General features: G+C 48.8%; 1 protein-coding gene, 36 non-coding genes and 18 pseudogenes across 37 annotated transcripts; 54 read left to right on the top strand and 1 right to left on the bottom strand.

Moving 5' to 3' along the window:
• Nucleotides 1–4,483: 4,483 nt before the first annotated feature.
• LOC131738868 (U2 spliceosomal RNA) lies at nucleotides 4,484–4,616 on the top strand (annotated as a pseudogene).
• A 583-nt stretch (nucleotides 4,617–5,199) lies between these two features.
• LOC131739218 (U2 spliceosomal RNA) lies at nucleotides 5,200–5,390 on the top strand. Its single transcript, XR_009330385.1, has one exon. It is a non-coding gene; the product is annotated as a U2 spliceosomal RNA (small nuclear RNA).
• A 594-nt stretch (nucleotides 5,391–5,984) lies between these two features.
• On the top strand, nucleotides 5,985–6,082 carry LOC131738587 (U2 spliceosomal RNA; annotated as a pseudogene).
• Nucleotides 6,083–12,783: 6,701 nt separating this feature from the next.
• On the top strand, nucleotides 12,784–12,938 carry LOC131738710 (U2 spliceosomal RNA; annotated as a pseudogene).
• A 583-nt stretch (nucleotides 12,939–13,521) lies between these two features.
• LOC131738565 (U2 spliceosomal RNA) lies at nucleotides 13,522–13,710 on the top strand. The gene has a single exon (XR_009330015.1). It is a non-coding gene; the product is annotated as a U2 spliceosomal RNA (small nuclear RNA).
• Nucleotides 13,711–22,208: 8,498 nt separating this feature from the next.
• Nucleotides 22,209–22,363, top strand: LOC131738765 (U2 spliceosomal RNA; annotated as a pseudogene).
• Nucleotides 22,364–22,962: 599 nt separating this feature from the next.
• On the top strand, nucleotides 22,963–23,153 carry LOC131738229 (U2 spliceosomal RNA). The gene has a single exon (XR_009329793.1). It is a non-coding gene; the product is annotated as a U2 spliceosomal RNA (small nuclear RNA).
• Nucleotides 23,154–25,405: 2,252 nt separating this feature from the next.
• LOC131738463 (U2 spliceosomal RNA) lies at nucleotides 25,406–25,607 on the top strand (annotated as a pseudogene).
• Nucleotides 25,608–27,870: 2,263 nt separating this feature from the next.
• Nucleotides 27,871–28,072, top strand: LOC131738462 (U2 spliceosomal RNA; annotated as a pseudogene).
• A 2,263-nt stretch (nucleotides 28,073–30,335) lies between these two features.
• Nucleotides 30,336–30,537, top strand: LOC131738461 (U2 spliceosomal RNA; annotated as a pseudogene).
• Nucleotides 30,538–31,137: 600 nt separating this feature from the next.
• Nucleotides 31,138–31,328, top strand: LOC131738203 (U2 spliceosomal RNA). Its single transcript, XR_009329767.1, has one exon. It is a non-coding gene; the product is annotated as a U2 spliceosomal RNA (small nuclear RNA).
• Nucleotides 31,329–31,910: 582 nt separating this feature from the next.
• Nucleotides 31,911–32,101, top strand: LOC131739302 (U2 spliceosomal RNA). Its single transcript, XR_009330470.1, has one exon. It is a non-coding gene; the product is annotated as a U2 spliceosomal RNA (small nuclear RNA).
• Nucleotides 32,102–32,712: 611 nt separating this feature from the next.
• LOC131739291 (U2 spliceosomal RNA) lies at nucleotides 32,713–32,903 on the top strand. The gene has a single exon (XR_009330459.1). It is a non-coding gene; the product is annotated as a U2 spliceosomal RNA (small nuclear RNA).
• Nucleotides 32,904–33,514: 611 nt separating this feature from the next.
• On the top strand, nucleotides 33,515–33,705 carry LOC131739280 (U2 spliceosomal RNA). Its single transcript, XR_009330448.1, has one exon. It is a non-coding gene; the product is annotated as a U2 spliceosomal RNA (small nuclear RNA).
• A 611-nt stretch (nucleotides 33,706–34,316) lies between these two features.
• On the top strand, nucleotides 34,317–34,507 carry LOC131739269 (U2 spliceosomal RNA). Its single transcript, XR_009330437.1, has one exon. It is a non-coding gene; the product is annotated as a U2 spliceosomal RNA (small nuclear RNA).
• Nucleotides 34,508–35,105: 598 nt separating this feature from the next.
• LOC131738558 (U2 spliceosomal RNA) lies at nucleotides 35,106–35,262 on the top strand (annotated as a pseudogene).
• A 7,083-nt stretch (nucleotides 35,263–42,345) lies between these two features.
• On the top strand, nucleotides 42,346–42,515 carry LOC131738456 (U2 spliceosomal RNA; annotated as a pseudogene).
• A 7,049-nt stretch (nucleotides 42,516–49,564) lies between these two features.
• On the top strand, nucleotides 49,565–49,719 carry LOC131738649 (U2 spliceosomal RNA; annotated as a pseudogene).
• Nucleotides 49,720–50,318: 599 nt separating this feature from the next.
• LOC131738288 (U2 spliceosomal RNA) lies at nucleotides 50,319–50,509 on the top strand. Its single transcript, XR_009329852.1, has one exon. It is a non-coding gene; the product is annotated as a U2 spliceosomal RNA (small nuclear RNA).
• A 556-nt stretch (nucleotides 50,510–51,065) lies between these two features.
• On the top strand, nucleotides 51,066–51,162 carry LOC131738800 (U2 spliceosomal RNA; annotated as a pseudogene).
• A 5,037-nt stretch (nucleotides 51,163–56,199) lies between these two features.
• Nucleotides 56,200–56,354, top strand: LOC131738776 (U2 spliceosomal RNA; annotated as a pseudogene).
• Nucleotides 56,355–63,479: 7,125 nt separating this feature from the next.
• LOC131738151 (zinc finger and SCAN domain-containing protein 29-like) lies at nucleotides 63,480–69,258 on the bottom strand. The gene is made up of 2 exons (XM_059031953.1): nucleotides 67,573–69,258; nucleotides 63,480–63,794 (listed from the first exon to the last, which is right to left on the bottom strand). Exons 1-2 carry the CDS (start codon nucleotides 68,558–68,560, stop codon nucleotides 63,784–63,786), a joined length of 999 nt encoding a protein of 332 aa, XP_058887936.1. The 5' UTR covers nucleotides 68,561–69,258; the 3' UTR covers nucleotides 63,480–63,783.
• A 3-nt stretch (nucleotides 69,259–69,261) lies between these two features.
• On the top strand, nucleotides 69,262–69,395 carry LOC131738818 (U2 spliceosomal RNA; annotated as a pseudogene).
• Nucleotides 69,396–69,994: 599 nt separating this feature from the next.
• Nucleotides 69,995–70,185, top strand: LOC131738287 (U2 spliceosomal RNA). The gene has a single exon (XR_009329851.1). It is a non-coding gene; the product is annotated as a U2 spliceosomal RNA (small nuclear RNA).
• Nucleotides 70,186–70,783: 598 nt separating this feature from the next.
• Nucleotides 70,784–70,974, top strand: LOC131739259 (U2 spliceosomal RNA). Its single transcript, XR_009330427.1, has one exon. It is a non-coding gene; the product is annotated as a U2 spliceosomal RNA (small nuclear RNA).
• Nucleotides 70,975–78,493: 7,519 nt separating this feature from the next.
• LOC131738348 (U2 spliceosomal RNA) lies at nucleotides 78,494–78,684 on the top strand. Its single transcript, XR_009329911.1, has one exon. It is a non-coding gene; the product is annotated as a U2 spliceosomal RNA (small nuclear RNA).
• Nucleotides 78,685–79,282: 598 nt separating this feature from the next.
• LOC131738349 (U2 spliceosomal RNA) lies at nucleotides 79,283–79,472 on the top strand. The gene has a single exon (XR_009329912.1). It is a non-coding gene; the product is annotated as a U2 spliceosomal RNA (small nuclear RNA).
• A 7,059-nt stretch (nucleotides 79,473–86,531) lies between these two features.
• LOC131738709 (U2 spliceosomal RNA) lies at nucleotides 86,532–86,686 on the top strand (annotated as a pseudogene).
• A 3,372-nt stretch (nucleotides 86,687–90,058) lies between these two features.
• On the top strand, nucleotides 90,059–90,245 carry LOC131738434 (U2 spliceosomal RNA). Its single transcript, XR_009329961.1, has one exon. It is a non-coding gene; the product is annotated as a U2 spliceosomal RNA (small nuclear RNA).
• Nucleotides 90,246–90,844: 599 nt separating this feature from the next.
• Nucleotides 90,845–91,035, top strand: LOC131738286 (U2 spliceosomal RNA). Its single transcript, XR_009329850.1, has one exon. It is a non-coding gene; the product is annotated as a U2 spliceosomal RNA (small nuclear RNA).
• A 598-nt stretch (nucleotides 91,036–91,633) lies between these two features.
• Nucleotides 91,634–91,824, top strand: LOC131739248 (U2 spliceosomal RNA). The gene has a single exon (XR_009330416.1). It is a non-coding gene; the product is annotated as a U2 spliceosomal RNA (small nuclear RNA).
• A 599-nt stretch (nucleotides 91,825–92,423) lies between these two features.
• LOC131739237 (U2 spliceosomal RNA) lies at nucleotides 92,424–92,614 on the top strand. Its single transcript, XR_009330404.1, has one exon. It is a non-coding gene; the product is annotated as a U2 spliceosomal RNA (small nuclear RNA).
• A 598-nt stretch (nucleotides 92,615–93,212) lies between these two features.
• LOC131739257 (U2 spliceosomal RNA) lies at nucleotides 93,213–93,403 on the top strand. The gene has a single exon (XR_009330425.1). It is a non-coding gene; the product is annotated as a U2 spliceosomal RNA (small nuclear RNA).
• A 7,040-nt stretch (nucleotides 93,404–100,443) lies between these two features.
• On the top strand, nucleotides 100,444–100,630 carry LOC131738433 (U2 spliceosomal RNA). The gene has a single exon (XR_009329960.1). It is a non-coding gene; the product is annotated as a U2 spliceosomal RNA (small nuclear RNA).
• Nucleotides 100,631–101,228: 598 nt separating this feature from the next.
• LOC131739226 (U2 spliceosomal RNA) lies at nucleotides 101,229–101,419 on the top strand. Its single transcript, XR_009330393.1, has one exon. It is a non-coding gene; the product is annotated as a U2 spliceosomal RNA (small nuclear RNA).
• A 598-nt stretch (nucleotides 101,420–102,017) lies between these two features.
• On the top strand, nucleotides 102,018–102,208 carry LOC131739215 (U2 spliceosomal RNA). The gene has a single exon (XR_009330382.1). It is a non-coding gene; the product is annotated as a U2 spliceosomal RNA (small nuclear RNA).
• A 7,038-nt stretch (nucleotides 102,209–109,246) lies between these two features.
• Nucleotides 109,247–109,416, top strand: LOC131738398 (U2 spliceosomal RNA; annotated as a pseudogene).
• Nucleotides 109,417–109,999: 583 nt separating this feature from the next.
• LOC131738239 (U2 spliceosomal RNA) lies at nucleotides 110,000–110,190 on the top strand. Its single transcript, XR_009329803.1, has one exon. It is a non-coding gene; the product is annotated as a U2 spliceosomal RNA (small nuclear RNA).
• Nucleotides 110,191–110,788: 598 nt separating this feature from the next.
• LOC131739205 (U2 spliceosomal RNA) lies at nucleotides 110,789–110,979 on the top strand. Its single transcript, XR_009330372.1, has one exon. It is a non-coding gene; the product is annotated as a U2 spliceosomal RNA (small nuclear RNA).
• A 602-nt stretch (nucleotides 110,980–111,581) lies between these two features.
• LOC131738340 (U2 spliceosomal RNA) lies at nucleotides 111,582–111,772 on the top strand. The gene has a single exon (XR_009329904.1). It is a non-coding gene; the product is annotated as a U2 spliceosomal RNA (small nuclear RNA).
• A 600-nt stretch (nucleotides 111,773–112,372) lies between these two features.
• On the top strand, nucleotides 112,373–112,563 carry LOC131739194 (U2 spliceosomal RNA). Its single transcript, XR_009330361.1, has one exon. It is a non-coding gene; the product is annotated as a U2 spliceosomal RNA (small nuclear RNA).
• Nucleotides 112,564–113,160: 597 nt separating this feature from the next.
• On the top strand, nucleotides 113,161–113,351 carry LOC131739183 (U2 spliceosomal RNA). Its single transcript, XR_009330350.1, has one exon. It is a non-coding gene; the product is annotated as a U2 spliceosomal RNA (small nuclear RNA).
• A 601-nt stretch (nucleotides 113,352–113,952) lies between these two features.
• On the top strand, nucleotides 113,953–114,143 carry LOC131739307 (U2 spliceosomal RNA). The gene has a single exon (XR_009330475.1). It is a non-coding gene; the product is annotated as a U2 spliceosomal RNA (small nuclear RNA).
• Nucleotides 114,144–114,727: 584 nt separating this feature from the next.
• LOC131738331 (U2 spliceosomal RNA) lies at nucleotides 114,728–114,918 on the top strand. The gene has a single exon (XR_009329895.1). It is a non-coding gene; the product is annotated as a U2 spliceosomal RNA (small nuclear RNA).
• A 611-nt stretch (nucleotides 114,919–115,529) lies between these two features.
• LOC131738240 (U2 spliceosomal RNA) lies at nucleotides 115,530–115,720 on the top strand. Its single transcript, XR_009329804.1, has one exon. It is a non-coding gene; the product is annotated as a U2 spliceosomal RNA (small nuclear RNA).
• Nucleotides 115,721–116,319: 599 nt separating this feature from the next.
• Nucleotides 116,320–116,510, top strand: LOC131739172 (U2 spliceosomal RNA). The gene has a single exon (XR_009330339.1). It is a non-coding gene; the product is annotated as a U2 spliceosomal RNA (small nuclear RNA).
• Nucleotides 116,511–117,112: 602 nt separating this feature from the next.
• Nucleotides 117,113–117,303, top strand: LOC131738339 (U2 spliceosomal RNA). Its single transcript, XR_009329903.1, has one exon. It is a non-coding gene; the product is annotated as a U2 spliceosomal RNA (small nuclear RNA).
• Nucleotides 117,304–117,903: 600 nt separating this feature from the next.
• On the top strand, nucleotides 117,904–118,094 carry LOC131739161 (U2 spliceosomal RNA). Its single transcript, XR_009330328.1, has one exon. It is a non-coding gene; the product is annotated as a U2 spliceosomal RNA (small nuclear RNA).
• Nucleotides 118,095–118,691: 597 nt separating this feature from the next.
• Nucleotides 118,692–118,882, top strand: LOC131739150 (U2 spliceosomal RNA). The gene has a single exon (XR_009330317.1). It is a non-coding gene; the product is annotated as a U2 spliceosomal RNA (small nuclear RNA).
• Nucleotides 118,883–119,483: 601 nt separating this feature from the next.
• On the top strand, nucleotides 119,484–119,674 carry LOC131739306 (U2 spliceosomal RNA). The gene has a single exon (XR_009330474.1). It is a non-coding gene; the product is annotated as a U2 spliceosomal RNA (small nuclear RNA).
• A 584-nt stretch (nucleotides 119,675–120,258) lies between these two features.
• LOC131738330 (U2 spliceosomal RNA) lies at nucleotides 120,259–120,449 on the top strand. The gene has a single exon (XR_009329894.1). It is a non-coding gene; the product is annotated as a U2 spliceosomal RNA (small nuclear RNA).
• Nucleotides 120,450–121,060: 611 nt separating this feature from the next.
• On the top strand, nucleotides 121,061–121,157 carry LOC131738799 (U2 spliceosomal RNA; annotated as a pseudogene).
• Nucleotides 121,158–126,190: 5,033 nt separating this feature from the next.
• LOC131738760 (U2 spliceosomal RNA) lies at nucleotides 126,191–126,345 on the top strand (annotated as a pseudogene).
• A 7,059-nt stretch (nucleotides 126,346–133,404) lies between these two features.
• LOC131738665 (U2 spliceosomal RNA) lies at nucleotides 133,405–133,559 on the top strand (annotated as a pseudogene).
• Nucleotides 133,560–134,157: 598 nt separating this feature from the next.
• Nucleotides 134,158–134,348, top strand: LOC131739139 (U2 spliceosomal RNA). Its single transcript, XR_009330306.1, has one exon. It is a non-coding gene; the product is annotated as a U2 spliceosomal RNA (small nuclear RNA).
• The last annotated feature ends 1,441 nt before the right edge of the window (nucleotides 134,349–135,789 follow it).

Raw genomic sequence — 135,789 nt, 5'->3', positions numbered from 1 at the left:
CTTCTCCTGTATAGATCTCGTCCTGCATACCAGCTCCCTTACGAAGACGGCAGTAGACACCCAGGCCGTCTTCTTCTCTGACCATAGGCTCCTGCAGGTAACATTGCAGGTCCCTCAGACCTCCCAGATGGGGTCAGGGGTTTGGAAATTAAACACTTCCTTACTCGATGACCCCTCCATAGCTGCAGCCTATAAGAGCAGGCTTGTTGAGTGGACCACTTTGCGTGACCTATTCAACTCCCCTATAGAGTGGTGGGAGATGGTCAAAATGAGAACTAAGGGTTATTTCATAGCAGCAGGCAAGAGGAAAGCAAAAGAAAGGAGGGCCAAATATAAACACCTGAATGCTGCCCTCCAGCGTCTGAGCCTGCTTCAGCTTCGGGGGTTCCCTGTAAGCGACGAGATAGCCCAGACCAAGCTAAATCTTTCAGTGCTTTGTAGGGAGGAACAACGAAAGGTCATGCACAATGCAAAAGTGCAAAAAATGGAGGAAGACGAAAAGTGTACTCGCTTCTTCTTCCAGAAAACGAGGGAGAAGCGGCACTTGATGTCCTCCATGCTCGACAGCAGGGGGAGGATAGTAGAGGATAGTGAGGGAGTGAAAAAAGTGGTAGAGAACTTCTATAGGGACCTGTATAACATCAAAGCTACAGATGACACCCTGATAGAGTGGTTCCTGAGCCAGTTGGAGCCTGACTCAGTGCGGGACGAGGAGGAGGAGGAGAAGGACCCAGAACTCACGCTGGAGGAGCTCACCCAGGCGGTTAAGACCATGAACACCGGTAAGACGCCAGGTCCAGATGGCATCCCGGGTGAGTATTACCATCTTTTTTGGGACACGCTAAAAGTCCATTTAGCGGAGGTCTACAGAGCGGTCTACAGGGAGAAGCGGTTGGGCCCTTCTATGCGGGAGAGTGTAATTACTCTCCTTCATAAGAAAGGGGAAGTTAAAGATCTACGGAATTGGCGCCCAATCAGCCTCCTTTGCGTGGATTACAAGATACTAGCCAAAGCTCTGATGCTCCGGCTACAAGTACACCTCCCTTTGGTCATTGGCCCCGACCAGGCTTGTGGCGTCCCAGGGAGGTCCATCACGGATATTTTAATGTTAACAAGGGACATTCTGGCTTATTCTAGAGAACGGAACCATCCCCTCTGCCTGTTCAACCTTGACCAGGAGAAGGCGTTCGATAGGGTAAGCCATGAATATATGTACAAAGTGATGGACCAGATGAAATTCGCTCCTGGACTTAGGGAGTGGGTTAAAACCATATATACAAACATTAGTACCCGAGTCTTGGTGAACAGGCACAGGCACTAAGGGTTATTTCATAGCAGCAGGCAAGAGGAAAGCAAAAGAAAGGAGGGCCAAATATAAACACCTGAATGCTGCCCTCCAGCGTCTGAGCCTGCTTCAGCTTCGGGGGTTCCCTGTAAGCGACGAGATAGCCCAGACCAAGCTAGATCTTTCAGTGCTTTGTAGGGAGGAACAACGAAAGGTCATGCACAATGCAAAAGTGCAAAAAATGGAGGAAGACGAAAAGTGTACTCGCTTCTTCTTCCAGAAAACGAGGGAGAAGCGGCACTTGATGTCCTCCATGCTCGACAGCAGGGGGAGGATAGTAGAGGATAGTGAGGGAGTGAAAAAAGGGTAGAGAACTTCTATAGGGACCTGTATAACATCAAAGCTACAGATGACACCCTGATAGAGTGGTTCCTGAGCCAGTTGGAGCCTGACTCAGTGCGGGACGAGGAGGAGGAGGAGAAGGACCCAGAACTCACGCTGGAGGAGCTCACCCAGGCGGTTAAGACCATGAACACCGGTAAGACGCCAGGTCCAGATGGCATCCCGGGTGAGTATTACCATCTTTTTTGGGACACGCTAAAAGTCCATTTAGCGGAGGTCTACAGAGCGGTCTACAGGGAGAAGCGGTTGGGCCCTTCTATGCGGGAGAGTGTAATTACTCTCCTTCATAAGAAAGGGGAAGTTAAAGATCTACGGAATTGGCGCCCAATCAGCCTCCTTTGCGTGGATTACAAGATACTAGCCAAAGCTCTGATGCTCCGGCTACAAGTACACCTCCCTTTGGTCATTGGCCCCGACCAGGCTTGTGGCGTCCCAGGGAGGTCCATCACGGATATTTTAATGTTAACAAGGGACATTCTGGCTTATTCTAGAGAACGGAACCATCCCCTCTGCCTGTTCAACCTTGACCAGGAGAAGGCGTTCGATAGGGTAAGCCATGAATATATGTACAAAGTGATGGACCAGATGAAATTCGCTCCTGGACTTAGGGAGTGGGTTAAAACCATATATACAAACATTAGTACCCGAGTCTTGGTGAACAGGCACCTGACTGGTAAAATATCTATCCAGTCAGGGGTCAGACAGGGTTGCCCACTATCCCCACTGCTATATGTCGTGTGCATTGAACCCCTCCTGCAGGCAATTCGTAGGGATACCAATATAACTGGTTTCCAGCTGCCTGGATCCAACGGGGTCCAGGTCAAAACAACAGCATATATGGACGATGTGTCACTCATTTGCACCAACACATCGTCGGTACCTCGGATTAGTAATATCCTTGAGAAGTACTGCACGGCGACCGGGGCAGTGATTAATAAGTCCAAGAGCGAAGTCTACGTGTCTAAAAATTGGCAGGTAGATAGGGAACTGTCGGACATGTACCCTGTCAAAAAGGACAAAATCAAGATTCTGGGCCTCATTTTCGAGAACAATAGCTCGGGGGCCCAGAGCTGGACGGCGGCCATTAACCAGGTCCGTAAAAAGATTGGCGGATGGAGCACAAGATCCTTAACAATGACGGGTAGAGTATTAATAACCAAGTCTATACTGTTCCCCATCCTCTCTTATGTAGGAAAAATCTTTCCCCCAGACAGGACCACCAAAAAAGTGGTGGACCGCATTATCCACCGCTTTATCTGGGGCAGCAAGATGGAGAGGGTAAAGCGAGCCACCCTGAGTAAAGCCGACAAGAAGGGAGGTAAGGGGGTCCCGGACGTTGTGCAGCTCACCCGAGTGCAGGGGCTCACGCAAACTATCAAGAACATCCAGGCCCTGGACAGGAAGGTATGTTACATGAATCGTTTCTATTTTGCCACCTGTCTCAGGGCCTTGGGCCTCTGCACTATTGATAACACCGTGCCGTACTCCTGGGACCCCCCATTGTATTATAGAACCTTAAGGGACACTATATATAAATTGGGCTTAGATAAAGCAAAATTGGCCTCCTGGGAATACAAGGCTGTAACTAAATATCTTGCCGGTTCCCAGGAAATTGAAAAAGTAGCTACTTTCTCCCTCACCCAAAGCCAAAAAATCTGGGAGAATGTGTCTCACAGCTGCCTCAGTAATGTCCAGAAGGATATAGCATGGAACACCGTCCACAGTGCACTCCCCACTCGAGCGTTCATGTTCAGGAGGGGACTAGCCCAAGTAGAAACATGCCCCTATGCAAAGTGCCGCAAGAGAGAAACACCAGCCCATATCTTCTGGGAGTGTGATGTGGCTGGCAGTGTCTGGCTCTCTGTCTCTGTCTTCCTAAACAGGTTTGCTGACACGGCCAAGATGACCGCTGAGACTGTGCTCTATGGGCCTGCGGGAGGAATCACTACCAGCACAGCTAAGTGCGTTTGGCGTGTCATCAATGTTGTCAAGCAGATCCTGTGGGAAGGCCGTAACGTCTGTGTCTATCACAAGCAGGAGCTAGACACTATCACCACGACCAGAAGGGCACAAACTCTTATCAAGGACTTTGTAATTCTGGACATCCGGACCCTCGGGAAGGACAAGGCCTGCGCGGAGTGGAGGATCGCCGGACTTCAGGACGTGAAGATGGAATAAAGGAAAAAACTGGAACCGCTAGCTCCTAGGAGCGGGACTACGGGGCACCGCTAAGCCTTTTATTTATTTTGTCATGCCAGCATTCCGCCCTTTTTAGCTGGCATGACCGTTTTTCAACGGTGCCCTGGTTTTATGTAGTCTTTTTGTTTCAGTTTTATGGACCTTTGATTTAATTTGAATGTTTTATTTGATTTTGTTTTGTTTTGTTTTATGTATCTTTAAGATTTTTAATGTAAACTATTAAAAGTTACATTTTAAGTGTTTTAAAATTTTAGAATTTTAACTCACTGTTTATACACTGTCCCTTTTCCCCTGTCCCTGTTTTAGATCTAGGTTTATGTTCACTTTTTTAGAGAGCACTCCCCGGCCCTCACAAGCACTGGTTTTTTATAGATGGTTCTTTTTTTCCAGTCACTTTTAAAACAGCACAGGTTTTTTTCATGTTGATTTTAATCTGTGTCTGTTTTAACCATGTACAAAGCACAATTGTCTTGGTGTTTTTAAATGTATTTTAAATGCTTTTAAAACAAAATGTATGTCTGTATGCATGAATGTCATCTTTAAAAGAAATGTAAAATGAATGAAAAAACGAATGGGTGTAAATGTAAAAAATGTAAAATCTCAATAAAAGAGTATCAGGGGACCATATATTAAATTGATTTTTGGAATCGGGAGATGGAACAGGGGCTTTCTCCGTCCACTCCACGCATCGGCCCGGTATTGCAGTACCTCCGGGAACGGTGCACACCTTTCTCTAACGTTGGTCAAAGTCAGATCTGGATCTCTCCTGTGAGCATTTTGTCTACCCCTGCTGGAGGGAGAGTGCCAGTGTTGATGCAAGTTTTCCCGCCGTTTTACTTCTTTTTTTTTTCTTTCTCTCTTTCTTTCTCTCTTTCTCTCTTTCTTTCTCTCTTTCTTTCTTGCTGTCTTTCTTTCTTTTATTCACATGTGGTGATGATGTAGACAGCAGCAGGTTGTTTCCTGGGAGCATGCAGCTAACCAGACAAGTGTGGTGGAACATGTCCCTATGCCAGGACCTTCTTAGCAAGCCAGCCAGCCAGCGAGGCACAGTTGTAGTTACCCAAGGCACCTTGCACAGCATAGCAGCTTGGCATGACTATTTGTAAGACGCACTCCGCCAGTTTATGTTTTGTTTTTGGTGTTATGTGTGTGTTTTTGCTTTGTTTTGTTTTCTCCTGCTTAAATTGCACATTTCCCCTCTGGAAGCAGCAGCCCGTTTTTTGGGGGTCTGCTTGTGCTTGGAATTTTGCACCCACCTTTGAATCCCCCTGTGCCGTCCGGGCTGGGGGGCCCCGGGCAAGGGCCAAGTCGCCATCGCTTCTCGGCCTTTTGGCTAAGATCAAGTGTAGTATCTGTTCTTATCAGTTTAATATCTGATATGTCCCCTATCAGGGGACCATATATTAAATTGATTTTTGGAATCGGGAGATGGAACAGGGGCTTGCTCCGTCCACTCCACGCATCGGCCCGGTATTGCAGTACCTCCGGGAACGATGCACACCTTTCTCTAACGTTGGTCAAAGTCAGATCTGGATCTCTCCTGTGAGCATTTTGTCTACCCCTGCTGGAGGGAGAGTGCCAGTGTTGATGCAAGTTTTCCCGCCGTTTTACTTCTTTTTTTTTCTTACTCTCTTTCTTTCTTTCTCTCTTTCTTTCTCTCTTTCTCTCTTTCTTTCTCTCTTTCTTGCTGTCTTTCTTTCTTTTATTCACATGTGGTGATGATGTAGACAGCAGCAGGTTGTTTCCTGGGAGCATGCAGCTAACCAGACAAGTGTGGTGGAACATGTCCCTATGCCAGGACCTTCTTAGCAAGCCAGCCAGCCAGCGAGGCACAGTTGTAGTTACCCAAGGCACCTTGCACAGCATAGCAGCTTGGCATGACTATTTGTAAGACGCACTCCGCCAGTTTATGTTTTGTTTTTGGTGTTATGTGTGTGTTTTTGCTTTGTTTTGTTTTCTCCTGCTTAAATTGCACATTTCCCCTCTGGAAGCAGCAGCCCGTTTTTTGGGGGTCTGCTTGTGCTTGGAATTTTGCACCCACCTTTGAATCCCCCTGTGCCGTCCGGGCTGGGGGGCCCCGGGCAAGGGCCAAGTCGCCATCGCTTCTCGGCCTTTTGGCTAAGATCAAGTGTAGTATCTGTTCTTATCAGTTTAATATCTGACACTCTGGCTTCTCTTCAGTTCGAATAAATCTTTCTAAGACTAAGGCTTAGAGGGTAGTGGCATTGCCCGCTCCCTCCGAGGGTCTGTGAGAGGTTTGTTCGGGTGAGGAGGAACAGAATTTTTTTTTATTTTTGACTGGCTTTCTTCAGCTCGGCAACTTTTTGGAAGACTAATGCTCAGTCTGGTTTTGGCTTGCCCAATCCAGGCCGAGGGTCTTTCAAGATTTTGTTGACTGTTGAGAGCAGTTTTTTCTTTTTCAGGCGGTTCCGGCTTTTCCAGACGTTCCTGGAGTTAGAGAGAAGGAGGACCTACCATCCAGACGACCTTTGAGGACCCTTTGATGACCTAGACGACCTCATCCCCAGCCTTTGATTGTAATCGAGATCCAGACCGAGAGAGCAGCAGGCGCCCAGCAGAGGGCGCCATCTGGGAGGAGCAGAGGGCGGCCCCGGACCCCGAGGAGGCGTCACAGCCACGATTCTTCCTACGTGGTCTCGGTGCCAAGCAGCGCCCCCTACTCCGCCAGGGAAGGACACCGTTCACCTGGGGAGGGGGTCCCTCTTGCGAGGCGACCATCTCCTCAGGGACTAAAGTAATAGTTCCTTCAACTGCCCAGATTTGCTGCTTACGTTGTCTCTTTTTCGTAGAGAGAGACAACCCGGACGTCCAGAGGCTTCTCCCACCCCAATCGGAGGAGCCAGCTGAAGGATGGCGTTCCGGCCAACCGAGGAGACCAGGAGGCACAATGCGGTGCGCTTCACAAGGACCCAGCAAGAGGAAACGGAACCAGGACTGACGAGACTGGAGTTCAGCCGGACCATTCTTCAGAGGGGTATGGGTTTTTCCCCTTCTGACTTGAATTGTTTGGTGAAATTGCCAGGGCTTAAGGAAGTGTTTGAGGTCAGTTTTAGGAACCCCCAAAAGTTACAAGAAATGTGGTCCTTTTGGGGGGAGAATAAATATCTCGCTCCATACAAAGAATTTTGTGTGGATGCTCTGACAGACAGAGAAATGAAAGTTGTTACTGTCCAATTTTTCAATGAGGCTGTTAGCGACTATGATATTACAACATGGCTTAACCGCTATGGGAGGGTGTCATCAGAAGGGAGGAAAATTACAGACGAAGATGGGGTTTGGACAGGAGCCAGAAAGTGGCTGGTACGCCTTAATGTTGATCCATCGGGCATTGGAGGCGTCCGCCACATTCCAAACTCCATAGTGTTAGGGCCCAACAGAGGGCTGGTATTCTATAATGGGATGCCAAAACTCTGCAGGAAATGTGGGGAATTAGGACACCTGGCGGCCGCATGTACTGTAGTCAAGTGCAGGAACTGCGGCGCCCCCCACGAGACCAGCCACTGCAGAGAAGAGAGGCAGTGCAATTTGTGTGGAAAGAAGGGGCACCTGTTTAAGGACTGCCCCTCTTCCTATGCCAACATGGCCAGAGCCAGCAAGGCAAATACGAACAAGCCTAGGCCTGAGCAGGAAGAGGGAGCAAGTAACAAAGATCAGTCCACATCACCACCAACAGTATCCAAGACCCAGACTCCAGCACCACCATCATCACCAGCACCCCCCTCACCCCCCCGCCCCCGAGACATGTCCCGTTTTACGAGGACCCCTTCCCCCAGCCCAGAGAGAGAGTACAACAGCCACTCCACTAGCTCCAACAGTAGCTCCTCTGATGCAGAACACGAGGCAGGGAGGGAGCCCGGACCCAGCAGCGGCCCCCCCCTGAGTAGGGCCCTCTCAGCGCCAGCACTCCCCCTCGGCTCTCGTTATGACGCCATAAGGATTGAGTCCGTGGGGGAGGAAAGCGAAAGTGACAGTGAAAGTGAGAGTGAGAAGGAGGGGAAGGGAGTGAAGAACCAGCAGAGGGTGGGGAAAAGAAAGGGTAGAGACGAGGGGGGGAAAAGAAAGAAGATCAGGATCAAAGACAGCAAGTTGCAGGTGGCCCCCATAGATCCAAAACCAGCTACTGTCCACACAAAGTCCCCAGTCTTGCCCTCGCAGGCAGAGACGGAGGCGAGTGGGACGGCTACACTGCCGCCTAGTGGGCAGGTAGCAGCCAGCCAGGGCATCCCCAGCCAGCCTTCCCAGTCGTTGGCACAAACCCTAGCACACCTCGCAGAAGAGGTGTTCACTAATGCACCGAGGGAGAGGTCGGGGTCAACACCTTCCCTGACCAGCAGTACCTCGGTAGCAATGACCCTCTTCAAGCGAAGGGCCTCCCTTCAAAGCATCCTTGACCCCCTCCCTTGTATGGGCAAAACCAGGGGCCCCCTAGAGGTCCTCCTAGATACAGCACTGGAGGACATGGGAATACCCCTGGACGCGGTAAGCCAGAAGTCTGCTAACAGCTCCAATTCAACAGACGGTAACAGCCAAAGAATGCTGTCTGTCATAACCCCCCCCCAGGACAAAGCTGACCCACACGTTCCGAGGGGCCCTGAGCAAGTTCCACCAGACTTACCTTGTGGGGAGTTGAATAGCCCCAACAACTCCACGTACTGTGCATATAAAGACGGTGCCTTCTTGGACGAGGCAGCAGTGAGTACCTTCTCAGGGGTGATGGGAGTTGCAAATAAGCCCAAGCCCCCTCGAAGCAAGCGTAGAGCTAAGAGTAGGAAGAGTGTCCCGACCTCCCAATCATAGTCGCTATGGGGTGGACGCAGCGACTCCTTTTCTTGTTAGCTACCCTGATGGCCCTGATATGTGTGTCTGTTAATGTCAGGAGCATCAGGGAGACACAAAAAAGATTTGATGTACTAAACTATCTAGCTAACTTGAAAGCAGATCTCATCTTTCTGCAGGAGTGTGGTATTTCGTCGAGCCCTGATTATAGGGACCTGAAGGAGAGTTGGACCCTGGGGGACTCCTTCTGGTCGGGCTCCAACATAGCCAGAGCCGACGGAGTAGGTATCCTGTTTAAAAACCCATTTATTACCTCCCGCAGCAGCAGGGAGGTAGAACCTGGTAGAATTCTGAGCATGGATGTGACATACAACAACACTCCCCTCAGACTGGTCAATGTCTACGCACCCACTAACCAAAACGAAAGAGTTCAATTTTTTCCACAGCTGCGTCCACTCCTGCTGGGGAACGTACCCGTCATCGTGTCAGGTGACTTCAATTGTGCTCTGAGGGACGTAGACCGGAGCAGGCCACGCAACGACCGCTCTAGTAGAGTTTTGTCCTCCGTAATATTTGATTTCTCCCTGTGTGATGCAGGTAAGGACCTGGTGCCTCCCTTTACCTGGGTGAGCTCATCTGGGACCTCCTTCTCCCGTATAGATCTCGTCCTGCATACCAGCTCCCTTACGAAGACGGCAGTAGACACCCAGGCCGTCTTCTTCTCTGACCATAGGCTCCTGCAGGTAACATTGCAGGTCCCTCAGACCTCCCAGATGGGGTCAGGGGTCTGGAAATTAAACACCTCCTTACTCGATGACCCCTCCATAGCTGCAGCCTATAAGAGCAGGCTTGTTGAGTGGACCACTTTGCGTGACCTATTCAACTCCCCTATAGAGTGGTGGGAGATGGTCAAAATCAGAACTAAGGGTTATTTCATAGCAGCAGGCAAGAGGAAAGCAAAAGAAAGGAGGGCCAAATATAAACACCTGAATGCTGCCCTCCAGCGTCTGAGCCTGCTTCAGCTTCGGGGGTTCCCTGTAAGCGACGAGATAGCCCAGACCAAGCTAGATCTTTCAGTGCTTTGTAGGGAGGAACAACGAAAGGTCATGCACAATGCAAAAGTGCAAAAAATGGAGGAAGACGAAAAGTGTACTCGCTTCTTCTTCCAGAAAACGAGGGAGAAGCAGCACTTGATGTCCTCCATGCTCGACAGCAGGGGGAGGATAGTAGAGGATAGTGAGGGAGTGAAAAAAGTGGTAGAGAACTTCTATAGGGACCTGTATAACATCAAAGCTACAGATGACACCCTGATAGAGTGGTTCCTGAGCCAGTTGGAGCCTGACTCAGTGCGGGACGAGGAGGAGGAGGAGAAGGACCCAGAACTCACGCTGGAGGAGCTCACCCAGGCGGTTAAGACCATGAACACCGGTAAGACGCCAGGTCCAGATGGCATCCCGGGTGAGTATTACCATCTTTTTTGGGACACGCTAAAAGTCCATTTAGCGGAGGTCTACAGAGCGGTCTACAGGGAGAAGCGGTTGGGCCCTTCTATGCGGGAGAGTGTAATTACTCTCCTTCATAAGAAAGGGGAAGTTAAAGATCTACGGAATTGGCGCCCAATCAGCCTCCTTTGCGTGGATTACAAGATACTAGCCAAAGCTCTGATGCTCCGGCTACAAGTACACCTCCCTTTGGTCATTGGCCTCGACCAGGCTTGTGGCGTCCCAGGGAGGTCCATCACGGATATTTTAATGTTAACAAGGGACATTCTGGCTTATTCTAGAGAACGGAACCATCCCCTCTGCCTGTTCAACCTTGACCAGGAGAAGGCGTTCGATAGGGTAAGCCATGAATATATGTACAAAGTGATGGACCAGATGAAATTCGCTCCTGGACTTAGGGAGTGGGTTAAAACCATCTATACAAACATTAGTACCCGAGTCTTGGTGAACAGGCACCTGACTGGTAAAATATCTATCCAGTCAGGGGTCAGACAGGGTTGCCCACTATCCCCACTGCTATATGTCGTGTGCATTGAACCCCTCCTGCAGGCAATTCGTAGGGATACCAATATAACTGGTTTCCAGCTGCCTGGATCCAACGGGGTCCAGGTCAAAACAACAGCATATATGGACGATGTGTCACTCATTTGCACCAACACATCGTCGGTACCTCGGATTAGTAATATCCTTGAGAAGTACTGCACGGCGACCGGGGCAGTGATTAATAAGTCCAAGAGCGAAGTCTACGTGTCTAAAAATTGGCAGGTAGATAGGGAACTGTCGGACATGTACCCTGTCAAAAAGGACAAAATCAAGATTCTGGGCCTCATTTTCGAGAACAATAGCTCGGGGGCCCAGAGCTGGACGGCGGCCATTAACCAGGTCCGTAAAAAGATTGGCGGATGGAGCACAAGATCCTTAACAATGACGGGTAGAGTATTAATAACCAAGTCTATACTGTTCCCCATCCTCTCTTATGTAGGAAAAATCTTTCCCCCAGACAGGACCACCAAAAAAGTGGTGGACCGCATTATCCACCGCTTTATCTGGGGCAGCAAGATGGAGAGGGTAAAGCGAGCCACCCTGAGTAAAGCCGACAAGAAGGGAGGTAAGGGGGTCCCGGACGTTGTGCAGCTCACCCGAGTGCAGGGGCTCACGCAAACTATCAAGAACATCCAGGCCCTGGACAGGAAGGTATGTTACATGAATTGTTTCTATTTTGCCACCTGTCTCAGGGCCTTGGGCCTCTGCACTATTGATAACACCGTGCCGTACTCCTGGGACCCCCCATTGTATTATAGAACCTTAAGGGACACTATATATAAATTGGGCTTAGATAAAGCAAAATTGGCCTCCTGGGAATACAAGGCTGTAACTAAATATCTTGCCGGTTCCCAGGAAATTGAAAAAGTAGCTACTTTCTCCCTCACCCAAAGCCAAAAAATCTGGGAGAATGTGTCTCACAGCTGCCTCAGTAATGTCCAGAAGGATATAGCATGGAACACCGTCCACAGTGCACTCCCCACTCGAGCGTTCATGTTCAGGAGGGGACTAGCCCAAGTAGAAACATGCCCCTATGCAAAGTGCCGCAAGAGAGAAACACCAGCCCATATCTTCTGGGAGTGTGATGTGGCTGGCAGTGTCTGGCTCTCTGTCTCTGTCTTCCTAAACAGGTTTGCTGACACGGCCAAGATGACCGCTGAGACTGTGCTCTATGGGCCTGCGGGAGGAATCACTACCAGCACAGCTAAGTGCGTTTGGCGTGTCATCAATGTTGTCAAGCAGATCCTGTGGGAAGGCCGTAACGTCTGTGTCTATCACAAGCAGGAGCTAGACACTATCACCACGACCAGAAGGGCACAAACTCTTATCAAGGACTTTGTAATTCTGGACATCCGGACCCTCGGGAAGGACAAGGCCTGCGCGGAGTGGAGGATCGCCGGACTTCAGGACGTGAAGATGGAATAAAGGAAAAAACTGGAACCGCTAGCTCCTAGGAGCGGGACTACGGGGCACCGCTAAGCCTTTTATTTATTTTGTCATGCCAGCATTCCGCCCTTTTTAGCTGGCATGACCGTTTTTCAACGGTGCCCTGGTTTTATGTAGTCTTTTGTTTCAGTTTTATGGACTTTTATTTGATTTACGTTGAATGTTTTATTTGATTTTGTTTTGTTTTGTTTTATGTATCTTTAAGATTTTTAATGTAAACTATTAAAAGTTACATTTTAAGTGTTTTAAAATTTTAGAATTTTAACTCACTGTTTTATACACTGTCCCTTTTCCCCTGTCCCTGTTTTAGATCTAGTTTTATGTTCACTTTTGAACCTTTTAGAGAGCACTCCCCGGCCCTCACAAGCACTGGTTTTTTATAGATGGTTCTTTTTTTCCAGTCACTTTTAAAACAGCACAGGTTTTTTTCATGTTGATTTTAATCTGTGTCTGTTTTAACCATGTACAAAGCACAATTGTCTTGGTGTTTTTAAATGTGTTTTAAATGCTTTTAAAACAAAATGTATGTCTGTATGCATGAATGTCATCTTTAAAAGAAATGTAAAATGAATGAAAAAACGAATGGGTGTAAATGTAAAAAAATGTAAAATCTCAATAAAAGAGTATTAATATCTGATACGTCCCCTATCAGGGGACCATATATTAAATTGATTTTTGGAATCGGGAGATGGAACAGGGGCTTGCTCCGTCCACTCCACGCATCGGCCCGGTATTGCAGTACCTCCGGGAACGGTGCACACCTTTCTCTAACGTTGGTCAAAGTCAGATCTGGATCTCTCCTGTGAGCATTTTGTCTACCCCTGCTGGAGGGAGAGTGCCAGTGTTGATGCAAGTTTTCCCGCCGTTTTACTTCTTTTTTTTTTCTTTCTCTCTTTCTTTCTTTCTCTCTTTCTCTCTTTCTTTCTCTCTTTCTTGCTGTCTTTCTTTCTTTTATTCACATGTGGTGATGATGTAGACAGCAGCAGGTTGTTTCCTGGGAGCATGCAGCTAACCAGACAAGTGTGGTGGAACATGTCCCTATGCCAGGACCTTCTTAGCAAGCCAGCCAGCCAGCGAGGCACAGTTGTAGTTACCCAAGGCACCTTGCACAGCATAGCAGCTTGGCATGACTATTTGTAAGACGCACTCCGCCAGTTTATGTTTTGTTTTTGGTGTTATGTGTGTGTTTTTGCTTTGTTTTGTTTTCTCCTGCTTAAATTGCACATTTCCCCTCTGGAAGCAGCAGCCCGTTTTTTGGGGGTCTGCTTGTGCTTGGAATTTTGCACCCACCTTTGAATCCCCCTGTGCCGTCCGGGCTGGGGGGCCCCGGGCAAGGGCCAAGTCGCCATCGCTTCTCTGCCTTTTGGCTAAGATCAAGTGTAGTATCTGTTCTTATCAGTTTAATATCTGATACGAGGGGCCCTGAGCAAGTTCCACCAGACTTACCTTGTGGGGAGTTGAATAGCCAGAAGTCTGCTAACAGCTCCAATTCAACAGACGGTAACAGCCAAAGAATTCTGTCTGTCATAACCCCCCCCCAGGACAAAGCTGACCCACACGTTCCGAGGGGCCCTGAGCAAGTTCCACCAGACTTACCTTGTGGGGAGTTGAATAGCCCCAACAACTCCACGTACTGTGCATATAAAGACGGTGCCTTCTTGGACGAGGCAGCAGTGAGTACCTTCTCAGGGGTGATGGGAGTTGCAAATAAGCCCAAGCCCCCTCGAAGCAAGCGTAGAGCTAAGAGTAGGAAGAGTGTCCCGACCTCCCAATCATAGTCGCTATGGGGTGGACGCAGCGACTCCTTTTCTTGTTAGCTACCCTGATGGCCCTGATATGTGTGTCTGTTAATGTCAGGAGCATCAGGGAGACACAAAAAAGATTTGATGTACTAAACTATCTAGCTAACTTGAAAGCAGATCTCATCTTTCTGCAGGAGTGTGGTATTTCGTCGAGCCCTGATTATAGGAACCTGAAGGAGAGTTGGACCCTGGGGGACTCCTTCTGGTCGGGCTCCAACATAGCCAGAGCCGACGGAGTAGGTATCCTGTTTAAAAACCCATTTATTACCTCCCGCAGCAGCAGGGAGGTAGAACCTGGTAGAATTCTGAGCGTGGATGTGACATACAACAACACTCCCCTCAGACTGGTCAATGTCTACGCACCCACTAACCAAAACGAAAGAGTTCAATTTTTTCCACAGCTGCGTCCACTCCTGCTGGGGAACGTACCCGTCATCGTGTCAGGTGACTTCAATTGTGCTCTGAGGGACGTAGACCGGAGCAGGCCACGCAACGACCGCTCTAGTAGAGTTTTGTCCTCCGTAATATCTGATTTCTCCCTGTGTGATGCAGGTAAGGACCTGGTGCCTCCCTTTACCTGGGTGAGCTCATCTGGGACCTCCTTCTCCCGTATAGATCTCGTCCTGCATACCAGCTCCCTTACGAAGACGGCAGTAGACACCCAGGCTGTCTTCTTCTCTGACCATAGGCTCCTGCAGGTAACATTGCAGGTCCCTCAGACCTCCCAGATGGGGTCAGGGGTCTGGAAATTAAACACCTCCTTACTCGATGACCCCTCCATAGCTGCAGCCTATAAGAGCAGGCTTGTTGAGTGGACCACTTTGCGTGACCTATTCAACTCCCCTATAGAGTGGTGGGAGATGGTCAAAATGAGAACTAAGGGTTATTTCATAGCAGCAGGCAAGAGGAAAGCAAAAGAAAGGAGGGCCAAATATAAATACCTGAATGCTGCCCTCCAGCGTCTGAGCCTGCTTCAGCTTCGGGGGTTCCCTGTAAGCGACGAGATAGCCCAGACCAAGCTAGATCTTTCAGTGCTTTGTAGGGAGGAACAACGAAAGGTCATGCACAATGCAAAAGTGCAAAAAATGGAGGAAGACGAAAAGTGTACTCGCTTCTTCTTCCAGAAAACGAGGGAGAAGCGGCACTTGATGTCCTCCATGCTCGACAGCAGGGGGAGGATAGTAGAGGATAGTGAGGGAGTGAAAAAAGTGGTAGAGAACTTCTATAGGGACCTGTATAACATCAAAGCTACAGATGACACCCTGATAGAGTGGTTCCTGAGCCAGTTGGAGCCTGACTCAGTGCGGGACGAGGAGGAGGAGGAGAAGGACCCAGAACTCACGCTGGAGGAGCTCACCCAGGCGGTTAAGACCATGAACACCGGTAAGACGCCAGGTCCAGATGGCATCCCGGGTGAGTATTACCATCTTTTTTGGGACACGCTAAAAGTCCATTTAGCGGAGGTCTACAGAGCGGTCTACAGGGAGAAGCGGTTGGGCCCTTCTATGCGGGAGAGTGTAATTACTCTCCTTCATAAGAAAGGGGAAGTTAAAGATCTATGGAATTGGCGCCCAATCAGCCTCCTTTGCGTGGATTACAAGATACTAGCCAAAGCTCTGATGCTCCGGCTACAAGTACACCTCCCTTTGGTCATTGGCCCCGACCAGGCTTGTGGCGTCCCAGGGAGGTCCATCACGGATATTTTAATGTTAACAAGGGACATTCTGGCTTATTCTAGAGAACGGAACCATCCCCTCTGCCTGTTCAACCTTGACCAGGAGAAGGCGTTCGATAGGGTAAGCCATGAATATATGTACAAAGTGATGGACCAGATGAAATTCGCTCCTGGACTTAGGGAGTGGGTTAAAACCATATATACAAACATTAGTACCCGAGTCTTGGTGAACAGGCACCTGACTGGTAAAATATCTATCCAGTCAGGGGTCAGACAGGGTTGCCCACTATCCCCACTGCTATATGTCGTGTGCATTGAACCCCTCCTGCAGGCAATTCGTAGGGATACCAATATAACTGGTTTCCAGCTGCCTGGATCCAACGGGGTCCAGGTCAAAACAACAGCATATATGGACGATGTGTCACTCATTTGCACCAACACATCGTCGGTACCTCGGATTAGTAATATCCTTGAGAAGTACTGCACGGCGACCGGGGCAGTGATTAATAAGTCCAAGAGCGAAGTCTACGTGTCTAAAAATTGGCAGGTAGATAGGGAACTGTCGGACATGTACCCTGTCAAAAAGGACAAAATCAAGATTCTGGGCCTCATTTTCGAGAACAATAGCTCGGGGGCCCAGAGCTGGACGGCGGCCATTAACCAGGTCCGTAAAAAGATTGGCGGATGGAGCACAAGATCCTTAACAATGACGGGTAGAGTATTAATAACCAAGTCTATACTGTTCCCCATCCTCTCTTATGTAGGAAAAATCTTTCCCCCAGACAGGACCACCAAAAAAGTGGTGGACCGCATTATCCACCGCTTTATCTGGGGCAGCAAGATGGAGAGGGTAAAACGAGCCACCCTGAGTAAAGCCGACAAGAAGGGAGGTAAGGGGGTCCCGGACGTTGTGCAGCTCACCCGAGTGCAGGGGCTCACGCAAACTATCAAGAACATCCAGGCCCTGGACAGGAAGGTATGTTACATGAATCGTTTCTATTTTGCCACCTGTCTCAGGGCCTTGGGCCTCTGCACTATTGATAACACCGTGCCGTACTCCTGGGACCCCCCATTGTATTATAGAACCTTAAGGGACACTATATATAAATTGGGCTTAGATAAAGCAAAATTGGCCTCCTGGGAATACAAGGCTGTAACTAAATATCTTGCCGGTTCCCAGGAAATTGAAAAAGTAGCTACTTTCTCCCTCACCCAAAGCCAAAAAATCTGGGAGAATGTGTCTCACAGCTGCCTCAGTAATGTCCAGAAGGATATAGCATGGAACACCGTCCACAGTGCACTCCCCACTCGAGCGTTCATGTTCAGGAGGGGACTAGCCCAAGTAGAAACATGCCCCTATGCAAAGTGCCGCAAGAGAGAAACACCAGCCCATATCTTCTGGGAGTGTGATGTGGCTGGCAGTGTCTGGCTCTCTGTCTCTGTCTTCCTAAACAGGTTTGCTGACACGGCCAAGATGACCGCTGAGACTGTGCTCTATGGGCCTGCGGGAGGAATCACTACCAGCACAGCTAAGTGCGTTTGGCGTGTCATCAATGTTGTCAAGCAGATCCTGTGGGAAGGCCGTAACGTCTGTGTCTATCACAAGCAGGAGCTAGACACTATCACCACGACCAGAAGGGCACAAACTCTTATCAAGGACTTTGTAATTCTGGACATCCGGACCCTCGGGAAGGACAAGGCCTGCGCGGAGTGGAGGATCGCCGGACTTCAGGACGTGAAGATGGAATAAAGGAAAAAACTGGAACCGCTAGCTCCTAGGAGCGGGACTACGGGGCACCGCTAAGCCTTTTATTTATTTTGTCATGCCAGCATTCCGCCCTTTTTAGCTGGCATGACCGTTTTTCAACGGTGCCCTGGTTTTATGTAGTCTTTTTGTTTCAGTTTTATGGACTTTGATTTACGTTGAATGTTTTATTTGATTTTGTTTTGTTTTGTTTTATGTATCTTTAAGATTTTTAATGTAAACTATTAAAAGTTACATTTTAAGTGTTTTAAAATTTTAGAATTTTAACTCACTGTTTTATACACTGTCCCTTTTCCCCTGTCCCTGTTTTAGATCTAGTTTTATGTTCACTTTTGAACCTTTTTAGAGAGCACTCCCCGGCCCTCACAAGCACTGGTTTTTTATAGATGGTTCTTTTTTTCCAGTCACTTTTAAAACAGCACAGGTTTTTTTTCATGTTGATTTTAATCTGTGTCTGTTTTAACCATGTACAAAGCACAATTGTCTTGGTGTTTTTAAATGTATTTTAAATGCTTTTAAAACAAAATGTATGTCTGTATGCATGAATGTCATCTTTAAAAGAAATGAAAAATGAATGAAAAAACGAATGGGTGTAAATGTAAAAAAATGTAAAATCTCAATAAAAGAGTATTAATGTTGCAAATAAGCCCAAGCCCCCTCGAAGCAAGCGTAGAGCTAAGAGTAGGAAGAGTGTCCCGACCTCCCAATCATAGTCGCTATGGGGTGGACGCAGCGACTCCTTTTCTTGTTAGCTACCCTGATGGCCCTGATATGTGTTTCTGTTAATGTCAGGAGCATCAGGGAGACACAAAAAAGATTTGATGTACTAAACTATCTAGCTAACTTGAAAGCAGATCTCATCTTTCTGCAGGAGTGTGGTATTTCGTCGAGCCCTGATTATAGGAACCTGAAGGAGAGTTGGACCCTGGGGGACTCCTTCTGGTCGGGCTCCAACATAGCCAGAGCCGACGGAGTAGGTATCCTGTTTAAAAACCCATTTATTACCTCCCGCAGCAGCAGGGAGGTAGAACCTGGTAGAATTCTGAGCGTGGATGTGACATACAACAACACTCCCCTCAGACTGGTCAATGTCTACGCACCCACTAACCAAAACGAAAGAGTTCAATTTTTTCCACAGCTGCGTCCACTCCTGCTGGGGAACGTACCCGTCATCGTGTCAGGTGACTTCAATTGTGCTCTGAGGGACGTAGACCGGAGCAGGCCACGCAACGACCGCTCTAGTAGAGTTTTGTCCTCCGTAATATTTGATTTCTCCCTGTGTGATGCAGGTAAGGACCTGGTGCCTCCCTTTACCTGGGTGAGCTCATCTGGGACCTCCTTCTCCCGTATAGATCTCGTCCTGCATACCAGCTCCCTTACGAAGACGGCAGTAGACACCCAGGCCGTCTTCTTCTCTGACCATAGGCTCCTGCAGGTAACATTGCAGGTCCCTCAGACCTCCCAGATGGGGTCAGGGGTCTGGAAATTAAACACCTCCTTACTCGATGACCCCTCCATAGCTGCAGCCTATAAGAGCAGGCTTGTTGAGTGGACCACTTTGCGTGACCTATTCAACTCCCCTATAGAGTGGTGGGAGATGGTCAAAATGAGAACTAAGGGTTATTTCATAGCAGCAGGCAAGAGGAAAGCAAAAGAAAGGAGGGCCAAATATAAACACCTGAATGCTGCCCTCCAGCGTCTGAGCCTGCTTCAGCTTCGGGGGTTCCCTGTAAGCGATGAGATAGCCCAGACCAAGCTAGATCTTTCAGTGCTTTGTAGGGAGGAACAACGAAAGGTCATGCACAATGCAAAAGTGCAAAAAATGGAGGAAGACGAAAAGTGTACTCGCTTCTTCTTCCAGAAAACGAGGGAGAAGCGGCACTTGATGTCCTCCATGCTCGACAGCAGGGGGAGGATAGTAGAGGATAGTGAGGGAGTGAAAAAAGTGGTAGAGAACTTCTATAGGGACCTGTATAACATCAAAGCTACAGATGACACCCTGATAGAGTGGTTCCTGAGCCAGTTGGAGCCTGACTCAGTGCGGGACGACGAGGAGGAGGAGAAGGACCCAGAACTCACGCTGGAGGAGCTCACCCAGGCGGTTAAGACCATGAACACCGGTAAGACGCCAGGTCCAGATGGCATCCCGGGTGAGTATTACCATCTTTTTTGGGACACGCTAAAAGTCCATTTAGCGGAGGTCTACAGAGCGGTCTACAGGGAGAAGCGGTTGGGCCCTTCTATGCGGGAGAGTGTAATTACTCTCCTCCATAAGAAAGGGGAAGTTAAAGATCTATGGAATTGGCGCCCAATCAGCCTCCTTTGCGTGGATTACAAGATACTAGCAAAAGCTCTGATGCTCCGGCTACAAGTACACCTCCCTTTGGTCATTGGCCCCGACCAGGCTTGTGGCGTCCCAGGGAGGTCCATCACGGATATTTTAATGTTAACAAGGGACATTCTGGCTTATTCTAGAGAACGGAACCATCCCCTCTGCCTGTTCAACCTTGACCAGGAGAAGGCGTTCGATAGGGTAAGCCATGAATATATGTACAAAGTGATGGACCAGATGAAATTCGCTCCTGGACTTAGGGGGTGGGTTAAAACCATCTATACAAACATTAGTACCCGAGTCTTGGTGAACAGGCACCTGACTGGTAAAATATCTATCCAGTCAGGGGTCAGACAGGGTTGCCCACTATCCCCACTGCTATATGTCGTGTGCATTGAACCCCTCCTGCAGGCAATTCGTAGGGATACCAATATAACTGGTTTCCAGCTGCCTGGATCCAACGGGGTCCAGGTCAAAACAACAGCATATATGGACGATGTGTCACTCATTTGCACCAACACATCGTCGGTACCTCAGATTAGTAATATCCTTGAGAAGTACTGCACGGCGACCGGGGCAGTGATTAATAAGTCCAAGAGCGAAGTCTACGTGTCTAAAAATTGGCAGGTAGATAGGGAACTGTCAGACATGTACCCTGTCAAAAAGGACAAAATCAAGATTCTGGGCCTCATTTTCGAGAACAATAGCTCGGGGGCCCAGAGCTGGACGGCGGCCATTAACCAGGTCCGTAAAAAGATTGGCGGATGGAGCACAAGATCCTTAACAATGACGGGTAGAGTATTAATAACCAAGTCTATACTGTTCCCCATCCTCTCTTATGTAGGAAAAATCTTTCCCCCAGACAGGACCACCAAAAAAGTGGTGGACCGCATTATCCACCGCTTTATCTGGGGCAGCAAGATGGAGAGGGTAAAGCGAGCCACTCTGAGTAAAGCCGACAAGAAGGGAGGTAAGGGGGTCCCGGACGTTGTGCAGCTCACCCGAGTGCAGGGGCTCACGCAAACTATCAAGAACATCCAGGCCCTGGACAGGAAGGTATGTTACATGAATCGTTTCTATTTTGCCACCTGTCTCAGGGCCTTGGGCCTCTGCACTATTGATAACACCGTGCCGTACTCCTGGGACCCCCCATTGTATTATAGAACCTTAAGGGACACTATATATAAATTGGGCTTAGATAAAGCAAAATTGGCCTCCTGGGAATACAAGGCTGTAACTAAATATCTTGCCGGTTCCCAGGAAATTGAAAAAGTAGCTACTTTCTCCCTCACCCAAAGCCAAAAAATCTGGGAGAATGTGTCTCACAGCTGCCTCAGTAATGTCCAGAAGGATATAGCATGGAACACCGTCCACAGTGCACTCCCCACTCGAGCGTTCATGTTCAGGAGGGGACTAGCCCAAGTAGAAACATGCCCCTATGCAAAGTGCCGCAAGAGAGAAACACCAGCCCATATCTTCTGGGAGTGTGATGTGGCTGGCAGTGTCTGGCTCTCTGTCTCTGTCTTCCTAAACAGGTTTGCTGACACGGCCAAGATGACCGCTGAGACTGTGCTCTATGGGCCTGCGGGAGGAATCACTACCAGCACAGCTAAGTGCGTTTGGCGTGTCATCAATGTTGTCAAGCAGATCCTGTGGGAAGGCCGTAACGTCTGTGTCTATCACAAGCAGGAGCTAGACACTATCACCACGACCAGAAGGGCACAAACTCTTATCAAGGACTTTGTAATTCTGGACATCCGGACCCTCGGGAAGGACAAGGCCTGCGCGGAGTGGAGGATCGCCGGACTTCAGGACGTGAAGATGGAATAAAGGAAAAAACTGGAACCGCTAGCTCCTAGGAGCGGGACTACGGGGCACCGCTAAGCCTTTTATTTATTTTGTCATGCCAGCATTCCGCCCTTTTTAGCTGGCATGACCGTTTTTCAACGGTGCCCTGGTTTTATGTAGTCTTTTTGTTTCAGTTTTATGGACCTTTGATTTAATTTGAATGTTTTATTTGATTTTGTTTTGTTTTGTTTTATGTATCTTTAAGATTTTTAATGTAAACTATTAAAAGTTACATTTTAAGTGTTTTAAAATTTTAGAATTTTAACTCACTGTTTTATACACTGTCCCTTTTCCCCTGTCCCTGTTTTAGTAATATAGTTTTATGTTCACTTTTGAACCTTTTTAGAGAGCACTCCCCGGCCCTCACAAGCACTGGTTTTTTATAGATGGTTCTTTTTTTCCAGTCACTTTTAAAGCAGCACAGGTTTTTTTCATGTCGATTTTAATCTGTGTCTGTTTTAACCATGTATAAAGCACAATTGTCTTGTTGTTTTTAAATGTGTTTTAAATGCTTTTAAAACAAAATGTATGTCTGTATGCATGAATGTCATCTTTAAAAGAAATGTAAAATGAATGAAAAAAACGAATGGGTGTAAATGTAAAAAATGTAAAATCTCAATAAAAGAGTATTAATATCTGATACGTCCCCTATCAGGGGACCATATATTAAATTGATTTTTGGAATCGGGAGATGGAACAGGGGCTTGCTCAGTCCACTCCACGCATCGGCCCGGTATTGCAGTACCTCCGGGAACGGTGCACACCTTTCTCTAACGTTGGTCAAAGTCAGATCTGGATCTCTCCTGTGAGCATTTTGTCTACCCCTGCTGGAGGGAGAGTGCCAGTGTTGATGCAAGTTTTCCCGCCGTTTTACTTCTTTTTTTTTTCTTTCTCTCTTTCTTTCTTTCTCTCTTTCTTTCTCTCTTTCTCTCTTTCTTTCTCTCTTTCTTTCTTGCTGTCTTTCTTTCTTTTATTCACATGTGGTGATGATGTAGACAGCAGCAGGTTGTTTCCTGGGAGCATGAAGCTAACCAGACAAGTGTGGTGGAACATGTCCCTATGCCAGGACCTTCTTAGCAAGCCAGCCAGCCAGCGAGGCACAGTTGTAGTTACCCAAGGCACCTTGCACAGCATAGCAGCTTGGCATGACTATTTGTAAGACGCACTCCGCTAGTTTATGTTTTGTTTTTGGTGTTATGTGTGTGTTTTTGCTTTGTTTTGTTTTCTCCTGCTTAAATTGCACATTTCCCCTCTGGAAGCAGCAGCCCGTTTTTTGGGGGTCTGCTTGTGCTTGGAATTTTGCACCCACCTTTGAATCCCCCTGTGCCGTCCGGGCTGGGGGGCCCCGGGCAAGGGCCAAGTCGCCATCGCTTCTCGGCCTTTTGGCTAAGATCAAGTGTAGTATCTGTTCTTATCAGTTTAATATCTGATACGTCCCCTATCAGGGGACCATATATTAAATTGATTTTTGGAATCGGGAGATGGAACAGGGGCTTGCTCCGTCCACTCCACGCATCGGCCCGGTATTGCAGTACCTCCAGGAACGGTGCACACCTTTCTCTAACGTTGGTCAAAGTCAGATCTGGATCTCTCCTGTGAGCATTTTGTCTACCCCTGCTGGAGGGAGAGTGCCAGTGTTGATGCAAGTTTTCCCGCCGTTTTACTTCTTTTTTTTTTTTCTTTCTCTCTTTCTTTCTTTCTCTCTTTCTCTCTTTCTTTCTCTCTTTCTTTCTTGCTGTCTTTCTTTCTTTTATTCACATGTGGTGATGATGTAGACAGCAGCAGGTTGTTTCCTGGGAGCATGCAGCTAACCAGACAAGTGTGGTGGAACATGTCCCTATGCCAGGACCTTCTTAGCAAGCCAGCCAGCCAGCGAGGCACAGTTGTAGTTACCCAAGGCACCTTGCACAGCATAGCAGCTTGGCATGACTATTTGTAAGACGCACTCCGCCAGTTTATGTTTTGTTTTTGGTGTTATATGTGTGTTTTTGCTTTGTTTTGTTTTCTCCTGCTTAAATTGCACATTTCCCCTCTGGAAGCAGCAGCCCGTTTTTTTGGGGTCTGCTTGTGCTTGAAATTTTGCACCCACCTTTTGAATCCCCCTGTGCCGTCCGGGCTGGGGGGCCCCGGGCAAGGGCCAAGTCGCCATCGCTTCTCGGCCTCTTGGCTCCGATCAAGTGAGTTCGGGAAGGCGATTGTAGCAGTGGGAGTACAACCAGCTATCAGAGAGAGAGCATGGAGTACAAGTCGGCTACAAATACTTTCCGGTTTCTGTTGAAGAATCCGGAGGAGCAGTGGACTCGGAAGAAGTTCGTTCATGAGGTGATGTTCGGGTTGCTGGGACTGAGTTTGGAAGAGATCCTGTGCTTGGAGGACCACCAGAAGAAGGGTATGTTTGATCTGACCCTGAGGACGGAAGATTTGTGTTGGGAGAAGAATGTGGTGTATGAGGAGGCAGTAACAGAGCTGAAGGAGAAGTTTGAGTTTGAGCCGATTTTTCTGCTGGAATGGAGGATCTTTTTTGTGAAGATGAACAGTGCTCAGGTTCCCATGGATGATATCAAGCGTGTACTGGAGGAACGACTCATCCTGAAGGGTGAGTTAGTGAAAACCTGTGACTCTGATGGAGTATGGAATAAATGGAGAAAGGTTTATGGAAGATTTAAGAAGATAAGAGCAAGGGGAGAAGAATTGTTTTTAAAACCTGTTATCTTTGTGGGACCGAACAAGGGAATTGTGAGGTACGCCGGCCAGCCGGAGGTGTGCTACAAATGTAGCAATATGGATCATAAGGCAGCAGAATGCAATGCTTTGGTCTGCAGGAACTGCAATGGCGTGGGACATTTGAGCAAGGATTGCCCTGAAAAGAAGCGTTGCAATTTGTGTGGTGAAGAAGACCATTTGTATAGGGATTGTTCCAAGAGAGCAAGAAGCTATGCGGAAGCAGCTTCAGGAAGAAAGAAGGTGTTTGCAAAGAAAGATGAAGCACAGAAAGGAAAGTTGGCTGTGGGAGTGGCCTCATCTGGGGAAGGCGGAACGGCGGGAAAAGAGGAGACAAAGGAAAGGGGAGGAGAGCCGAACAGGGAGGCGGAGGAAAAGAGTGACAGAAGTATGCTGAACAGCCAACAGAAGTCCTCGGAAGGTTCCGGCTCCTCCGTGGATGATTCCATGGAGGGGGTGGAGAGTATCCAGAGAAAGAGGAAAGTGGATGAGGAAGGGGCAACAGCAAGCTCAAGTTGGGCAAATAGTGTGGAGGAAGAGGAGGAGAAAAGGAAAAAGAAAGGAGTAATAGGAAATACAAACAGTGGAGGGGAGGAAAGACGGTCTTTGGGGAAAAAAGAAGAGGAGATGAAGAAGCGGAAAGACCGAGCTGGAATTGAAAAGGAGGAGAGTGCAAGCGCAGGTCCGGCCGGTTCAAGTTGGGTTTCAGAGTCTGTGTTAAGTGGGGTTGAGGAAGGTAGCTCAAGTCAGACAATGAGTGTGGAGGAAGAAGAGAATTTGATGAGGACGTTTTGCGCTAAGCATTTTGCAGAGCTTTCGGGGTGGAAGGAGAGGATGAGGAAGGGAAGGATTCTTGAAGAAGAGTGGAGAAGGTATGAGGAGGCGAAACAAAGGATATTGTTGTGTGCACGACGGAAGGCGAACGAGGCTTTAAAAGAAAGACAAAAGAAGAGAGAAAGTGAGAAAAAGAAGGACTTTAAGTAATAGTTTGAGATGGAATTGATGATAATTTAGATGTTTTTTTTGAGAAATTGATGTGTTTTTGATTAGAGATGAACATAATTTTGTCGTATTAATTTAAGAAAGTAATGTATTTTTTGAGTATTTGATTAAAAAAAAAAAAAAAAAAAAAAAAAATCTGTTCTTATCAGTTTAATATCTGATACGTCCCCTATCAGGGGACCATATATTAAATTGATTTTTGGAATCGGGAGATGGAACAGGGGCTTGCTCCGTCCACTCCACGCATCGGCCCGGTATTGCAGTACCTCCGGGAACGGTGCACACCTTTCTCTAACGTTGGTCAAAGTCAGATCTGGATCTCTCCTGTGAGCATTTTGTCTACCCCTGCTGGAGGGAGAGTGCCAGTGTTGATGCAAGTTTTCCCGCCGTTTTACTTCTTTTTTTTTTTCTTTCTCTCTTTCTTTCTTTCTCTCTTTCTTTCTCTCTTTCTCTCTTTCTTTCTCTCTTTCTTTCTTGCTGTCTTTCTTTCTTTTATTCACATGTGGTGATGATGTAGACAGCAGCAGGTTGTTTCCTGGGAGCATGCAGCTAACCAGACAAGTGTGGTGGAACATGTCCCTATGCCAGGACCTTCTTAGCAAGCAAGCCAGCCAGCGAGGCACAGTTGTAGTTACCCAAGGCACCTTGCACAGCATAGCAGCTTGGCATGACTATTTGTAAGACGCACTCCGCCAGTTTATGTTTTGTTTTTGGTGTTATGGGTGTGTTTTTGTTTTGTTTTGTTTTCTCCTGCTTAAATTGCACATTTCCCCTCTGGAAGCAGCAGCCCGTTTTTTTGGGGTCTGCTTGTGCTTGAAATTTTGCACCCACCTTTTGAATCCCCCTGTGCCGTCCGGGCTGGGGGGCCCCGGGCAAGGGCCAAGTCGCCATCGCTTCTCGGCCTCTTGGCTCCGATCAAGTGAGTTCGGGAAGGCGATTGTAGCAGTGGGAGTACAACCAGCTATCAGAGAGAGAGCATGGAGTACAAGTCGGCTACAAATACTCTCCGGTTTCTGTTGAAGAATCCGGAGGAGCAGTGGACTCGGAAGAAGTTCGTTCATGAGGTGATGTTCGGGTTGCTGGGACTGAGTTTGGAAGAGATCCTGTGCTTGGAGGACCACCAGAAGAAGGGTATGTTTGATCTGACCCTGAGGACGGAAGATTTGTGTTGGGAGAAGAATGTGGTGTATGAGGAGGCAGTAACAGAGCTGAAGGAGAAGTTTGAGTTTGAGCCGATTTTTCTGCTGGAATGGAGGATCTTTTTTGTGAAGATGAACAGTGCTCAGGTTCCCATGGATGATATCAAGCGTGTACTGGAGGAACGACTCATCCTGAAGGGTGAGTTAGTGAAAACCTGTGACTCTGATGGAGTATGGAATAAATGGAGAAAGGTTTATGGAAGATTTAAGAAGATAAGAGCAAGGGGAGAAGAATTGTTTTTAAAACCTGTTATCTTTGTGGGACCGAACAAGGGAATTGTGAGGTACGCCGGCCAGCCGGAGGTGTGCTACAAATGTAGCAATATGGATCATAAGGCAGCAGAATGCAATGCTTTGGTCTGCAGGAACTGCAATGGCGTGGGACATTTGAGCAAGGATTGCCCTGAAAAGAAGCGTTGCAATTTGTGTGGTGAAGAAGACCATTTGTATAGGGATTGTTCCAAGAGAGCAAGAAGCTATGCGGAAGCAGCTTCAGGAAGAAAGAAGGTGTTTGCAAAGAAAGATGAAGCACAGAAAGGAAAGTTGGCTGGGGGAGTGGCCTCATCTGGGGAAGGCGGAACGGCGGGAAAAGAGGAGACAAAGGAAAGGGGAGGAGAGCCGAACAGGGAGGCGGAGGAAAAGAGTGACAGAAGTATGCTGAACAGCCAACAGAAGTCCTCGGAAGGTTCCGGCTCCTCCGTGGATGATTCCATGGAGGGGGTGGAGAGTATCCAGAGAAAGAGGAAAGTGGATGAGGAAGGGGCAACAGCAAGCTCAAGTTGGGCAAATAGTGTGGAGGAAGAGGAGGAGAAAAGGAAAAAGAAAGGAGTAATAGGAAATACAAACAGTGGAGGGGAGGAAAGACGGTCTTTGGGGAAAAAAGAAGAGGAGATGAAGAAGCGGAAAGACCGAGCTGGAATTGAAAAGGAGGAGAGTGCAAGCGCAGGTCCGGCCGGTTCAAGTTGGGTTTCAGAGTCTGTGTTAAGTGGGGTTGAGGAAGGTAGCTCAAGTCAGACAATGAGTGTGGAGGAAGAAGAGAATTTGATGAGGACGTTTTGCGCTAAGCATTTTGCAGAGCTTTCGGGGTGGAAGGAGAGGATGAGGAAGGGAAGGATTCTTGAAGAAGAGTGGAGAAGGTATGAGGAGGCGAAACAAAGGATATTGTTGTGTGCACGACGGAAGGCGAACGAGGCTTTAAAAGAAAGACAAAAGAAGAGAGAAAGTGAGAAAAAGAAGGACTTTAAGTAATAGTTTGAGATGGAATTGATGATAATTTAGATGTTTTTTTTGAGAAATTGATGTGTTTTTGATTAGAGATGAACATAATTTTGTCGTATTAATTTAAGAAAGTAATGTATTTTTTGAGTATTTGATTAAAAAAAAAAAAAAAAAAAAAAAAAATCTGTTCTTATCAGTTTAATATCTGATACGTCCCCTATCAGGGGACCATATATTAAATTGATTTTTGGAATCGGGAGATGGAACAGGGGCTTGCTCCGTCCACTCCACGCATCGGCCCGGTATTGCAGTACCTCCGGGAACGGTGCACACCTTTCTCTAACGTTGGTCAAAGTCAGATCTGGATCTCTCCTGTGAGCATTTTGTCTACCCCTGCTGGAGGGAGAGTGCCAGTGTTGATGCAAGTTTTCCCGCCGTTTTACTTCTTTTTTTTTTTCTTTCTCTCTTTCTTTCTTTCTCTCTTTCTTTCTCTCTTTCTCTCTTTCTTTCTCTCTTTCTTTCTTGCTGTCTTTCTTTCTTTTATTCACATGTGGTGATGATGTAGACAGCAGCAGGTTGTTTCCTGGGAGCATGCAGCTAACCAGACAAGTGTGGTGGAACATGTCCCTATGCCAGGACCTTCTTAGCAAGCAAGCCAGCCAGCGAGGCACAGTTGTAGTTACCCAAGGCACCTTGCACAGCATAGCAGCTTGGCATGACTATTTGTAAGACGCACTCCGCCAGTTTATGTTTTGTTTTTGGTGTTATGGGTGTGTTTTTGTTTTGTTTTGTTTTCTCCTGCTTAAATTGCACATTTCCCCTCTGGAAGCAGCAGCCCGTTTTTTTGGGGTCTGCTTGTGCTTGAAATTTTGCACCCACCTTTTGAATCCCCCTGTGCCGTCCGGGCTGGGGGGCCCCGGGCAAGGGCCAAGTCGCCATCGCTTCTCGGCCTCTTGGCTCCGATCAAGTGAGTTCGGGAAGGCGATTGTAGCAGTGGGAGTACAACCAGCTATCAGAGAGAGAGCATGGAGTACAAGTCGGCTACAAATACTCTCCGGTTTCTGTTGAAGAATCCGGAGGAGCAGTGGACTCGGAAGAAGTTCGTTCATGAGGTGATGTTCGGGTTGCTGGGACTGAGTTTGGAAGAGATCCTGTGCTTGGAGGACCACCAGAAGAAGGGTATGTTTGATCTGACCCTGAGGACGGAAGATTTGTGTTGGGAGAAGAATGTGGTGTATGAGGAGGCAGTAACAGAGCTGAAGGAGAAGTTTGAGTTTGAGCCGATTTTTCTGCTGGAATGGAGGATCTTTTTTGTGAAGATGAACAGTGCTCAGGTTCCCATGGATGATATCAAGCGTGTACTGGAGGAACGACTCATCCTGAAGGGTGAGTTAGTGAAAACCTGTGACTCTGATGGAGTATGGAATAAATGGAGAAAGGTTTATGGAAGATTTAAGAAGATAAGAGCAAGGGGAGAAGAATTGTTTTTAAAACCTGTTATCTTTGTGGGACCGAACAAGGGAATTGTGAGGTACGCCGGCCAGCCGGAGGTGTGCTACAAATGTAGCAATATGGATCATAAGGCAGCAGAATGCAATGCTTTGGTCTGCAGGAACTGCAATGGCGTGGGACATTTGAGCAAGGATTGCCCTGAAAAGAAGCGTTGCAATTTGTGTGGTGAAGAAGACCATTTGTATAGGGATTGTTCCAAGAGAGCAAGAAGCTATGCGGAAGCAGCTTCAGGAAGAAAGAAGGTGTTTGCAAAGAAAGATGAAGCACAGAAAGGAAAGTTGGCTGGGGGAGTGGCCTCATCTGGGGAAGGCGGAACGGCGGGAAAAGAGGAGACAAAGGAAAGGGGAGGAGAGCCGAACAGGGAGGCGGAGGAAAAGAGTGACAGAAGTATGCTGAACAGCCAACAGAAGTCCTCGGAAGGTTCCGGCTCCTCCGTGGATGATTCCATGGAGGGGGTGGAGAGTATCCAGAGAAAGAGGAAAGTGGATGAGGAAGGGGCAACAGCAAGCTCAAGTTGGGCAAATAGTGTGGAGGAAGAGGAGGAGAAAAGGAAAAAGAAAGGAGTAATAGGAAATACAAACAGTGGAGGGGAGGAAAGACGGTCTTTGGGGAAAAAAGAAGAGGAGATGAAGAAGCGGAAAGACCGAGCTGGAATTGAAAAGGAGGAGAGTGCAAGCGCAGGTCCGGCCGGTTCAAGTTGGGTTTCAGAGTCTGTGTTAAGTGGGGTTGAGGAAGGTAGCTCAAGTCAGACAATGAGTGTGGAGGAAGAAGAGAATTTGATGAGGACGTTTTGCGCTAAGCATTTTGCAGAGCTTTCGGGGTGGAAGGAGAGGATGAGGAAGGGAAGGATTCTTGAAGAAGAGTGGAGAAGGTATGAGGAGGCGAAACAAAGGATATTGTTGTGTGCACGACGGAAGGCGAACGAGGCTTTAAAAGAAAGACAAAAGAAGAGAGAAAGTGAGAAAAAGAAGGACTTTAAGTAATAGTTTGAGATGGAATTGATGATAATTTAGATGTTTTTTTTGAGAAATTGATGTGTTTTTGATTAGAGATGAACATAATTTTGTCGTATTAATTTAAGAAAGTAATGTATTTTTTGAGTATTTGATTAAAAAAAAAAAAAAAAAAAAAAAAAATCTGTTCTTATCAGTTTAATATCTGATACGTCCCCTATCAGGGGACCATATATTAAATTGATTTTTGGAATCGGGAGATGGAACAGGGGCTTGCTCCGTCCACTCCACGCATCGGCCCGGTATTGCAGTACCTCCGGGAACGGTGCACACCTTTCTCTAACGTTGGTCAAAGTCAGATCTGGATCTCTCCTGTGAGCATTTTGTCTACCCCTGCTGGAGGGAGAGTGCCAGTGTTGATGCAAGTTTTCCCGCCGTTTTACTTCTTTTTTTTTTTCTTTCTCTCTTTCTTTCTTTCTCTCTTTCTTTCTCTCTTTCTCTCTTTCTTTCTCTCTTTCTTTCTTGCTGTCTTTCTTTCTTTTATTCACATGTGGTGATGATGTAGACAGCAGCAGGTTGTTTCCTGGGAGCATGCAGCTAACCAGACAAGTGTGGTGGAACATGTCCCTATGCCAGGACCTTCTTAGCAAGCAAGCCAGCCAGCGAGGCACAGTTGTAGTTACCCAAGGCACCTTGCACAGCATAGCAGCTTGGCATGACTATTTGTAAGACGCACTCCGCCAGTTTATGTTTTGTTTTTGGTGTTATGGGTGTGTTTTTGCTTTGTTTTGTTTTCTCCTGCTTAAATTGCACATTTCCCCTCTGGAAGCAGCAGCCCGTTTTTTGGGGGTCTGCTTGTGCTTGGAATTTTGCACCCACCTTTGAATCCCCCTGTGCCGTCCGGGCTGGGGGGCCCCGGGCAAGGGCCAAGTCGCCATCGCTTCTCGGCCTTTTGGCTAAGATCAAGTGTAGTATCTGTTCTTATCAGTTTAATATCTGATACGTCCCCTATCAGGGGACCATATATTAAATTGATTTTTGGAATCGGGAGATGGAACAGGGGCTTGCTCCGTCCACTCCACGCATCGGCCCGGTATTGCAGTACCTCCGGGAACGGTGCACACCTTTCTCTAACGTTGGTCAAAGTCAGATCTGGATCTCTCCTGTGAGCATTTTGTCTACCCCTGCTGGAGGGAGAGTGCCAGTGTTGATGCAAGTTTTCCCACCGTTTTACTTCTTTTTTTTTCTTTCTCTCTTTCTTTCTCTCTTTCTTTCTCTCTTTCTCTCTTTCTTTCTTGCTGTCTTTCTTTCTTTTATTCACATGTGGTGATGATGTAGACAGCAGCAGGTTGTTTCCTGGGAGCATGCAGCTAACCAGACAAGTGTGGTGGAACATGTCCCTATGCCAGGACCTTCTTAGCAAGCCAGCCAGCCAGCGAGGCACAGTTGTAGTTACCCAAGGCACCTTGCACAGCATAGCAGCTTGGCATGACTATTTGTAAGACGCACTCCGCCAGTTTATGTTTTGTTTTTGGTGTTATGTGTGTGTTTTTGCTTTGTTTTGTTTTCTCCTGCTTAAATTGCACATTTCCCCTCTGGAAGCAGCAGCCCGTTTTTTGGGGGTCTGCTTGTGCTTGGAATTTTGCACCCACCTTTGAATCCCCCTGTGCCGTCCGGGCTGGGGGGCCCCGGGCAAGGGCCAAGTCGCCATCGCTTCTCGGCCTTTTGGCTAAGATCAAGTGTAGTATCTGTTCTTATCAGTTTAATATCTGATACGTCCCCTATCAGGGGACCATATATTAAATTGATTTTTGGAATCGGGAGATGGAACAGGGGCTTGCTCCGTCCACTCCACGCATCGGCCCGGTATTGCAGTACCTCCGGGAACGGTGCACACCTTTCTCTAACGTTGGTCAAAGTCAGATCTGGATCTCTCCTGTGAGCATTTTGTCTACCCCTGCTGGAGGGAGAGTGCCAGTGTTGATGCAAGTTTTCCCGCCGTTTTACTTCTTTTTTTTTTCTTTCTCTCTTTCTTTCTTTCTCTCTTTCTTTCTCTCTTTCTTTCTCTCTTTCTCTCTTTCTTTCTCTCTTTCTTTCTTGCTGTCTTTCTTTCTTTTATTCACATGTGGTGATGATGTAGACAGCAGCAGGTTGTTTCCTGGGAGCATGCAGCTAACCAGACAAGTGTGGTGGAACATGTCCCTATGCCAGGACCTTCTTAGCAAGCCAGCCAGCCAGCGAGGCACAGTTGTAGTTACCCAAGGCACCTTGCACAGCATAGCAGCTTGGCATGACTATTTGTAAGACGCACTCCGCCAGTTTATGTTTTGTTTTTGGTGTTATGGGTGTGTTTTTGCTTTGTTTTGTTTTCTCCTGCTTAAATTGCACATTTCCCCTCTGGAAGCAGCAGCCCGTTTTTTGGGGGTCTGCTTGTGCTTGGAATTTTGCACCCACCTTTGAATCCCCCTGTGCCGTCCGGGCTGGGGGGCCCCGGGCAAGGGCCAAGTCGCCATCGCTTCTCGGCCTTTTGGCTAAGATCAAGTGTAGTATCTGTTCTTATCAGTTTAATATCTGATACGTCCCCTATCAGGGGACCATATATTAAATTGATTTTTGGAATCGGGAGATGGAACAGGGGCTTGCTCCGTCCACTCCACGCATCGGCCCGGTATTGCAGTACCTCCGGGAACGGTGCACACCTTTCTCTAACGTTGGTCAAAGTCAGATCTGGATCTCTCCTGTGAGCATTTTGTCTACCCCTGCTGGAGGGAGAGTGCCAGTGTTGATGCAAGTTTTCCCGCCGTTTTACTTCTTTTTTTTTTCTTTCTCTCTTTCTTTCTTTCTCTCTTTCTTTCTCTCTTTCTTTCTCTCTTTCTCTCTTTCTTTCTCTCTTTCTTTCTTGCTGTCTTTCTTTCTTTTATTCACATGTGGTGATGATGTAGACAGCAGCAGGTTGTTTCCTGGGAGCATGCAGCTAACCAGACAAGTGTGGTGGAACATGTCCCTATGCCAGGACCTTCTTAGCAAGCCAGCCAGCCAGCGAGGCACAGTTGTAGTTACCCAAGGCACCTTGCACAGCATAGCAGCTTGGCATGACTATTTGTAAGACGCACTCCGCCAGTTTATGTTTTGTTTTTGGTGTTATGTGTGTGTTTTTGCTTTGTTTTGTTTTCTCCTGCTTAAATTGCACATTTCCCCTCTGGAAGCAGCAGCCCGTTTTTTGGGGGTCTGCTTGTGCTTGGAATTTTGCACCCACCTTTGAATCCCCCTGTGCCGTCCGGGCTGGGGGGCCCCGGGCAAGGGCCAAGTCGCCATCGCTTCTCGGCCTTTTGGCTAAGATCAAGTGTAGTATCTGTTCTTATCAGTTTAATATCTGATACGTCCCCTATCAGGGGACCATATATTAAATTGATTTTTGGAATCGGGAGATGGAACAGGGGCTTGCTCCGTCCACTCCACGCATCGGCCCGGTATTGCAGTACCTCCGGGAACGGTGCACACCTTTCTCTAACGTTGGTCAAAGTCAGATCTGGATCTCTCCTGTGAGCATTTTGTCTACCCCTGCTGGAGGGAGAGTGCCAGTGTTGATGCAAGTTTTCCCGCCGTTTTACTTCTTTTTTTTTTCTTTCTCTCTTTCTTTCTTTCTCTCTTTCTTTCTCTCTTTCTTTCTCTCTTTCTCTCTTTCTTTCTCTCTTTCTTTCTTGCTGTCTTTCTTTCTTTTATTCACATGTGGTGATGATGTAGACAGCAGCAGGTTGTTTCCTGGGAGCATGCAGCTAACCAGACAAGTGTGGTGGAACATGTCCCTATGCCAGGACCTTCTTAGCAAGCCAGCCAGCCAGCGAGGCACAGTTGTAGTTACCCAAGGCACCTTGCACAGCATAGCAGCTTGGCATGACTATTTGTAAGACGCACTCCGCCAGTTTATGTTTTGTTTTTGGTGTTATGTGTGTGTTTTTGCTTTGTTTTGTTTTCTCCTGCTTAAATTGCACATTTCCCCTCTGGAAGCAGCAGCCCGTTTTTTGGGGGTCTGCTTGTGCTTGGAATTTTGCACCCACCTTTGAATCCCCCTGTGCCGTCCGGGCTGGGGGGCCCCGGGCAAGGGCCAAGTCGCCATCGCTTCTCGGCCTTTTGGCTAAGATCAAGTGTAGTATCTGTTCTTATCAGTTTAATATCTGATACGTCCCCTATCAGGGGACCATATATTAAATTGATTTTTGGAATCGGGAGATGGAACAGGGGCTTGCTCCGTCCACTCCACGCATCGGCCCGGTATTGCAGTACCTCCGGGAACGGTGCACACCTTTCTCTAACGTTGGTCAAAGTCAGATCTGGATCTCTCCTGTGAGCATTTTGTCTACCCCTGCTGGAGGGAGAGTGCCAGTGTTGATGCAAGTTTTCCCGCCGTTTTACTTCTTTTGTTTTCTTTCTCTCTTTCTTTCTTTCTCTCTTTCTTTCTCTCTTTCTCTCTTTCTTTCTCTCTTTCTTTCTTGCTGTCTTTCTTTCTTTTATTCACATGTGGTGATGATGTAGACAGCAGCAGGTTGTTTCCTGGGAGCATGCAGCTAACCAGACAAGTGTGGTGGAACATGTCCCTATGCCAGGACCTTCTTAGCAAGCCAGCCAGCCAGCGAGGCACAGTTGTAGTTACCCAAGGCACCTTGCACAGCATAGCAGCTTGGCATGACTATTTGTAAGACGCACTCCGCCAGTTTATGTTTTGTTTTTGGTGTTATGTGTGTGTTTTTGCTTTGTTTTGTTTTCTCCTGCTTAAATTGCACATTTCCCCTCTGGAAGCAGCAGCCCGTTTTTTTGGGGTCTGCTTGTGCTTGAAATTTTGCACCCACCTTTGAATCCCCCTGTGCCGTCCGGGCTGGGGGGCCCCGGGCAAGGGCCAAGTCGCCATCGCTTCTTGGCCTTTTGGCTAAGATCAAGTGTAGTATCTGTTCTTATCAGTTTAATATCTGATACGTCCCATGTATAAAGCACAATTGTCTTGGTGTTTTTAAATGTGTTTTAAATGCTTTTAAAACAAAATGTATGTCTGTATGCATGAATGTCATCTTTAAAAGAAATGTAAAATGAATGAAACGAATGGGTGTAAATGTAAAAAAATGTAAAATCTCAATAAAAGAGTATTAATATCTGATACGTCCCCTATCAGGGGACCATATATTAAATTGATTTTTGGAATCGGGAGATGGAACAGGGGCTTGCTCCGTCCACTCCACGCATCTCTCTTTCTTTCTTTCTCTCTTTCTTTCTCTCTTTCTTTCTTGCTGTCTTTCTTTCTTTTATTCACATGTGATGATGATGTAGACAGCAGCAGTTTGTTTCCTGGGAGCATGCAGCTAACCAGACAAGTGTGGTGGAACATGTCCCTATGCCAGGTCCTTCTTAGCCAGCCATATACTCTGGCTTCTCTTCAGTTCTAAGACTAAGGCTTAGAGGGTAGTGGCATTGCCCGCTCCCTCCGAGGGTCTGTGAGAGGTTTGTTCGGGTGAGGAGGAACAGAATTTTTTTTATTTTTGACTGGCTTTCTTCAGCTCGGCAACTTTTTGGAAGACTAATGCTCAGTCTGGTTTTGGCTTGCCCAATCCAGGCCGAGGGTCTTTCAAGATTTTGTTGACTGTTGAGAGCAGTTTTTTCTTTTTCAGGCGGTTCCCGTTTTTTTCTTTTTCAGGCGGTTCCGGCTTTTCCAGACGTTCCTGGAGTTAGAGAGAAGGAGGACCTACCATCCAGACGACCTTTGAGGACCCTTTGATGACCTAGACGACCTCATCCCCAGCCCTTGATTGTAATCGAGATCCAGACCGAGAGAGCAGCAGGCGCCCAGCAGAGGGCGCCATCTGGGAGGAGCAGAGGGCGGCCCCGGACCCCGAGGAGGCGTCACAGCCACGATTCTTCCTACGTGGTCTCGGTGCCAAGCAGCGCCCCCTACTCCGCCAGGGAAGGACACCGTTCACCTGGGGAGGGGGTCCCTCTTGCGAGGCGACCATCTCCTCAGGGACTAAAGTAATAGTTCCTTCAACTGCCCAGATTTGCTGCTTACGTTGTCTCTTTTCCGTAGAGAGAGACAACCCGGACGTCCAGAGGCTTCTCCCACCCCAATCGGAGGAGCCAGCTGAAGGATGGCGTTCCGGCCAACCCAGGAAACCAGGAGGCACAATGCGGTGCGCTTCACAAGAAACAAGCAAGATGAAACGGAACCAGGACTGACGAGACTAGAGTTCAGCCGGACCATTCTTCAGAGGGGTATGGGTTTTTCCCCTTCTGACTTGAATTGTTTGGTGAAATTGCCAGGGCTTAAGGAAGTGTTTGAGGTCAGTTTTAGGAACCCCCAAAAGTTACAAGAAATGTGGTCCTTTTGGGGGGAGAATAAATATCTCGCTCCATACAAAGAATTTTGTGTGGATGCACTGACAGACAGAGAAATGAAAGTTGTTACTGTCCAATTTTTCAATGAGGCTGTTAGCGACTATGATATTACAACATGGCTTAACCGCTATGGGAGGGTGTCATCAGAAGGGAGGAAAATTACAGATGAAGATGGGGTTTGGACAGGAGCCAGAAAGTGGCTGGTACGCCTTAATGTTGATCCATCGGGCATTGGAGGCGTCCGCCACATTCCAAACTCCATAGTGTTAGGGCCCAACAGAGGGCTGGTATTCTATAATGGGATGCCAAAACTCTGCAGGAAATGTGGGGAATTAGGACACCTGACGGCCGCGTGTACTGTAGTCAAGTGCAGGAACTGCGGCGCCCCCCACGAGACCAGCCACTGCAGAGAAGAGAGGCAGTGCAATTTGTGTGGAAAGAAGGGGCACCTGTTTAAGGACTGCCCCTCTTCCTATGCCAACATGGCCAGAGCCAGCAAGGCAAACATGAACAAGCCTAGGCCTGAGCAGGAAGAGGGAGCAAGTAACAAAGATCAGTCCACATCACCACCAACAGTATCCAAGACCCAGACTCCAGCACCACCATCATCACCAGCACCCCCTCACCCCCCCGCCCCCGAGACATGTCCCGTTTTACGAGGACCCCTTCCCCCAGCCCAGAGAGAGAGTACAACAGCCACTCCACTAGCTCCTCCAGTAGCTCCTCTGATGCAGAACACGAGTCAGGGAGGGAGCCCGGACCCAGCAGCGGCCCCCCCCTGAGTAGGGCCCTCTCAGCGCCAGCACTCCCCCTCGGCTCTCGTTATGACGCCATAAGGATTGAGTCCGTGGGGGAGGAAAGCAAAAGCGACAGTGAAAGTGAGAGTGAGAAGGAGGGGAAGGGAGTGAAGAACCAGCAGAGGGTGGGGAAAAGAAAGGGTAGAGACGAGGGGGGGAAAAGAAAGAAGATCAGGATCAAAGACAGCAAGTTGCAGGTGGCCCCCATAGATCCAAAACCAGCTAATGTCCACACAAAGTCCCCAGTCTTGCCCTCGCAGGCAGAGACGGAGGCGAGTGGGACGGCTACACTGCCGCCTAGTGGGCAGGTAGCAGCCAGCCAGGGCATCCCCAGCCAGCCTTCCCAGTCGTTGGCACAAACCCTAGCACACCTCGCAGAAGAGGTGTTCACTAATGCACCGAGGGAGAGGTCGGGGTCAACACCTTCCCTGACCAGCAGTACCTCGGTAGCAATGACCCTCTTCAAGCGAAGGGCCTCCCTTCAAAGCATCCTTGACCCCCTCCCTTGTATGGGCAAAACCAGGGGCCCCCTAGAGGTCCTCCTAGATACAGCACTGGAGGACATGGGAATACCCCTGGACGCGGTAAGCCAGAAGTCTGCTAACAGCTCCAATTCAACAGACGGTAACAGCCAAAGAATGCTGTCTGTCATAACCCCCCCCCAGGACAAAGCTGACCCACACGTTCCGAGGGGCCCTGAGCAAGTTCCACCAGACTTACCTTGTGGGGAGTTGAATAGCCCCAACAACTCCACGTACTGTGCATATAAAGACGGTGCCTTCTTGGACGAGGCAGCAGTGAGTACCTTCTCAGGGGTGATGGGAGTTGCAAATAAGCCCAAGCCCCCTCGAAGCAAGCGTAGAGCTAAGAGTAGGAAGAGTGTCCCGACCTCCCAATCATAGTCGCTATGGGGTGGACGCAGCGACTCCTTTTCTTGTTAGCTACCCTGATGGCCCTGATATGTGTGTCTGTTAATGTCAGGAGCATCAGGGAGACACAAAAAAGATTTGATGTACTAAACTATCTAGCTAACTTGAAAGCAGATCTCATCTTTCTGCAGGAGTGTGGTATTTCGTCGAGCCCTGATTATAGGGACCTGAAGGAGAGTTGGACCCTGGGGGACTCCTTCTGGTCGGGCTCCAACATAGCCAGAGCCGACGGAGTAGGTATCCTGTTTAAAAACCCATTTATTACCTCCCGCAGCAGCAGGGAGGTAGAACCTGGTAGAATTCTGAGCGTGGATGTGACATACAACAACACTCCCCTCAGACTGGTCAATGTCTACGCACCCACTAACCAAAACGAAAGAGTTCAATTTTTTCCACAGCTGCGTCCACTCCTGCTGGGGAACGTACCCGTCATCGTGTCAGGTGACTTCAATTGTGCTCTGAGGGACGTAGACCGGAGCAGGCCACGCAACGACCGCTCTAGTAGAGTTTTGTCCTCCGTAATATCTGATTTCTCCCTGTGTGATGCAGGTAAGGACCTGGTGCCTCCCTTTACCTGGGTGAGCTCATCTGGGACCTCCTTCTCCCGTATAGATCTCGTCCTGCATACCAGCTCCCTTACGAAGACGGCAGTAGACACCCAGGCTGTCTGCTTCTCTGACCATAGGCTCCTGCAGGTAACATTGCAGGTCCCTCAGACCTCCCAGATGGGGTCAGGGGTCTGGAAATTAAACACCTCCTTACTCGATGACCCCTCCATAGCTGCAGCCTATAAGAGCAGGCTTGTTGAGTGGACCACTTTGCGTGACCTATTCAACTCCCCTATAGAGTGGTGGGAGATGGTCAAAATGAGAACTAAGGGTTATTTCATAGCAGCAGGCAAGAGGAAAGCAAAAGAAAGGAGGGTCAAATATAAACACCTGAATGCTGCCCTCCAGCATCTGAGCCTGCTTCAGCTTCGGGGGTTCCCTGTAAGCGACGAGATAGCCCAGACCAAGCTAGATCTTTCAGTGCTTTGTAGGGAGGAACAACGAAAGGTCATGCACAATGCAAAAGTGCAAAAAATGGAGGAAGACGAAAAGTGTACTCGCTTCTTCTTCCAGAAAACGAGGGAGAAGCGGCACTTGATGTCCTCCATGCTCGACAGCAGGGGGAGGATAGTAGAGGATAGTGAGGGAGTGAAAAAAGTGGTAGAGAACTTCTATAGGGACCTATATAACATCAAAGCTACAGATGACACCCTGATAGAGTGGTTCCTGAGCCAGTTGGAGCCTGACTCAGTGCGGGACGACGAGGAGGAGGAGAAGGACCCAGAACTCACGCTGGAGGAGCTCACCCAGGCGGTTAAGACCATGAACACCGGTAAGACGCCAGGTCCAGATGGCATCCCGGGTGAGTATTACCATCTTTTTTGGGACATGCTAAAAGTCCATTTAGCGGAGGTCTACAGAGCGGTCTACAGGGAGAAGCGGTTGGGCCCTTCTATGCGGGAGAGTGTAATTACTCTCCTTCATAAGAAAGGGGAAGTTAAAGATCTACGGAATTGGCGCCCAATCAGCCTCCTTTGCGTGGATTACAAGATACTAGCCAAAGCTCTGATGCTCCGGCTACAAGTACACCTCCCTTTGGTCATTGGCCCTGACCAGGCTTGTGGCGTCCCAGGGAGGTCCATCACGGATATTTTAATGTTAACAAGGGACATTCTGGCTTATTCTAGAGAACGGAACCATCCCCTCTGCCTGTTCAACCTTGACCAGGAGAAGGCGTTCGATAGGGTAAGCCATGAATATATGTACAAAGTGATGGACCAGATGAAATTCGCTCCTGGACTTAGGGAGTGGGTTAAAACCATATATACAAACATTAGTACCCGAGTCTTGGTGAACAGGCACCTGACTGGTAAAATATCTATCCAGTCAGGGGTCAGACAGGGTTGCCCACTATCCCCACTGCTATATGTCGTGTGCATTGAACCCCTCCTGCAGGCAATTCGTAGGGATACCAATATAACTGGTTTCCAGCTGCCTGGATCCAACGGGGTCCAGGTCAAAACAACAGCATATATGGACGATGTGTCACTCATTTGCACCAACACATCGTCGGTACCTCGGATTAGTAATATCCTTGAGAAGTACTGCACGGCGACCGGGGCAGTGATTAATAAGTCCAAGAGCGAAGTCTACGTGTCTAAAAATTGGCAGGTAGATAGGGAACTGTCGGACATGTACCCTGTGAAAAAGGACAAAATCAAGATTCTGGGCCTCATTTTCGAGAACAATAGCTCGGGGGCCCAGAGCTGGACGGCGGCCATTAACCAGGTCCGTAAAAAGATTGGCGGATGGAGCACAAGATCCTTAACAATGACGGGTAGAGTACTAATAACCAAGTCTATACTGTTCCCCATCCTCTCTTATGTAGGAAAAATCTTTCCCCCAGACAGGACCACCAAAAAAGTGGTGGACCACATTATCCACCGCTTTATCTGGGGCAGCAAGATGGAGAGGGTAAAGCGAGCCACTCTGAGTAAAGCCGACAAGAAGGGAGGTAAGGGGGTCCCGGACGTTGTGCAGCTCACCCGAGTGCAGGGGCTCACGCAAACTATCAAGAACATCCAGGCCCTGGACAGGAAGGTATGTTACATGAATCGTTTCTATTTTGCCACCTGTCTCAGGGCCTTGGGCCTCTGCACTATTGATAACACCGTGCCGTACTCCTGGGACCCCCCATTGTATTATAGAACCTTAAGGGACACTATATATAAATTGGGCTTAGATAAAGCAAAATTGGCCTCCTGGGAATACAAGGCTGTAACTAAATATCTTGCCGGTTCCCAGGAAATTGAAAAAGTAGCTACTTTCTCCCTCACCCAAAGCCAAAAAATCTGGGAGAATGTGTCTCACAGCTGCCTCAGTAATGTCCAGAAGGATATAGCATGGAACACCGTCCACAGTGCACTCCCCACTCGAGCGTTCATGTTCAGGAGGGGACTAGCCCAAGTAGAAACATGCCCCTATGCAAAGTGCCGCAAGAGAGAAACACCAGCCCATATCTTCTGGGAGTGTGATGTGGCTGGCAGTGTCTGGCTCTCTGTCTCTGTCTTCCTAAACAGGTTTGCTGACACGGCCAAGATGACCGCTGAGACTGTGCTCTATGGGCCTGCGGGAGGAATCACTACCAGCACAGCTAAGTGCGTTTGGCGTGTCATCAATGTTGTCAAGCAGATCCTGTGGGAAGGCCGTAACGTCTGTGTCTATCACAAGCAGGAGCTAGACACTATCACCACGACCAGAAGGGCACAAACTCTTATCAAGGACTTTGTAATTCTGGACATCCGGACCCTTGGGAAGGACAAGGCCTGCGCGGAGTGGAGGATCGCCGGACTTCAGGACGTGAAGATGGAATAAAGGAAAAAACTGGAACCGCTAGCTCCTAGGAGCGGGACTACGGGGCACCGCTAAGCCTTTTATTTATTTTGTCATGCCAGCATTCCGCCCTTTTTAGCTGGCATGACCGTTTTTCAACGGTGCCCTGGTTTTATGTAGTCTTTTTGTTTCAGTTTTATGGACCTTTGATTTAATTTGAATGTTTTATTTGATTTTGTTTTGTTTTGTTTTATGTATCTTTAAGATTTTTAATGTAAACTATTAAAAGTTACATTTTAAGTGTTTTAAAATTTTAGAATTTTAACTCACTGTTTATACACTGTCCCTTTTCCCCTGTCCCTGTTTTAGATCTAGGTTTATGTTCACTTTTTTAGAGAGCACTCCCCGGCCCTCACAAGCACTGGTTTTTTATAGATGGTTCTTTTTTTCCAGTCACTTTTAAAACAGCACAGGTTTTTTTCATGTTGATTTTAATCTGTGTCTGTTTTAACCATGTACAAAGCACAATTGTCATGGTGTTTTTAAATGTATTTTAAATGCTTTTAAAACAAAATGTATGTCTGTATGCATGAATGTCATCTTTAAAAGAAATGTAAAATGAATGAAAAAACGAATGGGTGTAAATGTAAAAAATGTAAAATCTCAATAAAAGAGTATCTGTTCTTATCAGTTTAATATCTGATACGTCCCCTATCAGGGGACCATATATTAAATTGATTTTTGGAATCGGGAGATGGAACAGGGGCTTGCTCCGTCCACTCCACGCATCAGCCCGGTATTGCAGTACCTCCGGGAACGGTGCACACCTTTCTCTAACGTTGGTCAAAGTCAGATCTGGATCTCTCCTGTGAGCATTTTGTCTACCCCTGCTGGAGGGAGAGTGCCAGTGTTGATGCAAGTTTTCCCAACGTTTTACTTCTTTTTTTTTTCTTTCTTTCTCTCTTTCTTTCTTTCTCTTTCTTTCTCTCTTTCTTTCTTGCTGTCTTTCTTTCTTTTATTCACATGTGGTGATGATGTAGACAGCAGCAGTTTGTTTCCTGGGAGCATGCAGCTAACCAGACAAGTGTGGTGGAACATGTCCCTATGCCAGGTCCTTCTTAGCCAGCCATATACTCTGGCTTCTCTTCAGTTCGAATAAATATTTCTAAGACTAAGGCTTAGGGGGTAGTGGCATTGCCCGCTCCCTCCGAGGGTCTGTGAGAGGTTTGTTCGGGTGAGGAGGAACAGAATTTTTTTTATTTTTGACTGGCTTTCTTCAGCTCGGCAACTTTTTGGAAGACTAATGCTCAGTCTGGTTTTGGCTTGCCCAATCCAGGCCGAGGGTCTTTCAAGATTTTGTTGACTGTTGAGAGCAGTTTTTTCTTTTTCAGGCGGTTCCCGTTTTTTTCTTTTTCAGGCGGTTCCGGCTTTTCCAGACGTTCCTGGAGTTAGAGAGAAGGAGGACCTACCATCCAGACGACCTTTGAGGACCCTTTGATGACCTAGACGACCTCATCCCCAGCCCTTGATTGTAATCGAGATCCAGACCGAGAGAGCAGCAGGCGCCCAGCAGAGGGCGCCATCTGGGAGGAGCAGAGGGCGGCCCCGGACCCCGAGGAGGCGTCACAGCCACGATTCTTCCTACGTGGTCTCGGTGCCAAGCAGCGCCCCCTACTCCGCCAGGGAAGGACACCGTTCACCTGGGGAGGGGGTCCCTCTTGCGAGGCGACCATCTCCTCAGGGACTAAAGTAATAGTTCCTTCAACTGCCCAGATTTGCTGCTTACGTTGTCTCTTTTCCGTAGAGAGAGACAACCCGGACGTCCAGAGGCTTCTCCCACCCCAATCGGAGGAGCCAGCTGAAGGATGGCGTTCCGGCCAACCCAGGAAACCAGGAGGCACAATGCGGTGCGCTTCACAAGAAACAAGCAAGATGAAACGGAACCAGGACTGACGAGACTGGAGTTCAGCCGGACCATTCTTCAGAGGGGTATGGGTTTTTCCCCTTCTGACTTGAATTGTTTGGTGAAATTGCCAGGGCTTAAGGAAGTGTTTGAGGTCAGTTTTAGGAACCCCCAAAAGTTACAAGAAATGTGGTCCTTTTGGGGGGAGAATAAATATCTCGCTCCATACAAAGAATTTTGTGTGGATGCACTGACAGACAGAGAAATGAAAGTTGTTACTGTCCAATTTTTCAATGAGGCTGTTAGCGACTATGATATTACAACATGGCTTAACCGCTATGGGAGGGTGTCATCAGAAGGGAGGAAAATTACAGACGAAGATGGGGTTTGGACAGGAGCCAGAAAGTGGCTGGTACGCCTTAATGTTGATCCATCGGGCATTGGAGGCGTCCGCCACATTCCAAACTCCATAGTGTTAGGGCCCAACAGAGGGCTGGTATTCTATAATGGGATGCCAAAACTCTGCAGGAAATGTGGGGAATTAGGACACCTGGCGGCCGCATGTACTGTAGTCAAGTGCAGGAACTGCGGCGCCCCCCACGAGACCAGCCACTGCAGAGAAGAGAGGCAGTGCAATTTGTGTGGAAAGAAGGGGCACCTGTTTAAGGACTGCCCCTCTTCCTATGCCAACATGGCCAGAGCCAGCAAGGCAAATACGAACAAGCCTAGGCCTGAGCAGGAAGAGGGAACAAATAACAAAGATCAGTCCACATCACCACCAACAGTATCCAAAACCCAGACTCCAGCACCACCATCATCACCAGCACCCCCCTCACCCCCCCGCCCCCGAGACATGTCCCGTTTTACGAGGACCCCTTCCCCCAGCCCAGAGAGAGAGTACAACAGCTACTCCACTAGCTCCTCCAGTAGCTCCTCTGATACAGAACACGAGGCAGGGAGGGAGCCCGGACCCAGCAGCGGCCCCCCCCTGAGTAGGGCCCTCTCAGCGCCAGCACTCCCCCTCGGCTCTCGTTATGACGCCATAAGGATTGAGTCCGTGGGGGAGGAAAGCGAAAGCGACAGTGAAAGTGAGAGTGAAAAGGAGGGGAAGGGAATGAAGAACCAGCAGAGGGTGGGGAAAAGAAAGGGTAGAGACGATGGGGGGAAAAGAAAGAAGATCAAGATCAAAGACAGCAAGTTGCAGGTGGCCCCCATAGATCCAAAACCAGATAATGTCCACACAAAGTCCCCAGTCTTGCCCTCGCAGGCAGAGACGGAGGCGAGTGGGACGGCTACACTGCCGTCTAGTGGGCAGGTAGCAGCCAGCCAGGGCATCCCCAGCCAGCCTTCCCAGTCGTTGGCACAAACCCTAGCACACCTCGCAGAAGAGGTGTTCACTAATGCACCGAGGGAGAGGTCGGGGTCAACACCTTCCCTGACCAGCAGTACCTCGGTAGCAATGACCCTCTTCAAGCGAAGGGCCTCCCTTCAAAGCATCCTTGACCCCCTCCCTTGTATGGGCAAAACCAGGGGCCCCCTAGAGGTCCTCCTAGATACAGCACTGGAGGACATGGGAATACCCCTGGACACGGTAAGCCAGAAGTCTGCTAACAGCTCCAATTCAGCAGACGGTAACAGCCAAAGAATGCTGTCTGTCATAACCCCCCCCGAGGACAAAGCTGACCCACACGTTCCGAGGGGCCCTGAGCAAGTTCCACCAGACTTACCTTGTGGGGAGTTGAATAGCCCAAACAACTCCACGTACTGTGCATATAAAGATGGTGCCTTCTTGGACGAGGCAGCAGTGAGTACCTTCTCAGGGGTGATGGGAGTTGCAAATAAGCCCAAGCCCCCTCGAAGCAAGCGTAGAGCTAAGAGTAGGAAGAGTGTCCCGACCTCCCAATCATAGTCGCTATGGGGTGGACGCAGCGACTCCTTTTCTTGTTAGCTACCCTGATGGCCCTGATATGTGTGTCTGTTAATGTCAGGAGCATCAGGGAGACACAAAAAAGATTTGATGTACTAAACTATCTAGCTAACTTGAAAGCAGATCTCATCTTTCTGCAGGAGTGTGGTATTTCGTCGAGCCATGATTATAGGGACCTGAAGGAGAGTTGGACCCTGGGGGACTCCTTCTGGTCGGGCTCCAACATAGCCAGAGCCGACGGAGTAGGTATCCTGTTTAAAAACCCTTTTATTACCTCCCGCAGCAGCAGGGAGGTAGAACCTGGTAGAATTCTGAGCGTGGATGTGACATACAACAACACTCCCCTCAGACTGGTCAATGTCTACGCACCCACTAACCAAAACGAAAGAGTTCAATTTTTTCCACAGCTGCGTCCACTCCTGCTGGGGAACGTACCCGTCATCGTGTCAGGTGACTTCAATTGTGCTCTGAGGGACGTAGACCGGAGCAGGCCACGCAACGACCGCTCTAGTAGAGTTTTGTCTTCCGTAATATCTGATTTCTCCCTGTGTGATGCAGGTAAGGACCTGGTGCCTCCCTTTACCTGGGTGAGCTCATCTGGGACCTCCTTCTCCCGTATAGATCTCGTCCTGCATACCAGCTCCCTTACGAAGACGGCAGTAGACACCCAGGCCGTCTTCTTCTCTGACCATAGGCTCCTGCAGGTAACATTGCAGGTCCCTCAGACCTCCCAGATGGGGTCAGGGGTCTGGAAATTAAACACCTCCTTACTCGATGACCCCTCCATAGCTGCAGCCTATAAGAGCAGGCTTGTTGAGTGGACCACTTTGCGTGACCTATTCAACTCCCCTATAGAGTGGTGGGAGATGGTCAAAATGAGAACTAAGGGTTATTTCATAGCAGCAGGCAAGAGGAAAGCAAAAGAAAGGAGAGCCAAATATAAATACCTGAATGCTGCCCTCCAGCGTCTGAGCCTGCTTCAGCTTCGGGGGTTCCCTGTAAGCGACGAGATAGCCCAGACCAAGCTAGATCTTTCAGTGCTTTGTAGGGAGGAACAACGAAAGGTCATGCACAATGCAAAAGTGCAAAAAATGGAGGAAGACGAAAAGTGTACTCGCTTCTTCTTCCAGAAAACGAGGGAGAAGCGGCACTTGATGTCCTCCATGCTCGACAGCAGGGGGAGGATAGTAGAGGATAGTGAGGGAGTGAAAAAAGTGGTAGAGAACTTCTATAGGGACCTGTATAACATCAAAGCTACAGATGACACCCTGATAGAGTGGTTCCTGAGCCAGTTGGAGCCTGACTCAGTGCGGGACGACGAGGAGGAGGAGAAGGACCCAGAACTCACGCTGGAGGAGCTCACCCAGGCGGTTAAGACCATGAACACCGGTAAGACGCCAGGTCCAGATGGCATCCCGGGTGAGTATTACCATCTTTTTTGGGACACGCTAAAAGTCCATTTAGCGGAGGTCTACAGAGCGGTCTACAGGGAGAAGCGGTTGGGCCCTTCTATGCGGGAGAGTGTAATTACTCTCCTTCATAAGAAAGGGGAAGTTAAAGATCTACGGAATTGGCGCCCAATCAGCCTCCTTTGCGTGGATTACAAGATACTAGCCAAAGCTCTGATGCTCCGGCTACAAGTACACCTCCCTTTGGTCATTGGCCCCGACCAGGCTTGTGGCGTCCCAGGGAGGTCCATCACGGATATTTTAATGTTAACAAGGGACATTCTGGCTTATTCTAGAGAACGGAACCATCCCCTCTGCCTGTTCAACCTTGACCAGGAGAAGGCGTTCGATAGGGTAAGCCATGAATATATGTACAAAGTGATGGACCAGATGAAATTCGCTCCTGGACTTAGGGAGTGGGTTAAAACCATATATACAAACATTAGTACCCGAGTCTTGGTGAACAGGCACCTGACTGGTAAAATATCTATCCAGTCAGGGGTCAGACAGGGTTGCCCACTATCCCCACTGCTATATGTCGTGTGCATTGAACCCCTCCTGCAGGCAATTCGTAGGGATACCAATATAACTGGTTTCCAGCTGCCTGGATCCAACGGGGTCCAGGTCAAAACAACAGCATATATGGACGATGTGTCACTCATTTGCACCAACACATCGTCGGTACCTCGGATTAGTAATATCCTTGAGAAGTACTGCACGGCGACCGGGGCAGTGATTAATAAGTCCAAGAGCGAAGTCTACGTGTCTAAAAATTGGCAGGTAGATAGGGAACTGTCGGACATGTACCCTGTCAAAAAGGACAAAATCAAGATTCTGGGCCTCATTTTCGAGAACAATAGCTCGGGGGCCCAGAGCTGGACGGCGGCCATTAACCAGGTCCGTAAAAAGATTGGCGGATGGAGCACAAGATCCTTAACAATGACGGGTAGAGTATTAATAACCAAGTCTATACTGTTCCCCATCCTCTCTTATGTAGGAAAAATCTTTCCCCCAGACAGGACCACCAAAAAAGTGGTGGACCGCATTATCCACCGCTTTATCTGGGGCAGCAAGATGGAGAGGGTAAAACGAGCCACTCTGAGTAAAGCCGACAAGAAGGGAGGTAAGGGGGTCCCGGACGTTGTGCAGCTCACCCGAGTGCAGGGGCTCACGCAAACTATCAAGAACATCCAGGCCCTGGACAGGAAGGTATGTTACATGAATCGTTTCTATTTTGCCACCTGTCTCAGGGCCTTGGGCCTCTGCACTATTGATAACACCGTGCCGTACTCCTGGGACCCCCCATTGTATTATAGAACCTTAAGGGACACTATATATAAATTGGGCTTAGATAAAGCAAAATTGGCCTCCTGGGAATACAAGGCTGTAACTAAATATCTTGCCGGTTCCCAGGAAATTGAAAAAGTAGCTACTTTCTCCCTCACCCAAAGCCAAAAAATCTGGGAGAATGTGTCTCACAGCTGCCTCAGTAATGTCCAGAAGGATATAGCATGGAACACCGTCCACAGTGCACTCCCCACTCGAGCGTTCATGTTCAGGAGGGGACTAGCCCAAGTAGAAACATGCCCCTATGCAAAGTGCCGCAAGAGAGAAACACCAGCCCATATCTTCTGGGAGTGTGATGTGGCTGGCAGTGTCTGGCTCTCTGTCTCTGTCTTCCTAAACAGGTTTGCTGACACGGCCAAGATGACCGCTGAGACTGTGCTCTATGGGCCTGCGGGAGGAATCACTACCAGCACAGCTAAGTGCGTTTGGCGTGTCATCAATGTTGTCAAGCAGATCCTGTGGGAAGGCCGTAACGTCTGTGTCTATCACAAGCAGGAGCTAGACACTATCACCACGACCAGAAGGGCACAAACTCTTATCAAGGACTTTGTAATTCTGGACATCCGGACCCTCGGGAAGGACAAGGCCTGCGCGGAGTGGAGGATCGCCGGACTTCAGGACGTGAAGATGGAATAAAGGAAAAAACTGGAACCGCTAGCTCCTAGGAGCGGGACTACGGGGCACCGCTAAGCCTTTTATTTATTTTGTCATGCCAGCATTCCGCCCTTTTTAGCTGGCATGACCGTTTTTCAACGGTGCCCTGGTTTTATGTAGTCTTTTTGTTTCAGTTTTATGGACCTTTGATTTAATTTGAATGTTTTATTTGATTTTGTTTTGTTTTGTTTTATGTATCTTTAAGATTTTTAATATAAACTATTAAAAGTTACATTTTAAGTGTTTTAAAATTTTAGAATTTTAACTCACTGTTTATACACTGTCCCTTTTCCCCTGTCCCTGTTTTAGATCTAGGTTTATGTTCACTTTTTTAGAGAGCACTCCCCGGCCCTCACAAGCACTGGTTTTTTATAGATGGTTCTTTTTTTCCAGTCACTTTTAAAACAGCACAGGTTTTTTTCATGTTGATTTTAATCTGTGTCTGTTTTAACCATGTACAAAGCACAATTGTCTTGGTGTTTTTAAATGTATTTTAAATGCTTTTAAAACAAAATGTATGTCTGTATGCATGAATGTCATCTTTAAAAGAAATGTAAAATGAATGAAAAAACGAATGGGTGTAAATGTAAAAAATGTAAAATCTCAATAAAAGAGTATTAATATCTGATACGTCCCCTATCAGGGGACCATATATTAAATTGATTTTTGGAATCGGGAGATGGAACAGGGGCTTGCTCCGTCCACTCCACGCATCGGCCCGGTATTGCAGTACCTCCGGGAACGGTGCACACCTTTCTCTAACGTTGGTCAAAGTCAGATCTGGATCTCTCCTGTGAGCATTTTGTCTACCCCTGCTGGAGGGAGAGTGCCAGTGTTGATGCAAGTTTTCCAGCCGTTTTACTTCTTTTTTTTTTCTTTCTCTCTTTCTTTCTTTCTCTCTTTCTTTCTCTCTTTCTCTCTTTCTTTCTCTCTTTCTTTCTTGCTGTCTTTCTTTCTTTTATTCACATGTGGTGATGATGTAGGCAGCAGCAGGTTGTTTCCTGGGAGCATGCAGCTAACCAGACAAGTGTGGTGGAACATGTCCCTATGCCAGGACCTTCTTAGCAAGCCAGCCAGCCAGCGAGGCACAGTTGTAGTTACCCAAGGCACCTTGCACAGCATAGCAGCTTGGCATGACTATTTGTAAGACGCACTCCGCCAGTTTATGTTTTGTTTTTGGTGTTATGTGTGTGTTTTTGCTTTGTTTTGTTTTCTCCTGCTTAAATTGCACATTTCCCCTCTGGAAGCAGCAGCCCGTTTTTTTGGGGTCTGCTTGTGCTTGAAATTTTGCACCCACCTTTGAATCCCCCTGTGCCGTCCGGGCTGGGGGGCCCCGGGCAAGGGCCAAGTCGCCATCGCTTCTCGGCCTTTTGGCTAAGATCAAGTGTAGTATCTGTTCTTATCAGTTTAATATCTGATACGTCCCCTATCAGGGGACCATATATTAAATTGATTTTTGGAATCGGGAGATGGAACAGGGGCTTGCTCCGTCCACTCCACGCATCGGCCCAGTATTGCAGTACCTCCGGGAACGGTGCACACCTTTCTCTAACGTTGGTCAAAGTCAGATCTGGATCTCTCCTGTTAGCATTTTGTCTACCCCTGCTGGAGGGAGAGTGCCAGTGTTGATGCAAGTTTTCCCGCCGTTTTACTTCTTTTTTTTTCTTTCTCTCTTTCTTTCTTTCTCTCTTTCTTTCTCTCTTTCTCTCTTTCTTTCTCTCTTTCTTTCTTGCTGTCTTTCTTTCTTTTATTCACATGTGGTGATGATGTAGACAGCAGCAGGTTGTTTCCTGGGAGCATGCAGCTAACCAGACAAGTGTGGTGGAACATGTCCCTATGCCAGGTCCTTCTTAGCCAGCCAGCCAGCGAGGCACAGTTGTAGTTACCCAAGGCACCTTGCACAGCATAGTTTATGTTTTGTTTTTGGTGTTATGTGTGTGTTTTTGCTTTGTTTTGTTTTCTCCTGCTTAAATTGCACATTTCCCCTCTGGAAGCAGCAGCCCGTTTTTTGGGGGTCTGCTTGTGCTTGAAATTTTGCACCCACCTTTGAATCCCCCTGTGCCGTCCGGGCTGGGGGGCCCCGGGCAAGGGCCAAGTCGCCATCGCTTCTCGGCCTTTTGGCTAAGATCAAGTGTAGTATCTGTTCTTATCAGTTTAATATCTAGCTCCTCCAGTAGCTCCTCTGATGCAGAACACGAGGCAGGGAGGGAGCCCGGACCCAGCAGCGGCCCCCCCCTGAGTAGGGCCCTCTCAGCGCCAGCACTCCCCCTCGGCTCTCGTTATGACGCCATAAGGATTGAGTCCGTGTGGGAGGAAAGCGAAAGCGACAGTGAAAGTGAGAGTGAGAAGGAGGGGAAGGGAGTGAAGAACCAGCAGAGGGTGGGGAAAAGAAAGGGTAGAGATGAGGGGGGGAAAAGAAAGAAGATCAGGATCAAAGACAGCAAGTTGCAGGTGGCCCCCATAAATCCAAAACCAGCTAATGTCCACACAAAGTCCCCAGTCTTGCCCTCGCAGGCAGAGACGGAGGCGAGTGGGACGGCTACACTGCCGCCTAGTGGGCAGGTAGCAGCCAGCCAGGGCATCCCCAGCCAGCCTTCCCAGTCGTTGGCACAAACCCTAGCACACCTCGCAGAAGAGGTGTTCACTAATGCACCGAGGGAGAGGTCGGGGTCAACACCTTCCCTGACCAGCAGTACCTCGGTAGCAATGACCCTCTTCAAGCGAAGGGCCTCCCTTCAAAGCATCCTTGACCCCCTCCCTTGTATGGGCAAAACCAGGGGCCCCCTAGAGGTCCTCCTAGATACAGCACTGGAGGACATGGGAATACCCCTGGACGCGGTAAGCCAGAAGTCTGCTAACAGCTCCAACTCAACAGACGGTAACAGCCAAAGAATGCTGTCTGTCATAACCCCCCCCCAGGACAAAGCTGACCCACACGTTCCGAGGGGCCCTGAGCAAGTTCCACCAGACTTACCTTGTGGGGAGTTGAATAGCCCCAACAACTCCACGTACTGTGCATATAAAGACGGTGCCTTCTTGGACGAGGCAGCAGTGAGTACCTTCTCAGGGGTGATGGGAGTTGCAAATAAGCCCAAGCCCCCTCGAAGCAAGCGTAGAGCTAAGAGTAGGAAGAGTGTCCCGACCTCCCAATCATAGTCGCTATGGGGTGGACGCAGCGACTCCTTTTCTTGTTAGCTACCCTGATGGCCCTGATATGTGTGTCTGTTAATGTCAGGAGCATCAGGGAGACACAAAAAAGATTTGATGTACTAAACTATCTAGCTAACTTGAAAGCAGATCTCATCTTTCTGCAGGAGTGTGGTATTTCGTCGAGCCCTGATTATAGGGACCTGAAGGAGAGTTGGACCCTGGGGGACTCCTTCTGGTCGGGCTCCAACATAGCCAGAGCCGACGGAGTAGATATCCTGTTTAAAAACCCATTTATTACCTCCCGCAGCAGCAGGGAGGTAGAACCTGGTAGAATTCTGAGCGTGGATGTGACATACAACAACACTCCCCTCAGACTGGTCAATGTCTACGCACCCACTAACCAAAACGAAAGAGTTCAATTTTTTCCACAGCTGCGTCCACTCCTGCTGGGGAACGTACCCGTCATCGTGTCAGGTGACTTCAATTGTGCTCTGAGGGACGTAGACCGGAGCAGGCCACGCAACGACCGCTCTAGTAGAGTTTTGTCCTCCATAATATCTGATTTCTCCCTGTGTGATGCAGGTAAGGACCTGGTGCCTCCCTTTACCTGGGTGAGCTCATCTGGGACCTCCTTCTCCCATATAGATCTCGTCCTGCATACCAGCTCCCTTACGAAGACGGCAGTAGACACCCAGGCCGTCTTCTTCTCTGACCATAGGCTCCTGCAGGTAACATTGCAGGTCCCTCAGACCTCCCAGATGGGGTCAGGGGTCTGGAAATTAAACACCTCCTTACTCGATGACCCCTCCATAGCTGCAGCCTATAAGAGCAGGCTTGTTGAGTGGACCACTTTGCGTGACCTATTCAACTCCCCTATAGAGTGGTGGGAGATGGTCAAAATGAGAACTAAGGGTTATTTCATAGCAGCAGGCAAGAGGAAAGCAAAAGAAAGGAGAGCCAAATATAAATACCTGAATGCTGCCCTCCAGCGTCTGAGCCTGCTTCAGCTTCGGGGGTTCCCTGTAAGCGACGAGATAGCCCAGACCAAGCTAGATCTTTCAGTGCTTTGTAGGGAGGAACAACGAAAGGTCATGCACAATGCAAAAGTGCAAAAAATGGAGGAAGACGAAAAGTGTACTCGCTTCTTCTTCCAGAAAACGAGGGAGAAGCGGCACTTGATGTCCTCCATGCTCGACAGCAGGGGAAGGATAGTAGAGGATAGTGAGGGAGTGAAAAAAGTGGTAGAGAACTTCTATAGGGACCTGTATAACATCAAAGCTACAGATGACACCCTGATAGAGTGGTTCCTGAGCCAGTTGGAGCCTGACTCAATGCAGGACGACGAGGAGGAGGAGAAGGACCCAGAACTCACGCTGGAGGAGCTCACCCAGGCGGTTAAGACCATGAACACCGGTAAGACGCCAGGTCCAGATGGCATCCCGGGTGAGTATTACCATCTTTTTTGGGACATGCTAAAAGTCCATTTAGCGGAGGTCTACAGAGCGGTCTACAGGGAGAAGCGGTTGGGCCCTTCTATGCGGGAGAGTGTAATTACTCTCCTTCATAAGAAAGGGGAAGTTAAAGATCTACGGAATTGGCGCCCAATCAGCCTCCTTTGCGTGGATTACAAGATACTAGCCAAAGCTCTGATGCTCCGGCTACAAGTACACCTCCCTTTGGTCATTGGCCCCGACCAGGCTTGTGGCGTCCCAGGGAGGTCCATCACGGATATTTTAATGTTAACAAGGGACATTCTGGCTTATTCTAGAGAACGGAACCATCCCCTCTGCCTGTTCAACCTTGACCAGGAGAAGGCGTTCGATAGGGTAAGCCATGAATATATGTACAAAGTGATGGACCAGATGAAATTCGCTCCTGGACTTAGGGGGTGGGTTAAAACCATCTATACAAACATTAGTACCCGAGTCTTGGTGAACAGGCACCTGACTGGTAAAATATCTATCCAGTCAGGGGTCAGACAGGGTTGCCCACTATCCCCACTGCTATATGTCGTGTGCATTGAACCCCTCCTGCAGGCAATTCGTAGGGATACCAATATAACTGGTTTCCAGCTGCCTGGATCCAACGGGGTCCAGGTCAAAACAACAGCATATATGGACGATGTGTCACTCATTTGCACCAACACATCGTCGGTACCTCGGATTAGTAATATCCTTGGGAAGTACTGCACGGCGACCAGGGCAGTGATTAATAAGTCCAAGAGCGAAGTCTACGTGTCTAAAAATTGGCAGGTAGATAGGGAACTGTCGGACATGTACCCTGTCAAAAAGGACAAAATCAAGATTCTGGGCCTCATTTTCGAGAACAATAGCTCGGGGGCCCAGAGCTGGACGGCGGCCATTAACCAGGTCCGTAAAAAGATTGGCGGATGGAGCACAAGATCCTTAACAATGACGGGTAGAGTATTAATAACCAAGTCTATACTGTTCCCCATCCTCTCTTATGTAGGAAAAATCTTTCCCCCAGACAGGACCACCAAAAAAGTGGTGGACCGCATTATCCACCGCTTTATCTGGGGCAGCAAGATGGAGAGGGTAAAACGAGCCACCCTGAGTAAAGCCGACAAGAAGGGAGGTAAGGGGGTCCCGGACGTTGTGCAGCTCACCCGAGTGCAGGGGCTCACGCAAACTATCAAGAACATCCAGGCCCTGGACAGGAAGGTATGTTACATGAATCGTTTCTATTTTGCCACCTGTCTCAGGGCCTTGGGCCTCTGCACTATTGATAACACCGTGCCGTACTCCTGGGACCCCCCATTGTATTATAGAACCTTAAGGGACACTATATATAAATTGGGCTTAGATAAAGCAAAATTGGCCTCCTGGGAATACAAGGCTGTAACTAAATATCTTGCCGGTTCCCAGGAAATTGAAAAAGTAGCTACTTTCTCCCTCACCCAAAGCCAAAAAATCTGGGAGAATGTGTCTCACAGCTGCCTCAGTAATGTCCAGAAGGATATAGCATGGAACACCGTCCACAGTGCACTCCCCACTCGAGCGTTCATGTTCAGGAGGGGACTAGCCCAAGTAGAAACATGCCCCTATGCAAAGTGCCGCAAGAGAGAAACACCAGCCCATATCTTCTGGGAGTGTGATGTGGCTGGCAGTGTCTGGCTCTCTGTCTCTGTCTTCCTAAACAGGTTTGCTGACACGGCCAAGATGACCGCTGAGACTGTGCTCTATGGGCCTGCGGGAGGAATCACTACCAGCACAGCTAAGTGCGTTTGGCGTGTCATCAATGTTGTCAAGCAGATCCTGTGGGAAGGCCGTAACGTCTGTGTCTATCACAAGCAGGAGCTAGACACTATCACCACGACCAGAAGGGCACAAACTCTTATCAAGGACTTTGTAATTCTGGACATCCGGACCCTCGGGAAGGACAAGGCCTGCGCGGAGTGGAGGATCGCCGGACTTCAGGACGTGAAGATGGAATAAAGGAAAAAACTGGAACCGCTAGCTCCTAGGAGCGGGACTACGGGGCACCGCTAAGCCTTTTATTTATTTTGTCATGCCAGCATTCCGCCCTTTTTAGCTGGCATGACCGTTTTTCAACGGTGCCCTGGTTTTATGTAGTCTTTTGTTTCAGTTTTATGGACTTTTATTTGATTTACGTTGAATGTTTTATTTGATTTTGTTTTGTTTTGTTTTATGTATCTTTAAGATTTTTAATGTAAACTATTAAAAGTTACATTTTAAGTGTTTTAAAATTTTAGAATTTTAACTCACTGTTTTATACACTGTCCCTTTTCCCCTGTCCCTGTTTTAGATCTAGTTTTATGTTCACTTTTGAACCTTTTAGAGAGCACTCCCCGGCCCTCACAAGCACTGGTTTTTTATAGATGGTTCTTTTTTTCCAGTCACTTTTAAAACAGCACAGGTTTTTTTCATGTTGATTTTAATCTGTGTCTGTTTTAACCATGTACAAAGCACAATTGTCTTGGTGTTTTTAAATGTATTTTAAATGCTTTTAAAACAAAATGTATGTCTGTATGCATGAATGTCATCTTTAAAAGAAATGTAAAATGAATGAAAAAAACGAATGGGTGTAAATGTAAAAAATGTAAAATCTCAATAAAAGAGTATTAATATCTGATACGTCCCCTATCAGGGGACCATATATTAAATTGATTTTTGGAATCGGGAGATGGAACAGGGGCTTGCTCCGTCCACTCCACGCATCGGCCCGGTATTGCAGTTCCTCCGGTAACGGTGCACACCTTTCTCTAACGTTGGTCAAAGTCAGATCTGGATCTCTCCTGTGAGCATTTTGTCTACCCCTGCTGGAGGGAGAGTGCCAGTGTTGATGCAAGTTTTCCCGCCGTTTTACTTCTTTTTTTTTCTTTCTCTCTTTCTTTCTTTCTCTTTCTTTCTCTCTTTCTTTCTTGCTGTCTTTCTTTCTTTTATTCACATGTGGTGATGATGTAGACAGCAGCAGTTTGTTTCCTGGGAGCATGCAGCTAACCAGACAAGTGTGGTGGAACATGTCCCTATGCCAGGTCCTTCTTAGCCAGCCATATACTCTGGCTTCTCTACAGTTCGAATAAATCTTTCTAAGACTAAGGCTTAGAGGGTAGTGGCATTGCCCGCTCCCTCCGAGGGTCTGTGAGAGGTTTGTTCGGGTGAGGAGGAACAGAATTTTTTTTATTTTTGACTGGCTTTCTTCAGCTCGGCAACTTTTTGGAAGACTAATGCTCAGTCTGGTTTTGGCTTGCCCAATCCAGGCCGAGGGTCTTTCAAGATTTTGTTGACTGTTGAGAGCAGTTTTTTCTTTTTCAGGCGGTTCCCGTTTTTTTCTTTTTCAGGCGGTTCCGGCTTTTCCAGACGTTCCTGGAGTTAGAGAGAAGGAGGACCTACCATCCAGACGACCTTTGAGGACCCTTTGATGACCTAGACGACCTCATCCCCAGCCCTTGATTGTAATCGAGATCCAGACCGAGAGAGCAGCAGGCGCCCAGCAGAGGGCGCCATCTGGGAGGAGCAGAGGGCGGCCCCGGACCCCGAGGAGGCGTCACAGCCACGATTCTTCCTACGTGGTCTCGGTGCCAAGCAGCGCCCCCTACTCCGCCAGGGAAGGACACCGTTCACCTGGGGAGGGGGTCCCTCTTGCGAGGCGACCATCTCCTCAGGGACTAAAGTAATAGTTCCTTCAACTGCCCAGATTTGCTGCTTACGTTGTCTCTTTTCCGTAGAGAGAGACAACCCGGACGTCCAGAGGCTTCTCCCACCCCAATCGGAGGAGCCAGCTGAAGGATGGCGTTCCGGCCAACCCAGGAAACCAGGAGGCACAATGCGGTGCGCTTCACAAGAAACAAGCAAGATGAAACGGAACCAGGACTGACGAGACTGGAGTTCAGCCGGACCATTCTTCAGAGGGGTATGGGGTTTTCCCCTTCTGACTTGAATTGTTTGGTGAAATTGCCAGGGCTTAAGGAAGTGTTTGAGGTCAGTTTTAGGAACCCCCAAAAGTTACAAGAAATGTGGTCCTTTTGGGGGGAGAATAAATATCTTGCTCCATACAAAGAATTTTGTGTGGATGCACTGACAGACAGAGAAATGAAAGTTGTTACTGTCCAATTTTTCAATGAGGCTGTTAGCGACTATGATATTACAACATGGCTTAACCGCTATGGGAGGGTGTCATCAGAAGGGAGGAAAATTACAGACGAAGATGGGGTTTGGACAGGAGCCAGAAAGTGGCTGGTACGCCTTAATGTTGATCCATCGGGCATTGGAGGCGTCCGCCACATTCCAAACTCCATAGTGTTAGGGCCCAACAGAGGGCTGGTATTCTATAATGGGATGCCAAAACTCTGCAGGAAATGTGTGGAATTAGCACACCTGGCGGCCGCGTGTACTGTAGTCAAGTGCAGGAATTGCGGCGCCCCCCACGAGACCAGCCACTGCAGAGAAGAGAGGCAGTGCAATTTGTGTGGAAAGAAGGGGCACCTGTTTAAGGACTGCCCCTCTTCCTATGCCAACATGGCCAGAGCCAGCAAGGCAAACATGAACAAGCCTAGGCCTGAGCAGGAAGAGGGAGCAAGTAACAAAGATCAGTCCACATCACCACCAACAGTATCCAAGACCCAGACTCCAGCACCACCATCATCACCAGCACCCCCCTCACCCCCCCGCCCCCGAGACATGTCCCGTTTTACGAGGACCCCTTCCCCCAGCCCAGAGAGAGAGTACAACAGCCACTCCACTAGCTCCTCCAGTAGCTCCTCTGATGCAGAACACGAGGCAGGGAGGGAGCCCGGACCCAGCAGCGGCCCCCCCCTGAGTAGGGCCCTCTCAGCGCCAGCACTCCCCCTCGGCTCTCGTTATGACGCCATAAGGATTGAGTCCGTGGGGGAGGAAAGCGAAAGCGACAGTGAAAGTGAGAGTGAGAAGGAGGGGAAGGGAGTGAAGAACCAGCAGAGGGTGGGGAAAAGAAAGGGTAGAGACGAGGGGGGGAAAAGAAAGAAGATCAGGATCAAAGACAGCAAGTTGCAGGTGGCCCCCATAGATCCAAAACCAGCTAATGTCCACACAAAGTCCCCAGTCTTGCCCTCGCAGGCAGAGACGGAGGCGAGTGGGACGGCTACACTGCCGCCTAGTGGGCAGGTAGCAGCCAGCCAGGGCATCCCCAGCCAGCCTTCCCAGTCGTTGGCACAAACCCTAGCACACCTCGCAGAAGAGGTGTTCACTAATGCACCGAGGGAGAGGTCGGGGTCAACACCTTCCCTGACCAGCAGTACCTCGGTAGCAATGACCCTCTTCAAGCGAAGGGCCTCCCTTCAAAGCATCCTTGACCCCCTCCCTTGTATGGGCAAAACCAGGGGCCCCCTAGAGGTCCTCCTAGATACAGCACTGGAGGACATGGGAATACCCCTGGACGCGGTAAGCCAGAAGTCTGCTAACAGCTCCAATTCAACAGACGGTAACAGCCAAAGAATGCTGTCTGTCATAACCCCCCCCCAGGACAAAGCTGACCCACACGTTCCGAGGGGCCCTGAGCAAGTTCCACCAGACTTACCTTGTGGGGAGTTGAATAGCCCCAACAACTCCACGTACTGTGCATATAAAGACGGTGCCTTCTTGGACGAGGCAGCAGTGAGTACCTTCTCAGGGGTGATGGGAGTTGCAAATAAGCCCAAGCCCCCTCGAAGCAAGCGTAGAGCTAAGAGTAGGAAGAGTGTCCCGACCTCCCAATCATAGTCGCTATGGGGTGGACGCAGCGACTCCTTTTCTTGTTAGCTACCCTGATGGCCCTGATATGTGTGTCTGTTAATGTCAGGAGCATCAGGGAGACACAAAAAAGATTTGATGTACTAAACTATCTAGCTAACTTGAAAGCAGATCTCATCTTTCTGCAGGAGTGTGGTATTTCGTCGAGCCCTGATTATAGGGACCTGAAGGAGAGTTGGACCCTGGGGGACTCCTTCTGGTCGGGCTCCAACATAGCCAGAGCCGACGGAGTAGGTATCCTGTTTAAAAACCCATTTATTACCTCCCGCAGCAGCAGGGAGGTAGAACCTGGTAGAATTCTGAGCGTGGATGTGACATACAACAACACTCCCCTCAGACTGGTCAATGTCTACGCACCCACTAACCAAAACGAAAGAGTTCAATTTTTTCCACAGCTGCGTCCACTCCTGCTGAGGAACGTACCCGTCATCGTGTCAGGTGACTTCAATTGTGCTCTGAGGGACGTAGACCGGAGCAGGCCACGCAACGACCGCTCTAGTAGAGTTTTGTCCTCCGTAATATCTGATTTCTCCCTGTGTGATGCAGGTAAGGACCTGGTGCCTCCCTTTACCTGGGTGAGCTCATCTGGGATCTCCTTCTCCCGTATAGATCTCGTCCTGCATACCAGCTCCCTTACGAAGACGGCAGTAGACACCCAGGCCGTCTTCTTCTCTGACCATAGGCTCCTGCAGGTAACATTGCAGGTCCCTCAGACCTCCCAGATGGGGTCAGGGGTCTGGAAATTAAACACCTCCTTACTCGATGACCCCTCCATAGCTGCAGCCTATAAGAGCAGGCTTGTTGAGTGGACCACTTTGCGTGACCTATTCAACTCCCCTATAGAGTGGTGGGAGATGGTCAAAATCAGAACTAAGGGTTATTTCATAGCAGCAGGCAAGAGGAAAGCAAAATAAAGGAGGGCCAAATATAAACACCTGAATGCTGCCCTCCAGCGTCTGAGCCTGCTTCAGCTTCGGGGGTTCCCTGTAAGCGACGAGATAGCCCAGACCAAGCTAGATCTTTCAGTGCTTTGTAGGGAGGAACAACGAAAGGTCATGCACAATGCAAAAGTGCAAAAAATGGAGGAAGACGAAAAGTGTACTCGCTTCTTCTTCCAGAAAACGAGGGAGAAGCGACACTTGATGTCCTCCATGCTCGACAGCAGGGGGAGGATAGTAGAGGATAGTGAGGGAGTGAAAAAAGTGGTAGAGAACTTCTATAGGGACCTATATAACATCAAAGCTACAGATGACACCCTGATAGAGTGGTTCCTGAGCCAGTTGGAGCCTGACTCAGTGCGGGACGACGAGGAGGAGGAGAAGGACCCAGAACTCACGCTGGAGGAGCTCACCCAGGCGGTTAAGACCATGAACACCGGTAAGACGCCAGGTCCAGATGGCATCCCGGGTGAGTATTACCATCTTTTTTGGGACATGCTAAAAGTCCATTTAGCGGAGGTCTACAGAGCGGTCTACAGGGAGAAGCGGTTGGGCCCTTCTATGCGGGAGAGTGTAATTACTCTCCTTCATAAGAAAGGGGAAGTTAAAGATCTACGGAATTGGCGCCCAATCAGCCTCCTTTGCGTGGATTACAAGATACTAGCCAAAGCTCTGATGCTCCGGCTACAAGTACACCTCCCTTTGGTCATTGGCCCCGACCAGGCTTGTGGCGTCCCAGGGAGGTCCATCACGGATATTTTAATGTTAACAAGGGACATTCTGGCTTATTCTAGAGAACGGAACCATCCCCTCTGCCTGTTCAACCTTGACCAGGAGAAGGCGTTCGATAGGGTAAGCCATGAATATATGTACAAAGTGATGGACCAGATGAAATTCGCTCCTGGACTTAGGGAGTGGGTTAAAACCATATATACAAACATTAGTACCCGAGTCTTGGTGAACAGGCACCTGACTGGTAAAATATCTATCCAGTCAGGGGTCAGACAGGGTTGCCCACTATCCCCACTGCTATATGTCGTGTGCATTGAACCCCTCCTGCAGGCAATTCGTAGGGATACCAATATAACTGGTTTCCAGCTGCCTGGATCCAACGGGGTCCAGGTCAAAACAACAGCATATATGGACGATGTGTCACTCATTTGCACCAACACATCGTCGGTACCTCGGATTAGTAATATCCTTGAGAAGTACTGCACGGCGACCGGGGCAGTGATTAATAAGTCCAAGAGCGAAGTCTACGTGTCTAAAAATTGGCAGGTAGATAGGGAACTGTCGGACATGTACCCTGTCAAAAAGGACAAAATCAAGATTCTGGGCCTCATTTTCGAGAACAATAGCTCGGGGGCCCAGAGCTGGACGGCGGCCATTAACCAGGTCCGTAAAAAGATTGGCGGATGGAGCACAAGATCCTTAACAATGACGGGTAGAGTATTAATAACCAAGTCTATACTGTTCCCCATCCTCTCTTATGTAGGAAAAATCTTTCCCCCAGACAGGACCACCAAAAAAGTGGTGGACCGCATTATCCACCGCTTTATCTGGGGCAGCAAGATGGAGAGGGTCAAGCGAGCCACCCTGAGTAAAGCCGACAAGAAGGGAGGTAAGGGGGTCCTGGACGTTGTGCAGCTCACCCGAGTGCAGGGGCTCACGCAAACTATCAAGAACATCCAGGCCCTGGACAGGAAGGTATGTTACATGAATCGTTTCTATTTTGCCACCTGTCTCAGGGCCTTGGGCCTCTGCACTATTGATAACACCGTGCCGTACTCCTGGGACCCCCCATTGTATTATAGAACCTTAAGGGACACTATATATAAATTGGGCTTAGATAAAGCAAAATTGGCCTCCTGGGAATACAAGGCTGTAACTAAATATCTTGCCGGTTCCCAGGAAATTGAAAAAGTAGCTACTTTCTCCCTCACCCAAAGCCAAAAAATCTGGGAGAATGTGTCTCACAGCTGCCTCAGTAATGTCCAGAAGGATATAGCATGGAACACCGTCCACAGTGCACTCCCCACTCGAGCGTTCATGTTCAGGAGGGGACTAGCCCAAGTAGAAACATGCCCCTATGCAAAGTGCCGCAAGAGAGAAACACCAGCCCATATCTTCTGGGAGTGTGATGTGGCTGGCAGTGTCTGGCTCTCTGTCTCTGTCTTCCTAAACAGGTTTGCTGACACGGCCAAGATGACCGCTGAGACTGTGCTCTATGGGCCTGCGGGAGGAATCGATACCAGCACAGCTAAGTGCGTTTGGCGTGTCATCAATGTTGTCAAGCAGATCCTGTGGGAAGGCTGTAACGTCTGTGTCTATCACAAGCAGGAGCTAGACACTATCACCACGACCAGAAGGGCACAAACTCTTATCAAGGACATTGTAATTCTGGACATCCGGACCCTCGGGAAGGACAAGGCCTGCGCGGAGTGGAGGATCGCCGGACTTCAGGACGTGAAGATGGAATAAAGGAAAAAACTGGAACCGCTAGCTCCTAGGAGCGGGACTACGGGGCACCGCTAAGCCTTTTATTTATTTTGTCATGCCAGCATTCCGCCCTTTTTAGCTGGCATGACCGTTTTTTCAACGGTGCCCTGGTTTTATGTAGTCTTTTTGTTTCAGTTTTATTGACTTTTATTTGATTTACGTTGAATGTTTTATTTGATTTTGTTTTGTTTTGTTTTATGTATCTTTAAGATTTTTAATGTAAACTATTAAAAGTTACATTTTAAGTGTTTTAAAATTTTAGAATTTTAACTCACTGTTCTATACACTGTCCCTTTTCCCCTGTCCCTGTTTTAGATCTAGTTTTATGTTCACTTTTGAACTTTTTTAGAGAGCACTCCCCGGCCCTCACAAACACTGGTTTTTTATAGATGGTTCTTTTTTTCCAGTCACTTTTAAAGCAGCACAGGTTTTTTTCATGTTGATTTTAATCTGTGTCTGTTTTAACCATGTACAAAGCACAATTGTCTTGGTGTTTTTAAATGTATTTTAAATGCTTTTAAAACAAAATGTATGTCTGTATGCATGAATGTCATCTTTAAAAGAAATGTAAAATGAATGAAAAAAACGAATGGGTGTAAATGTAAAAAATGTAAAATCTCAATAAAAGAGTATTAATATCTGATACGTCCCCTATCAGGGGATGTGATCAGGTGCAGTGGTGCAGTAAATAAATCCAGTCCACACAATCCTTTTCTCCCAAAACAGTCTGTGGACTTTAATAATAATAAAAATAATAACAACAAACACAAAATAAGTCCACCCCTTTACCAGCGATGGTATTGGGGGGGGGTACACGGCAGCTTTTCTAAAAATAAACAAAAACGGGACTTTGTCCGTCCCCGCGTTCTCTGTGCGCGCAGTGCTCTCGCTCCAGAGAAGCGTGGTGCCGTGAGTGGTGCTGTGCTGTGCTGTGCTGTGCTGTGCAGTGCAAGGACGTGCTCTTTATCAATCGCCGGTCCGCGGCTCACTCCTCCTCTGCAACACAAAACACACGTAATCCAAACTCATAAAAACAATACAGGCTCCGGCCGTTTGCATTTCATTCTCAGCGCAAGGGGAGGTTTTGACATAGCTGCTTCCCCTTTGTACCCAGCAAACTCCTCCCTGCAGCCAACGCGTCGCCATGATTTCTCCAATAGAGGGCTGCCCCGCAGCTGACTGCAATGGAATCGTCCTGAGTACTTGCAGCTACGCGCCCCTCCTAATATGGTCACCTTCCGGTTTCCACCTACCACCGAGGTGGCAGATCTAGGCGGCAGCTTACCTTCCCCCTTACACAGCGCCCTTTCTAATCGGGAGGGAGATTTGCAGCATCGATCCTTTCTCTCTCTATCACATATCTCACCCCTCAGAGTGATGCCGAAGGAACACTCGGCCAACACTACATTCCCCAATGGTCCCCCCTCCCTTGAAAAAAAATCTGCATTTTGATGCTCCTTACCCGCACGATGTTTCACTGTATAGTGGAAGGGTTGCAGCGCCAGATACCACCGAGTTATCCGAGCGTTATTGTCCTTCATCGTGTGTAACCACCTTAAAGGAGCATGATCAGTGACAAGAGAGAAAGAACGCCCCAACAAGTAATAGCGAAGAGCATGAGTAGCCCATTTGATGGCTAAACACTCCTTCTCAATGACAGAGTAGTTAATTTCCCTAGGAGCCATTTTTTTGCTCAAATAAATGATAGGGTGTTCCACTCCGTCAACTTGTTGGGACAGGACCGCCCCCAGACCAATGTGGGAGGCATCAGTCTGAAGGATGAACTCTTTGCTGAAATCTGGTGAAATCAGAGCGGGAGCTTGACAGAGTCGCTTCTTAATCATATCAAATGCTTCCTGACACTGCCCTGTCCATTTAACTAATTTTGGAGCAGCCTTTCGGGTGAGATCGACCAGGGGGTTGACTATGGTGGCATACTCGGGGATAAAACGGCGATAATAGCCGGCTAACCCCAGTAGTGATCTCACCTGTGACTTGGTTCTCGGGATCGCCGTCTCCACCAGCGCCTGGACTTTGGAGGCGATAGGCTTTACCCGGCCATTACCCATAATATAGCCAAGATACTGGGTCTCCTGTTTGCCAAATGCACACTTGCCCAGCTTGGCTGTTAGCCCAGCCCCCCTTAGAGACTGTAGGACGGCTGAAAGCCTAATAATATGCTCCTTCCAGGTGGAGCTAAAAATCACTACATCATCGATGTATGCGGCTGCGTACTGATGATGAGGAGCCAAGACCTGGTCCATCAGTCTCTGAAAGGTGGCGGGAGCTCCATGCAACCCGAAGGGCATGGTCCGGAAATGGAACAAGCCATCTGGGGTAGAGAAAGCAGTTTTCTCTTTTGAGCTCTGAGTGAGTGGAATCTGCCAGTACCCCTTCGTCAGATCCAAAGTCGAAATTAACCGCGCCTTACCCAGTCGGTCGAGGAGCTCGTCCACTCGGGGCATTGGATACGCATCAAACTTAGAGATGGCATTGACCTTCCGGAAATCCACACAGAACCGAGTGGAGCCGTCCTTTTTGCCCACCATCACGATAGGACTGCACCACTCGCTCCGGGAAGGCTCAATGACTCCAAGCCTGAGCATATCCTCCACCTCCTCGTGAACGGGACCCCTGCGACTCTCCGGGATCCGGTACGGTCTCTCTCGGACCTTGACACCTGGCGGAGTAATAATAGCATGAGAAATAACATTAGTCCTGCCGGGCAAATCAGAAAAAACATCACTAAACCTTTCCACCAACTGGAAGAGCTCACGTTCCTGATCTGGAAGTAACTGTTCTCCCATCGGAATGTTAGTTGCAGCTAATGGATTGACAGTGGGACCAAAATCCTCTTCTAAACTGTCACCAGCTATAAACAGGGCCTCCCTTTCATTCCAGGGTTTTAGCAAGTTAATGTGATAAATTTCTGTCTTATTTCGACGATTGGGTTGTCTAATTTCATAATTCACATTACCAATTCCCCGTATCACCTCATATGGCCCCTGCCATTTAGCATACAACTTAGACTCTGATGAAGGAAGTAGCAGCAGTACTTTATCACCTGGCCGAAAAGTCCGAATTCTTGCTTGTTTGTTGTACTGCTGCTCTTGGCGATGCTGAGCTAGTTTTAGGTTTTCTTGTGCCAAACGACCAACCAATTCCAGGCGGTCTCTTAACAGGATTACGTATTTGACTATGTTTTTGGAAGTTTTTGTTTGCTCCTCCCACCCTTCTTTCACAAGATCCAGAATGCCCCGTGGTTGCCTCCCATACAGCAGCTCAAAGGGAGAGAACCCAGTCGAGCTCTGAGGCACCTCTCTCACTGCAAACATCAGGTAGGGGAGGAGTTTAGCCCAATGTTTCTGCTCTTGGGTGACAAACCGCTTCAGCATCTGTTTTAAAGTCTGATTAAAACGTTCCACCAAACCGTCCGTCTGCGGGTGATAAACAGAGGTTCGAATGGACTTAATTTGCAACAATTTATACAATTCTTTCAAACACTGTGACATGAAGTTCGTTCCGTGATCAGTGAGGATTTCTTTTGGAATCCCTACTCTCGTTATAATCTGTACTAACTCTCGAGCAACTGCTGCGGCACTAGTAGATCTCAATGGTACTGCCTCTGGATATCTGGTCGCGTAGTCCACCACTACCAAAATGTGCGTGTATCCAGAGTCAGACTGGCTCAAGGGACCCACTATGTCCATAGCAATGCGTTCAAAGGGAACTGAGATCAGGGGCAGTGGGACCAGCGGGGCCGGGCGAACCCGCCCCGGCGCTACTTGCTGGCATTCCGGACACCCCGCTACATATCGCGTCACCTCACTATAGACTCCCATCCAATAAAATCGAGCCAATATTCGTTCCCGAGTCTTATCGCTACCTAAATGGCCCGAACATGGGACATCGTGAGCCAACCGCATGATCTCACGTCGAAAAGACTGAGGAACGAGTAATTGTGTTACAATCTGGCTTGTGCTCGTGGCTTGGGATACCCTATACAGCAAATGCCCGACAATAATGTGGTGAGGATATGTAAGCGGCCGGTTATCCTCTACATCCTTCCCCTCGATAGACCGAACCTGCCCCCAGATGTGTGCCAGCGAAGGATCATTCTTTTGTTCCAACGCTAGGTCCACATCTCGGTCCCAGAACTTCGGGATATCGAGCGGAGCTACAGTAGCTTCAGCACTGGGGGCCCCAGTAACCTGCCCCCGCAGGTCACACTGAGTCCCAATCCCCTTTCCCTTACATTTAACAGACTCTGAAGTTTCCCCCACCAAACCCCAGCCTTGTCTTATTGACCTTCCTTCCCATTTTTCGACCCTTCGCTCTTTTTTTGTTTTTTTCGGGCGAAATCGGGAATAGAACAAATCAGCTTGCAGCGGGAATATTTTCCCAATAGTTTCCCCCGCTGCTCCCATGGTCTTACCGGAGACTGGCGTTACCGTTTTATTAATCATTGTTTCAAAATATGGCCAGTCTCGACCTAAAATAACTGGATATGGCAACTTTGCAGCCACTGCCACGATTACGCGGCGGGAATGACATCCAATCGTCACATCTAATTTAGTGAGGGGGTAGTCCTTGTTATCCCCGTGAATACAGGAAATGACCACGACCCCGCGTGACCACCAAGGTACCCCCGCCAACAGAGCTTCTTCAATTAAAGTCTGCCCACATCCTGAGTCCACTAACGCGTGGGTACTCACATCACCAACCCGTACATCAACAATGCAAGGCCCCTCCCAATCATTACCCCTGGACTTACCTGGTGCTGTTGGTAGGTAATGGGAGGCCGCACCACATTCCATCGCCGCCGGACAATTCCGCGCAAGGTGGCCGACCTCATGGCACCGGTAACACGTGGGGTGAAAGGGCGCCCACGGAGCTTGCGTGTCCCGCTGCCGGTTCGGCAGTGGGGAGGGGTTCTCTGCTCTCACCCCGCTGGGGGTCGACCTCGCCCTCCATTGGGGTGGAGGAAGGCCACCCGTGGGGTGCCGATGAGAAGTAGCCCCGTGGGGGGAGGGGGTGAAGTGCTGTGGGGGTCCTGTCCTTGGAGTCGGTCCTGTCCGGGGTCGGTTGGAGGGAGGAGCGGGGGTAACGACCACAGGAGCTGATGCCAAGGCATCCTCATACCCCTCAGCCAATCGGACTGCTGCCTCTAGCGTGGTGGGTCGATGCCTGGTGACCCAGTTCTGGGTGTCCGGCCCCAGCACCTTCACGAACTGCTCTATGGCAATCAGCTCGGTGATCTTTTCTGCATCGTTGGTGCCGGGGCAGAGCCACCGGGTCACATGATCCACTAGTTGCTGGGCCACCACGCGGGGTCGCAGTCCTGGGGGGCGCTGGTACTCCCGGAACCGGCGGCGATGTGTCTCCTCTGTGATGTCCAGCCGCTGGAGAATGGCCTGCTTCACCTGGTCGTACACCAGGGCTTGCTCATGTGTCAAGGCTTGGTAGGCTGCCTGGGCCTCTCCGATCAAATTGGGGCCCAACTGGGTAGCCCACCACTCCCGAGGCCACTGAGCTGCTGTTGCCTGCCTTTCAAAGGCAACTAAGTAAGCCTCAGGGTCATCCTCCAGCGACATCTTCACTACCCTTACCCTTGGTAGGGGTACTGCTGGTTGAACCGCCGGTTCCCTCCCCCGATTGGCCTCCAGGAACAAGCCATGCATCCTTTCCATCATGGCCGTCAATGATTCCTGATGCCTCCGCTCCTGCGCCTCCAACAGCGCTGCCAATGCGGTTGGGTCCATTTATAATCCCACTTCTTGACACCAAGTGTGATCAGGTGCAGTGGTGCAGTAAATAAATCCAGTCCACACAATCCTTTTCTCCCAAAACAGTCTGTGGACTTTAATAATAATAAAAATAATAACAACAAACACAAAATAAGTCCACCCCTTTACCAGCGATGGTATTGGGGGGGGGTACACGGCAGCTTTTCTAAAAATAAACAAAAACGGGACTTTGTCCGTCCCCGCGTTCTCTGTGCGCGCAGTGCTCTCGCTCCAGAGAAGCGTGGTGCCGTGAGTGGTGCTGTGCTGTGCTGTGCTGTGCTGTGCAGTGCAAGGACGTGCTCTTTATCAATCGCCGGTCCGCGGCTCACTCCTCCTCTGCAACACAAAACACACGTAATCCAAACTCATAAAAACAATACAGGCTCCGGCCGTTTGCATTTCATTCTCAGCGCAAGGGGAGGTTTTGACATAGCTGCTTCCCCTTTGTACCCAGCAAACTCCTCCCTGCAGCCAACGCGTCGCCATGATTTCTCCAATAGAGGGCTGCCCCGCAGCTGACTGCAATGGAATCGTCCTGAGTACTTGCAGCTACGCGCCCCTCCTAATATGGTCACCTTCCGGTTTCCACCTACCACCGAGGTGGCAGATCTAGGCGGCAGCTTACCTTCCCCCTTACACAGCGCCCTTTCTAATCGGGAGGGAGATTTGCAGCATCGATCCTTTCTCTCTCTATCACAGGGGACCATATATTAAATTGATTTTTGGAATCGGGAGATGGAACAGGGGCTTGCTCCGTCCACTCCACGCATCGGCCCGGTATTGCAGTACCTCCGGGAACGGTGCACACCTTTCTCTAACGTTGGTCAAAGTCAGATCTGGATCTCTCCTGTGAGCATTTTGTCTACCCCTGCTGGAGGGAGAGTGCCAGTGTTGATGCAAGTTTTCCCGCCGTTTTACTTCTTTTTTTTTTCTTTCTCTCTTTCTTTCTTTCTCTCTTTCTTTCTCTCTTTCTCTCTTTCTTTCTCTCTTTCTTTCTTGCTGTCTTTCTTTCTTTTATTCACATGTGGTGATGATGTAGACAGCAGCAGGTTGTTTCCTGGGAGCATGCAGCTAACCAGACAAGTGTGGTGGAACATGTCCCTATGCCAGGACCTTCTTAGCAAGCCAGCCAGCCAGCGAGGCACAGTTGTAGTTACCCAAGGCACCTTGCACAGCATAGCAGCTTGGCATGACTATTTGTAAGACGCACTCCGCCAGTTTATGTTTTGTTTTTGGTGTTATGTGTGTGTTTTTGCTTTGTTTTGTTTTCTCCTGCTTAAATTGCACATTTCCCCTCTGGAAGCAGCAGCCCGTTTTTTGGGGGTCTGCTTGTGCTTGAAATTTTGCACCCACCTTTGAATCCCCCTGTGCCGTCCGGGCTGGGGGGCCCCGGGCAAGGGCCAAGTCGCCATCGCTTCTCGGCCTTTTGGCTAAGATCAAGTGTAGTATCTGTTCTTATCAGTTTAATATCTGATACGTCCCCTATCAGGGGACCATATATTAAATTGATTTTTGGAATCGGGAGATGGAACAGGGGCTTGCTCCGTCCACTCCACGCATCGGCCCGGTATTGCAGTACCTCCGGGAACGGTTCACACCTTTCTCTAACGTTGGTCAAAGTCAGATCTGGATCTCTCCTGTGAGCATTTTGTCTACCCCTGCTGGAGGGAGAGTGCCAGTGTTGATGCAAGTTTTCCCGCCGTTTTACTTCTTTTTTTTTCTTTCTCTCTTTCTTTCTTTCTCTCTTTCTTTCTCTCTTTCTCTCTTTCTTTCTCTCTTTCTTTCTTGCTGTCTTTCTTTCTTTTATTCACATGTGGTGATGATGTAGACAGCAGCAGGTTGTTTCCTGGGAGCATGCAGCTAACCAGACAAGTGTGGTGGAACATGTCCCTATGCCAGGACCTTCTTAGCAAGCCAGCCAGCCAGCGAGGCACAGTTGTAGTTACCCAAGGCACCTTGCACAGCATAGCAGCTTGGCATGACTATTTGTAAGACGCACTCCGCCAGTTTATGTTTTGTTTTTGGTGTTATGTGTGTGTTTTTGCTTTGTTTTGTTTCCTCCTGCTTAAATTGCACATTTCCCCTCTGGAAGCAGCAGCCCGTTTTTTGGGGGTCTGCTTGTGCTTGGAATTTTGCACCCACCTTTGAATCCCCCTGTGCCGTCCGGGCTGGGGGGCCCCGGGCAAGGGCCAAGTCGCCATCGCTTCTCGGCCTTTTGGCTAAGATCAAGTGTAGTATCTGTTCTTATCAGTTTAATATCTGATACGTCCCCTATCAGGGGACCATATATTAAATTGATTTTTGGAATCGGGAGATGGAACAGGGGCTTGCTCCGTCCACTCCACGCATCGGCCCGGTATTGCAGTACCTCCGGGAACGGTGCACACCTTTCTCTAACGTTGGTCAAAGTCAGATCTGGATCTCTCCTGTGAGCATTTTGTCTACCCCTGCTGGAGGGAGAGTGCCAGTGTTGATGCAAGTTTTCCCGCCGTTTTACTTCTTTTTTTTCTTTCTCTCTTTCTTTCTCTTTCTTTCTCTCTTTCTTTCTTGCTGTCTTTCTTTCTTTTATTCACATGTGATGATGATGTAGACAGCAGCAGTTTGTTTCCTGGGAGCATGCAGCTAACCAGACAAGTGTGGTGGAACATGTCCCTATGCCAGGTCCTTCTTAGCCAGCCATATACTCTGGCTTCTCTTCAGTTCGAATAAATCTTTCTAAGACTAAGGCTTAGAGGGTAGTGGCATTGCCCGCTCCCTCCGAGGGTCTGTGAGAGGTTTGTTCGGGTGAGGAGGAACAGAATTTTTTTTATTTTTGACTGGCTTTCTTCAGCTCGGCAACTTTTTGGAAGACTAATGCTCAGTCTGGTTTTGGCTTGCCCAATCCAGGCCGAGGGTCTTTCAAGATTTTGTTGACTGTTGAGAGCAGTTTTTTCTTTTTCAGGCGGTTCCCGTTTTTTTCTTTTTCAGGCGGTTCCGGCTTTTCCAGACGTTCCTGGAGTTAGAGAGAAGGAGGACCTACCATCCAGACGACCTTTGAGGACCCTTTGATGACCTAGACGACCTCATCCCCAGCCCTTGATTGTAATCGAGATCCAGACCGAGAGAGCAGCAGGCGCCCAGCAGAGGGCGCCATCTGGGAGGAGCAGAGGGCGGCCCCGGACCCCGAGGAGGCGTCACAGCCACGATTCTTCCTACGTGGTCTCGGTGCCAAGCAGCGCCCCCTACTCCGCCAGGGAAGGACACCGTTCACCTGGGGAGGGGGTCCCTCTTGCGAGGCGACCATCTCCTCAGGGACTAAAGTAATAGTTCCTTCAACTGCCCAGATTTGCTGCTTACGTTGTCTCTTTTCCGTAGAGAGAGACAACCCGGACGTCCAGAGGCTTCTCCCACCCCAATCGGAGGAGCCAGCTGAAGGATGGCGTTCCGGCCAACCCAGGAAACCAGGAGGCACAATGCGGTGCGCTTCACAAGAAACAAGCAAGATGAAACGGAACCAGGACTGACGAGACTAGAGTTCAGCCGGACCATTCTTCAGAGGGGTATGGGTTTTTCCCCTTCTGACTTGAATTGTTTGGTGAAATTGCCAGGGCTTAAGGAAGTGTTTGAGGTCAGTTTTAGGAACCCCCAAAAGTTACAAGAAATGTGGTCCTTTTGGGGGGAGAATAAATATCTCGCTCCATACAAAGAATTTTGTGTGGATGCACTGACAGACAGAGAAATGAAAGTTGTTACTGTCCAATTTTTCAATGAGGCTGTTAGCGACTATGATATTACAACATGGCTTAACCGCTATGGGAGGGTGTCATCAGAAGGGAGGAAAATTACAGATGAAGATGGGGTTTGGACAGGAGCCAGAAAGTGGCTGGTACGCCTTAATGTTGATCCATCGGGCATTGGAGGCGTCCGCCACATTCCAAACTCCATAGTGTTAGGGCCCAACAGAGGGCTGGTATTCTATAATGGGATGCCAAAACTCTGCAGGAAATGTGGGGAATTAGGACACCTGACGGCCGCGTGTACTGTAGTCAAGTGCAGGAACTGCGGCGCCCCCCACGAGACCAGCCACTGCAGAGAAGAGAGGCAGTGCAATTTGTGTGGAAAGAAGGGGCACCTGTTTAAGGACTGCCCCTCTTCCTATGCCAACATGGCCAGAGCCAGCAAGGCAAACATGAACAAGCCTAGGCCTGAGCAGGAAGAGGGAGCAAGTAACAAAGATCAGTCCACATCACCACCAACAGTATCCAAGACCCAGACTCCAGCACCACCATCATCACCAGCACCCCCTCACCCCCCCGCCCCCGAGACATGTCCCGTTTTACGAGGACCCCTTCCCCCAGCCCAGAGAGAGAGTACAACAGCCACTCCACTAGCTCCAACAGTAGCTCCTCTGATGCAGAACACGAGTCAGGGAGGGAGCCCGGACCCAGCAGCGGCCCCCCCCTGAGTAGGGCCCTCTCAGCGCCAGCACTCCCCCTCGGCTCTCGTTATGACGCCATAAGGATTGAGTCCGTGGGGGAGGAAAGCAAAAGCGACAGTGAAAGTGAGAGTGAGAAGGAGGGGAAGGGAGTGAAGAACCAGCAGAGGGTGGGGAAAAGAAAGGGTAGAGACGAGGGGGGGAAAAGAAAGAAGATCAGGATCAAAGACAGCAAGTTGCAGGTGGCCCCCATAGATCCAAAACCAGCTAATGTCCACACAAAGTCCCCAGTCTTGCCCTCGCAGGCAGAGACGGAGGCGAGTGGGACGGCTACACTGCCGCCTAGTGGGCAGGTAGCAGCCAGCCAGGGCATCCCCAGCCAGCCTTCCCAGTCGTTGGCACAAACCCTAGCACACCTCGCAGAAGAGGTGTTCACTAATGCACCGAGGGAGAGGTCGGGGTCAACACCTTCCCTGACCAGCAGTACCTCTGTAGCAATGACCCTCTTCAAGCGAAGGGCCTCCCTTCAAAGCATCCTTGACCCCCTCCCTTGTATGGGCAAAACCAGGGGCCCCCTAGAGGTCCTCCTAGATACAGCACTGGAGGACATGGGAATACCCCTGGACGCGGTAAGCCAGAAGTCTGCTAACAGCTCCAATTCAACAGACGGTAACAACCAAAGAATGCTGTCTGTCATAACCCCCCCCCCAGGACAAAGCTGACCCACACGTTCCGAGGGGCCCTGAGCAAGTTCCACCAGACTTACCTTGTGGGGAGTTGAATAGCCCCAACAACTCCACGTACTGTGCATATAAAGACGGTGCCTTCTTGGACGAGGCAGCAGTGAGTACCTTCTCAGGGGTGATGGGAGTTGCAAATAAGCCCAAGCCCCCTCGAAGCAAGCGTAGAGCTAAGAGTAGGAAGAGTGTCCCGACCTCCCAATCATAGTCGCTATGGGGTGGACGCAGCGACTCCTTTTCTTGTTAGCTACCCTGATGGCCCTGATATGTGTGTCTGTTAATGTCAGGAGCATCAGGGAGACACAAAAAAGATTTGATGTACTAAACTATCTAGCTAACTTGAAAGCAGATCTCATCTTTCTGCAGGAGTGTGGTATTTCGTCGAGCCCTGATTATAGGGACCTGAAGGAGAGTTGGACCCTGGGGGACTCCTTCTGGTCGGGCTCCAACATAGCCAGAGCCGACGGAGTAGGTATCCTGTTTAAAAACCCATTTATTACCTCCCGCAGCAGCAGGGAGGTAGAACCTGGTAGAATTCTGAGCGTGGATGTGACATACAACAACACTCCCCTCAGACTGGTCAATGTCTACGCACCCACTAACCAAAACGAAAGAGTTCAATTTTTTCCACAGCTGCGTCCACTCCTGCTGGGGAACGTACCCGTCATCGTGTCAGGTGACTTCAATTGTGCTCTGAGGGACGTAGACCGGAGCAGGCCACGCAACGACCGCTCTAGTAGAGTTTTGTCCTCCGTAATATCTGATTTCTCCCTGTGTGATGCAGGTAAGGACCTGGTGCCTCCCTTTACCTGGGTGAGCTCATCTGGGACCTCCTTCTCCCGTATAGATCTCGTCCTGCATACCAGCTCCCTTACGAAGACGGCAGTAGACACCCAGGCCGTCTTCTTCTCTGAATATAGGCTCCTGCAGGTAACATTGCAGGTCCCTCAGACCTCCCAGATGGGGTCAGGGGTTTGGAAATTAAACACCTCCTTACTCGATGACCCCTCCATAGCTGCAGCCTATAAGAGCAGGCTTGTTGAGTGGACCACTTTGCGTGACCTATTCAACTCCCCTATAGAGTGGTGGGAGATGGTCAAAATCAGAACTAAGGGTTATTTCATAGCAGCAGGCAAGAGGAAAGCAAAAGAAAGGAGGGCCAAATATAAACACCTGAATGCTGCCCTCCAGCATCTGAGCCTGCTTCAGCTTCGGGGGTTCCCTGTAAGCGACGAGATAGCCCAGACCAAGCTAGATCTTTCAGTGCTTTGTAGGGAGGAACAACGAAAGGTCATGCACAATGCAAAAGTGCAAAAAATGGAGGAAGACGAAAAGTGTACTCGCTTCTTCTTCCAGAAAACGAGGGAGAAGCGGCACTTGATGTCCTCCATGCTCGACAGCAGGGGGAGGATAGTAGAGGATAGTGAGGGAGTGAAAAAAGTGGTAGAGAACTTCTATAGGGACCTATATAACATCAAAGCTACAGATGACACCCTGATAGAGTGGTTCCTGAGCCAGTTGGAGCCTGACTCAGTGCGGGACGACGAGGAGGAGGAGAAGGACCCAGAACTCACGCTGGAGGAGCTCACCCAGGCGGTTAAGACCATGAACACCGGTAAGACGCCAGGTCCAGATGGCATCCCGGGTGAGTATTACCATCTTTTTTGGGACATGCTAAAAGTCCATTTAGCGGAGGTCTACAGAGCGGTCTACAGGGAGAAGCGGTTGGGCCCTTCTATGCGGGAGAGTGTAATTACTCTCCTTCATAAGAAAGGGGAAGTTAAAGATCTACGGAATTGGCGCCCAATCAGCCTCCTTTGCGTGGATTACAAGATACTAGCCAAAGCTCTGATGCTCCGGCTACAAGTACACCTCCCTTTGGTCATTGGCCCCGACCAGGCTTGTGGCGTCCCAGGGAGGTCCATCACGGATATTTTAATGTTAACAAGGGACATTCTGGCTTATTCTAGAGAACGGAACCATCCCCTCTGCCTGTTCAACCTTGACCAGGAGAAGGCGTTCGATAGGGTAAGCCATGAATATATGTACAAAGTGATGGACCAGATGAAATTGGCTCCTGGACTTAGGGAGTGGGTTAAAACCATATATACAAACATTAGTACCCGAGTCTTGGTGAACAGGCACCTGACTGGTAAAATATCTATCCAGTCAGGGGTCAGACAGGGTTGCCCACTATCCCCACTGCTATATGTCGTGTGCATTGAACCCCTCCTGCAGGCAATTCGTAGGGATACCAATATAACTGGTTTCCAGCTGCCTGGATCCAACGGGGTCCAGGTCAAAACAACAGCATATATGGACGATGTGTCACTCATTTGCACCAACACATCGTCGGTACCTCGGATTAGTAATATCCTTGAGAAGTACTGCACGGCGACCGGGGCAGTGATTAATAAGTCCAAGAGCGAAGTCTACGTGTCTAAAAATTGGCAGGTAGATAGGGAACTGTCGGACATGTACCCTGTCAAAAAGGACAAAATCAAGATTCTGGGCCTCATTTTCGAGAACAATAGCTCGGGGGCCCAGAGCTGGACGGCGGCCATTAACCAGGTCCGTAAAAAGATTGGCGGATGGAGCACAAGATCCTTAACAATGACGGGTAGAGTATTAATAACCAAGTCTATACTGTTCCCCATCCTCTCTTATGTAGGAAAAATCTTTCCCCCAGACAGGACCACCAAAAAAGTGGTGGACCGCATTATCCACCGCTTTATCTGGGGCAGCAAGATGGAGAGGGTAAAGCAAGCCACCCTGAGTAAAGCCGACAAGAAGGGAGGTAAGGGGGTCCCGGACGTTGTGCAGCTCACCCGAGTGCAGGGGCTCACGCAAACTATCAAGAACATCCAGGCCCTGGACAGGAAGGTATGTTACATGAATCGTTTCTATTTTGCCACCTGTCTCAGGGCCTTGGGCCTCTGCACTATTGATAACACCGTGCCGTACTCCTGGGACCCCCCATTGTATTATAGAACCTTAAGGGACACTATATATAAATTGGGCTTAGATAAAGCAAAATTGGCCTCCTGGGAATACAAGGCTGTAACTAAATATCTTGCCGGTTCCCAGGAAATTGAAAAAGTAGCTACTTTCTCCCTCACCCAAAGCCAAAAAATCTGGGAGAATGTGTCTCACAGCTGCCTCAGTAATGTCCAGAAGGATATAGCATGGAACACCGTCCACAGTGCACTCCCCACTCGAGCGTTCATGTTCAGGAGGGGACTAGCCCAAGTAGAAACATGCCCCTATGCAATGTGCCGCAAGAGAGAAACACCAGCCCATATCTTCTGGGAGTGTGATGTGGCTGGCAGTGTCTGGCTCTCTGTCTCTGTCTTCCTAAACAGGTTTGCTGACACGGCCAAGATGACCGCTGAGACTGTGCTCTATGGGCCTGCGGGAGGAATCGATACCAGCACAGCTAAGTGCGTTTGGCGTGTCATCAATGTTGTCAAGCAGATCCTGTGGGAAGGCCGTAACGTCTGTGTCTATCACAAGCAGGAGCTAGACACTATCACCACGACCAGAAGGGCACAAACTCTTATCAAGGACTTTGTAATTCTGGACATCCGGACCCTCGGGAAGGACAAGGCCTGCGCGGAGTGGAGGATCGCCGGACTTCAGGACGTGAAGATGGAATAAAGGAAAAAACTGGAACCGCTAGCTCCTAGGAGCGGGACTACGGGGCACCGCTAAGCCTTTTATTTATTTTGTCATGCCAGCATTCCGCCCTTTTTAGCTGGCATGACCGTTTCTCAACGGTGCCCTGGTTTTATGTAGTCTTTTGTTTCAGTTTTATGGACTTTTATTTGATTTACGTTGAATGTTTTATTTGATTTTGTTTTGTTTTGTTTTATGTATCTTTAAGATTTTTAATGTAAACTATTAAAAGTTACATTTTAAGTGTTTTAAAATTTTAGAATTTTAACTCACTGTTTTATACACTGTCCCTTTTCCCCTGTCCCTGTTTTAGATCTAGTTTTATGTTCACTTTTGAACTTTTTTAGAGAGCACTCCCCGGCCCTCACAAACACTGGTTTTTTATAGATGGTTCTTTTTTTCCAGTCACTTTTAAAGCAGCACAGGTTTTTTTCATGTTGATTTTAATCTGTGTCTGTTTTAACCATGTACAAAGCACAATTGTCTTGGTGTTTTTAAATGTATTTTAAATGCTTTTAAAACAAAATATATGTCTGTATGCATGAATGTCATCTTTAAAAGAAATGTAAAATGAATGAAAAAAACGAATGGGTGTAAATGTAAAAAATGTAAAATCTCTTTCTCTCTTTCTTTCTCTCTTTCTCTCTTTCTTTCTCTCTTTCTTTCTTGCTGTCTTTCTTTCTTTTATTCACATGTGGTGATGATGTAGACAGCAGCAGTTTGTTTCCTGGGAGCATGCAGCTAACCAGACAAGTGTGGTGGAACATGTCCCTATGCCAGGACCTTCTTAGCAAGCCAGCCAGCCAGCGAGGCACAGTTGTAGTTACCCAAGGCACCTTGCACAGCATAGCAGCTTGGCATGACTATTTGTAAGACGCACTCCGCCAGTTTATGTTTTGTTTTTGGTGTTATGTGTGTGTTTTTGCTTTGTTTTGTTGTCTCCTGCTTAAATTGCACATTTCCCCTCTGGAAGCAGCAGCCCGTTTTTTTGGGGTCTGCTTGTGGTTGAAATTTTGCACCCACCTTTGAATCCCCCTGTGCCGTCCGGGCTGGGGGGCCCCGGGCAAGGGCCAAGTCGCCATCGCTTCTCTGCCTTTTGGCTAAGATCAAGTGTAGTATCTGTTCTTATCAGTTTAATATCTGATACGTCCGCTATCAGGGGACCATATATTAAATTGATTTTTGGAATCGGGAGATGGAACAGGGGCTTGCTCCGTCCACTCCACTCATCGGCCCGGTATTGCAGTACCTCCGTGAACGGTGCACACCTTTCTCTAACGTTGGTCAAAGTCAGATCTGGATCTCTCCTGTGAGCATTTTGTCTACCCCTGCTGGAGGGAGAGTGCCAGTGTTGATGCAAGTTTTCCCGCCGTTTTACTTCTTTTTTTTTCTTTCTCTCTTTCTTTCTTTCTCTCTTTCTTTCTCTCTTTCTCTCTTTCTTTCTCTCTTTCTTTCTTGCTGTCTTTCTTTCTTTTATTCACATGTGGTGATGATGTAGACAGCAGCAGGTTGTTTCCTGGGAGCATGCAGCTAACCAGACAAGTGTGGTGGAACATGTCCCTATGCCAGGACCTTTTTAGCAAGCCAGCCAGCCAGCGAGGCACAGTTGTAGTTACCCAAGGCACCTTGCACAGCATAGCAGCTTGGCATGACTATTTGTAAGACGCACTCCGCCAGTTTATGTTTTGTTTTTGGTGTTATGTGTGTGTTTTTGCTTTGTTTTGTTTTCTCCTGCTTAAATTGCACATTTCCCCTCTGGAAGCAGCAGCCCGTTTTTTTAGGGTCTGCTTGTGCTTGAAATTTTGCACCCACCTTTGAATCCCCCTGTGCCGTCCGGGCTGGGGGGCCCCGGGCAAGGGCCAAGTCGCCATCGCTTCTCGGCCTTTTGGCTAAGATCAAGTGTAGTATCTGTTCTATCAGTTTAATATCTGATACGTCCCCTATCATTGGACCATATATTAAATTGATTTTTGGAATCGGGAGATGGAACAGGGGCTTGCTCCGTCCACTCCACGCATCGGCCCGGTATTGCAGTACCTCCGGGAACGGTGCACACCTTTCTCTAACGTTGGTCAAAGTCAGATCTGGATCTCTCCTGTGAGCATTTTGTCTACCCCTGCTGGAGGGAGAGTGCCAGTGTTGATGCAAGTTTTCCCGCCGTTTTACTTCTTTTTTTTTCTTTCTCTCTTTCTTTCTTTCTTTTTCTTTCTCTCTTTCTTTCTTGCTGTCTTTCTTTCTTTTATTCACATGTGGTGATGATGTAGACAGCAGCAGTTTGTTTCCTGGGAGCATGCAGCTAACCAGACAAGTGTGGTGGAACATGTCCCTATGCCAGGTCCTTCTTAGCCAGCCATATACTCTGGCTTCTCTTCAGTTCGAATAAATCTTTCTAAGACTAAGGTTTAGAGGGTAGTGGCATTGCCCGCTCCCTCCGAGGGTCTGTGAGAGGTTTGTTCGGGTGAGGAGGAACAGAATTTTTTTTATTTTTGACTGGCTTTCTTCAGCTCGGCAACTTTTTGGAAGACTAATGCTCAGTCTGGTTTTGGCTTGCCCAATCCAGGCCGAGGGTCTTTCAAGATTTTGTTGACTGTTGAGAGCAGTTTTTTCTTTTTCAGGCGGTTCCCGTTTTTTTCTTTTTCAGGCTGTTCCGGCTTTTCCAGACGTTCCTGGAGTTAGAGAGAAGGAGGACCTACCATCCAGACGACCTTTGAGGACCCTTTGATGACCTAGACGACCTCATCCCCAGCCCTTGATTGTAATCGAGATCCAGACCGAGAGAGCAGCAGGCGCCCAGCAGAGGGCGCCATCTGGGAGGAGCAGAGGGCGGCCCCGGACCCCGAGGAGGCGTCACAGCCACGATTCTTCCTACGTGGTCTCGGTGCCAAGCAGCGCCCCCTACTCCGCCAGGGAAGGACACCGTTCACCTGGGGAGGGGGTCCCTCTTGCGAGGCGACCATCTCCTCAGGGACTAAAGTAATAGTTCCTTCAACTGCCCAGATTTGCTGCTTACGTTGTCTCTTTTCCGTAGAGAGAGACAACCCGGACGTCCAGAGGCTTCTCCCACCCCAATCGGAGGAGCCAGCTGAAGGATGGCGTTCCGGCCAACCCAGGAAACCAGGAGGCACAATGCGGTGCGCTTCACAAGAAACAAGCAAGATGAAACGGAACCAGGACTGACGAGACTGGAGTTCAGCCGGACCATTCTTCAGAGGGGTATGGGTTTTTCCCCTTCTGACTTGAATTGTTTGGTGAAATTGCCAGGGCTTAAGGAAGTGTTTGAGGTCAGTTTTAGGAACCCCCAAAAGTTACAAGAAATGTGGTCCTTTTGGGGGGAGAATAAATATCTCGCTCCATACAAAGAATTTTGTGTGGATGCACTGACAGACAGAGAAATGAAAGTTGTTACTGTCCAATTTTTCAATGAGGCTGTTAGCGACTATGATATTACAACATGGCTTAACCGCTATGGGAGGGTGTCATCAGAAGGGAGGAAAATTACAGATGAAGATGGGGTTTGGACAGGAGCCAGAAAGTGGCTGGTACGCCTTAATGTTGATCCATCGGGCATTGGAGGCGTCCGCCACATTCCAAACTCCATAGTGTTAGGGCCCAACAGAGGGCTGGTATTCTATAATGGGATGCCAAAACTCTGCAGGAAATGTGGGGAATTAGGACACCTGGCGGCCGCGTGTACTGTAGTCAAGTGCAGGAACTGCGGCGCCCCCCACGAGACCAGCCACTGCAGAGAAGAGAGGCAGTGCAATTTGTGTGGAAAGAAGGGGCACCTGTTTAAGGACTGCCCCTCTTCCTATGCCAACATGGCCAGAGCCAGCAAGGCAAACATGAACAAGCCTAGGCCTGAGCAGGAAGAGGGAGCAAGTAACAAAGATCAGTCCACATCACCACCAACAGTATCCAAGACCCAGACTCCAGCACCACCATCATCACCAGCACCCCCTCACCCCCCCGCCCCCGAGACATGTCCCGTTTTACGAGGACCCCTTCCCCCAGCCCAGAGAGAGAGTACAACAGCCACTCCACTAGCTCCTCCAGTAGCTCCTCTGATGCAGAACACGAGTCAGGGAGGGAGCCCGGACCCAGCAGCGGCCCCCCCCTGAGTAGGGCCCTCTCAGCGCCAGCACTCCCCCTCGGCTCTCGTTATGACGCCATAAGGATTGAGTCCGTGGGGGAGGAAAGCAAAAGCGACAGTGAAAGTGAGAGTGAGAAGGAGGGGAAGGGAGTGAAGAACCAGCAGAGGGTGGGGAAAAGAAAGGGTAGAGACGAGGGGGGGAAAAGAAAGAAGATCAGGATCAAAGACAGCAAGTTGCAGGTGGCCCCCATAGATCCAAAACCAGCTAATGTCCACACAAAGTCCCCAGTCTTGCCCTCGCAGGCAGAGACGGAGGCGAGTGGGACGGCTACACTGCCGCCTAGTGGGCAGGTAGCAGCCAGCCAGGGCATCCCCAGCCAGCCTTCCCAGTCGTTGGCACAAACCCTAGCACACCTCGCAGAAGAGGTGTTCACTAATGCACCGAGGGAGAGGTCGGGGTCAACACCTTCCCTGACCAGCAGTACCTCTGTAGCAATGACCCTCTTCAAGCGAAGGGCCTCCCTTCAAAGCATCCTTGACCCCCTCCCTTGTATGGGCAAAACCAGGGGCCCCCTAGAGGTCCTCCTAGATACAGCACTGGAGGACATGGGAATACCCCTGGACGCGGTAAGCCAGAAGTCTGCTAACAGCTCCAATTCAACAGACGGTAACAGCCAAAGAATGCTGTCTGTCATAACCCCCCCCCAGGACAAAGCTGACCCACACGTTCCGAGGGGCCCTGAGCAAGTTCCACCAGACTTACCTTGTGGGGAGTTGAATAGCCCCAACAACTCCACGTACTGTGCATATAAAGACGGTGCCTTCTTGGACGAGGCAGCAGTGAGTACCTTCTCAGGGGTGATGGGAGTTGCAAATAAGCCCAAGCCCCCTCGAAGCAAGCGTAGAGCTAAGAGTAGGAAGAGTGTCCCGACCTCCCAATCATAGTCGCTATGGGGTGGACGCAGCGACTCCTTTTCTTGTTAGCTACCCTGATGGCCCTGATATGTGTGTCTGTTAATGTCAGGAGCATCAGGGAGACACAAAAAAGATTTGATGTACTAAACTATCTAGCTAACTTGAAAGCAGATCTCATCTTTCTGCAGGAGTGTGGTATTTCGTCGAGCCCTGATTATAGGGACCTGAAGGAGAGTTGGACCCTGGGGGACTCCTTCTGGTCGGGCTCCAACATAGCCAGAGCCGACGGAGTAGGTATCCTGTTTAAAAACCCATTTATTACCTCCCGCAGCAGCAGGGAGGTAGAACCTGGTAGAATTCTGAGCGTGGATGTGACATACAACAACACTCCCCTCAGACTGGTCAATGTCTACGCACCCACTAACCAAAACGAAAGAGTTCAATTTTTTCCACAGCTGCGTCCACTCCTGCTGGGGAACGTACCCGTCATCGTGTCAGGTGACTTCAATTGTGCTCTGAGGGACGTAGACCGGAGCAGGCCACGCAACGACCGCTCTAGTAGAGTTGTGTCCTCCGTAATATCTGATTTCTCCCTGTGTGATGCAGGTAAGGACCTGGTGCCTCCCTTTACCTGGGCGAGCTCATCTGGGACCTCCTTCTCCCGTATAGATCTCGTCCTGCATACCAGCTCCCTTACGAAGACGGCAGTAGACACCCAGGCCGTCTTCTTCTCTGACCATAGGCTCCTGCAGGTAACATTGCAGGTCCCTCAGACCTCCCAGATGGGGTCAGGGGTTTGGAAATTAAACACCTCCTTACTCGATGACCCCTCCATAGCTGCAGCCTATAAGAGCAGGCTTGTTGAGTGGACCACTTTGCGTGACCTATTCAACTCCCCTATAGAGTGGTGGGAGATGGTCAAAATCAGAACTAAGGGTTATTTCATAGCAGCAGGCAAGAGGAAAGCAAAAGAAAGGAGGGCCAAATATAAACACCTGAATGCTGCCCTCCAGCGTCTGAGCCTGCTTCAGCTTCGGGGGTTCCCTGTAAGCGACGAGATAGCCCAGACCAAGCTAGATCTTTCAGTGCTTTGTAGGGAGGAACAACGAAAGGTCATGCACAATGCAAAAGTGCAAAAAATGGAGGAAGACGAAAAGTGTACTCGCTTCTTCTTCCAGAAAACGAGGGAGAAGCGGCACTTGATGTCCTCCATGCTCGACAGCAGGGGGAGGATAGTAGAGGATAGTGAGGGAGTGAAAAAAGTGGTAGAGAACTTCTATAGGGACCTATATAACATCAAAGCTACAGATGACACCCTGATAGAGTGGTTCCTGAGCCAGTTGGAGCCTGACTCAGTGCGGGACGATGAGGAGGAGGAGAAGGACCCAGAACTCACGCTGGAGGAGCTCACCCAGGCGGTTAAGACCATGAACACCGGTAAGACGCCAGGTCCAGATGGCATCCCGGGTGAGTATTACCATCTTTTTTGGGACATGCTAAAAGTCCATTTAGCGGAGGTCTACAGAGCGGTCTACAGGGAGAAGCGGTTGGGCCCTTCTATGCGGGAGAGTGTAATTACTCTCCTTCATAAGAAAGGGGAAGTTAAAGATCTACGGAATTGGCGCCCAATCAGCCTCCTTTGCGTGGATTACAAGATACTAGCCAAAGCTCTGATGCTCCGGCTACAAGTACACCTCCCTTTGGTCATTGGCCCCGACCAGGCTTGTGGCGTCCCAGGGAGGTCCATCACGGATATTTTAATGTTAACAAGGGACATTCTGGCTTATTCTAGAGAACGGAACCATCCCCTCTGCCTGTTCAACCTTGACCAGGAGAAGGCGTTCGATAGGGTAAGCCATGAATATATGTACAAAGTGATGGACCAGATGAAATTCGCTCCTGGACTTAGGGAGTGGGTTAAAACCATATATACAAACATTAGTACCCGAGTCTTGGTGAACAGGCACCTGACTGGTAAAATATCTATCCAGTCAGGGGTCAGACAGGGTTGCCCACTATCCCCACTGCTATATGTCGTGTGCATTGAACCCCTCCTGCAGGCAATTCGTAGGGATACCAATATAACTGGTTTCCAGCTGCCTGGATCCAACGGGGTCCAGGTCAAAACAACAGCATATATGGACGATGTGTCACTCATTTGCACCAACACATCGTCGGTACCTCGGATTAGTAATATCCTTGAGAAGTACTGCACGGCGACCGGGGCAGTGATTAATAAGTCCAAGAGCGAAGTCTACGTGTCTAAAAATTGGCAGGTAGATAGGGAACTGTCGGACATGTACCCTGTCAAAAAGGACAAAATCAAGATTCTGGGCCTCATTTTCGAGAACAATAGCTCGGGGGCCCAGAGCTGGACGGCGGCCATTAACCAGGTCCGTAAAAAGATTGGCGGATGGAGCACAAGATCCTTAACAATGACGGGTAGAGTATTAATAACCAAGTCTATACTGTTCCCCATCCTCTCTTATGTAGGAAAAATCTTTCCCCCAGACAGGACCACCAAAAAAGTGGTGGACCGCATTATCCACCGCTTTATCTGGGGCAGCAAGATGGAGAGGGTAAAGCGAGCCACCCTGAGTAAAGCCGACAAGAAGGGAGGTAAGGGGGTCCCGGACGTTGTGCAGCTCACCCGAGTGCAGGGGCTCACGCAAACTATCAAGAACATCCAGGCCCTGGACAGGAAGGTATGTTACATGAATCGTTTCTATTTTGCCACCTGTCTCAGGGCCTTGGGCCTCTGCACTATTGATAACACCGTGCCGTACTCCTGGGACCCCCCATTGTATTATAGAACCTTAAGGGACACTATATATAAATTGGGCTTAGATAAAGCAAAATTGGCCTCCTGGGAATACAAGGCTGTAACTAAATATCTTGCCGGTTCCCAGGAAATTGAAAAAGTAGCTACTTTCTCCCTCACCCAAAGCCAAAAAATCTGGGAGAATGTGTCTCACAGCTGCCTCAGTAATGTCCAGAAGGATATAGCATGGAACACCGTCCACAGTGCATTCCCCACTCGAGCGTTCATGTTCAGGAGGGGACTAGCCCAAGTAGAAACATGCCCCTATGCAATGTGCCGCAAGAGAGAAACACCAGCCCATATCTTCTGGGAGTGTGATGTGGCTGGCAGTGTCTGGCTCTCTGTCTCTGTCTTCCTAAACAGGTTTGCTGACACGGCCAAGATGACCGCTGAGACTGTGCTCTATGGGCCTGCGGGAGGAATCGATACCAGCACAGCTAAGTGCGTTTGGCGTGTCATCAATGTTGTCAAGCAGATCCTGTGGGAAGGCCGTAACGTCTGTGTCTATCACAAGCAGGAGCTAGACACTATCACCACGACCAGAAGGGCACAAACTCTTATCAAGGACTTTGTAATTCTGGACATCCGGACCCTCGGGAAGGACAAGGCCTGCGCGGAGTGGAGGATCGCCGGACTTCAGGACGTGAAGATGGAATAAAGGAAAAAACTGGAACCGCTAGCTCCTAGGAGCGGGACTACGGGGCACCGCTAAGCCTTTTATTTATTTTGTCATGCCAGCATTCCGCCCTTTTTAGCTGGCATGACCGTTTTTTCAACGGTGCCCTGGTTTTATGTAGTCTTTTTGTTTCAGTTTTATTGACTTTTATTTGATTTACGTTGAATGTTTTATTTGATTTTGTTTTGTTTTGTTTTATGTATCTTTAAGATTTTTAATGTAAACTATTAAAAGTTACATTTTAAGTGTTTTAAAATTTTAGAATTTTAACTCACTGTTCTATACACTGTCCCTTTTCCCCTGTCCCTGTTTTAGATCTAGTTTTATGTTCACTTTTGAACTTTTTTAGAGAGCACTCCCCGGCCCTCACAAACACTGGTTTTTTATAGATGGTTCTTTTTTTCCAGTCACTTTTAAAGCAGCACAGGTTTTTTTCATGTTGATTTTAATCTGTGTCTGTTTTAACCATGTACAAAGCACAATTGTCTTGGTGTTTTTAAATGTATTTTAAATGCTTTTAAAACAAAATGTATGTCTGTATGCATGAATGTCATCTTTAAAAGAAATGTAAAATGAATGAAAAAAACGAATGGGTGTAAATGTAAAAAAATGTAAAATCTCAATAAAAGAGTATTAATATCTGATACGTCCCCTATCAGGGGACCATATATTAAATTGATTTTTGGAATCGGGAGATGGAACAGGGGCTTGCTCCGTCCACTCCACGCATCGGCCCGGTATTGCAGTACCTCCGGGAACGGTGCACACCTTTCTCTAACGTTGGTCAAAGTCAGATCTGGATCTCTCCTGTGAGCATTTTGTCTACCCCTGCTGGAGGGAGAGTGCCAGTGTTGATGCAAGTTTTCCCGCCGTTTTACTTCTTTTTTTTTCTTTCTCTCTTTCTTTCTTTCTCTTTCTTTCTCTCTTTCTTTCTTGCTGTCTTTCTTTCTTTTATTCACATGTGATGATGATGTAGACAGCAGCAGTTTGTTTCCTGGGAGCATGCAGCTAACCAGACAAGTGTGGTGGAACATGTCCCTATGCCAGGTCCTTCTTAGCCAGCCATATACTCTGGCTTCTCTTCAGTTCGAATAAATCTTTCTAAGACTAAGGCTTAGAGGGTAGTGGCATTGCCCGCTCCCTCCGAGGGTCTGTGAGAGGTTTGTTCGGGTGAGGAGGAACAGAATTTTTTTTATTTTTGACTGGCTTTCTTCAGCTCGGCAACTTTTTGGAAGACTAATGCTCAGTCTGGTTTTGGCTTGCCCAATCCAGGCCGAGGGTCTTTCAAGATTTTGTTGACTGTTGAGAGCAGTTTTTTCTTTTTCAGGCGGTTCCCGTTTTTTTCTTTTTCAGGCGGTTCCGGCTTTTCCAGACGTTCCTGGAGTTAGAGAGAAGGAGGACCTACCATCCAGACGACCTTTGAGGACCCTTTGATGACCTAGACGACCTCATCCCCAGCCCTTGATTGTAGTCGAGATCCAGACCGAGAGAGCAGCAGGCGCCCAGCAGAGGGCACCATCTGGGAGGAGCAGAGGGCGGCCCCGGACCCCGAGGAGGCGTCACAGCCACGATTCTTCCTACGTGGTCTCGGTGCCAAGCAGCGCCCCCTACTCCGCCAGGGAAGGACACCGTTCACCTGGGGAGGGGGTCCCTCTTGCGAGGCAACCATCTCCTCAGGGACTAAAGTAATAGTTCCTTCAACTGCCCAGATTTGCTGCTTACGTTGTCTCTTTTCCGTAGAGAGAGACAACCCGGACGTCCAGAGGCTTCTCCCACCCCAATCGGAGGAGCCAGCTGAAGGATGGCGTTCCGGCCAACCCAGGAAACCAGGAGGCACAATGCGGTGCGCTTCACAAGAAACAAGCAAGATGAAACGGAACCAGGACTGACGAGACTGGAGTTCAGCTGGACCATTCTTCAGAGGGGTATGGGTTTTTCCCCTTCTGACTTGAATTGTTTGGTGAAATTGCCAGGGCTTAAGGAAGTGTTTGAGGTCAGTTTTAGGAACCCCCAAAAGTTACAAGAAATGTGGTCCTTTTGGGGGGAGAATAAATATCTCGCTCCATACAAAGAATTTTGTGTGGATGCACTGACAGACAGAGAAATGAAAGTTGTTACTGTCCAATTTTTCAATGAGGCTGTTAGCGACTATGATATTACAACATGGCTTAACCGCTATGGGAGGGTGTCATCAGAAGGGAGGAAAATTACAGATGAAGATGGGGTTTGGACAGGAGCCAGAAAGTGGCTGGTACGCCTTAATGTTGATCCATCGGGCATTGGAGGCGTCCGCCACATTCCAAACTCCATAGTGTTAGGGCCCAACAGAGGGCTGGTATTCTATAATGGGATGCCAAAACTCTGCAGGAAATGTGGGGAATTAGGACACCTGGCGGCCGCGTGTACTGTAGTCAAGTGCAGGAACTGCGGCGCCCCCCACGAGACCAGCCACTGCAGAGAAGAGAGGCAGTGCAATTTGTGTGGAAAGAAGGGGCACCTGTTTAAGGACTGCCCCTCTTCCTATGCCAACATGGCCAGAGCCAGCAAGGCAAACATGAACAAGCCTAGGCCTGAGCAGGAAGAGGGAGCAAGTAACAAAGATCAGTCCACATCACCACCAACAGTATCCAAGACCCAGACTCGAAGGGAGGTAAGGGGGTCCCGGACGTTGTGCAGCTCACCCGAGTGCAGGGGCTCACGCAAACTATCAAGAACATCCAGGCCCTGGACAGGAAGGTATGTTACATGAATTGTTTCTATTTTGCCACCTGTCTCAGGGCCTTGGGCCTCTGCACTATTGATAACACCGTGCCGTACTCCTGGGACCCCCCATTGTATTATAGAACCTTATGGGACACTATATATAAATTGGGCTCAGATAAAGCAAAATTGGCCTCCTGGGAATACAAGGCTGTAACTAAATATCTTGCCGGTTCCCAGGAAATTGAAAAAGTAGCTACTTTCTCCCTCACCCAAAGCCAAAAAATCTGGGAGAATGTGTCTCACAGCTGCCTCAGTAATGTCCAGAAGGATATAGCATGGAACACCGTCCACAGTGCACTCCCCACTCGAGCGTTCATGTTCAGGAGGGGACTAGCCCAAGTAGAAACATGCCCCTATGCAAAGTGCCGCAAGAGAGAAACACCAGCCCATATCTTCTGGGAGTGTGATGTGGCTGGCAGTGTCTGGCTCTCTGTCTCTGTCTTCCTAAACAGGTTTGCTGACACGGCCAAGATGACCGCTGAGACTGTGCTCTATGGGCCTGCGGGAGGAATCGATACCAGCACAGCTAAGTGCGTTTGGCGTGTCATCAATGTTGTCAAGCAGATCCTGTGGGAAGGCCGTAACGTCTGTGTCTATCACAAGCAGGAGCTAGACACTATCACCACGACCAGAAGGGCACAAACTCTTATCAAGGACTTTGTAATTCTGGACATCCGGACCCTCGGGAAGGACAAGGCCTGCGCGGAGTGGAGGATCGCCGGACTTCAGGACGTGAAGATGGAATAAAGGAAAAAACTGGAACCGCTAGCTCCTAGGAGCGGGACTACGGGGCACCGCTAAGCCTTTTATTTATTTTGTCATGCCAGCATTCCGCCCTTTTTAGCTGGCATGACCGTTTTTTCAACGGTGCCCTGGTTTTATGTAGTCTTTTTGTTTCAGTTTTATTGACTTTTATTTGATTTACGTTGAATGTTTTATTTGATTTTGTTTTGTTTTGTTTTATGTATCTTTAAGATTTTTAATGTAAACTATTAAAAGTTACATTTTAAGTGTTTTAAAATTTTAGAATTTTAACTCACTGTTCTATACACTGTCCCTTTTCCCCTGTCCCTGTTTTAGATCTAGTTTTATGTTCACTTTTGAACTTTTTTAGAGAGCACTCCCCGGCCCTCACAAACACTGGTTTTTTATAGATGGTTCTTTTTTTCCAGTCACTTTTAAAGCAGCACAGGTTTTTTTCATGTTGATTTTAATCTGTGTCTGTTTTAACCATGTACAAAGCACAATTGTCTTGGTGTTTTTAAATGTATTTTAAATGCTTTTAAAACAAAATGTATGTCTGTATGCATGAATGTCATCTTTAAAAGAAATGTAAAATGAATGAAAAAAACGAATGGGTGTAAATGTAAAAAATGTAAAATCTCTTTCTCTCTTTCTTTCTCTCTTTCTCGTATCTGTTCTTATCAGTTTAATATCTGATACGTCCCCTATCAGGGGACCATATATTAAATTGATTTTTGGAATCGGGAGATGGAACAGGGGCTTGCTCTGTCCACTCCACGCATCGGCCCGGTATTGCAGTACCTCCGGGAACGGTGCACACCTTTCTCTAACGTTGGTCAAAGTCAGATCTGGATCTCTCCTGTGAGCATTTTGTCTACCCCTGCTGGAGGGAGAGTGCCAGTGTTGATGCAAGTTTTCCCGCCGTTTTACTTCTTTTTTTTTTCGTTCTCTCTTTCTTTCTTTCTCTCTTTCTTTCTCTCTTTCTCTCTTTCTTTCTCTCTTTCTTTCTTGCTGTCTTTCTTTCTTTTATTCACATGTGGTGATGATGTAGACAGCAGCAGGTTGTTTCCTGGGAGCATGCAGCTAACCAGACAAGTGTGGTGGAACATGTCCCTATGCCAGGACCTTCTTAGCAAGCCAGCCAGCCAGCGAGGCACAGTTGTAGTTACCCAAGGCACCTTGCACAGCATAGCAGCTTGGCATGACTATTTGTAAGACGCACTCCGCCAGTTTATGTTTTGTTTTTGGTGTTATGTGTGTGTTTTTGCTTTGTTTTGTTTTCTCCTGCTTAAATTGCACATTTCCCCTCTGGAAGCAGCAGCCCGTTTTTTTGGGGTCTGCTTGTGCTTTAAATTTTGCACCCACCTTTGAATCCCCCTGTGCCGTCCGGGCTGGGGGGCCCCGGGCAAGGGCCAAGTCGCCATCGCTTCTCGGCCTTTTGGCTAAGATCAAGTGTAGTATCTGTTCTTATCAGTTTAATATCTGATACGTCCCCTATCAGGGGACCATATATTAAATTGATTTTTGGAATCGGGAGATGGAACAGGGGCTTGCTCCGTCCACTCCACGCATCGGCCCGGTATTGCAGTACCTCCGGGAACGGTTCACACCTTTCTCTAACGTTGGTCAAAGTCAGATCTGGATCTCTCCTGTGAGCATTTTGTCTACCCCTGCTGGAGGGAGAGTGCCAGTGTTGATGCAAGTTTTCCCGCCGTTTTACTTCTTTTTTTTTCTTTCTCTCTTTCTTTCTTTCTCTCTTTCTTTCTCTCTTTCTCTCTTTCTTTCTCTCTTTCTTTCTTGCTGTCTTTCTTTCTTTTATTCACATGTGGTGATGATGTAGACAGCAGCAGGTTGTTTCCTGGGAGCATGCAGCTAACCAGACAAGTGTGGTGGAACATGTCCCTATGCCAGGACCTTCTTAGCAAGCCAGCCAGCCAGCGAGGCACAGTTGTAGTTACCCAAGGCACCTTGCACAGCATAGCAGCTTGGCATGACTATTTGTAAGACGCACTCCGCCAGTTTATGTTTTGTTTTTGGTGTTATGTGTGTGTTTTTGCTTTGTTTTGTTTCCTCCTGCTTAAATTGCACATTTCCCCTCTGGAAGCAGCAGCCCGTTTTTTGGGGGTCTGCTTGTGCTTGGAATTTTGCACCCACCTTTGAATCCCCCTGTGCCGTCCGGGCTGGGGGGCCCCGGGCAAGGGCCAAGTCGCCATCGCTTCTCGGCCTTTTGGCTAAGATCAAGTGTAGTATCTGTTCTTATCAGTTTAATATCTGATACGTCCCCTATCAGGGGACCATATATTAAATTGATTTTTGGAATCGGGAGATGGAACAGGGGCTTGCTCCGTCCACTCCACGCATCGGCCCGGTATTGCAGTACCTCCGGGAACGGTGCACACCTTTCTCTAACGTTGGTCAAAGTCAGATCTGGATCTCTCCTGTGAGCATTTTGTCTACCCCTGCTGGAGGGAGAGTGCCAGTGTTGATGCAAGTTTTCCCGCCGTTTTACTTCTTTTTTTTTTCTTTCTCTCTTTCTTTCTTTCTCTCTTTCTTTCTCTCTTTCTCTCTTTCTTTCTCTCTTTCTTTCTTGCTGTCTTTCTTTCTTTTATTCACATGTGGTGATGATGTAGACAGCAGCAGGTTGTTTCCTGGGAGCATGCAGCTAACCAGACAAGTGTGGTGGAACATGTCCCTATGCCAGGACCTTCTTAGCAAGCCAGCCAGCCAGCGAGGCACAGTTGTAGTTACCCAAGGCACCTTGCACAGCATAGCAGCTTGGCATGACTATTTGTAAGACGCACTCCGCCAGTTTATGTTTTGTTTTTGGTGTTATGTGTGTGTTTTTGCTTTGTTTTGTTTCCTCCTGCTTAAATTGCACATTTCCCCTCTGGAAGCAGCAGCCCGTTTTTTGGGGGTCTGCTTGTGCTTGGAATTTTGCACCCACCTTTGAATCCCCCTGTGCCGTCCGGGCTGGGGGGCCCCGGGCAAGGGCCAAGTCGCCATCGCTTCTCGGCCTTTTGGCTAAGATCAAGTGTAGTATCTGTTCTTATCAGTTTAATATCTGATACGTCCCCTATCAGGGGACCATATATTAAATTGATTTTTGGAATCGGGAGATGGAACAGGGGCTTGCTCCGTCCACTCCACGCATCGGCCCGGTATTGCAGTACCTCCGGGAACGGTGCACACCTTTCTCTAACGTTGGTCAAAGTCAGATCTGGATCTCTCCTGTGAGCATTTTGTCTACCCCTGCTGGAGGGAGAGTGCCAGTGTTGATGCAAGTTTTCCCGCCGTTTTACTTCTTTTTTTTTCTTTCTCTCTTTCTTTCTTTCTCTCTTTCTTTCTCTCTTTCTCTCTTTCTTTCTCTCTTTCTTTCTTGCTGTCTTTCTTTCTTTTATTCACATGTGGTGATGATGTAGACAGCAGCAGGTTGTTTCCTGGGAGCATGCAGCTAACCAGACAAGTGTGGTGGAACATGTCCCTATGCCAGGACCTTCTTAGCAAGCCAGCCAGCCAGCGAGGCACAGTTGTAGTTACCCAAGGCACCTTGCACAGCATAGCAGCTTGGCATGACTATTTGTAAGACGCACTCCGCCAGTTTATGTTTTGTTTTTGGTGTTATGTGTGTGTTTTTGCTTTGTTTTGTTTCCTCCTGCTTAAATTGCACATTTCCCCTCTGGAAGCAGCAGCCCGTTTTTTAGGGGTCTGCTTGTGCTTGGAATTTTGCACCCACCTTTGAATCCCCCTGTGCCGTCCGGGCTGGGGGGCCCCGGGCAAGGGCCAAGTCGCCATCGCTTCTCGGCCTTTTGGCTAAGATCAAGTGTAGTATCTGTTCTTATCAGTTTAATATCTGATACGTCCCCTATCAGGGGACCATATATTAAATTGATTTTTGGAATCGGGAGATGGAACAGGGGCTTGCTCCGTCCACTCCACGCATTGGCCCGGTATTGCAGTACCTCCGGGAACGGTGCACACCTTTCTCTAACGTTGGTCAAAGTCAGATCTGGATCTCTCCTGTGAGCATTTTGTCTACCCCTGCTGGAGGGAGAGTGCCAGTGTTGATGCAAGTTTTCCCGCCGTTTTACTTCTTTTTTTTTCTTTCTCTCTTTCTTTCTTTCTCTTTCTTTCTCTCTTTCTTTCTTGCTGTCTTTCTTTCTTTTATTCACATGTGGTGATGATGTAGACAGCAGCAGTTTGTTTCCTGGGAGCATGCAGCTAACCAGACAAGTGTGGTGGAACATGTCCCTATGCCAGGTCCTTCTTAGCCAGCCATATACTCTGGCTTCTCTTCAGTTCGAATAAATCTTTCTAAGACTAAGGTTTAGAGGGTAGTGGCATTGCCCGCTCCCTCCGAGGGTCTGTGAGAGGTTTGTTCGGGTGAGGAGGAACAGAATTTTTTTTATTTTTGACTGGCTTTCTTCAGCTCGGCAACTTTTTGGAAGACTAATGCTCAGTCTGGTTTTGGCTTGCCCAATCCAGGCCGAGGGTCTTTCAAGATTTTGTTGACTGTTGAGAGCAGTTTTTTCTTTTTCAGGCGGTTCCCGTTTTTTTCTTTTTCAGGCGGTTCCGGCTTTTCCAGACGTTCCTGGAGTTAGAGAGAAGGAGGACCTACCATCCAGACGACCTTTGAGGACCCTTTGATGACCTAGACGACCTCATCCCCAGCCCTTGATTGTAATCGAGATCCAGACCGAGAGAGCAGCAGGCGCCCAGCAGAGGGCGCCATCTGGGAGGAGCAGAGGGCGGCCCCGGACCCCGAGGAGGCGTCACAGCCACGATTCTTCCTACGTGGTCTCGGTGCCAAGCAGCGCCCCCTACTCCGCCAGGGAAGGACACCGTTCACCTGGGGAGGGGGTCCCTCTTGCGAGGCGACCATCTCCTCAGGGACTAAAGTAATAGTTCCTTCAACTGCCCAGATTTGCTGCTTACGTTGTCTCTTTTCCGTAGAGAGAGACAACCCGGATGTCCAGAGGCTTCTCCCACCCCAATCGGAGGAGCCAGCTGAAGGATGGCGTTCCGGCCAACCCAGGAAACCAGGAGGCACAATGCGGTGCGCTTCATAAGAAACAAGCAAGATGAAACGGAACCAGGACTGACGAGACTGGAGTTCAGCCGGACCATTCTTCAGAGGGGTATGGGTTTTTCCCCTTCTGACTTGAATTGTTTGGTGAAATTGCCAGGGCTTAAGGAAGTGTTTGAGGTCAGTTTTAGGAACCCCCAAAAGTTACAAGAAATGTGGTCCTTTTGGGGGGAGAATAAATATCTCGCTCCATACAAAGAATTTTGTGTGGATGCACTGACAGACAGAGAAATGAAAGTTGTTACTGTCCAATTTTTCAATGAGGCTGTTAGCGACTATGATATTACAACATGGCTTAACCGCTATGGGAGGGTGTCATCAGAAGGGAGGAAAATTACAGATGAAGATGGGGTTTGGACAGGAGCCAGAAAGTGGCTGGTACGCCTTAATGTTGATCCATCGGGCATTGGAGGCGTCCGCCACATTCCAAACTCCATAGTGTTAGGGCCCAACAGAGGGCTGGTATTCTATAATGGGATGCCAAAACTCTGCAGGAAATGTGGGGAATTAGGACACCTGGCGGCCGCGTGTACTGTAGTCAAGTGCAGGAACTGCGGCGCCCCCCACGAGACCAGCCACTGCAGAGAAGAGAGGCAGTGCAATTTGTGTGGAAAGAAGGGGCACCTGTTTAAGGACTGCCCCTCTTCCTATGCCAACATGGCCAGAGCCAGCAAGGCAAACATGAACAAGCCTAGGCCTGAGCAGGAAGAGGGAGCAAGTAACAAAGATCAGTCCACATCACCACCAACAGTATCCAAGACCCAGACTCCAGCACCACCATCATCACCAGCACCCCCTCACCCCCCCGCCCCCGAGACATGTCCCGTTTTACGAGGACCCCTTCCCCCAGCCCAGAGAGAGAGTACAACAGCCACTCCACTAGCTCCTCCAGTAGCTCCTCTGATGCAGAACACGAGTCAGGGAGGGAGCCCGGACCCAGCAGCGGCCCCCCCCTGAGTAGGGCCCTCTCAGCGCCAGCACTCCCCCTCGGCTCTCGTTATGACGCCATAAGGATTGAGTCCGTGGGGGAGGAAAGCAAAAGCGACAGTGAAAGTGAGAGTGAGAAGGAGGGGAAGGGAGTGAAGAACCAGCAGAGGGTGGGGAAAAGAAAGGGTAGAGACGAGGGGGGGAATAGAAAGAAGATCAGGATCAAAGACAGCAAGTTGCAGGTGGCCCCCATAGATCCAAAACCAGCTAATGTCCACACAAAGTCCCCAGTCTTGCCCTCGCAGGCAGAGACGGAGGCGAGTGGGACGGCTACACTGCCACCTAGTGGGCAGGTAGCAGCCAGCCAGGGCATCCCCAGCCAGCCTTCCCAGTCGTTGGCACAAACCCTAGCACACCTCGCAGAAGAGGTGTTCACTAATGCACCGAGGGAGAGGTCGGGGTCAACACCTTCCCTGACCAGCAGTACCTCTGTAGCAATGACCCTCTTCAAGCGAAGGGCCTCCCTTCAAAGCATCCTTGACCCCCTCCCTTGTATGGGCAAAACCAGGGGCCCCCTAGAGGTCCTCCTAGATACAGCACTGGAGGACATGGGAATACCCCTGGACGCGGTAAGCCAGAAGTCTGCTAACAGCTCCAATTCAACAGACGGTAACAGCCAAAGAATGCTGTCTGTCATAACCCCCCCCCCAGGACAAAGCTGACCCACACGTTCCGAGGGGCCCTGAGCAAGTTCCACCAGACTTACCTTGTGGGGAGTTGAATAGCCCCAACAACTCCACGTACTGTGCATATAAAGACGGTGCCTTCTTGGACGAGGCAGCAGTGAGTACCTTCTCAGGGGTGATGGGAGTTGCAAATAAGCCCAAGCCCCCTCGAAGCAAGCGTAGAGCTAAGAGTAGGAAGAGTGTCCCGACCTCCCAATCATAGTCGCTATGGGGTGGACGCAGCGACTCCTTTTCTTGTTAGCTACCCTGATGGCCCTGATATGTGTGTCTTAATGTCAGGAGCATCAGGGAGACACAAAAAAGATTTGATGTACTAAACTATCTAGCTAACTTGAAAGCAGATCTCATCTTTCTGCAGGAGTGTGGTATTTCGTCGAGCCCTGATTATAGGGACCTGAAGGAGAGTTGGACCCTGGGGGACTCCTTCTGGTCGGGCTCCAACATAGCCAGAGCCGACGGAGTAGGTATCCTGTTTAAAAACCCATTTATTACCTCCCGCAGCAGCAGGGAGGTAGAACCTGGTAGAATTCTGAGCGTGGATGTGACATACAACAACACTCCCCTCAGACTGGTCAATGTCTACGCACCCACTAACCAAAACGAAAGAGTTCAATTTTTTCCACAGCTGCGTCCACTCCTGCTGAGGAACGTACCCGTCATCGTGTCAGGTGACTTCAATTGTGCTCTGAGGGACGTAGACCGGAGCAGGCCACGCAACGACCGCTCTAGTAGAGTTTTGTCCTCCGTAATATCTGATTTCTCCCTGTGTGATGCAGGTAAGGACCTGGTGCCTCCCTTTACCTGGGTGAGCTCATCTGGGACCTCCTTCTCCCGTATAGATCTCGTCCTGCATACCAGCTCCCTTACGAAGACGGCAGTAGACACCCAGGCCGTCTTCTTCTCTGGTAACATTGCAGGTCCCTCAGACCTCCCAGATGGGGTCAGGGGTTTGGAAATTAAACACCTCCTTACTCGATGACCCCTCCATAGCTGCAGCCTATAAGAGCAGGCTTGTTGAGTGGACCACTTTGCGTGACCTATTCAACTCCCCTATAGAGTGGTGGGAGATGGTCAAAATCAGAACTAAGGGTTATTTCATAGCAGCAGGCAAGAGGAAAGCAAAAGAAAGGAGGGCCAAATATAAACACCTGAATGCTGCCCTCCAGCATCTGAGCCTGCTTCAGCTTCGGGGGTTCCCTGTAAGCGACGAGATAGCCCAGACCAAGCTAGATCTTTCAGTGCTTTGTAGGGAGGAACAACGAAAGGTCATGCACAATGCAAAAGTGCAAAAAATGGAGGAAGACGAAAAGTGTACTCGCTTCTTCTTCCAGAAAACGAGGGAGAAGCGGCACTTGATGTCCTCCATGCTCGACAGCAGGGGGAGGATAGTAGAGGATAGTGAGGGAGTGAAAAAAGTGGTAGAGAACTTCTATAGGGACCTATATAACATCAAAGCTACAGATGACACCCTGATAGAGTGGTTCCTGAGCCAGTTGGAGCCTGACTCAGTGCGGGACGACGAGGAGGAGGAGAAGGACCCAGAACTCACGCTGGAGGAGCTCACCCAGGCGGTTAAGACCATGAACACCGGTAAGACGCCAGGTCCAGATGGCATCCCGGGTGAGTATTACCATCTTTTTTGGGACATGCTAAAAGTCCATTTAGCGGAGGTCTACAGAGCGGTCTACAGGGAGAAGCGGTTGGGCCCTTCTATGCGGGAGAGTGTAATTACTCTCCTTCATAAGAAAGGGGAAGTTAAAGATCTACGGAATTGGCGCCCAATCAGCCTCCTTTGCGTGGATTACAAGATACTAGCCAAAGCTCTGATGCTCCGGCTACAAGTACACCTCCCTTTGGTCATTGGCCCCGACCAGGCTTGTGGCGTCCCAGGGAGGTCCATCACGGATATTTTAATGTTAACAAGGGACATTCTGGCTTATTCTAGAGAACGGAACCATCCCCTCTGCCTGTTCAACCTTGACCAGGAGAAGGCGTTCGATAGGGTAAGCCATGAATATATGTACAAAGTGATGGACCAGATGAAATTCGCTCCTGGACTTAGGGAGTGGGTTAAAACCATATATACAAACATTAGTACCCGAGTCTTGGTGAACAGGCACCTGACTGGTAAAATATCTATCCAGTCAGGGGTCAGACAGGGTTGCCCACTATCCCCACTGCTATATGTCGTGTGCATTGAACCCCTCCTGCAGGCAATTCGTAGGGATACCAATATAACTGGTTTCCAGCTGCCTGGATCCAACAGGGTCCAGGTCAAAACAACAGCATATATGGACGATGTGTCACTCATTTGCACCAACACATCGTCGGTACCTCGGATTAGTAATATCCTTGAGAAGTACTGCACGGCGACCGGGGCAGTGATTAATAAGTCCAAGAGCGAAGTCTACGTGTCTAAAAATTGGCAGGTAGATAGGGAACTGTCGGACATGTACCCTGTCAAAAAGGACAAAATCAAGATTCTGGGCCTCATTTTCGAGAACAATAGCTCGGGGGCCCAGAGCTGGACGGCGGCCATTAACCAGGTCCGTAAAAAGATTGGCGGATGGAGCACAAGATCCTTAACAATGACGGGTAGAGTATTAATAACCAAGTCTATACTGTTCCCTATCCTCTCTTATGTAGGAAAAATCTTTCCCCCAGACAGGACCACCAAAAAAGTGGTGGACCGCATTATCCACCGCTTTATCTGGGGCAGCAAGATGGAGAGGGTAAAGCGAGCCACCCTGAGTAAAGCCGACAAGAAGGGAGGTAAGGGGGTCCCGGACGTTGTGCAGCTCACCCGAGTGCAGGGGCTCACGCAAACTATCAAGAACATCCAGGCCCTGGACAGGAAGGTATGTTACATGAATCGTTTCTATTTTGCCACCTGTCTCAGGGCCTTGGGCCTCTGCACTATTGATAACACCGTGCCGTACTCCTGGGACCCCCCATTGTATTATAGAACCTTATGGGACACTATATATAAATTGGGCTCAGATAAAGCAAAATTGGCCTCCTGGGAATACAAGGCTGTAACTAAATATCTTGCCGGTTCCCAGGAAATTGAAAAAGTAGCTACTTTCTCCCTCACCCAAAGCCAAAAAATCTGGGAGAATGTGTCTCACAGCTGCCTCAGTAATGTCCAGAAGGATATAGCATGGAACACCGTCCACAGTGCACTCCCCACTCGAGCGTTCATGTTCAGGAGGGGACTAGCCCAAGTAGAAACATGCCCCTATGCAAAGTGCCGCAAGAGAGAAACACCAGCCCATATCTTCTGGGAGTGTGATGTGGCTGGCAGTGTCTGGCTCTCTGTCTCTGTCTTCCTAAACAGGTTTGCTGACACGGCCAAGATGACCGCTGAGACTGTGCTCTATGGGCCTGCGGGAGGAATCGATACCAGCACAGCTAAGTGCGTTTGGCGTGTCATCAATGTTGTCAAGCAGATCCTGTGGGAAGGCCGTAACGTCTGTGTCTATCACAAGCAGGAGCTAGACACTATCACCACGACCAGAAGGGCACAAACTCTTATCAAGGACTTTGTAATTCTGGACATCCGGACCCTCGGGAAGGACAAGGCCTGCGCGGAGTGGAGGATCGCCGGACTTCAGGACGTGAAGATGGAATAAAGGAAAAAACTGGAACCGCTAGCTCCTAGGAGCGGGACTACGGGGCACCGCTAAGCCTTTTATTTATTTTGTCATGCCAGCATTCCGCCCTTTTTAGCTGGCATGACCGTTTTTTCAACGGTGCCCTGGTTTTATGTAGTCTTTTTGTTTCAGTTTTATTGACTTTTATTTGATTTACGTTGAATGTTTTATTTGATTTTGTTTTGTTTTGTTTTATGTATCTTTAAGATTTTTAATGTAAACTATTAAAAGTTACATTTTAAGTGTTTTAAAATTTTAGAATTTTAACTCACTGTTCTATACACTGTCCCTTTTCCCCTGTCCCTGTTTTAGATCTAGTTTTTTGTTCACTTTTGAACTTTTTTAGAGAGCACTCCCCGGCCCTCACAAACACTGGTTTTTTATAGATGGTTCTTTTTTTCCAGTCACTTTTAAAGCAGCACAGGTTTTTTTCATGTTGATTTTAATCTGTGTCTGTTTTAACCATGTACAAAGCACAATTGTCTTGGTGTTTTTAAATGTATTTTAAATGCTTTTAAAACAAAATGTATGTCTGTATGCATGAATGTCATCTTTAAAAGAAATGTAAAATGAATGAAAAAAACGAATGGGTGTAAATGTAAAAAATGTAAAATCTCTTTCTCTCTTTCTTTCTCTCTTTCTCGTATCTGTTCTTATCAGTTTAATATCTGATACGTCCCCTATCAGGGGACCATATATTAAATTGATTTTTGGAATCGGGAGATGGAACAGGGGCTTGCTCTGTCCACTCCACGCATCGGCCCGGTATTGCAGTACCTCCGGGAACGGTGCACACCTTTCTCTAACGTTGGTCAAAGTCAGATCTGGATCTCTCCTGTGAGCATTTTGTCTACCCCTGCTGGAGGGAGAGTGCCAGTGTTGATGCAAGTTTTCCCGCCGTTTTACTTCTTTTTTTTTCTTTCTCTCTTTCTTTCTTTCTCTCTTTCTTTCTCTCTTTCTCTCTTTCTTTCTCTCTTTCTTTCTTGCTGTCTTTCTTTCTTTTATTCACATGTGGTGATGATGTAGACAGCAGCAGGTTGTTTCCTGGGAGCATGCAGCTAACCAGACAAGTGTGGTGGAACATGTCCCTATGCCAGGACCTTCTTAGCAAGCCAGCCAGCCAGCGAGGCACAGTTGTAGTTACCCAAGGCACCTTGCACAGCATAGCAGCTTGGCATGACTATTTGTAAGACGCACTCCGCCAGTTTATGTTTTGTTTTTGGTGTTATGTGTGTGTTTTTGCTTTGTTTTGTTTCCTCCTGCTTAAATTGCACATTTCCCCTCTGGAAGCAGCAGCCCGTTTTTTGGGGGTCTGCTTGTGCTTGGAATTTTGCACCCACCTTTGAATCCCCCTGTGCCGTCCGGGCTGGGGGGCCCCGGGCAAGGGCCAAGTCGCCATCGCTTCTCGGCCTTTTGGCTAAGATCAAGTGTAGTATCTGTTCTTATCAGTTTAATATCTGATACGTCCCCTATCAGGGGACCATATATTAAATTGATTTTTGGAATCGGGAGATGGAACAGGGGCTTGCTCCGTCCACTCCACGCATCGGCCCGGTATTGCAGTACCTCCGGGAACGGTGCACACCTTTCTCTAACGTTGGTCAAAGTCAGATCTGGATCTCTCCTGTGAGCATTTTGTCTACCCCTGCTGGAGGGAGAGTGCCAGTGTTGATGCAAGTTTTCCCGCCGTTTTACTTCTTTTTTTTTCTTTCTCTCTTTCTTTCTTTCTCTCTTTCTTTCTCTCTTTCTCTCTTTCTTTCTCTCTTTCTTTCTTGCTGTCTTTCTTTCTTTTATTCACATGTGGTGATGATGTAGACAGCAGCAGGTTGTTTCCTGGGAGCATGCAGCTAACCAGACAAGTGTGGTGGAACATGTCCCTATGCCAGGACCTTCTTAGCAAGCCAGCCAGCCAGCGAGGCACAGTTGTAGTTACCCAAGGCACCTTGCACAGCATAGCAGCTTGGCATGACTATTTGTAAGACGCACTCCGCCAGTTTATGTTTTGTTTTTGGTGTTATGTGTGTGTTTTTGCTTTGTTTTGTTTCCTCCTGCTTAAATTGCACATTTCCCCTCTGGAAGCAGCAGCCCGTTTTTTAGGGGTCTGCTTGTGCTTGGAATTTTGCACCCACCTTTGAATCCCCCTGTGCCGTCCGGGCTGGGGGGCCCCGGGCAAGGGCCAAGTCGCCATCGCTTCTCGGCCTTTTGGCTAAGATCAAGTGTAGTATCTGTTCTTATCAGTTTAATATCTGATACGTCCCCTATCAGGGGACCATATATTAAATTGATTTTTGGAATCGGGAGATGGAACAGGGGCTTGCTCCGTCCACTCCACGCATCGGCCCGGTATTGCAGTACCTCCGGGAACGGTGCACACCTTTCTCTAACGTTGGTCAAAGTCAGATCTGGATCTCTCCTGTGAGCATTTTGTCTACCCCTGCTGGAGGGAGAGTGCCAGTGTTGATGCAAGTTTTCCCGCCGTTTTACTTCTTTTTTTCTTTCTCTCTTTCTTTCTTTCTCTTTCTTTCTCTCTTTCTTTCTTGCTGTCTTTCTTTCTTTTATTCACATGTGGTGATGATGTAGACAGCAGCAGTTTGTTTCCTGGGAGCATGCAGCTAACCAGACAAGTGTGGTGGAACATGTCCCTATGCCAGGTCCTTCTTAGCCAGCCATATACTCTGGCTTCTCTTCAGTTCGAATAAATCTTTCTAAGACTAAGGTTTAGAGGGTAGTGGCATTGCCCGCTCCCTCCGAGGGTCTGTGAGAGGTTTGTTCGGGTGAAGAGGAACAGAATTTTTTTTATTTTTGACTGGCTTTCTTCAGCTCGGCAACTTTTTGGAAGACTAATGCTCAGTCTGGTTTTGGCTTGCCCAATCCAGGCCGAGGGTCTTTCAAGATTTTGTTGACTGTTGAGAGCAGTTTTTTCTTTTTCAGGCGGTTCCCGTTTTTTTCTTTTTCAGGCGGTTCCGGCTTTTCCAGACGTTCCTGGAGTTAGAGAGAAGGAGGACCTACCATCCAGACGACCTTTGAGGACCCTTTGATGACCTAGACGACCTCATCCCCAGCCCTTGATTGTAATCGAGATCCAGACCGAGAGAGCAGCAGGCGCCCAGCAGAGGGCGCCATCTGGGAGGAGCAGAGGGCGGCCCCGGACCCCGAGGAGGCGTCACAGCCACGATTCTTCCTACGTGGTCTCGGTGCCAAGCAGCGCCCCCTACTCCGCCAGGGAAGGACACCGTTCACCTGGGGAGGGGGTCCCTCTTGCGAGGCGACCATCTCCTCAGGGACTAAAGTAATAGTTCCTTCAACTGCCCAGATTTGCTGCTTACGTTGTCTCTTTTCCGTAGAGAGAGACAACCCGGACGTCCAGAGGCTTCTCCCACCCCAATCGGAGGAGCCAGCTGAAGGATGGCGTTCCGGCCAACCCAGGAAACCAGGAGGCACAATGCGGTGCGCTTCACAAGAAACAAGCAAGATGAAACGGAACCAGGACTGACGAGACTGGAGTTCAGCCGGACCATTCTTCAGAGGGGTATGGGTTTTTCCCCTTCTGACTTGAATTGTTTGGTGAAATTGCCAGGGCTTAAGGAAGTGTTTGAGGTCAGTTTTAGGAACCCCCAAAAGTTACAAGAAATGTGGTCCTTTTGGGGGGAGAATAAATATCTCGCTCCATACAAAGAATTTTGTGTGGATGCACTGACAGACAGAGAAATGAAAGTTGTTACTGTCCAATTTTTCAATGAGGCTGTTAGCGACTATGATATTACAACATGGCTTAACCGCTATGGGAGGGTGTCATCAGAAGGGAGGAAAATTACAGATGAAGATGGGGTTTGGACAGGAGCCAGAAAGTGGCTGGTACGCCTTAATGTTGATCCATCGGGCATTGGAGGCGTCCGCCACATTCCAAACTCCATAGTGTTAGGGCCCAACAGAGGGCTGGTATTCTATAATGGGATGCCAAAACTCTGCAGGAAATGTGGGGAATTAGGACACCTGGCGGCCGCGTGTACTGTAGTCAAGTGCAGGAACTGCGGCGCCCCCCACGAGACCAGCCACTGCAGAGAAGAGAGGCAGTGCAATTTGTGTGGAAAGAAGGGGCACCTGTTTAAGGACTGCCCCTCTTCCTATGCCAACATGGCCAGAGCCAGCAAGGCAAACATGAACAAGCCTAGGCCTGAGCAGGAAGAGGGAGCAAGTAACAAAGATCAGTCCACATCACCACCAACAGTATCCAAGACCCAGACTCCAGCACCACCATCATCACCAGCACCCCCTCACCCCCCCGCCCCCGAGACATGTCCCGTTTTACGAGGACCCCTTCCCCCAGCCCAGAGAGAGAGTACAACAGCCACTCCACTAGCTCCTCCAGTAGCTCCTCTGATGCAGAACACGAGTCAGGGAGGGAGCCCGGACCCAGCAGCGGCCCCCCCCTGAGTAGGGCCCTCTCAGCGCCAGCACTCCCCCTCGGCTCTCGTTATGACGCCATAAGGATTGAGTCCGTGGGGGAGGAAAGCAAAAGCGACAGTGAAAGTGAGAGTGAGAAGGAGGGGAAGGGAGTGAAGAACCAGCAGAGGGTGGGGAAAAGAAAGGGTAGAGACGAGGGGGGGAAAAGAAAGAAGATCAGGATCAAAGACAGCAAGTTGCAGGTGGCCCCCATAGATCCAAAACCAGCTAATGTCCACACAAAGTCCCCAGTCTTGACCTCGCAGGCAGAGACGGAGGCGAGTGGGACGGCTACACTGCCACCTAGTGGGCAGGTAGCAGCCAGCCAGGGCATCCCCAGCCAGCCTTCCCAGTCGTTGGCACAAACCCTAGCACACCTCGCAGAAGAGGTGTTCACTAATGCACCGAGGGAGAGGTCGGGGTCAACACCTTCCCTGACCAGCAGTACCTCTGTAGCAATGACCCTCTTCAAGCGAAGGGCCTCCCTTCAAAGCATCCTTGACCCCCTCCCTTGTATGGGCAAAACCAGGGGCCCCCTAGAGGTCCTCCTAGATACAGCACTGGAGGACATGGGAATACCCCTGGACGCGGTAAGCCAGAAGTCTGCTAACAGCTCCAATTCAACAGACGGTAACAGCCAAAGAATGCTGTCTGTCATAACCCCCCCCAGGACAAAGCTGACCCACACGTTCCGAGGGGCCCTGAGCAAGTTCCACCAGACTTACCTTGTGGGGAGTTGAATAGCCCCAACAACTCCACGTACTGTGCATATAAAGACGGTGCCTTCTTGGACGAGGCAGCAGTGAGTACCTTCTCAGGGGTGATGGGAGTTGCAAATAAGCCCAAGCCCCCTCGAAGCAAGCGTAGAGCTAAGAGTAGGAAGAGTGTCCCGACCTCCCAATCATAGTCGCTATGGGGTGGACGCAGCGACTCCTTTTCTTGTTAGCTACCCTGATGGCCCTGATATGTGTGTCTGTTAATGTCAGGAGCATCAGGGAGACACAAAAAAGATTTGATGTACTAAACTATCTAGCTAACTTGAAAGCAGATCTCATCTTTCTGCAGGAGTGTGGTATTTCGTCGAGCCCTGATTATAGGGACCTGAAGGAGAGTTGGACCCTGGGGGACTCCTTCTGGTCGGGCTCCAACATAGCCAGAGCCGACGGAGTAGGTATCCTGTTTAAAAACCCATTTATTACCTCCCGCAGCAGCAGGGAGGTAGAACCTGGTAGAATTCTGAGCGTGGATGTGACATACAACAACACTCCCCTCAGACTGGTCAATGTCTACGCACCCACTAACCAAAACGAAAGAGTTCAATTTTTTCCACAGCTGCGTCCACTCCTGCTGAGGAACGTACCCGTCATCGTGTCAGGTGACTTCAATTGTGCTCTGAGGGACGTAGACCGGAGCAGGCCACGCAACGACCGCTCTAGTAGAGTTTTGTCCTCCGTAATATCTGATTTCTCCCTGTGTGATGCAGGTAAGGACCTGGTGCCTCCCTTTACCTGGGTGAGCTCATCTGGGACCTCCTTCTCCCGTATAGATCTCGTCCTGCATACCAGCTCCCTTACGAAGACGGCAGTAGACACCCAGGCCGTCTTCTTCTCTGGTAACATTGCAGGTCCCTCAGACCTCCCAGATGGGGTCAGGGGTTTGGAAATTAAACACCTCCTTACTCGATGACCCCTCCATAGCTGCAGCCTATAAGAGCAGGCTTGTTGAGTGGACCACTTTGCGTGACCTATTCAACTCCCCTATAGAGTGGTGGGAGATGGTCAAAATCAGAACTAAGGGTTATTTCATAGCAGCAGGCAAGAGGAAAGCAAAAGAAAGGAGGGCCAAATATAAACACCTGAATGCTGCCCTCCAGCATCTGAGCCTGCTTCAGCTTCGGGGGTTCCCTGTAAGCGACGAGATAGCCCAGACCAAGCTAGATCTTTCAGTGCTTTGTAGGGAGGAATAACGAAAGGTCATGCACAATGCAAAAGTGCAAAAAATGGAGGAAGACGAAAAGTGTACTCGCTTCTTCTTCCAGAAAACGAGGGAGAAGCGGCACTTGATGTCCTCCATGCTCGACAGCAGGGGGAGGATAGTAGAGGATAGTGAGGGAGTGAAAAAAGTGGTAGAGAACTTCTATAGGGACCTATATAACATCAAAGCTACAGATGACACCCTGATAGAGTGGTTCCTGAGCCAGTTGGAGCCTGACTCAGTGCGGGACGACGAGGAGGAGGAGAAGGACCCAGAACTCACGCTGGAGGAGCTCACCCAGGCGGTTAAGACCATGAACACCGGTAAGACGCCAGGTCCAGATGGCATCCCGGGTGAGTATTACCATCTTTTTTGGGACATGCTAAAAGTCCATTTAGCGGAGGTCTACAGAGCGGTCTACAGGGAGAAGCGGTTGGGCCCTTCTATGCGGGAGAGTGTAATTACTCTCCTTCATAAGAAAGGGGAAGTTAAAGATCTACGGAATTGGCGCCCAATCAGCCTCCTTTGCGTGGATTACAAGATACTAGCCAAAGCTCTGATGCTCCGGCTACAAGTACACCTCCCTTTGGTCATTGGCCCCGACCAGGCTTGTGGCGTCCCAGGGAGGTCCATCACGGATATTTTAATGTTAACAAGGGACATTCTGGCTTATTCTAGAGAACGGAACCATCCCCTCTGCCTGTTCAACCTTGACCAGGAGAAGGCGTTCGATAGGGTAAGCCATGAATATATGTACAAAGTGATGGACCAGATGAAATTCGCTCCTGGACTTAGGGAGTGGGTTAAAACCATATATACAAACATTAGTACCCGAGTCTTGGTGAACAGGCACCTGACTGGTAAAATATCTATCCAGTCAGGGGTCAGACAGGGTTGCCCACTATCCCCACTGCTATATGTCGTGTGCATTGAACCCCTCCTGCAGGCAATTCGTAGGGATACCAATATAACTGGTTTCCAGCTGCCTGGATCCAACAGGGTCCAGGTCAAAACAACAGCATATATGGACGATGTGTCACTCATTTGCACCAACACATCGTCGGTACCTCGGATTAGTAATATCCTTGAGAAGTACTGCACGGCGACCGGGGCAGTGATTAATAAGTCCAAGAGCGAAGTCTACGTGTCTAAAAATTGGCAGGTAGATAGGGAACTGTCGGACATGTACCCTGTCAAAAAGGACAAAATCAAGATTCTGGGCCTCATTTTCGAGAACAATAGCTCGGGGGCCCAGAGCTGGACGGCGGCCATTAACCAGGTCCGTAAAAAGATTGGCGGATGGAGCACAAGATCCTTAACAATGACGGGTAGAGTATTAATAACCAAGTCTATACTGTTCCCCATCCTCTCTTATGTAGGAAAAATCTTTCCCCCAGACAGGACCACCAAAAAAGTGGTGGACCGCATTATCCACCGCTTTATCTAGGGCAGCAAGATGGAGAGGGTAAAGCGAGCCACCCTGAGTAAAGCCGACAAGAAGGGAGGTAAGGGGGTCCCGGACGTTGTGCAGCTCACCCGAGTGCAGGGGCTCACGCAAACTATCAAGAACATCCAGGCCCTGGACAGGAAGGTATGTTACATGAATCGTTTCTATTTTGCCACCTGTCTCAGGGCCTTGGGCCTCTGCACTATTGATAACACCGTGCCGTACTCCTGGGACCCCCCATTGTATTATAGAACCTTAAGGGACACTATATATAAATTGGGCTTAGATAAAGCAAAATTGGCCTCCTGGGAATACAAGGCTGTAACTAAATATCTTGCCGGTTCCCAGGAAATTGAAAAAGTAGCTACTTTCTCCCTCACCCAAAGCCAAAAAATCTGGGAGAATGTGTCTCACAGCTGCCTCAGTAATGTCCAGAAGGATATAGCATGGAACACCGTCCACAGTGCACTCCCCACTCGAGCGTTCATGTTCAGGAGGGGACTAGCCCAAGTAGAAACATGCCCCTATGCAAAGTGCCGCAAGAGAGAAACACCAGCCCATATCTTCTGGGAGTGTGATGTGGCTGGCAGTGTCTGGCTCTCTGTCTCTGTCTTCCTAAACAGGTTTGCTGACACGGCCAAGATGACCGCTGAGACTGTGCTCTATGGGCCTGCGGGAGGAATCGATACCAGCACAGCTAAGTGCGTTTGGCGTGTCATCAATGTTGTCAAGCAGATCCTGTGGGAAGGCCGTAACGTCTGTGTCTATCACAAGCAGGAGCTAGACACTATCACCACGACCAGAAGGGCACAAACTCTTATCAAGGACTTTGTAATTCTGGACATCCGGACCCTCGGGAAGGACAAGGCCTGCGCGGAGTGGAGGATCGCCGGACTTCAGGACGTGAAGATGGAATAAAGGAAAAAACTGGAACCGCTAGCTCCTAGGAGCGGGACTACGGGGCACCGCTAAGCCTTTTATTTATTTTGTCATGCCAGCATTCCGCCCTTTTTAGCTGGCATGACCGTTTTTTCAACGGTGCCCTGGTTTTATGTAGTCTTTTTGTTTCAGTTTTATGGACTTTTATTTGATTTACGTTGAATGTTTTATTTGATTTTGTTTTGTTTTGTTTTATGTATCTTTAAGATTTTTAATGTAAACTATTAAAAGTTACATTTTAAGTGTTTTAAAATTTTAGAATTTTAACTCACTGTTCTATACACTGTCCCTTTTCCCCTGTCCCTGTTTTAGATCTAGTTTTATGTTCACTTTTGAACTTTTTTAGAGAGCACTCCCCGGCCCTCACAAACACTGGTTTTTTATAGATGGTTCTTTTTTTCCAGTCACTTTTAAAGCAGCACAGGTTTTTTTCATGTTGATTTTAATCTGTGTCTGTTTTAACCATGTACAAAGCACAATTGTCTTGGTGTTTTTAAATGTATTTTAAATGCTTTTAAAACAAAATGTATGTCTGTATGCATGAATGTCATCTTTAAAAGAAATGTAAAATGAATGAAAAAAACGAATGGGTGTAAATGTAAAAAATGTAAAATCTCAATAAAAGAGTATCTGTTCTTATCAGTTTAATATCTGATACGTCCCCTATCAGGGGACCATATATTAAATTGATTTTTGGAATCGGGAGATGGAACAGGGGCTTGCTCCGTCCACTCCACGCATCGGCCCGGTATTGCAGTACCTCCGGGAACGGTGCACACCTTTCTCTAACGTTGGTCAAAGTCAGATCTGGATCTCTCCTGTGAGCATTTTGTCTACCCCTGCTGGAGGGAGAGTGCCAGTGTTGATGCAAGTTTTCCCGCCGTTTTACTTCTTTTTTTTTTCTTTCTCTCTTTCTTTCTCTCTTTCTCTCTTTCTTTCTCTCTTTCTTTCTTGCTGTCTTTCTTTCTTTTATTCACATGTGGTGATGATGTAGACAGCAGCAGGTTGTTTCCTGGGAGCATGCAGCTAACCAGACAAGTGTGGTGGAACATGTCCCTATGCCAGGACCTTCTTAGCAAGCCAACCAGCCAGCGAGGCACAGTTGTAGTTACCCAAGGCACCTTGCACAGCATAGCAGCTTGGCATGACTATTTGTAAGACGCACTCCGCCAGTTTATGTTTTGTTTTTGGTGTTATGTGTGTGTTTTTGCTTTGTTTTGTTTCCTCCTGCTTAAATTGCACATTTCCCCTCTGGAAGCAGCAGCCCGTTTTTTGGGGGTCTGCTTGTGCTTGGAATTTTGCACCCACCTTTGAATCCCCCTGTGCCGTCCGGGCTGGGGGGCCCCGGGCAAGGGCCAAGTCGCCATCGCTTCTCGGCCTTTTGGCTAAGATCAAGTGTAGTACCTGTTCTTATCAGTTTAATATCTGATACGTCCCCTATCAGGGGACCATATATTAAATTGATTTTTGGAATCGGGAGATGGAACAGGGGCTTGCTCCGTCCACTCCACGCATCGGCCCGGTATTGCAGTACCTCCGGGAACGGTGCACACCTATCTCTAACGTTGGTCAAAGTCAGATCTGGATCTCTCCTGTGAGCATTTTGTCTACCCCTGCTGGAGGGAGAGTGCCAGTGTTGATGCAAGTTTTCCCGCCGTTTTACTTCTTTTTTTTTCTTTCTCTCTTTCTTTCTTTCTCTCTTTCTTTCTCTCTTTCTCTCTTTCTTTCTCTCTTTCTTTCTTGCTGTCTTTCTTTCTTTTATTCACATGTGGTGATGATGTAGACAGCAGCAGGTTGTTTCCTGGGAGCATGCAGCTAACCAGACAAGTGTGGTGGAACATGTCCCTATGCCAGGACCTTCTTAGCAAGCCAGCCAGCCAGCGAGGCACAGTTGTAGTTACCCAAGGCACCTTGCACAGCATAGCAGCTTGGCATGACTATTTGTAAGACGCACTCTGCCAGTTTATGTTTTGTTTTTGGTGTTATGTGTGTGTTATTGCTTTGTTTTGTTTCCTCCTGCTTAAATTGCACATTTCCCCTCTGGAAGCAGCAGCCTGTTTTTTGGGGGTCTGCTTGTGCTTGGAATTTTGCACCCACCTTTGAATCCCCCTGTGCCGTCCGGGCTGGGGGGCCCCGGGCAAGGGCCAAGTCGCCATCGCTTCTCGGCCTTTTGGCTAAGATCAAGTGTAGTATCTGTTCTTATCAGTTTAATATCTGATACGTCCCCTATCAGGGGACCATATATTAAATTGATTTTTGGAATCGGGAGATGGAACAGGGGCTTGCTCCGTCCACTCCACGCATCGGCCCGGTATTGCAGTACCTCCGGGAACGGTGCACACCTTTCTCTAACGTTGGTCAAAGTCAGATCTGGATCTCTCCTGTGAGCATTTTGTCTACCCCTGCTGGAGGGAGAGTGCCAGTGTTGATGCAAGTTTTCCCGCCGTTTTACTTCTTTTTTTTTCTTTCTATCTTTCTTTCTTTCTTTCTCTCTTTCTTTCTCTCTTTCTCTCTTTCTTTCTCTCTTTCTTTCTTGCTGTCTTTCTTTCTTTTATTCACATGTGGTGATGATGTAGACAGCAGCAGGTTGTTCCCTGGGAGCATGCAGCTAACCAGACAAGTGTGGTGGAACATGTCCCTATGCCAGGACCTTCTTAGCAAGCCAGCCAGCCAGCGAGGCACAGTTGTAGTTACCCAAGGCACCTTGCACAGCATAGCAGCTTGGCATGACTATTTGTAAGACGCACTCCGCCAGTTTATGTTTTGTTTTTGGTGTTATGTGTGTGTTTTTGATTTGTTTTGTTTCCTCCTGCTTAAATTGCACATTTCCCCTCTGGAAGCAGCAGCCCGTTTTTTGGGGGTCTGCTTGTGCTTGGAATTTTGCACCCACCTTTGAATCCCCCTGTGCCGTCCGGGCTGGGGGGCCCCGGGCAAGGGCCAAGTCGCCATCGCTTCTCGGCCTTTTGTCTAAGATCAAGTGTAGTATCTGTTCTTATCAGTTTAATATCTGATACGTCCCCTATCAGGGGACCATATATTAAATTGATTTTTGGAATCGGGAGATGGAACAGGGGCTTGCTCCGTCCACTCCACGCATCGGCCCGGTATTGCAGTACCTCTGGGAACGGTGCACACCTTTCTCTAACGTTGGTCAAAGTCAGATCTGGATCTCTCCTGTGAGCATTTTGTCTACCCCTGCTGGAGGGAGAGTGCCAGTGTTGATGCAAGTTTTCCCGCCGTTTTACTTCTTTTTTTCTTTCTTTCTCTCTTTCTTTCTTTCTCTCTTTCTTTCTCTCTTTCTCTCTTTCTTTCTCTCTTTCTTTCTTGCTGTCTTTCTTTCTTTTATTCACATGTGGTGATGATGTAGACAGCAGCAGGTTGTTTCCTGGGAGCATGCAGCTAACCAGACAAGTGTGGTGGAACATGTCCCTATGCCAGGACCTTCTTAGCAAGCCAGCCAGCCAGCGAGGCACAGTTGTAGTTACCCAAGGCACCTTGCACAGCATAGCAGCTTGGCATGACTATTTGTAAGACGCACTCCGCCAGTTTATGTTTTGTTTTTGGTGTTATGTGTGTGTTTTTGCTTTGTTTTGTTTTCTCCTGCTTAAATTGCACATTTCACCTCTGGAAGCAGCAGCCCGTTTTTTGGGGGTCTGCTTGTGCTTGGAATTTTGCACCCACCTTTGAATCCCCCTGTGCCGTCCGGGCTGGGGGGCCCCGGGCAAGGGCCAAGTCGCCATCGCTTCTCGGCCTTTTGGCTAAGATCAAGTGTAGTATCTGTTCTTATCAGTTTAATATCTGATACGTCCCCTATCAGGGGACCATATATTAAATTGATTTTTGGAATCGGGAGATGGAACAGGGGCTTGCTCCGTCCACTCCACGCATCGGCCCGGTATTGCAGTACCTCCGGGAACGGTGCACACCTTTCTCTAACGTTGGTCAAAGTCAGATCTGGATCTCTCCTGTGAGCATTTTGTCTACCCCTGCTGGAGGGAGAGTGCCAGTGTTGATGCAAGTTTTCCCGCCGTTTTACTTCTTTTTTTTCTTTCTCTCTTTCTTTCTTTCTCTCTTTCTTTCTCTCTTTCTCTCTTTCTTTCTCTCTTTCTTTCTTGCTGTCTTTCTTTCTTTTATTCACATGTGGTGATGATGTAGACAGCAGCAGGTTGTTTCCTGGGAGCATGCAGCTAACCAGACAAGTGTGGTGGAACATGTCCCTATGCCAGGACCTTCTTAGCAAGCCAGCCAGCCAGCGAGGCACAGTTGTAGTTACCCAAGGCACCTTGCACAGCATAGCAGCTTGGCATGACTATTTGTAAGACGCACTCTGCCAGTTTATGTTTTGTTTTTGGTGTTATGTGTGTGTTATTGCTTTGTTTTGTTTCCTCCTGCTTAAATTGCACATTTCCCCTCTGGAAGCAGCAGCCTGTTTTTTGGGGGTCTGCTTGTGCTTGGAATTTTGCACCCACCTTTGAATCCCCCTGTGCCGTCCGGGCTGGGGGGCCCCGGGCAAGGGCCAAGTCGCCATCGCTTCTCGGCCTTTTGGCTAAGATCAAGTGTAGTATCTGTTCTTATCAGTTTAATATCTGATACGTCCCCTATCAGGGGACCATATATTAAATTGATTTTTGGAATCGGGAGATGGAACAGGGGCTTGCTCCGTCCACTCCACGCATCGGCCCGGTATTGCAGTACCTCCGGGAACGGTGCACACCTTTCTCTAACGTTGGTCAAAGTCAGATCTGGATCTCTCCTGTGAGCATTTTGTCTACCCCTGCTGGAGGGAGAGTGCCAGTGTTGATGCAAGTTTTCCCGCCGTTTTACTTCTTTTTTTTTTCTTTCTCTCTTTCTTTCTTTCTCTCTTTCTTTCTCTCTTTCTCTCTTTCTTTCTCTCTTTCTTTCTTGCTGTCTTTCTTTCTTTTATTCACATGTGGTGATGATGTAGACAGCAGCAGGTTGTTTCCTGGGAGCATGCAGCTAACCAGACAAGTGTGGTGGAACATGTCCCTATGCCAGGACCTTCTTAGCAAGCCAGCCAGCCAGCGAGGCACAGTTGTAGTTACCCAAGGCACCTTGCACAGCATAGCAGCTTGGCATGACTATTTGTAAGACGCACTCCGCCAGTTTATGTTTTGTTTTTGGTGTTATGTGTGTGTTTTTGCTTTGTTTTGTTTTCTCCTGCTTAAATTGCACATTTCCCCTCTGGAAGCAGCAGCCCATTTTTTTTGGGGGTCTGCTTGTGCTTGAAATTTTGCACCCACCTTTGAATCCCCCTGTGCCGTCCGGGCTGGGGGGCCCCGGGCAAGGGCCAAGTCGCCATCGCTTCTCGGCCTTTTGGCTAAGATCAAGTGTAGTATCTGTTCTTATCAGTTTAATATCTGATACGTCCCCTATCAGGGGACCATATATTAAATTGATTTTTGGAATCGGGAGATGGAACAGGGGCTTGCTCCGTCCACTCCACGCATCGGCCCGGTATTGCAGTACCTCTGGGAACGGTGCACACCTTTCTCTAACGTTGGTCAAAGTCAGATCTGGATCTCTCCTGTTAGCATTTTGTCTACCCCTGCTGGAGGGAGAGTGCCAGTGTTGATGCAAGTTTTCCCGCCGTTTTACTTCTTTTTTTTTCTTTCTCTTTCTTTCTTTCTCTCTTTCTCTCTTTCTTTCTCTCTTTCTTTCTTGCTGTCTTTCTTTCTTTTATTCACATGTGGTGATGATGTAGACAGCAGCAGGTTGTTTCCTGGGAGCATGCAGCTAACCAGACAAGTGTGGTGGAACATGTCCCTATGCCAGGACCTTCTTAGCAAGCCAGCCAGCCAGCGAGGCACAGTTGTAGTTACCCAAGGCACCTTGCACAGCATAGCAGCTTGGCATGACTATTTGTAAGACGCACTCCGCCAGTTTATGTTTTGTTTTTGGTGTTATGTGTGTGTTTTTGCTTTGTTTTGTTTCCTCCTGCTTAAATTGCACATTTCCCCTCTGGAAGCAGCAGCCCGTTTTTTGGGGGTCTGCTTGTGCTTGAAATTTTGCACCCACCTTTGAATCCCCCTGTGCCGTCCGGGCTGGGGGGCCCCGGGCAAGGGCCAAGTCGCCATCGCTTCTCGGCCTTTTAGCTAAGATCAAGTGTAGTATCTGTTCTCATCAGTTTAATATCTGATACGTCCCCTATCAGGGGACCATATATTAAATTGATTTTTGGAATCGGGAGATGGAACAGGGGCTTGCTCCGTCCACTCCACGCATCGGCCCGGTATTGCAGTACCTCCGGGAACGGTGCACACCTTTCTCTAACGTTGGTCAAAGTCAGATCTGGATCTCTCCTGTGAGCATTTTGTCTACCCCTGCTGGAGGGAGAGTGCCAGTGTTGATGCAAGTTTTCCCGCCGTTTTACTTCTTTTTTTTTTCTTTCTCTCTTTCTTTCTTTCTCTCTTTCTTTCTTTCTCTCTTTCTTTCTCTCTTTCTCTCTTTCTTTCTCTCTTTCTTTCTTGCTGTCTTTCTTTCTTTTATTCACATGAGGTGATGATGTAGACAGCAGCAGGTTGTTTCCTGGGAGCATGCAGCTAACCAGACAAGTGTGCTGGAACATGTCCCTATGCCAGGTCCTTCTTAGCCAGCCAGCCAGCGAGGCACAGTTGTAGTTACCCAAGGCACCTTGCACAGCATAGCAGCTTGGCATGACTATTTGTAAGACGCACTCCGCCAGTTTATGTTTTGTTTTTGGTGTTATGTGTGTGTTTTTGCTTTGTTTTGTTTTCTCCTGCTTAAATTGCACATTTCCCCTCTGGAAGCAGCAGCCCGTTTTTTGGGGGTCTGCTTGTGCTTGAAATTTTGCACCCACCTTTGAATCCCCCTGTGCCGTCCGGGCTGGGGGGCCCCGGGCAAGGGCCAAGTCGCCATCGCTTCTCGGCCTTTTGGCTAAGATCAAGTGTAGTATCTGTTCTTATCAGTTTAATATCTGATACGTCCCCTATCAGGGGACCATATATTAAATTGATTTTTGGAATCGGGAGATGGAACAGGGGCTTGCTCCGTCCACTCCACGCATCAGCCCGGTATTGCAGTACCTCCGGGAACGGTGCACACCTTTCTCTAACGTTGGTCAAAGTCAGATCTGGATCTCTCCTGTGAGCATTTTGTCTACCCCTGCTGGAGGGAGAGTGCCAGTGTTGATGCAAGTTTTCCCGCCGTTTTACTTCTTTTTTTTTTCTTTCTCTCTTTCTTTCTTTCTCTCTTTCTTTCTCTCTTTCTCTCTTTCTTTCTCTCTTTCTTTCTTGCTGTCTTTCTTTCTTTTATTCACATGTGGTGATGATGTAGACAGCAGCAGGTTGTTTCCTGGGAGCATGCAGCTAACCAGACAAGTGTGGTGGAACATGTCCCTATGCCAGGACCTTCTTAGCAAGCCAGCCAGCCAGCGAGGCACAGTTGTAGTTACCCAAGGCACCTTGCACAGCATAGCAGCTTGGCATGACTATTTGTAAGACGCACTCTGCCAGTTTATGTTTTGTTTTTGGTGTTATGTGTGTGTTATTGCTTTGTTTTGTTTCCTCCTGCTTAAATTGCACATTTCCCCTCTGGAAGCAGCAGCCTGTTTTTTGGGGGTCTGCTTGTGCTTGGAATTTTGCACCCACCTTTGAATCCCCCTGTGCCGTCCGGGCTGGGGGGCCCCGGGCAAGGGCCAAGTCGCCATCGCTTCTCGGCCTTTTGGCTAAGATCAAGTGTAGTATCTGTTCTTATCAGTTTAATATCTGATACGTCCCCTATCAGGGGACCATATATTAAATTGATTTTTGGAATCGGGAGATGGAACAGGGGCTTGCTCCGTCCACTCCACGCATCGGCCCGGTATTGCAGTACCTCCGGGAACGGTGCACACCTTTCTCTAACGTTGGTCAAAGTCAGATCTGGATCTCTCCTGTGAGCATTTTGTCTACCCCTGCTGGAGGGAGAGTGCCAGTGTTGATGCAAGTTTTCCCGCCGTTTTACTTCTTTTTTTTTCTTTCTATCTTTCTTTCTTTCTTTCTCTCTTTCTTTCTCTCTTTCTCTCTTTCTTTCTCTCTTTCTTTCTTGCTGTCTTTCTTTCTTTTATTCACATGTGGTGATGATGTAGACAGCAGCAGGTTGTTCCCTGGGAGCATGCAGCTAACCAGACAAGTGTGGTGGAACATGTCCCTATGCCAGGACCTTCTTAGCAAGCCAGCCAGCCAGCGAGGCACAGTTGTAGTTACCCAAGGCACCTTGCACAGCATAGCAGCTTGGCATGACTATTTGTAAGACGCACTCCGCCAGTTTATGTTTTGTTTTTGGTGTTATGTGTGTGTTTTTGATTTGTTTTGTTTCCTCCTGCTTAAATTGCACATTTCCCCTCTGGAAGCAGCAGCCCGTTTTTTGGGGGTCTGCTTGTGCTTGGAATTTTGCACCCACCTTTGAATCCCCCTGTGCCGTCCGGGCTGGGGGGCCCCGGGCAAGGGCCAAGTCGCCATCGCTTCTCGGCCTTTTGTCTAAGATCAAGTGTAGTATCTGTTCTTATCAGTTTAATATCTGATACGTCCCCTATCAGGGGACCATATATTAAATTGATTTTTGGAATCGGGAGATGGAACAGGGGCTTGCTCCGTCCACTCCACGCATCGGCCCGGTATTGCAGTACCTCTGGGAACGGTGCACACCTTTCTCTAACGTTGGTCAAAGTCAGATCTGGATCTCTCCTGTGAGCATTTTGTCTACCCCTGCTGGAGGGAGAGTGCCAGTGTTGATGCAAGTTTTCCCGCCGTTTTACTTCTTTTTTTCTTTCTTTCTCTCTTTCTTTCTTTCTCTCTTTCTTTCTCTCTTTCTCTCTTTCTTTCTCTCTTTCTTTCTTGCTGTCTTTCTTTCTTTTATTCACATGTGGTGATGATGTAGACAGCAGCAGGTTGTTTCCTGGGAGCATGCAGCTAACCAGACAAGTGTGGTGGAACATGTCCCTATGCCAGGACCTTCTTAGCAAGCCAGCCAGCCAGCGAGGCACAGTTGTAGTTACCCAAGGCACCTTGCACAGCATAGCAGCTTGGCATGACTATTTGTAAGACGCACTCCGCCAGTTTATGTTTTGTTTTTGGTGTTATGTGTGTGTTTTTGCTTTGTTTTGTTTTCTCCTGCTTAAATTGCACATTTCACCTCTGGAAGCAGCAGCCCGTTTTTTGGGGGTCTGCTTGTGCTTGGAATTTTGCACCCACCTTTGAATCCCCCTGTGCCGTCCGGGCTGGGGGGCCCCGGGCAAGGGCCAAGTCGCCATCGCTTCTCGGCCTTTTGGCTAAGATCAAGTGTAGTATCTGTTCTTATCAGTTTAATATCTGATACGTCCCCTATCAGGGGACCATATATTAAATTGATTTTTGGAATCGGGAGATGGAACAGGGGCTTGCTCCGTCCACTCCACGCATCGGCCCGGTATTGCAGTACCTCCGGGAACGGTGCACACCTTTCTCTAACGTTGGTCAAAGTCAGATCTGGATCTCTCCTGTGAGCATTTTGTCTACCCCTGCTGGAGGGAGAGTGCCAGTGTTGATGCAAGTTTTCCCGCCGTTTTACTTCTTTTTTTTCTTTCTCTCTTTCTTTCTTTCTCTCTTTCTTTCTCTCTTTCTCTCTTTCTTTCTCTCTTTCTTTCTTGCTGTCTTTCTTTCTTTTATTCACATGTGGTGATGATGTAGACAGCAGCAGGTTGTTTCCTGGGAGCATGCAGCTAACCAGACAAGTGTGGTGGAACATGTCCCTATGCCAGGACCTTCTTAGCAAGCCAGCCAGCCAGCGAGGCACAGTTGTAGTTACCCAAGGCACCTTGCACAGCATAGCAGCTTGGCATGACTATTTGTAAGACGCACTCTGCCAGTTTATGTTTTGTTTTTGGTGTTATGTGTGTGTTATTGCTTTGTTTTGTTTCCTCCTGCTTAAATTGCACATTTCCCCTCTGGAAGCAGCAGCCTGTTTTTTGGGGGTCTGCTTGTGCTTGGAATTTTGCACCCACCTTTGAATCCCCCTGTGCCGTCCGGGCTGGGGGGCCCCGGGCAAGGGCCAAGTCGCCATCGCTTCTCGGCCTTTTGGCTAAGATCAAGTGTAGTATCTGTTCTTATCAGTTTAATATCTGATACGTCCCCTATCAGGGGACCATATATTAAATTGATTTTTGGAATCGGGAGATGGAACAGGGGCTTGCTCCGTCCACTCCACGCATCGGCCCGGTATTGCAGTACCTCCGGGAACGGTGCACACCTTTCTCTAACGTTGGTCAAAGTCAGATCTGGATCTCTCCTGTGAGCATTTTGTCTACCCCTGCTGGAGGGAGAGTGCCAGTGTTGATGCAAGTTTTCCCGCCGTTTTACTTCTTTTTTTTTTCTTTCTCTCTTTCTTTCTTTCTCTCTTTCTTTCTCTCTTTCTCTCTTTCTTTCTCTCTTTCTTTCTTGCTGTCTTTCTTTCTTTTATTCACATGTGGTGATGATGTAGACAGCAGCAGGTTGTTTCCTGGGAGCATGCAGCTAACCAGACAAGTGTGGTGGAACATGTCCCTATGCCAGGACCTTCTTAGCAAGCCAGCCAGCCAGCGAGGCACAGTTGTAGTTACCCAAGGCACCTTGCACAGCATAGCAGCTTGGCATGACTATTTGTAAGACGCACTCCGCCAGTTTATGTTTTGTTTTTGGTGTTATGTGTGTGTTTTTGCTTTGTTTTGTTTTCTCCTGCTTAAATTGCACATTTCCCCTCTGGAAGCAGCAGCCCATTTTTTTTGGGGGTCTGCTTGTGCTTGAAATTTTGCACCCACCTTTGAATCCCCCTGTGCCGTCCGGGCTGGGGGGCCCCGGGCAAGGGCCAAGTCGCCATCGCTTCTCGGCCTTTTGGCTAAGATCAAGTGTAGTATCTGTTCTTATCAGTTTAATATCTGATACGTCCCCTATCAGGGGACCATATATTAAATTGATTTTTGGAATCGGGAGATGGAACAGGGGCTTGCTCCGTCCACTCCACGCATCGGCCCGGTATTGCAGTACCTCTGGGAACGGTGCACACCTTTCTCTAACGTTGGTCAAAGTCAGATCTGGATCTCTCCTGTTAGCATTTTGTCTACCCCTGCTGGAGGGAGAGTGCCAGTGTTGATGCAAGTTTTCCCGCCGTTTTACTTCTTTTTTTTTCTTTCTCTTTCTTTCTTTCTCTCTTTCTCTCTTTCTTTCTCTCTTTCTTTCTTGCTGTCTTTCTTTCTTTTATTCACATGTGGTGATGATGTAGACAGCAGCAGGTTGTTTCCTGGGAGCATGCAGCTAACCAGACAAGTGTGGTGGAACATGTCCCTATGCCAGGACCTTCTTAGCAAGCCAGCCAGCCAGCGAGGCACAGTTGTAGTTACCCAAGGCACCTTGCACAGCATAGCAGCTTGGCATGACTATTTGTAAGACGCACTCCGCCAGTTTATGTTTTGTTTTTGGTGTTATGTGTGTGTTTTTGCTTTGTTTTGTTTCCTCCTGCTTAAATTGCACATTTCCCCTCTGGAAGCAGCAGCCCGTTTTTTGGGGGTCTGCTTGTGCTTGAAATTTTGCACCCACCTTTGAATCCCCCTGTGCCGTCCGGGCTGGGGGGCCCCGGGCAAGGGCCAAGTCGCCATCGCTTCTCGGCCTTTTAGCTAAGATCAAGTGTAGTATCTGTTCTCATCAGTTTAATATCTGATACGTCCCCTATCAGGGGACCATATATTAAATTGATTTTTGGAATCGGGAGATGGAACAGGGGCTTGCTCCGTCCACTCCACGCATCGGCCCGGTATTGCAGTACCTCCGGGAACGGTGCACACCTTTCTCTAACGTTGGTCAAAGTCAGATCTGGATCTCTCCTGTGAGCATTTTGTCTACCCCTGCTGGAGGGAGAGTGCCAGTGTTGATGCAAGTTTTCCCGCCGTTTTACTTCTTTTTTTTTTCTTTCTCTCTTTCTTTCTTTCTCTCTTTCTTTCTTTCTCTCTTTCTTTCTCTCTTTCTCTCTTTCTTTCTCTCTTTCTTTCTTGCTGTCTTTCTTTCTTTTATTCACATGAGGTGATGATGTAGACAGCAGCAGGTTGTTTCCTGGGAGCATGCAGCTAACCAGACAAGTGTGCTGGAACATGTCCCTATGCCAGGTCCTTCTTAGCCAGCCAGCCAGCGAGGCACAGTTGTAGTTACCCAAGGCACCTTGCACAGCATAGCAGCTTGGCATGACTATTTGTAAGACGCACTCCGCCAGTTTATGTTTTGTTTTTGGTGTTATGTGTGTGTTTTTGCTTTGTTTTGTTTTCTCCTGCTTAAATTGCACATTTCCCCTCTGGAAGCAGCAGCCCGTTTTTTGGGGGTCTGCTTGTGCTTGAAATTTTGCACCCACCTTTGAATCCCCCTGTGCCGTCCGGGCTGGGGGGCCCCGGGCAAGGGCCAAGTCGCCATCGCTTCTCGGCCTTTTGGCTAAGATCAAGTGTAGTATCTGTTCTTATCAGTTTAATATCTAGCTCCTCCAGTAGCTCCTCTGATGCAGAACACGAGGCAGGGAGGGAGCCCGGACCCAGCAGCGGCCCCCCCCTGAGTAGGGCCCTCTCAGCGCCAGCACTCCCCCTCGGCTCTCGTTATGACGCCATAAGGATTGAGTCCGTGGGGGAGGAAAGCGAAAGCGACAGTGAAAGTGAGAGTGAGAAGGAGGGGAAGGGAGTGAAGAACCAGCAGAGGGTGGGGAAAAGAAAGGGTAGAGACGAGGGGGGGAAAAGAAAGAAGATCAGGATCAAAGACAGCAAGTTGCAGGTGGCCCCCATAAATCCAAAACCAGCTAATGTCCACACAAAGTCCCCAGTCTTGCCCTCGCAGGCAGAGACGGAGGCGAGTGGGACGGCTACACTGCCGCCTAGTGGGCAGGTAGCAGCCAGCCAGGGCATCCCCAGCCAGCCTTCCCAGTCGTTGGCACAAACCCTAGCACACCTCGCAGAAGAGGTGTTCACTAATGCACCGAGGGAGAGGTCGGGGTCAACACCTTCCCTGACCAGCAGTACCTCGGTAGCAATGACCCTCTTCAAGCGAAGGGCCTCCCTTCAAAGCATCCTTGACCCCCTCCCTTGTATGGGCAAAACCAGGGGCCCCCAGAGGTCCTCCTAGATACAGCACTGGAGGACATGGGAATACCCCTGGACGCGGTAAGCCAGAAGTCTGCTAACAGCTCCAACTCAACAGACGGTAACAGCCAAAGAATGCTGTCTGTCATAACCCCCCCAGGACAAAGCTGACCCACACGTTCCGAGGGGCCCTGAGCAAGTTCCACCAGACTTACCTTGTGGGAGTTGAATAGCCCCAACAACTCCACGTACTGTGCATATAAAGACGGTGCCTTCTTGGACGAGGCAGCAGTGAGTACCTTCTCAGGGGTGATGGGAGTTGCAAATAAGCCCAAGCCCCCTCGAAGCAAGCGTAGAGCTAAGAGTAGGAAGAGTGTCCCGACCTCCCAATCATAGTCGCTATGGGGTGGACGCAGCGACTCCTTTTCTTGTTAGCTACCCTGATGGCCCTGATATGTGTGTCTGTTAATGTCAGGAGCATCAGGGAGACACAAAAAAGATTTGATGTACTAAACTATCTAGCTAACTTGAAAGCAGATCTCATCTTTCTGCAGGAGTGTGGTATTTCGTCGAGCCCTGATTATAGGGACCTGAAGGAGAGTTGGACCCTGGGGGACTCCTTCTGGTCGGGCTCCAACATAGCCAGAGCCGACGGAGTAGGTATCCTGTTTAAAAACCCATTTATTACCTCCCGCAGCAGCAGGGAGGTAGAACCTGGTAGAATTCTGAGCGTGGATGTGACATACAACAACACTCCCCTCAGACTGGTCAATGTCTACGCACCCACTAACCAAAACGAAAGAGTTCAATTTTTTCCACAGCTGCGTCCACTCCTGCTGGGGAACGTACCCGTCATCGTGTCAGGTGACTTCAATTGTGCTCTGAGGGACGTAGACCGGAGCAGGCCACGCAACGACCGCTCTAGTAGAGTTTTGTCCTCCATAATATCTGATTTCTCCCTGTGTGATGCAGGTAAGGACCTGGTGCCTCCCTTTACCTGGGTGAGCTCATCTGGGACCTCCTTCTCCCGTATAGATCTCGTCCTGCATACCAGCTCCCTTACGAAGACGGCAGTAGACACCCAGGCCGTCTTCTTCTCTGACCATAGGCTCCTGCAGGTAACATTGCAGGTCCCTCAGACCTCCCAGATGGGGTCAGGGGTCTGGAAATTAAACACCTCCTTACTCGATGACCCCTCCATAGCTGCAGCCTATAAGAGCAGGCTTGTTGAGTGGACCACTTTGCGTGACCTATTCAACTCCCCTATAGAGTGGTGGGAGATGGTCAAAATCAGAACTAAGGGTTATTTCATAGCAGCAGGCAAGAGGAAAGCAAAAGAAAGGAGGGCCAAATATAAATACCTGAATGCTGCCCTCCAGCGTCTGAGCCTGCTTCAGCTTCGGGGGTTCCCTGTAAGCGACGAGATAGCCCAGACCAAGCTAGATCTTTCAGTGCTTTGTAGGGAGGAACAACGAAAGGTCATGCACAATGCAAAAGTGCAAAAAATGGAGGAAGATGAAAAGTGTACTCGCTTCTTCTTCCAGAAAACGAGGGAGAAGCGGCACTTGATGTCCTCCATGCTCGACAGCAGGGGGAGGATAGTAGAGGATAGTGAGGGAGTGAAAAAAGTGGTAGAGAACTTCTATAGGGACCTGTATAACATCAAAGCTACAGATGACACCCTGATAGAGTGGCTCCTGAGCCAGTTGGAGCCTGACTCAGTGCAGGACGACGAGGAGGAGGAGAAGGACCCAGAACTCACGCTGGAGGAGCTCACCCAGGCGGTTAAGACCATGAACACCGGTAAGACGCCAGGTCCAGATGGCATCCCGGGTGAGTATTACCATCTTTTTTGGGACACGCTAAAAGTCCATTTAGCGGAGGTCTACAGAGCGGTCTACAGGGAGAAGCGGTTGGGCCCTTCTATGCGGGAGAGTGTAATTACTCTCCTTCATAAGAAAGGGGAAGTTAAAGATCTACGGAATTGGCGCCCAATCAGCCTCCTTTGCGTGGATTACAAGATACTAGCCAAAGCTCTGATGCTCCGGCTACAAGTACACCTCCCTTTGGTCATTGGCCCCGACCAGGCTTGTGGCGTCCCAGGGAGGTCCATCACGGATATTTTAATGTTAACAAGGGACATTCTGGCTTATTCTAGAGAACGGAACCATCCCCTCTGCCTGTTCAACCTTGACCAGGAGAAGGCGTTCGATAGGGTAAGCCATGAATATATGTACAAAGTGATGGACCAGATGAAATTCGCTCCTGGACTTAGGGAGTGGGTTAAAACCATATATACAAACATTAGTACCCGAGTCTTGGTGAACAGGCACCTGACTGGTAAAATATCTATCCAGTCAGGGGTCAGACAGGGTTGCCCACTATCCCCACTGCTATATGTCGTGTGCATTGAACCCCTCCTGCAGGCAATTAGTAGGGATACCAATATAACTGGTTTCCAGCTGCCTGGATCCAACGGGGTCCAGGTCAAAACAACAGCATATATGGACGATGTGTCACTCATTTGCACCAACACATCGTCGGTACCTCGGATTAGTAATATCCTTGGGAAGTACTGCACGGCGACCAGGGCAGTGATTAATAAGTCCAAGAGCGAAGTCTACGTGTCTAAAAATTGGCAGGTAGATAGGGAACTGTCGGACATGTACCCTGTCAAAAAGGACAAAATCAAGATTCTGGGCCTCATTTTCGAGAACAATAGCTCGGGGGCCCAGAGCTGGACGGCGGCCATTAACCAGGTCCGTAAAAAGATTGGCGGATGGAGCACAAGATCCTTAACAATGACGGGTAGAGTATTAATAACCAAGTCTATACTGTTCCCCATCCTCTCTTATGTAGGAAAAATCTTTCCCCCAGACAGGACCACCAAAAAAGTGGTGGACCGCATTATCCACCGCTTTATCTGGGGCAGCAAGATGGAGAGGGTAAAACGAGCCACCCTGAGTAAAGCCGACAAGAAGGGAGGTAAGGGGGTCCCGGACGTTGTGCAGCTCACCCGAGTGCAGGGGCTCACGCAAACTATCAAGAACATCCAGGCCCTGGACAGGAAGGTATGTTACATGAATCGTTTCTATTTTGCCACCTGTCTCAGGGCCTTGGGCCTCTGCACTATTGATAACACCGTGCCGTACTCCTGGGACCCCCCATTGTATTATAGAACCTTAAGGGACACTATATATAAATTGGGCTTAGATAAAGCAAAATTGGCCTCCTGGGAATACAAGGCTGTAACTAAATATCTTGCCGGTTCCCAGGAAATTGAAAAAGTAGCTACTTTCTCCCTCACCCAAAGCCAAAAAATCTGGGAGAATGTGTCTCACAGCTGCCTCAGTAATGTCCAGAAGGATATAGCATGGAACACCGTCCACAGTGCACTCCCCACTCGAGCGTTCATGTTCAGGAGGGGACTAGCCCAAGTAGAAACATGCCCCTATGCAAAGTGCCGCAAGAGAGAAACACCAGCCCATATCTTCTGGGAATGTGATGTGGCTGGCAGTGTCTGGCTCTCTGTCTCTGTCTTCCTAAACAGGTTTGCTGACACGGCCAAGATGACCGCTGAGACTGTGCTCTATGGGCCTGCGGGAGGAATCACTACCAGCACAGCTAAGTGCGTTTGGCGTGTCATCAATGTTGTCAAGCAGATCCTGTGGGAAGGCCGTAACGTCTGTGTCTATCACAAGCAGGAGCTAGACACTATAACCACGACCAGAAGGGCACAAACTCTTATCAAGGACTTTGTAATTCTGGACATCCGGACCCTCGGGAAGGACAAGGCCTGCGCGGAGTGGAGGATCGCCGGACTTCAGGACGTGAAGATGAAATAAAGGAAAAAACTGGAACCGCTAGCTCCTAGGAGCGGGACTACGGGGCACCGCTAAGCCTTTTATTTATTTTGTCATGCCAGCATTCCGCCCTTTTTAGCTGGCATGACCGTTTTTCAACGGTGCCCTGGTTTTATGTAGTCTTTTGTTTCAGTTTTATGGACTTTTATTTGATTTACGTTGAATGTTTTATTTGATTTTGTTTTGTTTTGTTTTATGTATCTTTAAGATTTTTAATGTAAACTATTAAAAGTTACATTTTAAGTGTTTTAAAATTTTAGAATTTTAACTCACTGTTTTATACACTGTCCCTTTTCCCCTGTCCCTGTTTTAGATCTAGTTTTATATTCACTTTTGAACCTTTTAGAGAGCACTCCCCGGCCCTCACAAGCACTGGTTTTTTATAGATGGTTCTTTTTTTCCAGTCACTGTTAAAACAGCACAGGTTTTTTTCATGTTGATTTTAATCTGTGTCTGTTTTAACCATGTACAAAGCACAATTGTCTTGGTGTTTTTAAATGTATTTTAAATGCTTTTAAAACAAAATGTATGTCTGTATGCATGAATGTCATCTTTAAAAGAAATGTAAAATGAATGAAAAAAACGAATGGGTGTAAATGTAAAAAATGTAAAATCTCAATAAAAGAGTATTAATATCTGATACGTCCCCTATCAGGGGACCATATATTAAATTGATTTTTGGAATCGGGAGATGGAACAGGGGCTTGCTCCGTCCACTCCACGCATCGGCCCGGTATTGTAGTTCCTCCGGGAACGGTGCACACCTTTCTCTAACGTTGGTCAAAGTCAGATCTGGATCTCTCCTGTGAGCATTTTGTCTACCCCTGCTGGAGGGAGAGTGCCAGTGTTGATGCAAGTTTTCCCGCCGTTTTACTTCTTTTTTTTTCTTTTTCTCTTTCTTTCTTTCTCTTTCTTTCTCTCTTTCTTTCTTGCTGTCTTTCTTTCTTTTATTCACATGTGGTGATGATGTAGACAGCAGCAGTTTGTTTCCTGGGAGCATGCAGCTAACCAGACAAGTGTGGTGGAACATGTCCCTATGCCAGGTCCTTCTTAGCCAGCCATATACTCTGGCTTCTCTACAGTTCGAATAAATCTTTCTAAGACTAAGGCTTAGAGGGTAGTGGCATTGCCCGCTCCCTCCGAGGGTCTGTGAGAGGTTTGTTCGGGTGAGGAGGAACAGAATTTTTTTTATTTTTGACTGGCTTTCTTCAGCTCGGCAACTTTTTGGAAGACTAATGCTCAGTCTGGTTTTGGCTTGCCCAATCCAGGCCGAGGGTCTTTCAAGATTTTGTTGACTGTTGAGAGCAGTTTTTTCTTTTTCAGGCGGTTCCCGTTTTTTCTTTTTCAGGCGGTTCCGGCTTTTCCAGACGTTCCTGGAGTTAGAGAGAAGGAGGACCTACCATCCAGACGACCTTTGAGGACCCTTTGATGACCTAGACGACCTCATCCCCAGCCCTTGATTGTAATCGAGATCCAGACCGAGAGAGCAGCAGGCACCCAGCAGAGGGCGCCATCTGGGAGGAGCAGAGGGCGGCCCCGGACCCCGAGGAGGCGTCACAGCCACGATTCTTCCTACGTGGTCTCGGTGCCAAGCAGCGCCCCCTACTCCGCCAGGGAAGGACACCGTTCACCTGGGGGGGGGGTCCCTCTTGCGAGGCGACCATCTCCTCAGGGACTAAAGTAATAGTTCCTTCAACTGCCCAGATTTGCTGCTTACGTTGTCTCTTTTCCGTAGAGAGAGACAACCCGGACGTCCAGAGGCTTCTCCCACCCCAATCGGAGGAGCCAGCTGAAGGATGGCGTTCCGGCCAACCCAGGAAACCAGGAGGCACAATGCGGTGCGCTTCACAAGAAACAAGCAAGATGAAACGGAACCAGGACTGACGAGACTGGAGTTCAGCCGGACCATTCTTCAGAGGGGTATGGGTTTTTCCCCTTCTGACTTGAATTGTTTGGTGAAATTGCCAGGGCTTAAGGAAGTGTTTGAGGTCAGTTTTAGGAACCCCCAAAAGTTACAAGAAATGTGGTCCTTTTGGGGGGAGAATAAATATCTCGCTCCATACAAAGAATTTTGTGTGGATGCACTGACAGACAGAGAAATGAAAGTTGTTACTGTCCAATTTTTCAATGAGGCTGTTAGCGACTATGATATTACAACATGGCTTAACCGCTATGGGAGGGTGTCATCAGAAGGGAGGAAAATTACAGACGAAGATGGGGTTTGGACAGGAGCCAGAAAGTGGCTGGTACGCCTTAATGTTGATCCATCGGGCATTGGAGGCGTCCGCCACATTCCAAACTCCATAGTGTTAGGGCCCAACAGAGGGCTGGTATTCTATAATGGGATGCCAAAACTCTGCAGGAAATGTGGGGAATTAGGACACCTGGCGGCCGCGTGTACTATAGTCAAGTGCAGGAACTGCGGCGCCCCCCACGAGACCAGCCACTGCAGAGAAGAGAGGCAGTGCAATTTGTGTGGAAATAAGGGGCACCTGTTTAAGGACTGCCCCTCTTCCTATGCCAACATGGCCAGAGCCAGCAAGGCAAACATGAACAAGCCTAGGCCTGAGCAGGAAGAGGGAGCAAGTAACAAAGATCAGTCCACATCACCACCAACAGTATCCAAGACCCAGACTCCAGCACCACCATCATCACCAGCACCCCCCTCACCCCCCCGCCCCCGAGACATGTCCCGTTTTACGAGGACCCCTTCCCCCAGCCCAGAGAGAGAGTACAACAGCCACTCCACTAGCTCCTCCAGTAGCTCCTCTGATGCAGAACACGAGGCAGGGAGGGAGCCCGGACCCAGCAGCGGCCCCCCCCTGAGTAGGGCCCTCTCAGCGCCAGCACTCCCCCTCGGCTCTCGTTATGACGCCATAAGGATTGAGTCCGTGGGGGAGGAAAGCGAAAGCGACAGTGAAAGTGAGAGTGAGAAGGAGGGGAAGGGAGTGAAGAACCAGCAGAGGGTGGGGAAAAGAAAGGGTAGAGACGAGGGGGGGGAAAAGAAAGAAGATCAGGATCAAAGACAGCAAGTTGCAGGTGGCCCCCATAGATCCAAAACCAGCTAATGTCCACACAAAGTCCCCAGTCTTGCCCTCGCAGGCAGAGACGGAGGCGAGTGGGACGGCTACACTGCCGCCTAGTGGGCAGGTAGCAGCCAGCCAGGGCATCCCCAGCCAGCCTTCCCAGTCGTTGGCACAAACCCTAGCACACCTCGCAGAAGAGGTGTTCACTAATGCACCGAGGGAGAGGTCGGGGTCAACACCTTCCCTGACCAGCAGTACCTCGGTAGCAATGACCCTCTTCAAGCGAAGGGCCTCCCTTCAAAGCATCCTTGACCCCCTCCCTTGTATGGGCAAAACCAGGGGCCCCCTAGAGGTCCTCCTAGATACAGCACTGGAGGACATGGGAATACCCCTGGACGCGGTAAGCCAGAAGTCTGCTAACAGCTCCAATTCAACAGACGGTAACAGCCAAAGAATGCTGTCTGTCATAACCCCCCCCCAGGACAAAGCTGACCCACACGTTCCGAGGGGCCCTGAGCAAGTTCCACCAGACTTACCTTGTGGGGAGTTGAATAGCCCCAACAACTCCACGTACTGTGCATATAAAGACGGTGCCTTCTTGGACGAGGCAGCAGTGAGTACCTTCTCAGGGGTGATGGGAGTTGCAAATAAGCCCAAGCCCCCTCGAAGCAAGCGTAGAGCTAAGAGTAGGAAGAGTGTCCCGACCTCCCAATCATAGTCGCTATGGGGTGGACGCAGCGACTCCTTTTCTTGTTAGCTACCCTGATGGCCCTGATATGTGTGTCTGTTAATGTCAGGAGCATCAGGGAGACACAAAAAAGATTTGATGTACTAAACTATCTAGCTAACTTGAAAGCAGATCTCATCTTTCTGCAGGAGTGTGGTATTTCGTCGAGCCCTGATTATAGGGACCTGAAGGAGAGTTGGACCCTGGGGGACTCCTTCTGGTCGGGCTCCAACATAGCCAGAGCCGACGGAGTAGGTATCCTGTTTAAAAACCCATTTATTACCTCCCGCAGCAGCAGGGAGGTAGAACCTGGTAGAATTCTGAGCGTGGATGTGACATACAACAAAACTCCCCTCAGACTGGTCAATGTCTACGCACCCACTAACCAAAACGAAAGAGTTCAATTTTTTCCACAGCTGCGTCCACTCCTGCTGGGGAACGTACCCGTCATCGTGTCAGGTGACTTCAATTGTGCTCTGAGGGACGTAGACCGGAGCAGGCCACGCAACGACCGCTCTAGTAGAGTTTTGTCCTCCGTAATATCTGATTTCTCCCTGTGTGATGCAGGTAAGGACCTGGTGCCTCCCTTTACCTGGGTGAGCTCATCTGGGACCTCCTTCTCCCGTATAGATCTCGTCCTGCATACCAGCTCCCTTACGAAGACGGCAGTAGACACCCAGGCCGTCTTCTTCTCTGACCATAGGCTCCTGCAGGTAACATTGCAGGTCCCTCAGACCTCCCAGATGGGGTCAGGGGTCTGGAAATTAAACACCTCCTTACTCGATGACCCCTCCATAGCTGCAGCCCATAAGAGCAGGCTTGTTGAGTGGACCACTTTGCGTGACCTATTCAACTCCCCTATAGAGTGGTGGGAGATGGTCAAAATCAGAACTAAGGGTTATTTCATAGCAGCAGGCAAGAGGAAAGCAAAAGAAAGGAGGGCCAAATATAAACACCTGAATGCTGCCCTCCAGCGTCTGAGCCTGCTTCAGCTTTGGGGGTTCCCTGTAAGCGACGAGATAGCCCAGACCAAGCTAGATCTTTCAGTGCTTTGTAGGGAGGAACAACGAAAGGTCATGCACAATGCAAAAGTGCAAAAAATGGAGGAAGACGAAAAGTGTACTCGCTTCTTCTTCCAGAAAACGAGGGAGAAGCGGCACTTGATGTCCTCCATGCTCGACAGCAGGGGGAGGATAGTAGAGGATAGTGAGGGAGTGAAAAAAGTGGTAGAGAACTTCTATAGGGACCTATATAACATCAAAGCTACAGATGACACCCTGATAGAGTGGTTCCTGAGCCAGTTGGAGCCTGACTCAGTGCGGGACGACGAGGAGGAGGAGAAGGACCCAGAACTCACGCTGGAGGAGCTCACCCAGGCGGTTAAGACCATGAACACCGGTAAGACGCCAGGTCCAGATGGCATCCCGGGTGAGTATTACCATCTTTTTTGGGACATGCTAAAAGTCCATTTAGCGGAGGTCTACAGAGCGGTCTACAGGGAGAAGCTGTTGGGCCCTTCTATGCAGGAGAGTGTAATTACTCTCCTTCATAAGAAAGGGGAAGTTATAGATCTACGGAATTGGCGCCCAATCAGCCTCCTTTGCGTGGATTACAAGATACTAGCCAAAGCTCTGATGCTCCGGCTACAAGTACACCTCCCTTTGGTCATTGGCCCCGACCAGGCTTGTGGCGTCCCAGGGAGGTCCATCACGGATATTTTAATGTTAACAAGGGACATTCTGGCTTATTCTAGAGAACGGAACCATCCCCTCTGCCTGTTCAACCTTGACCAGGAGAAGGCGTTCGATAGGGTAAGCCATGAATATATGTACAAAGTGATGGACCAGATGAAATTCGTTCCTGGACTTAGGGAGTGGGTTAAAACCATATATACAAACATTAGTACCCGAGTCTTGGTGAACAGGCACCTGACTGGTAAAATATCTATCCAGTCAGGGGTCAGACAGGGTTGCCCACTATCCCCACTGCTATATGTCGTGTGCATTGAACCCCTCCTGCAGGCAATTCGTAGGGATACCAATATAACTGGTTTCCAGCTGCCTGGATCCAACGGGGTCCAGGTCAAAACAACAGCATATATGGACGATGTGTCACTCATTTGCACCAACACATCGTCGGTACCTCGGATTAGTAATATCCTTGAGAAGTACTGCACGGCGACCGGGGCAGTGATTAATAAGTCCAAGAGCGAAGTCTACGTGTCTAAAAATTGGCAGGTAGATAGGGAACTGTCGGACATGTACCCTGTCAAAAAGGACAAAATCAAGATTCTGGGCCTCATTTTCGAGAACAATAGCTCGGGGGCCCAGAGCTGGACGGCGGCCATTAACCAGGTCCGTAAAAAGATTGGCGGATGGAGCACAAGATCCTTAACAATGACGGGTAGAGTATTAATAACCAAGTCTATACTGTTCCCCATCCTCTCTTATGTAGGAAAAATCTTTCCCCCAGACAGGACCACCAAAAAAGTGGTGGACCGCATTATCCACCGCTTTATCTGGGGCAGCAAGATGGAGAGGGTAAAACGAGCCACCCTGAGTAAAGCCGACAAGAAGGGAGGTAAGGGGGTCCCGGACGTTGTGCAGCTCACCCGAGTGCAGGGGCTCACGCAAACTATCAAGAACATCCAGGCCCTGGACAGGAAGGTATGTTACATGAATCGTTTCTATTTTGCCACCTGTCTCAGGGCCTTGGGCCTCTGCACTATTGATAACACCGTGCCGTACTCCTGGGACCCCCCATTGTATTATAGAACCTTAAGGGACACTATATATAAATTGGGCTTAGATAAAGCAAAATTGGCCTCCTGGGAATACAAGGCTGTAACTAAATATCTTGCCGGTTCCCAGGAAATTGAAAAAGTAGCTACTTTCTCCCTCACCCAAAGCCAAAAAATCTGGGAGAATGTGTCTCACAGCTGCCTCAGTAATGTCCAGAAGGATATAGCATGGAACACCGTCCACAGTGCACTCCCCACTCGAGCGTTCATGTTCAGGAGGGGACTAGCCCAAGTAGAAACATGCCCCTATGCAAAGTGCCGCAAGAGAGAAACACCAGCCCATATCTTCTGGGAGTGTGATGTGGCTGGCAGTGTCTGGCTCTCTGTCTCTGTCTTCCTAAACAGGTTTGCTGACATGGCCAAGATGACCGCTGAGACTGTGCTCTATGGGCCTGCGGGAGGAATCGATACCAGCACAGCTAAGTGCGTTTGGCGTGTCATCAATGTTGTCAAGCAGATCCTGTGGGAAGGCTGTAACGTCTGTGTCTATCACAAGCAGGAGCTAGACACTATCACCACGACCAGAAGGGCACAAACTCTTATCAAGGACTTTGTAATTCTGGACATCCGGACCCTCGGGAAGGACAAGGCCTGCGCGGAGTGGAGGATCGCCGGACTTCAGGACGTGAAGATGGAATAAAGGAAAAAACTGGAACCGCTAGCTCCTAGGAGCGGGACTACGGGGCACCGCTAAGCCTTTTATTTATTTTGTCATGCCAGCATTCCGCCCTTTTTAGCTGGCATGACCGTTTTTTCAACGGTGCCCTGGTTTTATGTAGTCTTTTTGTTTCAGTTTTATGGACTTTTATTTGATTTACGTTGAATGTTTTATTTGATTTTGTTTTGTTTTGTTTTATGTATCTTTAAGATTTTTAATGTAAACTATTAAAAGTTACATTTTAAGTGTTTTAAAATTTTAGAATTTTAACTCACTGTACTATACACTGTCCCTTTTCCCCTGTCCCTGTTTTAGATCTAGTTTTATGTTCACTTTTGAACTTTTTTAGAGAGCACTCCCCGGCCCTCACAAACACTGGTTTTTTATAGATGGTTCTTTTTTTCCAGTCACTTTTAAAGCAGCACAGGTTTTTTTCATGTTGATTTTAATCTGTGTCTGTTTTAACCATGTACAAAGCACAATTGTCTTGGTGTTTTTAAATGTATTTTAAATGCTTTTAAAACAAAATGTATGTCTGTATGCATGAATGTCATCTTTAAAAGAAATGTAAAATGAATGAAAAAAACGAATGGGTGTAAATGTAAAAAATGTAAAATCTCAATAAAAGAGTATTAATATCTGATACGTCCCCTATCAGGGGACCATATATTAAATTGATTTTTGGAATCGGGAGATGGAACAGGGGCTTGCTCCGTCCACTCCACGCATCGGCCCGGTATTGCAGTACCTCCGGGAACGGTGCACACCTTTCTCTAACGTTGGTCAAAGTCAGATCTGGATCTCTCCTGTGAGCATTTTGTCTACCCCTGCTGGAGGGAGAGTGCCAGTGTTGATGCAAGTTTTCCCGCCGTTTTACTTCTTTTTTTTTCTTTCTCTCTTTCTTTCTTTCTCTCTTTCTTTCTCTCTTTCTCTCTTTCTTTCTCTCTTTCTTTCTTGCTGTCTTTCTTTCTTTTATTCACATGTGGTGATGATGTAGACAGCAGCAGGTTGTTTCCTGGGAGCATGCAGCTAACCAGACAAGTGTGGTGGAGCATGTCCCTATGCCAGGACCTTCTTAGCAAGCCAGCCAGCCAGCGAGGCACAGTTGTAGTTACCCAAGGCACCTTGCACAGCATAGCAGCTTGGCATGACTATTTGTAAGACGCACTCCGCCAGTTTATGTTTTGTTTTTGGTGTTATGTGTGTGTTTTTGCTTTGTTTTGTTTTCTCCTGCTTAAATTGCACATTTCCCCTCTGGAAGCAGCAGCCCGTTTTTTTGGGGTCTGCTTGTGCTTGAAATTTTGCACCCACCTTTGAATCCCCCTGTGCCGTTCGGGCTGGGGGGCCCCGGGCAAGGGCCAAGTCGCCATCGCTTCTCGGCCTTTTGGCTAAGATCAAGTGTAGTATCTGTTCTTATCAGTTTAATATCTGATACGTCCCCTATCAGGGGACCATATATTAAATTGATTTTTGGAATCGGGAGATGGAACAGGGGCTTGCTCCGTCCACTCCACGCATCGGCCCGGTATTGCAGTACCTCCGGGAACGGTGCACACCTTTCTCTAACGTTGGTCAAAGTCAGATCTGGATCTCTCCTGTGAGCATTTTGTCTACCCCTGCTGGAGGGAGAGTGCCAGTGTTGATGCAAGTTTTCCCGCCGTTTTACTTCTTTTTTTTTCTTTCTCTCTTTCTTTCTTTCTCTTTCTTTCTCTCTTTCTTTCTTGCTGTCTTTCTTTCTTTTATTCACATGTGATGATGATGTAGACAGCAGCAGTTTGTTTCCTGGGAGCATGCAGCTAACCAGACAAGTGTGGTGGAACATGTCCCTATGCCAGGTCCTTCTTAGCCAGCCATATACTCTGGCTTCTCTTCAGTTCGAATAAATCTTTCTAAGACTAAGGCTTAGAGGGTAGTGGCATTGCCCGCTCCCTCCGAGGGTCTGTGAGAGGTTTGTTCGGGTGAGGAGGAACAGAATTTTTTTTTATTTTTGACTGGCTTTCTTCAGCTCGGCAACTTTTTGGAAGACTAATGCTCAGTCTGGTTTTGGCTTGCCCAATCCAGGCCGAGGGTCTTTCAAGATTTTGTTGACTGTTGAGAGTAGTTTTTTCTTTTTCAGGCGGTTCCCGTTTTTTTCTTTTTCAGGCGGTTCCGGCTTTTCCAGACGTTCCTGGAGTTAGAGAGAAGGAGGACCTACCATCCAGACGACCTTTGAGGACCCTTTGATGACCTAGACGACCTCATCCCCAGCCCTTGATTGTAATCGAGATCCAGACCGAGAGAGCAGCAGGCGCCCAGCAGAGGGCGCCATCTGGGAGGAGCAGAGGGCGGCCCCGGACCCCGAGGAGGTGTCACAGCCACGATTCTTCCTACGTGGTCTCGGTGCCAAGCAGCGCCCCCTACTCCGCCAGGGAAGGACACCGTTCACCTGGGGAGGGGGTCCCTCTTGCGAGGCGACCATCTCCTCAGGGACTAAAGTAATAGTTCCTTCAACTGCCCAGATTTGCTGCTTACGTTGTCTCTTTTCCGTAGAGAGAGACAACCCGGACGTCCAGAGGCTTCTCCCACCCCAATCGGAGGAGCCAGCTGAAGGATGGCGTTCCGGCCAACCCAGGAAACCAGGAGGCACAATGCGGTGCGCTTCACAAGAAACAAGCAAGATGAAACGGAACCAGGACTGACGAGACTGGAGTTCAGCCGGACCATTCTTCAGAGGGGTATGGGTTTTTCCCCTTCTGACTTGAATTGTTTGGTGAAATTGCCAGGGCTTAAGGAAGTGTTTGAGGTCAGTTTTAGGAACCCCCAAAAGTTACAAGAAATGTGGTCCTTTTGGGGGGAGAATAAATATCTCGCTCCATACAAAGAATTTTGTGTGGATGCACTGACAGACAGAGAAATGAAAGTTGTTACTGTCCAATTTTTCAATGAGGCTGTTAGCGACTATGATATTACAACATGGCTTAACCGCTATGGGAGGGTGTCATCAGAAGGGAGGAAAATTAC

This window comes from Acipenser ruthenus, chromosome 10, assembly GCF_902713425.1.
Source record: "Acipenser ruthenus chromosome 10, fAciRut3.2 maternal haplotype, whole genome shotgun sequence".
In the NCBI taxonomy this organism is placed as follows: domain Eukaryota; kingdom Metazoa; phylum Chordata; class Actinopteri; order Acipenseriformes; family Acipenseridae; genus Acipenser; species Acipenser ruthenus.
Note: the sequence above shows the minus strand (reverse complement) of the source record. Positions and strands in the feature narration are given on the sequence as shown.

Bases quoted from the DNA above. Each gene is read 5' to 3' on its own strand.
- LOC131738151 (XM_059031953.1), bottom strand. From the start codon at position 68,560: ATGGACCCAACCGCATTGGCAGCGCTGTTGGAGGCGCAGGAGCGGAGG.